The sequence below is a fragment of the Enoplosus armatus genome, chromosome 19, assembly GCF_043641665.1.
Source record: "Enoplosus armatus isolate fEnoArm2 chromosome 19, fEnoArm2.hap1, whole genome shotgun sequence".
In the NCBI taxonomy this organism is placed as follows: domain Eukaryota; kingdom Metazoa; phylum Chordata; class Actinopteri; order Centrarchiformes; family Enoplosidae; genus Enoplosus; species Enoplosus armatus.
This window is the reverse complement of record NC_092198.1, coordinates 366,180-469,702: the sequence shown is the minus strand read 5'-3', so window position 1 is coordinate 469,702 and position 103,523 is coordinate 366,180. Positions and strand designations below refer to the sequence as shown.

The following is a 103,523-nucleotide window of genomic DNA, read 5'->3' as shown; positions in this document are numbered from 1 at the left end:
GATTGTGGTGTAGTGGCGTGTAATGCACATTCCAGCCTCTAGGGGAATGAAGCTGAGCTTTAGACTGTTTTAATAAATACATAATTCATACATTTTAATAAATAGCAGTGTCCCTAAAAATGTGTAAATGTAGAGCGCTGTTTATAAAAGTATAAATCTGAATTCCTTCAAACCATACGTACCATCCCGCCTACAGTTCTTTGGGGGGAGTTTGTCCTCATCCAAATCAAGGGTCTAATGATTGAGGGTGTCCTAACTATGTTTCGGATAAATAAATCAAAAGAATTTGCTCTGTAAATAATTTATCATGAATTATTTATTTCATGTTTTCTTTTCAAACTTGAAAATAGCAGTATTGTGACAGTGTGACTTTCAACTGTGTGTTTGAGTGTCAACTTTCGGTTGAGGATGTGTATTTGTATTCTGGTTTGCAGTATAAACAGTATTATGTTTCCAAGTTGAGTGTGAACAGTTCATGATCGTTTACCAGACTGGTTTGAAATGTGTTAAAATAGTTTACCTGGTTTTCTTTGTTTCTCCACATGCTGCTGCTGCTGAGCCATCTGCCCAAAAGATGAGCTGAAGGTTGAGGCAGCCTTTTATACTGAAAACAGGAAGTGGAAGCAGCCAACTTCCTGTGTGCTGGGCAGCATGTGGATATTAGTATTAGTATTTTCAGTATTTACAATTACTGTTAGTTTTAACATTAAACACCCAGGTTTGTTAAGTTCAGACTTGTGTTGGGTTGTTGTTTGTTGTTGTTCAAACTTTCTTGCAACTTTCTTTTCTAGTGATTGAATGTTTGTTTTTTGGCCAAATAAATAAATAAATAAAGTGACGTTTCATCAGAATGTGAGATTTGAAACCTTCTTGAAGCAAATGAAACAGCTGTTCATGTTACAGTCACACAGTGTCATCTATCATCTATCTTTAACCCTTTAATGGTCGAAATGGTCGAAATCAATGAAACTCTTGTTAATGGACGGCACCTTTTTCAATGATGAGCCGCTGTTCAACAGTAGCGAGAGCATTAACACCTAAAGTGAACGGTCAAGCATCTGCACAGATTTCTTCATCACAGTGAAATAAAAGACATTTTGATGAGACATCTCTTCTCGGGGACACGCTGGACATTTGTCCCTCCACAAACAGGAAAAGTACAGTTTTTCTGTAGTTTTCTACAAACGGACTTTTGTTTAAACACAGAAAAACATCAGCTGTTATTATTATTATGAGCAGGACCACTATTGATTTGCCCAATTATTTTATTTACTTTTACCTTTTATAAAAAAAATCCTAAAATCACAGTGATGACAAATATACAATGAAATAACATCACATTTATCATAATGTATAACTTATACATATAACTTTGTATATGATAGTGATATTCACTTTTCATTAAAATATATTTACTCACACTTTAGTTTTATATTTTACACTTTACGTCTGTATTTTTAACCTTTACAATATTTATATTTCAGATCTCATGTTCCACATCCACTTTTTAATTATTTGCGTTGTTCATACTTTGTTCTCACTCCTTGTTTTTCTACTTTCTGTTTGTCTAAATCTGTTCATCATAATGTTCCTGACTCTATTTTATTATTGTGTGGATTATAGGGGCATCCCTTTTATTTAAGTCCCCCGTTTAGCATTCATGTATCTGTTAACACCTGTAACTCCTCCTGCAGACAGAAGCAGACGCTGCTGGATGAACAGATAATTAATGATACTATAGTAATAAAACAAAATAAATACTGAACATTAATAAACTCTTAAACATGTCTATTGCAACTACTTTATGGTGTGTTATAAAGCATTTATTACATGTTTATTTGTCAGAAGTATTACCTGCAACATGGATAAATAAATAAATAAAATCAATATATATCTAGCAAATAACATATTATTACTAAAGTGGTTATCAGGCTTCAATTTATAATCACGTTTAGTTTTCAGTCATAGAGACATTATGATAAATATGGTATTAACCCTTTAATGCCTTCTTACAACAACAAAGTCAATCTCTGAAGATCTGAGGTCTGTTTGGAAAAGAACATTTCAATGGATTGTTTCAGCATATTTATAATAAATACATTACAAAGTCATCAGAGTTTGTTGGGTATTTATTAACTCTGAAACTTAACTACATCAAAACCTTTGAAACTGCATCATAAACATGACACGAGAAACATTTTCTGCTGCTGAGCTGTTGTTGCTTTTAGGAAACTGAGAAGTTTTGGGGCCTGAAACTGAGGTAAGTGATCACATGATCAATCACAGCCAATCAGAGACAAGGATTTAATCTACTTTTACAGAGTGATGTAAAAACGTATTTAAGTAAATTTCAAGTTCAGGAATTGAAACTTCCTGCAGTAGATAAACTATGATGACTGACACTTTATTTGTTAAATCAAGTAATACATGTAAAATAAATCAACACGTGAACAGCGATGAAGTGAGATTTCTTTCGTTTTTGATGAAAAAAACAATAAACAACTTACACAGCAAACAAAACATCGAACAGGAAAAGGAAGTTAAAGACAGAAATGTGACTTTAGCTGCTGGAAGAGAAGATATCAGCCCACCTGAAGGTCTGCTGTGATTTCAGAAAGCAAAGCGTTGTTCGATCAGCAGCTGGAGTCCACTGAGTCCTCAGACCGGTGAAAGCATCCAGATGTTTTCCAGATGAGAGTTCCTTCATGTGATCCAGTGGTCCTAAACATTTCACAAACGTGGGGTCAGTACTGTTGAACTGTCGAGAACCACTGGACCAAAGAGGATCAGCAGCGCCCGTCCAGCTGTGACGCTCTGATCCGCATCCTCAACATTTTATACCCTGAACCTCCTAAGGGAGGGAGGAGCGAAGGTCCGACCGGTCCGACCGACTCCTGCGAGGGAGGGGGTGAACCTGCTCCACCTGTTTGTTCACTTGTTCAACCCTCCACACACATCCCGTCTGTCTGAGTCTCATTCACGCTCACTCAACTTTATTTCAACTCAGGAAGATAGTTCTCATCACAGAGCTTCACACGTGTTAAATACATGACTGAATACGTTCAAATGAAAATCAGAGTAAAAGAGGTTGAAAAGTTTTTCTTCACCATATTCACAAAGTTTGTCTTTTCAGGTTGATTTACTATTATAACTATTATAACTAGTATAACTTCTACAACTACTATAAGTACCATAACTATTATAACTACTATAACTACCATAATTATCATCACGATCATATGTGTCATTATTATTATAACTATCATAATGATCATAACTACTATAACTATGATAAGTGCTATAAATATATATAACTGTCCGCGTGGTTCGATCAGTCTGACCATCAGGATATGAAACAAAACGACGAAAACATTCAGTGTTTCATCATCGCCAAGAATTAAAATGATTTTTGGGGATTTTGATTGATTGATTGATTAAACGGGAACATTGATAAACATTACTGTAAATGTGTCAGACCCAGTTTGATTATTTGGCTTTTTAGCTGCTTCTATCTATTTATTTACATTTAACTTTTATGGGGGGGGGGGGGGGGGGGGTTCTTTTTTGTTCTTTATGGTGTTTTAGTTTGTAACATCCATCATGACGTTATAATAATTTCATATTTTTTGATTTCTTGTGATTTTTTTGAGTTTCATTTAATGTCTGAAAGGTTTGATTTCTGTCCAGTGAAAACCAAATTTGTCCAGGTTGTGTGACTTTGACATATTTACTGTATCAGTGATCCTCCGATCTTCAAAATGTTGTTGTTTTTGTTTTTTACTCATTTTCATCTTCTGTTTTATATAATAATTGATCCGTTTTAAAGCCAAATTGATCAATTAAAGACACCAGATGACTGAGTGTAAACCAGGCTGGAAGTCCTGGATATACGTGGTTTTCAGAGGACCTGATACCTGTGATCAGGTGTGTTCAGGTGAACAGGAAGTGAAACAGGCTGTGGTTCAGCTGCATTCCCTCTGTCTGACGACAAATCTGATCTCACCTGTTGATGATCAGCAGCATCACTCAGGTGAGTCACACCTGTCGGCTCGTTTCACTGTAAACATTTAACTGTTAAACATTTACCTTTAAAACATTTACCTTTAAAACATTTAACTTTAAAACATTTAACTGTAAAACATTTAACTGTAAAACATTTAACTGTAAAACATTTACCTTTAAAACATTTAACTGTAAAACATTTAACTGTAAAACATTTAACTGTAAAACATTGATCTTTAAAACATTTAACTTCAAAACATTTAACTGTAAAACATTTTTAAACACACTCTTTTTTACACTCTGCTTCAGTGACTTTATCTGTTTTTTGAGCATTGATTTGGTTTTTCAGAGTCTAACAGCAGTTTCATTATTTATTTGCTCTGTTTTCGCTCAGTGAGTCTCGTCTCCTGTTTGTCTAAAGATACAAACAAAGAGACAACGAGAGATAAGAATAGAAACAGAGACGAGGAAACAGGTTGAACAGAGAGAAACTCTGAGACTCAGGAACGACAGGAATGAAGAGGAGGAAGAAGAAGACAGACCTCATTCTGCAGCTGGGTGTGTGTGTTATTATATTTCAAACAAATAAAAATAAATCTCTTTTCTTTACTTCATGTATTTTCTGTCTGTGGATCAATCAAACTTCACCTTTCATACAGATCGATTGATCAGCTGATAATTAGACAGAGCAAATGTAAACAAATAATAATGCAACATAAATAAAAAAGATAAACTAATAAAACGGAATCAGAAATCTTAAACTCTGCATGGATCAAAACTGCTTCTGTGAACTGACCCTTCGATGAGCTTTGATGATCTGACTGCAGCTCATCTTTGTTTCAATGGGCCTCAGCTTCATATTCCTTGTCTGTTTAACTAATTCATTCTCTTCAGAAATAAAACTAGTGGCGACACTTCGTCTGTCAGAGAGGGTGTAAAAGAGAGGAGCTCTCACTCTGACGTCACTAAACTGCTCCGACAGGAACTCCCGTCCTCCGTGCAGCTCTGCAGGGAACCAGACCGGCAGCTTTCTGAGCCACTTCCATCTGGACTCTTTTCTTTCTCTAGACGTTCTGTGGATTCACTCAAGTAAAGGGAGTCTTCTTCTGCTTTTAGAGTTACTGAACAAACTCTGCTGGAAAATGTTCTTCATCCACCAGCTTGAACGTGGATGTGAGGAATCGCCTGAACCTGAGTAAAAAGAGAGTCTCACTTTGAGCTCTTCCCCACAGGGAGGCGCTGCAGACAAGTGCTGTTGATGTAATGCTGTGTCTCTGCTGTTTGTCCCGTTGGTTATAGGACTATGGTTAGACTGACGTTTAGGTTCAGTTTAGAGTTTAGAGTCCAGAATGGATCATATAGTTATGTTGTTTAAATAAAGCGTCGGCCCAAGAGGATTTATCACTAATGAAAACATCAGTACAGATGTTTCTCACATAAAACATTACAAAAAAGACAAAAATGACATTACAAAATATTCCTTCCTAAATCACAACTCAAGTTTTTTTATGAAACAAACGTGTGTGTGTGTTTGTGGACATGTATTACTCATGTTGTGGGGACTCACCTTCCTTTTGGGCAAAATGCAAGTCCCCATAATGTAAATCAGTAAATGTTGGGGTAAAGACTTGGTTTAAGATTAGGGTAAGGTTAGGTTAAAATGGGGGGGATTAGGGTAAGTCTGCAGGTAATGTCCTCTGAAGTGATGGAAACAGGAATGTGTGTGTAGCTGTATAATCTTTAAATCCTTTAAATTTGCTGATTTCTGTCTGAATGTGATGATAAATATGTCGGAATAAAAAACTGCTAATTTTGAAACAACATTTGGTTAAATAAACATGCAATAAAAGTCAAACACTCCCTCCTCCTCCTCCTCCTCCTCCTCGTTCCTTCCTGTCAAAGAGCTGTTTCTTCTTTCCTCCCCTTCAGCCTGGAATCTGATTGGCTGAGAGCAGCATGGGACGTCCCTCCTCCTCCAGTTTACTCCAGTTTCACCTTTGACCTCCTCTGTATCAGTCTGGTTCCCTCTGCTGGTTTGATTCAGTTCAGAGCTGAAACGCCACACACACACACACACACACACACACACACACACACACACACACACACTGATAACATGTGAGGCAACACACACACACACACACACACACACACACTGATAACATGTGAGGCAATACACACACACACACACACACACACATACACACACACACACACACACACACACACACACACACACACACGTATGGAAGCACATTAGTGTCAAAACACTGACTGAGCTCAAAGCTAATTCAAGCTTACCTGTACTTTATTAGAGTATGTCTGTTTTCTAAGTTATACTTTATACTCAGTTCACATTTAAAATATTACATTTTCCATGTTACTAATTATAATTACTGGATTTGTTAGTCAGGTAGATTGAAGCAGGTGTTGTGTTTGTATGTGAGTTGTTCGAGGAGTCTGGGACACCTGGCTGCTGCTGCCATGGGCCTGCCTGACTCTCATCACTACAGTTATTATGTTTAGTCGTAGTTCTGTTACTATTAAAGCTGTTATTGCTATAATTAATCTCAGCTATTATTACAGCTGTAACTACTATTATCAGTCATATTTCCATTATTATTATAATTATAGCTGCTATTTCTACTGCTAGTGCTGCCATACATCTCTGCCTGTCTGTCTGTCCGTCTGTCCGTCTGTCTGTCGGTCTGTCTGTCGGTCTGTCTATCTGTGTCTCTACGTCTATCTCTCTCTCTGTCTCTTTCTGTCTGTCTATCTGTGTCTCCCCCTCTCTCTTTCTCCCTCCCTCTCTATGTCTCTCTCTCTCTCCCTCTCTCTCCCACCTACAGTCTGGTTCTGCTCGAGGTTTCTGCCTCTTAAAAGGAAGTTTTTCCTCTCCTCTGTCGCCAAAGTGCTTCTCATGGTGGGAACTGTTGGGTCTCTGTAATAACATTATAGAGAGTTAGAGAGTCGGTCTGGACCTGCTCTATTTGTAAAGTGTCATGAGATGACTTTTGTTGTGATTTGGTGCTATATAAATAAAATTGAATTGAATTGAATTGAAAATTGAGTAATGAACCATTGCACTGCCCACATACACAATATAATCACATTTTAACAATTTTATATTCTTATTCTTATATGAAAATTAGCCGTGAAAACGTTTTTACGATTGGGGGGTTTAAAACTTGGTAAGTAAAATACGACAAAGTACACAATGCACATTAGTTCACATTTTCTTTTGCTGATTTTCAGGAAATTTGGTTAAAATTTTGATGGAAACCTGCAGGTTGATCAACATTAAAGTTTGCTTTGAGTATTTTTGTCACTAATGAGCTTCCATACACTCAGAGAACTACCCACAGAGACATGACTGTACAAACATTACACACACACACTCCTGCAGCGGTGTGTCAGTAGTTTTCTGTTCGTCTCTCAGGTAAGTTGTTGCTTCTTCTTCTTCTTCTTCTTCTTTTTCTGTTTGTTTGCAGCCGCATTAAATCTGGTTATTAAGCACGTCTTCATGTGTCTGCAGCTGCACAGATGAATCATGGGAAACTTTTCCAGCTGCTGTTTGTTAACGTGGCGAAGAGATGAAGCTGCAGACACATTTGTGTTCGTGTGACTCAGAAAGAGACGAGTCCGTTGGTTTATTAAGAGTTAGTTTATAAAACAGTTTTTAATGATTAACATGTTAAACTGTGTTACTGGGTGACAAGTTGCTTCATCTGTTCATCACTGAGCATGTTTTCTTTAAAGTAACGTCACGTTATTAATATATCTATACAAGCAGAGAGAACCAGTGGGACATCTCATTTATATCTGAAGACCACAAACTATATTTTAACAGCCGTGAACTGTTCTGTAATAGTATGTTGAGTGATTATCATTTTTATTTCTTTCTTGTATTTTGGTTCCTGGCAGCTTTATACTTTATTAAATTGACAAAATGAGAAGTCAGATGTCCCGCAGAGTTCATGCTGAATAAAAGACAAAAAGTGAAGTTAAGAAAGTTTAAAAGTCTATAATGAGCTTCATTCACATCATGTCAGTTACAGTCGGTGTGTTGTTTGTCTGCAGTGGTGGAAAGTAACTAACTCAGGTACTGTACTTATGAGGTACTTGTACTTAACTTGAGTATTTCCATGTTAAGCTACTTTATACTTCTACTGCACTACATTTATCTGACGGCTAAAGTGACTTTATAATGATGTCGCGTCTCAAGTCACTGCAGACGATTTGTTAAATATATTAACGTTAAAGAGTCAGGTGCTTCAGGTGCTTCAGGTGTTTCAGGTGTTTCTGGTGTTTCAGGGGCTTCAGGTGTTTCAGGTGTTTCAGGTGCTTCAGGTGTTTCAGGTGTTTCAGGTGCTTCAGGTGTTTCAGGTGTTTCTGGTGTTTCGGGGCTTCAGGTGTTTCAGGTGTTTCAGGTGCTTCAGGTGTTTCAGGTGTTTCAGGTGCTTCAGGTGCTTCAGGTGTTTCTGGTGTTTCAGGGGCTTCAGGTGTTTCAGGTGTTTCAGGTGCTTCAGGTGTTTCAGGTGTTTCAGATGGTTCAGGTGCTTCAGGTGTTTCAGGTCCTTCAGGTGCTTCAAGTGTTTCTGGTGTTTCAGGTGCTTCAGGTGTTTCAGGTCCTTCAGGTGCTTCAGGTGTTTCAGGTGCTTCAGGTGTTTCAGGTGCCTCAGGTGTTTCAGGTGTTTCAGGTGCTTCAGGTGTTTCAGGTGCTTCAGGTGTTTCAGATGTTTCAGGTGTTTCAGGTGCTTCAGGTGCTTCAGGTGTTTCAGGTGCTTCAGGTGTTTCAGGTGTTTTAGGTGTTTCAGGTGCTTCAGGTGTTTCAGGTGCCTCAGATGTTTCAGGTGTTTCAGGTGCTTCAGGTGTTCAGATGTTTCAGGTGCTTCAGGTGTTTCAGGTGTTTCAGATGTTTCAGGTGCTTCAGGTGTTTCAGGTGTTTCAGGTGCTTCAGGTGTTTCAGGTGTTTCAGATGTTTCAGGTGCTTCAGGTGCCTCGGGTGTTTCAGGCGCTTCAGGTGTTTCAGGTGTTTCAGATGTTTCAGGTGCTTCAGGTGCCTCCGGTGTTTGAGGTGTTTCAGGTGCTTCAGGTGCCTCAGGTGTTTCAGATGTTTCAGGTGCCTCAGGTGTTTCGGTGTTTCAGGTGCTTCAGGTGTTTCAGGTGTTTCAGATGTTTCAGGTGTTTCAGATGTTTCAGGTGCTTCAGGTGCCTCAGGTGTTTCAGGTGTTTCAGGTGTTTCAGATGTTTCAGGTGCTTCAGGTGTTTCAGGTGTTTCAGGTGCTTAAGGTGTTTCAGGTGTTTCAGATGTTTCAGGTGCTTCAGGTGCCTCAGGTGTTTCAGGTGCTTCAGGTGTTTCAGGTGTTTCAGATGTTTCAGGTGCTTCAGGTGCCTCCGGTGTTTCAGGTGCTTCAGGTGCCTCAGGTGTTTCAGATGTTTCAGGTGCTTCAGGTGTTTCGGTGTTTCAGGTGCTTCAGGTGTTTCAGGTGCTTCAGGTGTTTCAGGTGTTTCAGATGTTTCAGATGTTTCAGGTGTTTCAGGTGCTTCAGGTGTTTCAGGTGCCTCAGGTGTTTCAGGTGCTTCAGGTGTTTCAGGTGCCTCAGGTGTTTCAGGTGCTTCAGGTGTTTCAGGTGCCTCAGGTGCCTCAGGTGTTTCAGGTGCCTCAGGTGTTTCAGGTGTTTTTATTTCTGTTCTTAATCCTGCTGTTTTTCACAAGTGTCCATTCTGTGATCTCTGCGAGACTGTTTTCCATGTTTTTACTGAGTGTCAGAGACTCACGGAGTTCTTCACTCTTCTGACGTTGGTTTTTAGTCTCTTTGGTGTGAAGTTTTCTCAGAGTGTTTTTATTATGGGAGCTGGCTACAGAAAAATAAACAGAGAGAAGTGGCAGCTCCTAAACTTCCTCTCAGGAGAAGCAAAGATGGCCATATATGTGAGCAGGAAGAACCGGGGGGAGAACCGGGAGGGACAGGAGGCCAGGTCAGTCTGGCTCTGTAACATCAGGGCCAGACTGTGGCTCCAATTCGACTGTGGACGAATTGCATTTTGCACGTTTTTACTGGATAACTTATTTTTAAATACATAACAAAGAACTGCACAAATGAGCACTTTATTGAATTGTCTGTAAATATGAGAAGTATGTCAATGAAGTGTTTTTGTAAAAATCAAAATCTCTCTCTCTCTGTCTGTCTCTCTCTGTCTGTCTCTCTCTGTCTCTCTCTCTGTGTCTCTCTGTCTCTCTGTCTCTCTCTCTGTGTCTCTCTGTCTCTCTCTCTCTGTCTGTCTCTCTCTCTGTCTCTGCCCCCCCCCCCCCCAGACATGTTATCCTTGGCCGGCCTCTCGCTCCGTCTTGGGGCATCTTGTTGCCAAGGAAGCAGGCGCTCCATGGCAACCATCGTCTCTGGCAACAAGACGTCCAAGTGAGTCAGTCCACATTCCAGTTTGTCCCAGTCTCCCCAGTCGGACCAGACAGGATGGGACCTGGGGTTAAACAAGTTTGAGCTTTGAGAACTGATCCTGGGTCTGTGTGTGAGCAGGTTGGTGAGGGAGAGGCTGAAGAAGGAGGTGGAGAAGATGAGGAGTCAGTTCTCAGGGTTCAGACCAGGTCTGGTGGTCTTACAGGTGAGGACATACATTCAGTGGTTAGTGAAACTGGTCTGAACCTGCTGTGTTTACTGCAGCTGCTCGTCTTCTCAGGAACTCTGATAACAAACCTTTAACCCTCCAAACCAAAACCTGAACCGGTCAGACCGCCCTGAACCTGCAGAGTCAACTTCCTGTCTGAGGACGTGATGACATCACAACAGTCAGATCAACAGAGACAGACGAGTTCAGTCTGTCTGTTGTAAAGATTTGACCCTCCATACTTACCGTAGTTGTGATTATTGTCAGAGTGCCTTCATCTTCATCATCACTACAGTCACCTGTGGACAAACACCACGAGGCTCCGCCCACGCTCAGTCAGGAGGCTTAACGAGCGGCCTCGTTAGAGCTGTGACATCACAGAGCGTGTGTGTGTGTGTGTGTGTGTGTGTGGGAGGACAGGGCTCATATGTGGTCTGAAGGTGTTGAACTGTGTTTCAGGTGGGAGACAGAGACGACTCCAACCTCTACATCAGCACCAAACTGAAGGCAGCAGCCGAGGTGAGAAACAAACCAGAGAACAGGAGGAGCTGTGAATGTTTGTGTGTTGTGTGTGTATCACAGCCTTCTTATTATTACTATTATTATTATCAATATTATTATTAAAACTCATCAGTGAGCCTCACTGTGTCACTGGGTTCCTTCATCACCATGAACACACACACTGTAGTTTATCTGGACTCAGTCCCACACACACCGTCCTGCTGCCACAAACACTCACTAGAGCTCCACATGTGGATTCATCCGCCGCTGAAAATAGTCCCCAACAGATGCATTATTTCCTCCTGTTAGTTTGATGAAAACTACAGCGAGCAGCTGTTTGAGGGAATGACTGAGCCTTTTAAACATGAAACTACATATTTGTGAGGTCTTTGATTTATGTACAGACCAACCAGTTGGTCCTCATCCTTCAATCAGATTAAACATGAATAAATAATAAGATACTGTTGGTGGTCGTACTGGGTATTTGTTCCCCTTCAACCACAAGAGGCAGCAATGAGCTCACTTCGTATTTAAAAAGAAACCAAGACGAGTCAAACATGAGAGCTTTGTTTCATCAGAAGTGTTTTTACAAGAGAAAAGTCTGGATGTGGAGTTAATGCGATGGACAGAGGCTGATGGTCATATATAGTTGATATAATGTTGATATAACATTGATGTAACGTTGATATAATGTTGATATAACATTGATGTAACGTTGATATAATGTTGATATAACGTTGATATAATGTTGATATAACATTGACGTAACGTTGATATAATGTTGATATAACATTGATGTAACGTTGATATAATGTTGATATAACGTTGATATAATGTTGATTAGTGCAGCTTTGATAACACTTTCAGTTTCTCGTCTGCAGATTGGAATCGATGCGAAACACGTGAGGCTGCCGAACTCAGCGACGCAGGACGAGGTCTGTGATGAACCTGATGACCTCCAGCAGTGACGAAGGTGCAGCTCTGACTGTCTCCTGTTTCCTGTCGTCCTGCAGGTCCTGCGGAGCATCATGTCTGTTAACCAGAACCTGTCTGTCCACGGTCTGATCGTCCAGCTGCCTCTGGACTCTGTTAACCCCATCGACGCCGAGCTCGTCACCAACGCCGTCTCTCCAGAGAAAGACGTGGACGGGTGAGTCTTCACAGGAAGCCCGTCTTCTTCTCCTTCTTTTCATGTCCTTTTGTCCTGGAGAGTTTTTGATCTGCTGACCTGCTGCTTTAACAACACTGAGTAATCCTCTTATGTCAATTTCTATATATTATTGACATTTGTCTTTTCCACCACAGCACTTCTTCATTCTTCTTATTAAGACATACAGTATTTACAGTGTGTGTGTGTGTGTGTGTGTGTGTGTGTGTGTGTAGTCTGAGCTGTATTAATGCAGGGAAGTTGTCTCGAGGTGATCTGAACGACTGTTTCATCCCCTGCACCCCCAACGGCTGCATGGAGCTCATCAGGCAGACAGGTCACACACACACACACACACACACACACACACACACACACACACACACACACACACACTATTCAGAAATCACTCTCTTCTTCTCAGAGTTATAATTCAGTCAAATCTGAACACAGAGAAGAAATCTGAGAAGAACGAAGCTCCTTCTAACTGCAGAGTTTCCCTGAGAATCCTCCTGTTTTTAAGTTTCCTTCAGTCTCACAGTGATCAGTGATGGTTGTCTGTCCATCCATGAGGACACTGCAGACAGACGACAGACAGACAGGAGACAAACAGGAGACAGACAGGAGACAGACAGACAGGAGACAAACAGGAGACAGACAGGGTGTAGGTACACACATCCAGAAGCCCAGTCAGCTCCCAGCTAATTGAAGTTATCAGAGCAACATTTGGATGGAACAGAGATCTTCACAGACGGGGGACCAGGAGCTGGTTTAGGGACTCACTCTGTGATCGGGGAATGAGACACAGGTGAGCAGGATCGATGGGGAGTCCGAGGGCATCTGGTGGACAGGTGCAGGATGGCAACAAGGCTTCACAGAGATGCAGGACGTGGGACTGTCTGAGAGGGGGGGGCGGAGAGGCAGAAATAAACTGTGTTCATATGTGTTGATGTAACGTACACACAAATATCTCACCTGTGACTTCCTGTTCCTGTGCAGGTGTGTCTGTGGCGGGGAAACATGCGGTTGTGATTGGTCGCAGTAAGATCGTCGGAGCACCGATGCATGACCTGCTGCTGTGGAACCACGCCACAGTGACCACCTGTCACTCCAAGACACCAGACCTACCTGTCCAGGTGACGTCCCTCACCTCAACACTGATGATGCGTTTCCTGTGTGTCTGATGATGCGTTTCCTGTGTGTCTGATGATGCGTTTCCTGTCTGCAGGTGGGCCGGGCAGACATACTGGTGGTGGGGGCAGGGAGAGCCGAGATGGTGAGAGGAGAGTGGGTGAAGGAGGGAGCGGTGGTCATCGACTGTGGGATCAACCACATACCAGGTACGCACCGATACTACATCCGGTACTACATCTGACACTACATCTGGTACTACATCCAGTACTACAGCTGACACTACATCTGGTACTACATCCGGTACTACATCTGACACTACATCTGGTACTACATCCAGTACTACAGCTGACACTACATCTGGTACTACATCTGGTACTACAGCTGACACTACATCTGGTACTACATCCGGTACTACATCTGACACTACATCTGGTACTACATCCGGTACTACAGCTGACACTACATCTGGTACTACAGCTGGTACTACAGCTGGTACTACAGCTGACACTACATCTGGTACTACATCCGGTACTACATCTGACACTACATCTGGTACTACATCCGGTACTACAGCTGACACTACATCTGGTACTACATCCGGTACTACAGCTGACACTACATCTGGTACTACATCCGGTACTACATCTGACACTACATCTGGTACTACATCTGGTACTACAGCTGACACTACATCTGGTACTACATCCGGTACTACAGCTGACACTACATCTGGTACTACATCCGGTACTACATCTGACACTACATCTGGTACTACATCTGGTACTACAGCTGACACTACATCTGGTACTACATCCGGTACTACATCTGACACTACATCTGGTACTACATCTGGTACTACAGCTGACACTACATCTGGTACTACATCCGGTACTACAGCTGACACTACATCTGGTACTACATCCGGTACTACATCTGACACTACATCTGGTACTACATCCGGTACTACAGCTGACACTACATCCGGTACTACATCTGACACTACATCCGGAACTACATCCGGAACTACATCTGACACTACATCTGGTACTACATTTGATACTACATCTGGTACTACATCTGACACTACATCTGGTACTACATCTGGTACTACATCTGACACTACATCAGATACTACATCTGGTACTACATCTGGTACTACATCTGACACTACATCCGGTACTACATGTGACACTACATCCGGTACTACATCTGACACTACATCTGGTACTACATCCGGTACTACATCTGACACTACATCTGGTACTACATCTGATACTACATCTGGAACTACATCTGATTCTACATCTGGTACTACATCTGACACTACATCTGACACTACATCTGGTACTACATCTGGTACTACATCATACTGCAGTAACAGTGGAAATACAGTACACCTACTGACCAATCAGGGCCCTTATTGAATCTCATTGGTGCAGATGTGGAGGCGTGTGAAGTGTTTCATGTGTGTTTTTCTGAGGAGACGATTGGATGCAGTTTCTGTTTATTACATATATATATTAATATGTTTATGTTTAATAATATCTAATAAACAAAGTATAAACTCTGATATCTGATTTTTTATAAAGAAGTTTTTGTTCGTCTCTGACAGATGAGACGAAGGCGAGCGGGAAACGGGTCGTCGGAGACGTCCACTACGCCTCAGCCAATCAGAGAGCAGGATTTATCACACCTGTTCCCGGAGGGGTGGGGCCGATGACGGTGGCCATGCTCATGGAGGTACTTTATTTTATTGTATTTTTCGGTTTGCATGGTCATTATTATGTATATATGTACGTAGACGCATATTTAAATGGAATGAGTCGTCGTTTTACATCAGACTCTGTGGAGGTCACATGAGGAACCATCTGCGTTTCCTCATTAACAGTCAGTCAGGTTCTGCTGCAGTTTAATATGAGAACCGCTGGCAGTCATCCTTCAAACATCAGGAACATCTGTGACTCAGGGGGTTAATGGTTCTGGTGACGACGTGACGGTGGTTCTGTTTCAGAACACGGTGCAGAGCGCTCAGCGTCTCCTCCTGAAGAACCAGCTGAGAAGTTGAAACGCTGAGATCCTCCTCGTCCTTCATTTCAACACGTGAGCAAACATCAACTCACAGCTTCACTCTCCAGATATTACAGCGCTGAAGGAGGAAGAATAAACATCTTCAGCGGCACCTCTGTTTGTTCAGGGATCAGAGGCCGTCGTCATGGAAACATGGAGACGCACCGGCTGTTTCCTGCTGCGGCCTGAAGTCAACAGGAAGGGACCAAATATCTGATGAACGTACTGATTCGTTCTTAATGTTTAATGAGTTGCACAAATCATTTATATGATGTAGCGTAGTTTAATGTAAATAATCAAAATAATTAAAACTTATTTTACTTGAAGTTTCGTGTCTCTTCAGTCTGTTTGTGCTGCTGCAACATGTGAATGAATAAAGTTTGACTTCAAAGATAAACCGGTTTTTATTCAGACACAAGAAAAAGAATTAAGTAAAATAACAGCTAAGTAACAAAAGAAAAAAACAATAATTAATAAATGTAAGGAAATGAGTGACAGAATATATATACGTAATATTTATATACACGATCTGTGTTCATTGTGTGTTAACATGTAAAAGGTGCTAAATAAAGTTCAGGATTATTATTGTCACATTAAAAGGTTTCGTCTGATCGTCTTCATGCTGCTTTGAAGACGTCGACAGCTGACGAAGACTGACAGCGGTGTGACGTCGCCAGTCATTAGTCATTAATTAAGTTGATTGACGAGTTTGATTCCTGAAATAACTTTCAGAGAGTCTGAAGGTTCTCTGGGAGAAGCAGAAGTAAGAGATCAATAAACCTTCGGTCAGCTATTAAATACACAATTTTCTCCTTTCTTCTCTTTTCAAAAGAATCATATAAAACTGAAACACGAGTGAGTGGCAGGTGAGGAACACGTCATGTTTATTCTGAAACACAGCAGAATCACTTCACACAATGAAGAAGAAACGGACTTCATTAATACAATAATAAGTCACAACAAGCGATGACACAACAACAGAGCACCTTAAACTAAAAGTTAAACCAAGAGCTCATTTGAGTTTCATGCAAATATGTCTGATGTTCTGCGTCTAAAACAAGTTACTGATGATCTTCAGTTGTTCTTTCTGCTTCCTGGAACTCATTGATGAAGAGAGCCTGCAAGGCTCAACTCAGGACTAAACCGGTTCCCACTGATATCGATTCATCTGTTATTTTACCTTTCTTCTCTCAGCTGCTCAGATTAAAATTTAAACCGGGCAGCGTTCTTCCTCACGTCCCTCGTCATCAGGCGTGATCTCTGCAGCCCTGCGGTTCTCTGTGGACACAGTCTAACTCGCTCTGCTGTTCTCTGGTCAGCTGGTCCACGGCAGCGTTCACGGCGGCTCGGACCAGAGAGCGAGCCGTCTGAACCAGCTGCCGCTCGCTGTGGTCGAAGCCAAGGTGGAGGAGGTGGTTCTGGTTCACCGAGGAGGAACTACCTTCCCAACATTCCTCCTCCTCTTCATCCTCGTGAGTGACATCGTCAGGGGGAACCAGCTCGATCCGGATGGAGGGTCCGTTAGTTGATATCTGAAGGGACTCCGAGGCGTCCTGGGAGGATGTGGTTGAGGCTGGAAGCTGATCATCAGCGTCCGGAACGACTTTGGTGGAGTCACAGGAAACCTCGTCTTTCTCTGAAGATACAACTTCGATTAAATCTTTAACAGGAACATTGTTTGTGTCTGTTGGGCCTCCGCCAACTTTGCAGTCGGTTTGAATTGTTTCCGTAAAGTCCTCCTCGGTGACGTTGGTGTCACAAACCAGTTGCTCTTCTGTTGCCGTTTCGTCTGGACTCTCTGCTGCAGCGCGTTCCTCGTTCAGCTGGACGCTCATCTCAGCCGTCACGATCTCCAGACTCCCGACAGTCACATCGCTGTGGAGTTTGGTAGGTTCATCTACTTGAGCTACAGATGAACATGGAGGCTCCTCACACTTTGTCATGTCCTCCAGGTTTTCCAGAGGGACAGCAGACGATCTTTTCTTTCCTCCTTTGGTGAAAAAATGACGCAATTTATTCCGGAAGGTCATCGAGGGCTCGTCATCATCTTTCTCCTCGAAATCTCTCTTTTGTTCGTGAGTCTGTCGAAGGCCGGAAGAAGTCGAGAACCTTTTGAACATCGGCCACGTCCTCACGTTAAACCTACTCTTCCCTTCAGTGACCTTCTCAGAGTTTTCTTCTGTGTTTGAGTCATTTAGTGAAGCAGCGCCGGTCTCCTGCAGCGCCCCCTCTGGTGGAACAGAACTGTCACTTTGCTGCTTCTCCAAACGTTCCTTGACGTCCTTCTTTTGCTTCGTGTTACAAACAACAGCAGGTGAGAATCTTCTCCACCACCTGCGTCTGTTTAACTTCCTGTTTCTGAGGTCATCGTCCCCACCTGCAGCTCCACAGCGCCCCCTGGAGCTCTCCACGATTACTTCAGATGAAACTTCTGTGTCCATGTTGGCAGTTTCTGTCAGCTCAGCGGTGTCTCTCTCTGCAGAGTCTCCACCGCTGTTTTCTGTCTTGTCTTTGTTAGTCCGAGCCTCAGTCTGTCTGTCTTCCCCCACGCTCCTGGTCCTGGTTTTTCCCAGCAGCAGCCTCGGAGGACCCGTCAGCTTCCTCTTTAAAGTGACTCTCTCTGCTCGTTGGACGTCCTCTCCATCCTTCGTCGCCATGGTTCGTCTCCACCGTGAAGCTAAGTGGTTTTTATACTTCCTGGAGGCATTTCAGATCTTCTGTCCACAATCAGCCGCTGAAGAACCAGCTGCTGCTGTTATCACTGAGATGAAGCACCTGAGAACCTGCAGAGACAAAGAACCAGATGAAATACTGTTGATTTATGACAGCAGCATTAAACCTCATGATATCTGCTGAGACTCAGAGCTTAAACTGATGATACAGGAGCTTAAAATGTGTTTCACCACAGTCCAAATATGACATCATGTTAATAACAACAATACTAATGATTTCATTTACTAATGATTTCATCTCACAAAGTTACACGTTTGGATGACATCTAGCTTGTTTCTATGGAGCTTAAATTCACTTACTGAAAGCTTCTGCAACACATTAAAAATACTGAGACAATGAGTCCAACCTGTGACCTGTCTACCTGCCTGTGACCTGTCTGCCTGCCTGTGACCTGTCTGCCTACGTGTGACCTGTCTGCCTGCCTGTGACCTGTCTGCCTGCCTGTGACCTGTCTACCTGCCTGTGACCTGTCTGCCTGCCTGTGACCTGTCTGCCTACGTGTGACCTGTCTGCCTGCCTGTGAGCTCCAATAAACACTGAGCTGCACCTGTCTGCCGTCTATACAGTTGTTAATAAACTGAAAGGTAATACTTGTTCCTCTGGTTGTTTTTATAAACTGATGCAGATTTCAGTCAAACAGCCACAGACTTAATTATCAATGATGTCATCAGACAGCAGCAGCTTCAGAATAAAAGATCAAACCTCACCTGAACGTGGATCTTCTTCCTGTTTGATGATCAGATCTGTTTCTCGGAGAGAGGAGAGGACACACTGAGCTGATCTCTCTCCATCCTCCGCCCCAGTTTCCATAGCAACCACACTGATTGGCGTTTTGTTTTACAGAAATTGCTTCTTCAATAAGGTGGTGGGTGGGAGACGGGTGATGTCCCCCGGGGAAGACGAGCAGGAAACACGACTTGATTTCATTTCCCATAATGAGTTTCTACAAGATTTAAAATCACACGTGACACTTTGTGTCTTTAGACTCTCGGATCATCAAGACTTTACGGTTAGAAACAGATGAGAAGAAGCGACGGAGCAGAAAGATGATATTATGTTGGAAATGACTGCGAAGAAATGCAAAATGTCCACACCATGGGCAGCATGGGAGGTAAAGCTGGTTAGAGCGGGTTGGGGGTTCGATCCCCGGCTGTCCTTGAGCAACACACTGAACCCTGAGCTGCTGATGGAGACCAGCGGTGAGTGAATGTGTGAGTGAGACTTAACTGTAAAGCGCTTTGGGAACCGTGAAGGTTGAAAAGCGCTATATAAGTGAGACCATTTACCATTTTTACCACCCAGACTGAATGTCTCTATTAGTATGGGTGTCTCTCGTGGAGGACGGGTGGAGGACTCCGTCCTATCCAGGGACCCATTGTCTTATAATATGTCCATGAACTTTAGTAACTTAACTAATCACTGTTGCCGTTGAGTAATCAGTAATGTCTGCTCTGCTTCAACATGGGGGGGGGGGGGGGGGCTGTACCGCTGCACCACTGCTGGACTCACGCAGACCTACATGTGGACATTAGCCTCTAGCTAAATGTGTTGTGCGTCGTTCTGTTAAATAATTAATTAAATATAGAGTTTGTGCTGATGAGTTTAACAGTTTCTCTTACGGGTCATTTGGAACCAGCTTTAGGGGTTTCGGCGCCACCTCTGGATGAAAGTGTCTCCTGCAGGATTTGCGAGTCAAGATGGATTTCGTGAGTTTACAACTGATACCTGGATTAGGTGCGGATGAAGCCTGAAAGACTCAACTCACAGTTCTTCCATTGAAACGAGAGGAAATAATGAAAAACATCAAAGCAACAAATTAACAAAGAGAAACAGAAAGAAAGAGTTCCTTTAAGACTGAATCACAAACTGACGTATTGATCAGTGATCAGTTATTGATCTGCTGCAGCTGACTGTGTTCTCTGATGTCGTCATCTATTTTTAAAGGTGTGAAGAAGAACCGCAGCAGCTTTTGTTTCTATAGCGATGGGTAAAAATACATCCATGTGTCCCTAAGCAACAGCACATCGACCAATCAGATCGACCAATCAGATCGTCCGACAGGTGAGAACACCGAGAGAGAGCCCATCACCTTCCGACGCGCAGGAACCTCTTTATTATTTATTACATGTACTTTAATTGTTTGAGTGATAAGAAGTGAAACTGTGATCTTCAGTTTAATATCAATACGATCAATACCTGATCTGTGATCAGCACAGCTGCAGGCTGACCTCTGTTGGACCTCATCTGTCCCCCCAATACCTCCCAAAAAACCTTCAAAATAAAGTTCAGGATCAGAAGATTTCATCAAGTGCGACATCATTTTCCATTTTTCCATCATAAATCTTCAGATCAAAGGTTTGTTTCATAAAACATATTTAACATACGAGCTTTTTAAGCTCAACAACATCTCAGATTTCAGAATAAGACATAATGGATATTTTACTAGAAGTCAAATCAGTTATAGAGATGTTCTGACAACTTAATTCTCATTATATTCTGACTTCTGTCATGAATCAAACCACAAAATGTTCCAGAAACTTCCAGAATAAAGTTGTAATATTTGGGGGTTTCATTGTAACGAGCACAAAGTTTATATTTTATTTCATGAAGTGCTTCCATACAGTTTTGGTTCTTTATTCTAATAATAACGTGACTTCATTATATTGTCAAAATGATGACTTTGTTCTCATCATGTTAAGTTTCTTCTGGATGTCTGAAGGTTTCATCAGTCTGAGTCGAAGCTGCTCATTCCAACGAGTCCTCTGGATATTTTATTTTGAAAACAAAAAGGATCTTTATATCCTGTCCTGCTGAAGGACTGATGTCAGGTGTCAGTGTATGCACTCCGTTTCCCAGAATGCCTCTGGTCAGCTCCCTGCTCGTCTCTCTGCTGACGCCTGCTGGACAGCGTCTGTGACTGCGGGAAACAGTTCAACCTGCTGATCTGAAACCAGATTTAAACTCAAAGGTTCACTTACAAGCTTCAGGAGTCTGTGATGACCATGAGCTTCAGTTGAAAGGTCAAGAAGGAGCTTTCATGTTCTCTAAACTTTCAGTAAGAAGTCAGATCGTCTCTGTTCTGATGTTTTTTCAGGAAACTTCAGGTTCAGACGCGACATGTCCTCGTGAAGTAAAGCTCAAAATCTGTCAGTCAGTAGAGACTGAATACAATATATACCATTATACTAATATTAATAAACAATATAAATGAATGCATGAATGGATGAATAATCACAATAACAAAAAAGCATTTTTCTTTTGTGCATGTTTGTTTTCATTGCTTCAAATAATTTGAATATAAAACAAATTAAAAACCTTCAGATGACAGAAAACAAAACGTTTTGGGCTCCAACGACCTCTGACGGATATTTGTCTGTTTTTAGTTTTTAATAAATTCATCAACAGTGAGACGATTGTTAATAGCAGATTTTTACCAGAGTTACAAATGAAAGTAAAATTGATCAAAAACTTCTTGGCAGAGTTTAAATCTCACTTCCTCAAACTCCAGTTCTGCGCTCTGATTGGTGGAAAAAGACATTTATTTACAAAACGTTTTCGTTCCATCAATGAAAAAACAGACGTCTATGTACAAAACATGTCGACACAAAACTTCCTGTTTTGATTTTTTTTACAGTGAAACACAGAATGAGGAAGTTACGACTGTCAATCACACACTCACCAATCAATAATCAATAACAGCTCAACCGCTGGTCATGTGACCACAGACAGAAACAGCCGAGGACTAACAGTGTGGGCTAATAACCCTTTCAAAGTAAAGTAACATCCTGTGACCACATGTCCTCAGCAGTTAGCGTAGTACACTACACTACTCTGAATACTCTGCATACTCTGAATACTACTGAATTACAACAGATTGTCTCATTTTAAGGATTTTACAGCCTGAATGTTTTCACTATTTCACACGAAACAAATCAGAAATTAGAGAAACATCAAAGAAAGTAAAAGTTTCTTCTCTTTCTTTAATCATTCGATCATCGACATGCGACCCTGAGGTGAACCTGTCAGAGCAGACCAGCAGGCAGCAGGCTGACCAGCAGGCAGCAGGCTGACCGCCTCGTGATGCTTTCTGTTATTATTCATTAATTTCTTCCTTCAGAAGTATTTTAAAAATGGAACTATAGTTTACTGCTGAAGCACATCGAGCTGCATTTTCTGTATGAAAGAAGCTAAATGACTGAGAGGAATTAGAAGGGAGCAAATCAATCTATAATCAATCTATAAACTGCAGAATGATTTGAAAGTGGTTCAGTGGTGTGATCCTTTCAGGGAGGTGCAGTTTGTTCTATTTCAGATTAAAGTTCTTCAGTTGTTCTTCAGTAACAGACGGCAGGTTACAGTTCGAGGGTTCTTCACGGTTCTAGAAAAGGAACAATTTGGTCAAAACATCAGTTAAAAAAAGCTGGTAAACTTCAGATTATTTTGACTCAGATTGTCATGAAGCAAACAACCATCAGACCGCCTCACGAAGGCACTGCTGCTGCTGTCAACACTGAAACGTTCTTCTGATTCAGAGTCAGTTTGTCTCCTGACGTCAGCGTCACACTAAAGGAACAGTCCGACATCTGGAGACGTCCTGCCGCTCTGTTCACTGCTCGCTGGTGAGAGTGGAAGATCAGGATTCAACAGAAATAAACACAAAAGATCAGCAGGATGTGACGTTAATGTAATCTGAAGACCATTATTACCATTATCGATGAATCTGCTGATTATGTTCTTGATTAACTGATTAATCGTGGTGTTTACAAAATGTCATGAAATGAAAAGGAGTCTTCAAATGTCTCATTTTGTCCGACCAAGAGTCCAAAACTCAAAGAGATTCAGTTTACTGAGACAGAAGACAAAGAAAACCAGCAAATATTCACGTTAGAGGAGAAGTTTGACATTTATGACTGTCGATTCATTTTCTGTCGATGGACTCGTCAATTAATCAACTAATCGTTGCAGCTCTACTGAAGAGCTAAAACTCTTTAAACCGACAGTCCGACCCTCTCAGCTGATGACCACACTATGATCACATGACTGACTCACACACACACCTGCACAGGTACAGGACCATCAGACAGCAGCAGAGACAGAAACAGAACAACAACACAAACCTCCAGAGAGTCCAGTCTGAGTCCAGAGAGAACGCCTCGCTACCAGACAACAGGCCCACCTGTGTGCTCAGTCACGCCACCTTGAGGTGAAACACCTGTCATGCTTCATCTGATGACATCACTCGACGGGGACGCCGTCCACGCTCTCCTGGGAGATCTCAGAGTCCAGGGAGTAACACGAGCTGCCGTTGTCCTGGGTGTCCCTGTTGGCCTCCTCAGAGAGTGTGGCGGTGCCGGCCGAGGCCCCGCCTCCTCCCCCGGGCTCCGCGACACCCTCACAGAAGTGGGCGGAGGCCTGGAAGAGTTGGCTGCAGAGGCGGTTGTAGCGGTGGTAGCGGGACGGTTTGCCGGTGTGGGTGTACATGTGCTCCTGTAGCTGGCTCTTGTGGGAGAATCGCAGGCTGCAGACGGCGCAGGCAATCTTACGTTTACGCGAGTGTAGGACGGCGGGGGTGGGGCTGCTCCCCCCTCCTCCTCCCCCCCGGCTCCTCCTCAGCTCTGCAGCCAGCTGGTTAGCGAGCGCCTGGCTCTGTCTCAACGCCTCCTCCAGACATCCTGCGTCCAGTTGCTCCTGGGCCCCCGGCGGCCCCTCCTCCACGCCAGCGTCTAGCTCGCTGCCCTGCGACAGCCCCTCCATCAGACGGGTGGGGTCGAGGGCGTGGCTGAACAGGTGCTCACGCAGGCCCTCGGGGGAGGAGCAGCGCTCTCCACAGCGGGGACACAGCAGGACCAGGGCCCGGTCTTTGAACAGAAGGCCCTGACTGGGACTGCTACCCTGAGCTGGAGATGGAGACCCAGCCCCCTGCCCCTCCTCCCCCTCGGCGTCCTCCCCCTCCTCCTCCTCCAACCGCTCCTGCTTGATGCGAGTCGAGATGTCCGAGTCGTCTCCAGATGCCACGGAGCAGACGTTGCGCAACGCAGAGGCCTGACGGTCTGACGGGACCCCCTCCAGTCCGACAGTGAGGGACAGCTGGGAGTGGGACCGCCCCCCCCGACCGGAGGTGCGTCCGTCTTCCGGAGCCCCGCAGGACACCGTGGTGGACTTGGGGACTCCGGGCGCCTCCTTGTTGGCCAGCTGGGAGGAGATCTGGATGCCGTACAGGTTTGACATGCGGACCACGTCAGTGGCGGCGTCGGCGGCGCCCTCGCCAGGTTTCCGGCACAGCTGGTATGCGTGAAGGAACTTGATGCCTTCCTGCAGCCGGCTCTGGTCCACCGGCTGTTTGGGACACATGCCGGTGTACATGATATGCAGCAGGTAGCTGAAGACGTCCGGCTGGATGTCTGTGGGCTGGATCTTTATACACTCACTGAGGACAGACAGAGACATGAGACAATAAGGACAACATGTCAGTGCCAACTTCTCATCCTGAGAGTCAACAACATTTGTTTGCCCAGTTCCAGGACTCTCAGGTGATCTGCTCTGCTTCTGTCTGAGAGGTTCGTCTGTTCTGATTTAAGTGTGTTTTTAGACTCTCGGGACTTTTAATTCAGCTGAAAATGAAAACGTCTCGTTCATTTGAATGAAGCCGTTGTACGTTCACACTGTACTTCTACTGTGAACCTCACAATGAAATAGTTGCTGTTGTGATGACCTTCCACAGTTGAGAAATGTCTCACAGTGTTATAAACCAAAGTACAGTCTGATAACTGGACCGTACCTTAAATCAACACCGACACAGACCCCTGCAGTCTTCACACGAGGCTGTTTTCGGGCTGAAGCCCTGAATTATGGTGAGATGTTCTGTCACAGAGGTTTAGTTTGTAAGAGGAGACACTGAGGTCAGAGGCAACAATCCTCCACATTACAAAACAGCAACAAGGTCTACAAAACTGAAGGAGAGTCCACGATCCTGAAAGAAACTTAAAATGTCTATATAAACAGAAACAAAACCATCTGCAGCTTTTCTTTCCCGGATCAGGTGTTCGTGTTATTTCGCCCACCCCCCTGACCTGGACTGGTGGATGAAGATCATCTTGAAGTAGTTGGAGAAGGCGGCCAGCACGGCTCGGTGAGCTTTAAAGTAGACGTTTCCGATGGCGACGGTGCAGTCACACAGGAAGCCGAACTCTCTCTGGACGTTGAGCTGCTGCAGCAGGAAGAGGCTGTGAGACGACACCTCCATGACCCACTCTGCAACACACAACACACTGAATCAGACAAACAGGACAGACTTTTAATTTCCCCCAGCAAAGTTGTAGAAGTACAGTTCTTACATGTAGTCACATGGTCTCCATTAAAGTAGCTGTCTGCAGCGTCCTCATGGACGGACAGACAAATATCACTGATCACTGAGACACTGAAGGACACTGAAGGACACTTAAAAACAGGAAGAGGCAGGTTCTGCAGCGTCTTTCTCTCTGATGTCTGAGCTGATTTCTGGAGGCTTATTCTGATGGACATCAGAGACAATGATGTCCTCTGGATGTGGACGTCACTCTGAATGATTCAACATGAGTTTCATGTCTGTGAGTTCAGATCTGACTGAGTTATGACTGATATGATATTTTTAATGCTACTAACATCAATCTGTCTCTAAGGGTTTTAAAGCACTTCATCTCCTCCAACAGGAGGCGCCTCAAAGTTTGACCTCTCATCAGACTGGAGATCGATCTGGCTCGATGTGGACTGGATCAGGTTTAATGATGCCTCTGTTGTATTTGACTGTCCCCATAAACCATGACAGTGTGACAGTGAGCCATGACCAGCAGCAGGACCCTGAAACTGAACTGAACAACTGTGATATTCCAGCTGACTCACAGGTGATCTTTCAGTATATATTCATTAAGTCATTGTATTTCAACATTAAACCCTGTCAAGTGTCTCTGGTACCAATAAAGTCACACAATAGTCTCTGCGTCTCTTTTCAGCCTCTTTTAGCTCCGAGTTTCTGAGGAATGATTCTTCTTCAGGTCTTTTATGAGTCACAGAAGAAGACAGTGACTTGGACTCTGGTGTCTTTTCTTTCGGGGACACGTTTGTTCATGGTGGGACCTGTTGGGTCTCTGTAGAGGATAAAGATCTGGTCTAGACCTGCTCTATGAGAAGTGCCCTGAGATCACTACATAAATATAAGTGATTATTTATAAGATGACATTTATAAGATTATAAGATTTACACCTAGTTTCTGACCAATCAGGTTTTGTCCGTCTCGTTGGCGACTCTAAATACTACAATACCCATAAGCCTCAGCTGCCGTTGCCATGGAGAAGAAGCCAGTCAGAATCAGAGACGCTTTGTCGTTACAGTTGAGAACAAAACACGTCGCCATGGTTACTGAAGTCACACAAAACTGACCAAGAAACAAAAAGTGAAATAATTTAAAGCTGCAGATGTTTTCCAGCTGCTGTCAGTGAAATGCACCCTGGGAGTCGTAGTTCACATCCACAGGCTTCAAGTAGCTTTGACTTTTATCAAAGAGGCTGATGTTCTCTGACACAGAACCAGAACCAGATCCAGCTCTGCAGTCACACTGACATCATCCCACCGCATCTGGGACCTCACATTATCTCCAGCAGGCTCCGCCCCCCTTCAACCTGAGCTCAGGTGTTCTGAGACAGATCTGAGATCACCTGGACAGGTGGGCAGGAGGTCACCAGCTGACCTCCGACCTCAGTGAAGGTCACCTGACACACACACGGGGGGGGAGGTCTTTACATGATGACAACCCGTCTCTGATCCAAACAAACCGGAAATCGGACACCCGCGCGACCAAACAACAATACAGCTCCGCGCGTGCACGTCGCGTCGCGCCCGTCAGGCTGCAGCCTCTCCATCCTCTGTCTCATTCAAATTCAGCAACACGCACGTCCTCATTCACCTACACGCACACAGGCGCGTGCGCACGCCCATCCGCTCCCTACACACCCTCTGTCTGTCTGTGTCGTGCACGCGCGCCGTGCCCGGCGGCCGTTAATCGGTGTCTTACCGCAGAAATGTGCAGATTGTCTTCAGGTTCTGGAGCCGATTTGTTGCTGCAGATGATCTCGCAAGAAGCCGCGTCACGTCTCGCGAGAGGAAGGGTCAAAGGGGCTGCTCACGTGATGCGACTGTGTCACCTACCAGCAAGTAATTAATAATCAATAACGGATTTATTGATCTGTTTTAAACAATATGAATACAGATCAGATAAGACTCCACAACACAACACGTGTTTCATATTTAATGACGGAAAATAAATCCAATAAGTGATGAAACAAGATTTAAATGACAATAACAATAATAATCATAATAATGATGATGATGATGATGACGACACAAGAGACAGTTCAGAAGAGAGAACAGATTCAGGTTTCAACATCATGTGATGATAACAGGGTTCTTGTTTTCACTGAATAACAAATGATTTCGTGTTTGATAAGGAACGTGTTTATGTTGTTGATTCAGACGTGCATCTGCATTATTATTTATTAGTATTAATTAATAGCTTCTCTTCAGTGATGGAGGAAGTACTCAGATCCTTTTCTGCAGTAAAAGTACTAATACCACTCAGCACAAATACTCAGATGTCCCCTGTGTCTGTCCTCCTGTGTCTGTCCTCCTGTTATAGATTCTGTCATTAGAGGATTATTCCTCCTCATTAATGTGAAGCAGGATGTGACTGTTGGAGTTGAGGTGGAGCTCATTCTGAACTATCAGCTAATGATTATTAGTTCATTGTGGATGAATCAGCTGATTATTTTCTCCATTAATGGATCGATTGTTTGGTCACAATGAGCCAGAGACAAAGTGACGCCTTCACAAAGACATTACAATTATTAACAGCATTCAGAGGAAAAGCAGCACATCTGCATCTGAGCAGCTGGAACCAGAAAACGGTTTCACAGTGCATCAGTCTGGGCCTCCTGCCAGTGAGACACTGAGCAGCTGCTGTACTGGACAAAATAATCTGAACACAAACAGCTTTAAAAGAATGATTTGTTTTCATTTCCAGAGCCAAGTGTTTGATCCGTCAGTTATTCATGAAATGAATGGATATTAGAAACCTGCAGGTTGTGTTCAGGTGAGCAGGAGACTCAAACCGGATCTGAACTCATTCTGCACGTCGTTATTTTAAAGAGTTTTCTGTAAAACAGAGTGAGACGTCGTCGCTTCCTCAACTCTCTGATCTGGAAAGCAGCTTGGAGTGAGACCTCCTCACTGGCTCCTCCTCTCTGATGGATCCGGTAGGCACGCGGCCCCGACTCAGCCCCGTCAAGACAGAAAATACAACGAGACACTTCCGAGAATGATTTTCAAAATAATACTTATGTTTGCATAAAGTTGAGCACACCTTTCGAAACGCTTTCTCACTAAAACTCTTTTCTCCACACAGACTATAGCTGCTGATCAGAAAAATATCTGGATCTGAGACTCTGATTATGACCCCAATGAGGAGAAATATGTCTTGACTTAATCAGCTGGAAAAAAAAAAAAATTAATGGAGAAATTATGTAATAAAATACAAAACGTTGTACACACGTACACACCAACACATCATTTTAAGTTGTTTAAGCTAGTTGTTTCCTTGTGAACTTTGTATTTTATCAGTAAACAGATGATTCATTATTCGTCTCCTTTTCCCGCCGTTTGATGTTTTAATGCAGTTTTATATCAACTGATACGAGCTTTACAGGAAGAAGAGACGCCAGTATATCAACTAGCAGAACCAAGTGAACAACCCACAACAGTTCATGTATAAAATGTATTAAAACAGAAAGCCAAAGAAAACAGGCTTTGCTGTTCTGCATTACATTTATTTTGAAGACCAGCTTTTTGACCGGAAGTACTTTGTTTTCTCTTCTTCTTCTTCTTCTTCTCTTCATTGTGTCAGACTTGACAGAGCGGCTGTCTGTGCGGAAGTTCTTTCATCCTGCAGGAGAAGACGAAGAAGAAGAAGAGGCTTCTCCTTCGTTTCAACTTTCCGCCTGAACACAACAAACCTCCGGGGAGGAAACTTCCTGACTCCCGGGAACATCCGCAACCCGCCACCGACAGCAGCAGCTCCTCCGCCGGCCTCCGGTACCCACGGTGAGTCGAAGGCTTTCTCACCGGCCCTCAGAGCCGCCTGGCCGGGAAAACTAAAGAATAGTGCCCGCGGCCTGCTGCTCTCGGTGCTAGCTGAATGCGGGTGGTAGTGCGGGGGTGGCGGGACTGTTTGCGGGAGAGGTAGCACAGTAACCGTCAGGTTAGCAGCATTTACAAGTACTACATCCGGTTTGGGTCTTCAAAATAACGAACGTAGTAAAGAAATCAACGATCGAACGCGTTTCGAGAAGCTTCAAATGAACGTGCACAACTTGTCCACTGTGTCATTTTTCAGCAACCTAAACTTAATGTAGTTTGTACTCATTTAAACAGTCCGTACACTCCTCTTTCTGTCTGTTCACTACTTGTCGAGTTCTTTCCTTTTTATTTTCGGAGCTCTCCCCGCAGTAACTTCCGGTCTGATCGATACTAGCCGCTGTTAGCTTGACGTAGCTAACCGCCGCGGAGCAGTAATCTCCATTTTAGCTCGTCAGTGTGGCTGACCTCTCCCTTCTGCCTGCTTTAACACGGTCTCTCCTCAGCGCTCACACTCCCCGCTTCACACGGGTCATTATCGGCTCCCTTTAGGCGGATTTCTCGGAGGTTGACAGCCGATGAATGCGTGAATGTCCCCCGCATGCCCGCGGCGGCATTGCGGGGGCGGACGGTGAGCTGAGAGCTGCTGTAGCTCAGTTACAGTAAACCGACTCACTGTGACTGTAAGTACTTTTATTTTAAGCCTTTTTACAACAGAGTCTGGTGTGGTGTTGCAGATAAAATTCACCAAACACCATAAGTAATCTTTCTGGTTTTCACATACAAGGACTTTGCTTTGGTATATTGATGCATAACAATAATCATAGTAAGATCAAGATGAAGCAAATACTGCAGGTCAAGACCTGCGTACAGGTCCTGGACGGGTGGCAAATTGCAGTCAATCACCTTCTCAGCTGAGTGAATGACACCCTGCAAGTGTGCCCTTGCCCCGGGCAGTACCAGATGGTGATGGAGGAGGTGAGGATAGACTCAGTGATGGAGGTGTAGAAGTGCACCATCAGTGTCTTTGGGAGGTTGAACATCTTCAGGTGCAGGTTAGCGGTTTGATCCCCGGCTCCCCCCGTCCATATGTTGAAGCGTCCTTGAGCAAGTCACTGAGCCCTAAGTTGCTCCTGATGGAGGCCAGCACCTCGCATGGCAGCTCGGTCGCCATCGGTGTGTGAATGAGACCTGATCTGTAAAGCGCTTTGGGAACCGTTAAGGGTTGAGAAGAGCTATATAAGTGAAGACCATGTACCATCCTCTGCTGGGCTGTCCTGCCCAAGACAATTGTGATTGGTTTAGAGAAATACAAACGAGCCCCAGTGTTTTTACCTTCTATCCCAGAATGATGATGGGTTGATCCAGACCTTTAGAAGGTCTAGAGACTATTTGGCTCACAATATAGTTTCACAATTTGTTTGCAATGATAAAATGTCAGATTACAAACTAATCTGTCACCTTGATCAGAATTGTGTTGCGATGTGTAATTTACTTGTTTTGACAGTAATCAAACTTCATTTAGTCGCCACTTCTGTGTAAAACTGCAATATAAACAAAATACAAAGTTCAGAAATGATGAGCAAAACGACAAAACAGATTTCAACTGATCCAGAACAGTCGGTAAAAGCAAGATGAGTCTTTGGACTCTTCATTCTAAAAACTAAAACCTGGAAAAAAGTGACCTATTAAAATGCAAATCCTGAATATAAAACAATGAAGACTGTCCAACTGTCTTTACTCTGATAAAACAGGAGTGAAATGACTGAAGTCCTCTTAATAATTCACATCTGATCTTCATGAGTCATAGCAGGACCGAGAGCTGGTTCTGCCTCGCTGAGCACAACCAGCCAAACGTTATGAAATACTCTGCAACGCAATAAAAGTCGACCACAGAGAAACCTCACAGCAGGAAGAATGCAGCCGTTTAATCCCTGTGTTCATGTCTTCCTCTGCAGGGCGATGGCGAGGCCGAGCCACAGCGATCACGTCCTCCAGCAGCTCAACAACCAGCGGGAGTGGGGCTTCCTGTGTGACTGCCTCATCGCCATCGGTGACATCTACTTCAGGGCGCACAAGGCCGTCCTGGCGGCCTGCAGCTCCTACTTCAGGATGATGTTCATCCGGGACCAGCAGGGCGCCGGCCGCCTGGATCTCAGCAACATGCAGATCAGTGCAGAGTGCTTTGACCTCATCCTGCAGCTCATGTACCTCGGACGCATCGTTGTGGGGAGCTACGAGTTTGAGGAGCTCAAGGCCTCCATGGCCTACCTTCAGATGTACTACATCCCCGACTCGCTGGAGGATCTTAGGGACATCAGGAGCTCCAACCTCACCCCGTCCTCCTCAGCCTCCTCCTCGTCCAGTTCCTCCACTGGCCCCACCGCTGGAAAAATGATGTTTGGAGTCCGCATGTACGAGCAGCAGAGGTCTGCTGCACCAGAAGCGGAGCATTTACCAAAAGCTGTCAACAGCACTGCTGGGCGTCCAGCTGTTACAGCCACCGTCAGCAGACCGGTGGTGACGGAGGAGGTGGTGAACACTCCTCTGATGGTGGCACCACCGGTGGTGGACGGAGGAGTCGAGCAGCCATGTGACTTGAGAAAGAGGTCCAGCGGCAGGAGTTCAACTCTCAAAGATCGTCCTCGGTTCGGTCGCACCTACACCTGCGACGACTGTGGCTTTGTCTTCAGCTGCGAGAAGCTTTTAATCGAACACATCCTGACCTGCACCAACCGCAAGGCCTTTCATCCGGCAAGAGGAAACGTCGAAGGTGACAATGACTCCAGTAAAGCTGAGAGTTCCGCCTCTGAGAGCATAGAGGAACACAGGGTCATCTGTAAAGGCGAGGACGACTGGCCAGAGGCCAAGGCCGACTCTGACCTCCCCATCAGGTCGGTGGCAGCCGGAACAGAAGGCGAGCCCGGGTCAACTAGGAGCATCTCCATCAAGACAGAACCCGAAGAAAGCATATTCCCTGAGATAGAGGTGGTCAGGGTAGGTGAGCACACCGCCAGAGACTGTAGTGCACGGTTCAGTGACGCCACGCGTAAAGACTTGTGTAGGGAGAAAACGGGCTCAGACCGCGAACCAGAGCCTGGCGTCTCAGGTATGGATAACAGTAGTGAGCCTTTTGAAGGCCACATGTCCAGCAGTGAAGATTCAGGAATCCCTGCGAAGCTTCGTAAGGTCAAAGAGGAGAAGCAGGACGCAGACTGTGCCCCCTGTGAACTCTGTGGTGCTCTGTTAACAGACGAGGACAAGTCGGCCCACTATCTCTCCAACCACATGGGCCATATATGTGCCTGTGGGAGGTGTGGCCAGGTGCTGATCAAAGGCCGCCAGCTCCAGGAGCACGCAGAGCGCTGCGGTGAATCCCAAGGCGGGGAGTCGGATTCCCACGGGGAGGACGAGGCGTCCCTGCTGGAGGAGCCACAGGGGATGGAGGAGGGCCTACTGGAGGCGGCTGACCTGGCCTGCTCTCACTGCGGTCTGCTGTTCCAGAACGAGAGCCTGGCGCTGGAGCACGCTTTGTCCTGCCACGATCAGGAGCTGTTCCGCCCAGTGCTGCTGGAAGAGAGTGGTGAACCGGATCACCGCCGCAAACACTTCTGCAGCATCTGCGGCAAAGGCTTCTATCAGCGCTGCCATCTGCGGGAGCACTACACCGTCCACACCAAGGAGAAGCAGTTCACCTGCCAGACCTGCGGGAAGCAGTTCCTGCGGGAGCGCCAGCTCAGGCTGCACACCGACATGCACAAAGGCATGGCACGTTACGTGTGTCCAGTCTGTGACCAGGGAACCTTCCTCAAACACGACCATGTCCGCCACATGATCTCCCACCTGTCGGCCGGGGAAACCATCTGCCAGGTGTGTTTCCAGATCTTCCCCGGCGGAGAACAGCTGGAGAAGCACATGGACGTCCACCTGTACATCTGCGGCGTCTGTGGAGAGAAGTTCCGCCTCCGTAAAGACATGAGGAGCCACTATAACTCCAAGCACACCAAGAGACTATAGGAGCGATCCAGACGTCCTCTGCATTTATACCAGTTTGTTACTAAAAAAGCCATAAATGTGAGAACAAATGTATGCACTTGAACACCAAAAACTTTTTAACCTGCACTTTTAAAGTATATGCATAATCTAAAGGGGCGTTCACACTGCGAGCAGCGGGGCTGATGATTGGTCGCTCTGTTATGACTCTGATGGCAACAGTGTCGCTTGTTACTTTGTTGACTTTGATTAAAAAGAAGCAAACAGAAAGACGAGCGTCACATTTTCAGAGCTCACATTCAGGATTTTAGGCGGAAAACGATCCAGGTGTAGAAACCTTAGCTAACCGTCCTCTGTTTCCACCACAGTTAACCAGCTAAATAGCTATCTAAATGTATATTATAATTTAGAATATTTATAAAGAAGCTGGGATTTTATATAACAGATGATATATACATGATATTTGAATTTCATTTGGAACATCAAACAGTCAAAATGTCCATCTTTCAGAGTCTGAAATGATTCTTTAAGTTGTCCAAAAACCCAAAGAAATAAAACGGACACTGATATGATCCTCACACTGGAGGACTTGGAACCAGTTAATGTTCATGTTCTGTCAAGTAACAGATCTTTCAAGAAGCAAATCATTTTCTCACTAGAACGTACCAAAGTCAAGATGGAGAGAGATTTTGGATTTAAGAGACTTTTAAGCTGGAGCTCGTCTCCAGAGTCAACAGGTCAACAGGCCTCTGCACTGGTTTGCTTCATGATTGTGTTGCTCACAGTGTGAACGCATGTTAAGACCGGCAGTGAACTCCAAAAGAAACCAAAACTGGTGAGACCTCAGAGTGACTGCAGGAAAACACTGCAGCAGAATTCAGAAATACGTCACAGCTGCTGGGACCGGGGTGGGAAATGGAGGCGGTGTGGAGATACCTAGCTCTGGTGATTAAGGTCCAAGGTGGTTCCTGTGAGAACACGCCCAGTCCAGTTTCTGTTTGGAGTGAACCGTCGGTCGAAGTGGCCGTCAGCAGGCTGCGATGCCTTGAGCTTTGATGTCAACTCATTTCCCAGAATACTAAAGTCTCTGAAGACGAAACGCGCCGAGTTTTCCATGTTCTAGTTAGCGAGCACAGCCGTTTTCTGGCTCTTTGTTTTGTGAGTTTGATGGCACACTGAGTCATGCTCTTCTTCCCTTTTCCTTCAGTTATTGTTCAGCTTTTCATTCACTGTGTCACGACGACACTCGCTGTCCAACATGCTCTGTGATTGGTGCCTTTACTGTAACCGTGGTGCGTCTGTCTTTTTTCTTCCTGTCTTCTTCACAGTGATGCATGTTGGCGGATGGACAGGCACAAGTCAGGCCCCCTGTTTCAGAGTGAATACTCAAACATCAGATAGCAAAGAAGTTGAACAACAAAACACTAGAAGTGGTCATCTCATTGGAACCAGCACCGCTGTGCTGGACTGGATTTGAGGGCGTTTTAAACCCTGCATTGTTTAGTCCGGTTGATTCAGACTCTTGTTCCTTTTCCTCCTCAGTCGATCCGTTAGGGCGGATTTCAACACAGCAAACGGACCCTTTAGAGGACGTCACAAAATCATTCTGGGGCAGTTTGCTTGTGGAGGGAATGTGGTCTGACCTCAATCTGACTTAAACTACAAGTCAAACTCTGCAGCTAAATGAATCCCGTAGCCGGGTGTGCTTTGCATGCTGGGATGTGGATGAGTGAACTCAACAGATGCTAGCAGCTAACGGCAGAATGAACCTGGACTAACTCTGAAGTATGTTGCCCTGTTGATGTTTGGGCAGATAGGAGCTTCCTGTGTTTACCTCCAGACACATCTAACCAATGACAGGAGAGAACGCTCGCACCTGACTTTTAGTGATGCATTTTGGTACGAAGGAGAAAACACAACAAGTTTACCAAGTCATCCGCTGATCCAGACCAGAGCAAACCAGCCAAAGGTTTTAAAACTTCCTAAGTCTTCTGTCACACTTAATCTGTTGCCTTATGAATCGTGTAAAGTTGTCTTTCTCTGCATTACCAATGTAGAACCGAGCCAAACATTTCAGAAACACCCAAACCATTTCAAAAACCAGTTAAATCTGCTCTGGACAAAACCATTTAAAACCAGTTCTGAACCACTTCAGAACTAACCTAAACTAGTTCCAAACCAACCAACTGCAACCCGTATAAACCAGTTTCAGACAAACCCAGGTATTTCAGAACCAATATGAAAAACCTCCCCAAACCAGTTCAGGCCCTATTCAAACCACCTCATATCCAACCCAAACCAGGTCCAAACCAACAAAAACCAGCTCAGAGGCATCCTAAACCACTGACCCAAAACGTTTAGAACCAAACCAAATATTTCAGATCCACCTTAAACCATTTCAGAACCATCATAACCAGTTCAGAACAGAATCACTATAGTGAACATTAAGTAGTTGAAAGATCATTGCAAACCAGACCTGAACCAGCTGAAACCAGTTCAGAACCAACCCAGACCAGTTCTGACCCTATTTGTCCTTGTCTGTGAAGTTAGTCCAGTTGAAGTTTTTACAGTCAGAGTCTCTTCACCTGGTAAACAGTCTGTGGCAGTAAATGTCTCTGTCACAGTTAATTGGACAATCGGATGACGATGCAGCTGTCTCGTCATCATCGAGTCTTTTGTTGGATTTACAATCAGAGTTCAATCAATTCATGGGGACTGGACAGAAACTAAAGCTGCCTTAAACCAGTTCACAATCAAACTAAACCAGTTGAATGAAAGGTCACTGAGAATATCTGAAATCTCTTCTGCACCAGGAACTGGACTCCAAACCATCCTGGAAATGTTGGAGTCCGACAGAAATGTGAGGATATTAAAGATGTCGGCACTTGTGTCAGACCCGTCGGCTGTTTGTGTTGTTGTTTGTTCGGGATCTTCTTCATGTGTTCAGCTGGTTTTGTTGCTCTGAAGTTTTTCTCGCTGATGTTCAGTTTGTGCAGTTTTGAAAATTGCCGCTGTGATCAGTTGGAATCAACAGAAGCCTTTCTCAAGCTCTTAATAAACCGAGTTTCTGTTTGTGAAGAGAAGTCTGCGCCTGTTTCTACATGTCTGCTCTGTTTTACATGATAACAGATGTGTTTTTAGAGATCTAAATCAGCCTCCAGTGTCGTTTCTTTCTGTGATGATCAGCTGGCAGACTTGCAGCACTCGATAATATCTCGTGTTTTAGTGCAGACATCAGTCAAACTGCTTTCATCCGTCGATGACATCAGCTGCACAGTGTTTTCAGTCTGTCCTATATATGGTCTTATATAAAGTTGGAGGTAAATCATTATTAAAGTGAGTTACCATTACAACATGGCCGGCTGTCCTCTTTCCTGCAGTTCAGTGTTTGTCCACGTGAGGGAGCCGTAGGACAAACTGTTGAACTGAATGTGCTGCTGAGGGTCAAACCTGTGATCCACATATAAACCTCAATGAAGCCCTGCCCGCCTAACAGTGAGCAAACCACATGATTGGATGCTGCTGCTGTCACTCCCACATTGATTGACAGGTCTGTTGATTTTCTCATGTTAAAGGTTTTCTTTTACATCATTGGTGTTTTTAAACACTTCAGATTCACAGACATAAAAAGAATGATTTTGTGTCAAGCTGTTCAGTTATATATACACCAGTCACCCCAATTTTTCCAGTTTTTTATTGAAATTCAAGCAGTTCAAGTCTAATGAATAGCTTGAAATGGTACAAAGGTAAGTGGTGAACTACCAGAGGTTAAAAAAAAAAAGGTAAGGTTACCCAAAACTGAAAAATAATGTACATTTCAGAATTATACAAAAAGGCCTTTTTCAGGGAACAAGAAATGGGTTAACAAGCTGTTCTGCAGCAATGGAGGTTGATCAAGCCTTGAAAGTTGGTGCTACCAATTCCTACAGGTGTCCCAACTTTTCTTGATTACTTACAACCCCCTCTGTCTGCATAAAAGTAGTGTTGGAACACACTGTGGCACCATACCCTCGTGAGCATTATTTGAACAGTATTGTACTGCAGAAAGTAGTGTGTTGCTATAAAAATGGCGAGGAAAAGGCAATCAACAATGGAAGAGAGACAGACCATCATAACACTTAAAAATGTAGGTCTTTCCTACAGAGAAATTGTGAAGAAAGTCAAGGTGTCAGTGAGTACAGTTTCCTTCACCATCAAAAGGCACTCAGAAACTGGGGGAAACTCTGACAGGAAGAGATCTGGCAGACCCAGAATCAGAAGACAAGTTTCTGCATGAACCCATATTGCACAATATAACTCTGTACATTTTTTGTCATTACCTTACTCTGATGACTTGCACTGAATGGAATCAGCCAGGGATGCATTTTGCCGCACTTGGCGCGCTTGTACGCGCATGCGTGGTGACCCATGTGTCAGAAAAGATCAGATGTCAGACTGGCTGCCCTGTATGTCAATCAAGTGACAAATTTCATAGTGAGGATGGATGATAGGCTATTTTTTTAATGCCATGCGATCTACCCACACTACCTTTGCGATCGACCGGTAGATCGCGATCGACGTATTGGGCACCCCTGGTTTAGAGCCAAACCAAACATTTATACAGCAAGCTGACATGCCTCTTTTGTGCAGCCGTTGGCCAGATGTGCACAGGCGTGAAGACAGGTTCTTTGTTCTTTGTTTGACTTTGTTCTTATTATTTAAAGGTGACAGGAACTGACATCACTGATCTGAACTGTTGGGTTAAAAATAAAAATCTATAAAACAGAGTATAATTCAGGAGATGACGGATGATCCGATCCTCGTCTGACAGGATTAAAACGAGATGCAATCAGGCAGAAACCATCAGCTGATGGGCCGACCTGTTGATGTTTCCAGGTTTAAAACGTTCTCAGTGATGAGACTCAGTTAACTAATACATCACGGAGTAAAGTTCCTTCGACTTTTCTTCATCAGAGGTCAAACATGGACTGACAGTGTGGGAGGAGAACATCTAAAGGGACGAGTCATGGAAAACTGTTTTCAGAAAGTGTTTAAGAAGATCAGGAATCCCCTTCATTCCTTTTAAACTTCTTTCGGTTTGTAGTTTATTGATTTATGATATGAATGAGGGAACCGTGGAATGATTTGAGGATGTGAACCTTTTGACAGATTAAAGCCAGCAGCTCGCTGTCGATCAGATTAACAGTTGATGGATTACTGAATAATAAAGTGTTTTTGTTTTTCAGAGGTGACGGTCGGGACACTAAATCCCTTCATCCTCAAAGTCAGCTAGCCTGTTTTGGAGAGGAAAATGCAGATATCAAAACTTCTCTTTGGTCAATAATTGTGTGTTTTAGTGTTAATAATTAAAACTGAATCAGATGGAGTAATAGGATTGACGCGTTTCATGTGTGTTTGTTTGTGGAACAAAGTCCGACAAACTTCATGTTGTTCAAACAGCTTCATTCTGACCAGAGGTCATAAAGTGTGTCCAGATCCAGGAGACCACATCACTCTACAGTCTGCCTGGTTGTCCTCAGATTGAGATGGTGTCCGGCTGGTTTCTGTTGGTGTTGGTGGTCTGTGGTCTGGCCGGGCTTCAGTCACCAACAGAAGGAAACTGTAGAAGGACAGAGGTCAGACTGATGGACAGTCTTACGGCTACATGACACAGTGGTTCATAAATACTGTAATCTGGTACCCAAAGACTAAATAACAATAATCAAGTTATTGTCAAGTTAAATGTTAATGTCAATTACAGACAAACACCAGGTCATGTGAGAAGGGTCCACCTGCAGACCTCACGTCTGGGGACCTTCAGGTCTGCAAGCCAATAGCAAGAGAGCAGTGAGTTGCGTCACTTCCATGAGCAGTCACATTTCTCTGCTCAAGACTTTAGTATTGTTAACATAATATGTTTTGTCAGAGAAAAGAATAGCTTATTTTTTCTTGTTGCGTGAAGGAAATACTCTTTATGATACTCTTTAATACTACCTGTTGAAGCTATTATTGATGTTAGCCTGTTGGAGAAGCTAGTGCTGATGTTACACTGTCAGAGAAGCTATTACTGATGTTAGCCTGTCGAAGAAGCTAGTACTGATGTTAGCCTGTCAGAGAAGCTATTACTGATGTTAGCCTGTCGAAGACGCTATTACTGATGTTAGCCTGTCGAAGAAGCTATTACTGATGTTAGCCTGTCAGAGAAGCTAGTACTGATGTTAGCCTGTCAGAGAAGCTAGTACTGATGTTAGCCTGTTGGAGAAGCTATTACTGATGTTAGCCTGTTGGAGAAGCTAGTGCTGATGTTAGCCTGTCAGAGAAGCTATTACTGATGTTAGCCTGTCGAAGAAGCTATTATTGATGTTAGCCTGTTGGAGAAGCTAGTGCTGATGTTAGCCTGTCAGAGAAGCTATTACTGATGTTAGCCTGTCAGAGAAGCTAGTACTGATGTTAGCCCGCTTTCGTCAAACAGCTGCAGTGAGATGTATTTCTTTAGGTGGGGGAGGGCAGGAGGGGAAGATTTGTAGAAGTAGACTGTGGTTCCCGTAAGGGACAGGGATTTCATGTTGAGCAGTTTCATAATTCGGTGACATGATGACACCGCAGTGAATTTCATTGGCTGCAGTAGAAAAAGCTGATGCCTGAGTTTCTAATTATATATTTACACGTTTATCACAGATATGTGTCACCAAGGTCAAGAACGAACCTTCATGCTCATCCCGTGAGAGAGTTTTGTTTCCCCACATGTTCCTCACTCGTCTTGACTTGAGCTCTTACAACAAAAGAGCCAAAGGCTGCATTCATTTGCTGAAGTCCTCTTTGTTTTTGTTCTAACTCTGCAACTAATTTTAGGAGGCCGTATGTTCCTCCCTCCTTCCTCTTGATGGCCACCAGGGTTCCAGTTTGGTCCTCTATTCTCTGGTGTTCTGGTCCCAGTTTGATCCTCTATTCTCTGGTGTTCTGGTCCCAGTTTTTTGGTGTTCTGGTCCCAGTTTTCTGGTGTTCTGGTCCCAGTTTGGTCCAATATTCTCTGGTGTTTCAGTCCTGGTTTGGGCCGATCATAGGTGAACTGGTTAACAATTCTTTGCTTGATTTGGACAAATGACAAGTGATTAGCAGGAAAGACATTTTATCTGAGTTCAAACCAACGTAAAGTTTGAAGTGCAACAAATGTGCAAACAGTGGCTTTATTCAGGCTGGGGGTCAGACTGAGCTTCCATAAATAACCTGAGTGTCTTTTCGGTCTTTTAGTCCACACTGTTTCCTCTCCTGCTGTCAGTCCGGTTGTCCTCGAGTTGAGATGGTGTCCCATTGGTTTCTAGTCATGTTGGTGGTCTGTGGTGTCATCATCAGGGCTCAGATTCTTGTAGCTGAGACTGAAGATGGTCTGACATATCTGGAGAAACCAACAGAAGACAATGTGAGAGTCCTGCTGCAGCAGCTGACAGCCAGAGTGGAGAAACTGGAGAAAGATAATGAGGACAGAGGTGAGTCTGCTGGACTCTACAGGGGTTTCTTCACCTTGTTCTGATCTGGTATCCAAAGTTGAACTAAAACAACAATTATGAACTGTGTGTGCATTCATATTACTGTGTGTTGCTCCAGAGGGAAGGTCCTGGTCCACCTGTGGACCACCTGTGTCCACACACACTCTTACAGCTGTTCATATATACTCACCTCTTCTGTTGGATGTTTATCTCCATGTAAAGAACTTCGTCTACATGAAAGTTTCCCGACCTACAATGACTCAAGTTTGTTCTTTGTACTGTGGTTCTTCAGCATGCAGGTCAGTGATCAGGGTCTGGACCCAAGCCTGCAAAACACATTAGCAACCTTGCATGTGTCATGACAGCGTTGACGCTGTAGCGTGTCATACAGACAAGTAGTAGTCAGAGTACAGCTGACCCGTTGATCCGGAGACAGAATGACATTAACCTGCACTGACGCTCATCAAGGCGCCACCAGAGTTCACGTTTACATGGAAAACAATGCATGGAGGTGTTTTGACACGTGCCACACGTGTGCGCTGCCTTTGATATGCTGAGCCTGAGCTGTCCTTAAAAGGCCACCGTACTGAGGATAAGCCCTGTGATCTTGCTTTACATTTAGCTAATTAGCATGTTGTTGTAGCTGTTAGCATATTTCTGTGTTTAATGAAAACCTATCTCCCTGCAGGTAAATCTCAGGTGGCGTTCTCGGCTTCCCTCGTCACCACTGAACAGTGGACCCATCAGGGGCCTTTTAACACCGACACCACGCTGCTGTTCAAGAAGGTGACGACAAACATCGGCAACGCATATAACCCTTTAACAGGTATAACTCACTGTTCAGGTTCAGGTCAGGTTTTTTTAAAGGAATAAAAGTTTGTTTTAGAAGCTGAACTTCGCTGACTGATGGTCGGTTGGTGTGACTGGCTGCCAGGTGACGCCCGCAGACTCAGATCAATCAGAAAAATTTGTTTATATTCAGCAAAGAATACTTTTGGTAATGAGGCTCAGACAGGTGTTGGACCTGACACTGAATGTTTTCAGTCCAGAACCAAATTTAATTTCACATTTTCCAACATGGCTCTGAGCTGTTTCTCCCTGTTCTTTGACTGCAGGCATCTTCACACCTCCCATGAAGGGACTCTACTACATCCGGTTCACCGGCTGTGTTGGAGACTCAGGGTCCCTGAACGCAGCGCTGAGGAAGAACGGGTTGAGCATGTTTGCAATATATGACACTAGGGGTACCCACGGCTGCGGCTCCAATGGCATGACGCTGGTTCTGGAGAAGGGAGACCTGCTCTGGGTCACCCTCTGGACCCAGCAGAGCATCTTCGATCAGACTCGGCTCAGCACCTTTAGCGGCTTCCTCGTCTTCCCCATGTAGGAAGAGACAGAGACACCTGCGGCTGCCATGAAGACGGCTACAATTTCTCCCTGGGGATCAAAAAGTATTTCTGATTCTGATCCAGATCGTGGTCCTGAACCCAACAACAGACCTAGATCCTCTGTTGAAACATTCAACATTTCCTCCACAAAATATACAAAATATAAAGATGAACTAATAACCAGTTTTGTTTAGAAAGGTTGAGAGAAAATATGAGGTTTGTCGACTGTTGGTCTGAGAAGCTCAATGAAAGTTTGTTAACCTTTGTTGTTACTTCGTGTGTCACTTGAGGTGAAAGTCTTGTTCTGTTGGGGTCGAAGCAGCACTACTGATGAAGACCTCTTGTTTCTACTCTTCTCAGTCTCAGTCGTAAACATTGTACATTCAAACACTTTATATCCACACATTCACACATGGCTGCAAGGAGGACATGACCACCCGAAAGTGTTTGCATCTGCATGACTTTAATCTTTGACTGAACTCTGAAAAACACCAGACTCTCAAAATGACAACAAAAGTGGTCAAAACGAACCCTGAATGGGGTCCAGACCAGATGTGGAGCAGCTGAAACACTGGAGCTGGAACGAATATCCAGTTTGTCTTCTCCAGAATTCATTCATTGATTTTTGGAGGAACTTGCATTCATGATTTTAAATCGACTGAAGTATTCAGGTCCTTAAGTGAAAGTAAAAACACCACAATGTAAAAATACAAGTAACAATAGCAGTATAAGTACCTCCTAATTGTACTTTAGTACTTTAGTAAATGTCCCCTCAGCCAACAGAGAGGAGTTCAGATGGTTCTGGAAAATAAGTAAACAGGATTTGTAAATGAGTCTCTTCCTTCCTGCGTTCATCAAACAGCTTTTATCAGATTTACAGACAGAACCTGAACTCCACACGAGTCCTCAGGAGACAAAAACCAGCAGCTCGATAACAAACCTTGCTGCTGGAATAAAACACAAAGATGGCAGCCAGAGGATCTTTGTTTGGGTGCAGAAGTCTTTTTCCTTAAAATGTTGAAGTCAGATTTATGTTGATTATTAGATAAACTCTGAACTCTGACAAAACGAAACAAAACGAAATACAAAAACCCAAACAAACCTTCACCCGCAGAAACCAAAAGGTGGGAGATAACAGCGGCTGAGGACTGTTTCTGTATCTGTGGCGTCTTCCACAGTCCTGATCCCAGCACACCTGCTACCACCAGCTGCAAATTATATCATATATCTTTATATTTAACACCAAAGAACATGGAAGCCTTTTGTAGATTTGAATGTGTTTTTTTAACAGAATGAGAGAAACATCTTGTGAAAAAGGAGATTTATTGTTTAAATTGTCCTTTAAATGTGAAATATAATAAACATATCACATCACATACCTGAGAGGAAACGGTCTTCACATCAGCTGCAGTTCACTGAATAATAAAACAAAAAACTCAGGCTTTTATTTTGGTAAAATCTGGGGTGGAGGTGAGAACTGAAGACCTCAGTGTTTCTGAAGTCCTGGTCCTGGTCCTGGTGTTTAGTGATGCCAAAGTAAATTAAATGGACACATATACTAATTAGTCAATAACTAAACTAAACGTTGTCTTTAATAAATAGAGTTAATAGATAATAGATAAGATAATAAAACAGAAGTCAACTGATCCAGATCAAGTAAAGCCAAAGCCGATTGTCCTAAGACTGATCCTTCAGGTAACAAACCACATGAACAAAACAGAACCTGAGATTTCATTTTGAAAGAGTCACTAGCTCCTCCATCCCGGACCCGGAGGAGTCCGACTCTGTCCACCCGACATCAGCCGCCGGGTCCCGCCCCCCCGCGGCCCGGTGTGTCGGCAGGTTGGACGGATCCTCCGCGGTGGTCGGTGCCGGGGAGGTGAAGCCCTGTCCGGCCTGAGGGGGCTCGGGCGGTCCGGTGGAGAGAACCGGGGGAACGTGAGCTGACTGACTGCCGGTGTCCCCGGGAGAGGCTTCCACTGAGCCGGTACTGTGACTATTAGTACCAATAGTTTTATTAGTTTTAGTGTCTTTATAAATATTAATATTAACAGAGCTGTTGTCACTGACTTCAGGCCTGTCGGGGTCACACTGTGTTTTACTTTGAGGACTTGAACCAGGTTTGGAATCAGTCATATTCATCTTAGTCCTGGAGGTCGCTGCTCCCGGTTCCTCGGTCTCGGTGCCAGTCCGGGTCAGTCCGGGTGTCGCTGTGGGTTTCCAGATGACGCTGTAGTAAACAGCCAGGATGACGGCGGCCAGAGACACGGACAGGACGTAGACCACCACGGTGGCCAGTCTCACCCACTTCTTGTTGGCTTTAGCCACCAGCTTCGCCTTCTTCTCTCCGGTGTAGGTGGCTGGTTTTCCCCGCTCCGCCGGGCCGAATGCGGGGGTCCAGTTCCGCGGGTCCCGCATGATGGCCCGACCGGCTCAGGACCGGCGTGTGTGAGTCACAGCCGGAGCAGAGTGTCTGCTGACCTGCATTGATCTGTCACCAACCCGGCCCCCCCCCATCACCTCATCTGGATCACAGCTGGAGTCCTCCAGCTGTTTATAGGCCGACTGAGTTGCGTCAAGTGACCCCGAGTTAACCACGGACCGGAAGCTCCCAAGTTCAGTCTTCAAAATAAAAGTCTAACGTTTAGAAATGAAAATATTTGAAGCTGATCTCAAACTTCATGTTCGTGTTTGAAGTGAATGTGATGAACAGTTTGCCCTCATCTGTTTCCTGTCGGCCCGTCGTGGGAGGAGTCCCTCTTCCTGAGCTGTGTTTTAATGTGAAAACCCTTGAATACCATTTCCTATTTCAGCAGAGTCAAAATCATCTACTGACACAAGTTGTAAACTAACACGTTTTTCTTTAAATCTCTTCAACATTTAATCACTTGCAGCTTTCTGAGGTTAACTTCCTCATCTTTTATTATTATTCTTATTTTTAATTATTTTTCTCAGAGAAATGTGACAAAAAAGAACAAGGTTAGTTTTGGAATAAACGTGAAGCAAAGATTATACATTCAATAAGTAACATCTCAAACCAACAGCTCTCAGAGATTTTATTTTATTTTATTAATCTAAAAATCTCACAGCTTCATACTGATCACGTTTTTTATAATATTCTGGTATTGATCCTTCCAGACTGAAACCTTCAAGAAGTGAGTTATGTTTGTGAGTTATCTTGAACAGGAAATGCTCTTTCAAATTAAAACCGTTTTGGAAATGAGATATTTATTTGCCATTTATTTGTGAGATTCACTCTGAAGGATTCAACCAAAAATAAATCAGATTACAGGAATTTGAAAGTTGCAGTGAAAACAAGACTTTCCAGGACCAGTTTGGAATATTAGGACCGATAAACATCAAATTAAATGATTTAAAAGAACATGAAAATATTTAGTTCTGCAGCAGAAGTTTAATGAAGGTTTGTGCTGTGGAAAAATAGCAGGATTTACTCAGCTGGAAGGAGGATGGATTCAACAACAAACACACTTTAAAACAGGAGGATTTAAATACAGACAGAGAGACAACAGACTCAGAGGTTTGTCTCTGACTTACAAACACGTTGTATTTTATACTCAGAACAGAATAAACCATTAATGAACCATTAAGGGTCAAACCTTCACAGATCGAGATGGATGTTTTTATACTCGGTATTGTTTCTAATGGGGATTATAACAAAATCAGTAAGTGGATTTTAGCTGTCGTCTCCAATTTTAAATGACTAATGATTAATAATTAGCACTATTACAACACTATTTGTACTAATTCTGATAAAATAACTGTTTGCGTTGGTTCACTTTGACAACAAGCTTCCCTCCAGTCACCCAGGAACAGCAATACCTGTCAATCAAAACAGATTCACAAACTATTATGAGGATAGAAGACAACATAACGTAATATGTATTAATATATTAATTAATTAATACACTAAACGTAGACCTGCATAAATAAAAACATCATAGTTAAGTTGAATTAATTTATTAAATTTTCCCAAATCTGTTTAGTTTGACCAACTAAACTTAACTCAAGGTCCACTTACTAGTTTTTTTCTGTGCTCTCAACCACGAGTTTTCTAAGTTAATCGTTTGGGTGTCATTAGGTGACATAAGTTCAGTCACATGATGACACATGGTCAAATATAGGGTGATATATGGACAACTGAGCATGGTCTCCCCTGTTGAAGACCATGAGATCTGATTGAGGGCTCCAATAAAAGCCAGTAAGTGGACCTGAACTTAAGATTTTTTGCCATTCATAACTGTTTTTCCTTTTGCTTATTTTAGAATGAACTAAGTTTCATCAGATCAGACCTGTTTCGTTGTGTGCTGCCTCACATCGGAGTGAATATTTGGCTTCACACACCTGTGATGCTGACTCTCTGGGGTCTTCTCACTCATCCAGACTCTTCTTGGAGGATCCGTCCCTGGTCTTCGCCCTCAGCTTGTTCACCTGTGACTCGGCGATGTCTGCCCTCTCCTCTGCCTCCTCCAGCTCGTGCTGCAGCTTGCGGAGTTTGGCCATGTTGGTGTTTGCTGCCTCCTCTGCCTCCTCGGCTGCATGTTTGTAGGACTTGACCTTCAGTTGCAGCTTGTCCACCAGGTCCTGGAGGCGAGCCATGTTCTTGCGGTCTTCCTCAGTCTGGTAGGTGAGCTCCTTGACACGGCGTTCATACTTGCGAACCCCCTTGATGGACTCTATTTCCCTCCTCTGCTCCCCCTCCAGCTCGTTCTCCAGCTCTTTGATGCGAGCCTCCAGTTTCTGGAGCTGCTTCTTGCCACCCTTCATGGCGATCTGCTCTGCCTCGTCCAGGCGATGCTGCAGATCTTTGATGGTCTGCTCCATGTTTTTCTTCATGCGCTCCAGATGGGCGCTGGTGTCCTGCTCCTTCTTCAGCTCCTCGGCCATCATGGCGGCATCTGTGATGGCCTTCTTTGCCTTCTCCTCAGCATTTCGGTTCTCCTGTATGGCCTCTTCCACCTCGTTCTGCAGGTGCAGGAGGTCTGCTTCATGCTTCTTCTTCTGGTTGATCAGGCTGGTGTTCTGGGAGTGCAGGAGTTGCATGCGCTCTGTAGCATCAGTCAGCTCCTGTTCGGCCAGTTTCCGACTTCTGTCCGTCTGCTCGAGGGCAGCCCTCAATTCCTCCAGCTCAGCCTGGATCAGGTTGTTTCGGCGTTCCAGGAGAGCGATGTTCTCTCTCAGGTCATCGTTGCTATGCTGTGCATCATCCAGCTGCAGCTGAGAGTCCTTTAGGAATGCCTGGAGGCTCTTGAGCTGTTTCTGGGTGTCAGCTGCCTGCCTGTTAGCTTGGCTAAGCTGGATCTCCATCTCATTGAGGTCACCTTCCATCTTCTTCTTGACTCTCAGGGCCTCATTCCGGCTCCTGGTTTCAGATTCCAGAGAGGACTGAAGCGACTCAAGCATCCGTTGGTAGTTCCTCTTTGCCTGTTCCATTTCCTCGTCTTTCTCAGCCAGCTTGCGCTCCATGTCAGCCTTCACTTGGTTGAACTCCAGCTGGGTTCGGAGGATCTTGCTCTCTTCGTGCTCCAGAGAGCCTTCTGCCTCCTCCAGTGCTGACTGGAGCTCCGCCTTTTCTTGTTCAAGCTGCTTCCGGATCTTCTCCAGTTCATGAGCACTCCGGCCGCCTTCCCCCAGCTGGTCCGTAAGGTCAGAGATCTCCTCTTGGAGGTTTTTGTTCTCTCTCTTCATCGTCTCAAGTTGATCTAGGGACTCCTCATAGGCGTTCCTCAGTTTGAAGAGCTCAGTACTTAGACATCGAGCTTCCTTCTGAGAGGCCTCCAGCTCACACTGTGACTCCTCAAACTTTTGCTTCCACTCTGCCATGACTTTGTCAAAGGCTCTTTGCTTTTTGTCCAGGGCTGCAGATGCTGCATTGGATCTCTCAAGGTCCAGCATCAGGTCTTCGATCTCATTTTGGAGGCGGTGCTTGGTCTTCTCAAGGGATGAACACTTTGCGTTCACTGCCTCAATGGCCTCCTCTGCCTCCTGCAGTCTTTGAACCAGCTTCTTCTTTGCTTCTTCCAGTTCCTCTGTTCTCTGGATTCCATCGGTTTCATATTTTGTCCTCCATGCTGAGACCTCTGTGTTTGATTTGGACAGAGCTCTCTGCAGCTCACCTTTGGCCTCCTGCTCCTCTTCAAACTGCTCTCGGAGCAGATCACAGTCGTGACGAGCAGATTGTACAGCATGGGCGAGGGCATTCTTTGCCTTGACTTCTTCTTCCAGCTGTCTGCGTAGATCTTCTACCTGCTGGTTGTACGAGTTCTTCCCTCTGGTCAGCTGTGATATCAGACACTCTTTTTCCTCCAGCTGCCGTCCAAACTCACCATTCTCTGTGAGCAGCTTCGCCCTCTGGGTAGTCAAGTCATTGATGGTGCGTTGAGCGTCCTCATATTTACTCTTGTACTCACTCATGTTGTCTTCCATTGTACGACACATCTTCTCAATGTTTGACTTGGCCTTCACCACACTCTCCATGTTAGAGGAGAAGTCATCCAACTCAAGTTTCAGCTCACTTTTTTCTTTCTCCAGCTTCTGCTTCACACGCTGCAGGTTATCAATCTGTTCGCCCAGTTCAGCAACGCTGTCGGCATGTTTCTTCCTCAGGGAGGCAGCAGTGGCCTCATGTTGGAGGGTAGATTCCTCCAGCTCCCTGCGCAGCTTCTGAAATTCAGCATCTCTTTTCTTATTCATCTCCACCTGTGCTGATGTTGCTCCACCTGCCTCCTCCAGGCGCTCGCTGATGTCCTCCAGCTCGCGGGACAGATCGGAGCGTTGCTTCTCAACTTTGGCACGGGCTGCACGCTCAGCATCCAGCTCCTCTTCCAGCTCCTCAATTCTCGCCTGGTTTTCTTTGAGCTTCTTCTGGAGCTGAACTGAAGCAACCTGTTCGTCCTCAAGTCTTGAATTTATTTGTACAACCTCAAAGTCCTTTTTTTTTAGTTTTTCCTCCAGCTGCTGCTTGTCATTTTCTAAGTCCATCAAACTCTCCAGGGTCAGTTTCAGGTCTCCTTCGAGCTTCCTCTTTGAGCGCTCGAGGTCCATCCTGACTTTCTTCTCTTGCTCCAACGAGCCCTCGAGATCATCCACCTGTTGCTCCAGCTTAGCTTTGGCTTTTGTCAAGCTGTTGGCTTTGTCTTCTTCACTCTGAAGGTCATCCAGTGTCTGCTGGTGAGCCTCCTGTAGTGCCTTCTTCTCTTTGGTTAGCTTCATAATGTTTTCATCCTGGGAAGCCATCTCCTCCGTCAGGTTTTTCACCTTATTCTCTGTGGCATGTTTCTCTTTCTCAACTTTGGCCAAAGTCAGCTCCAGATCATCGATATCTTTCTTCAACTCAGAGCATTCATCTTCAAGCTTCCGTTTCTTAGCTGTGAGATCTGCATTTAGCTCCTCTTCATCTTCCAATCTTTCTGTCATCTCTTTCAGCTTGGCCTCCAGTTGAATCTTGCTCTTTATAAGCTGTTCGCAGCGTTCTTCAGCATCTGTTAGTGTGTCCTGTTCAGACTGGATTTGCAGAGCCAGATCGTTCTTCTCTTGGAGAAGAGTCACTATTTTCTCCTCTAGTTCCTTCCGCCTTGCTTCTGATTTCTCCAGAGCTTCTTTCAGCTTGTTGAACTCATCCTTCATGTTGGCCATCTCCTTCTCAGACTCAGCGCTCTTCAGAAGGGGTTTGATTTTGAAAAAGAGCTTCATCCAGGGCCAGTTCTTTACACCCAGAAAAGAGCGAAGGTTCCACTGGATGACCATCAGGGCATCTCTGCGTTCCAAAAGCTTAGCAAACTGTGCCCTCATGAGGATTGCCCGGGCATTAGACTGGATCCTGGTGATGATTCGAGAGAGTTGTTCATCTCGCATCTCCTCCAGTGTCCCCAGCAGACCAGCTTTAAAGAAGACTTTGGTGTGGCCAAACTTGTATTGAGTGTGGTCAATGTCCAGTGATCCCAGCAACTTTTCGGCACTCTTCTTGCAGTCAATGAACTGGCCTTCAGGGATGGCAGAGGCATTCAGAATCCTGTACCGTTGTTTGAAGTCACCATAGAGCACCCTATTTGGGAAACCCTTCCTGCAGATTCTGATGCCTTCCAGGACACCGTTACAGCGTAGCTGGTGCATCACAAGGCAGTTGTCCATGACCCCTGGAGTTTTCCTCTCATTAGGAATCAGACAGCGGACAAAGTGGGGGTGTGTGGTCTTTAGGTTGTTCATCAGTTTATTCAGATTTTCCCTGTGAAGTGCAGACACGGTCTGGAAAGAAGAACCTTTCTTCTTGGCTCCTTTGCCGCCTCCTTTGTCACCGCCGTCAGCTGAGTAGCTTGAAAACAGCAGGCTGAGAAGCTTAAGAGATGATTTTTGGTAAAGACCAACCACAGTTTCATTCAGGGGATCTTTGTTTTTGACCAACCAGTTGCCGATGTTGTAGTCCACTGTGCCAGCATAGTGAACCAGGGCAAAATGAGCCTCTGCTTTCCCCTTTGCAGCCCTTGGCTTCTCAAACATCTTGTTCTTGCCCAGATGATTATCATAGAGCTTGGACTTGAAGGTCTGGTCGCTGGCTTTGGGAAACATGCATTCCTCCTCCAGAATCGACAGGATCCCCAGCGGCTTCTCAATTAGGTCTATACAAGCCTGTAAGTCCATCCCAAAGTCAATGAACTCCCAGTCAATACCTTCTTTTTTGTACTCTTCTTGCTCCAGAACAAACATATGATGGTTGAAAAACTGTTGTAGTTTCTCATTTGTATAATTGATGCACAGCTGCTCAAAAGTGTTGAAATCAAAGATCTCAAATCCAGCAATGTCCAGCACTCCTATGAAGTACTGACGATGCTGTTTAGTGTCGAGGGAATGGTTGATTCTCACCACCATCCAGTTGAACATCTTTTCATACACTGACTTAGCCAGAGCACCAAGGGAGTAATAGACTTGGTCCACACTTTGTCCTTTGGTGACATATTCATTTCCTACCTTGACTCTGGGATGGCACAGCCCTTTGATGAGGTCAGCCGAGTTCAGCCCCATTAGGTAAGCCGTTTTGTCAGCAGCCTCCGTCCCGTCCGGCTCAGCCTGCTCCTCACGCTGCTTCTGTTTGAACTTCATATTGCCGTAGTGCATGATGGCACCTGTCAGTTTATAGACGCCCATCTTCTCGTCTGGAGTGAAGCCAAGCACATCGAAGGCGCTGTCGGTGGCCATCAGCTCCTCTGAGTCATTGATGGAGGCAACTGTTACCTCTCCTTGCGAGATGTAGGAGTAGTCATACGGGTTGTTGGTGATCAGCAGCATGTCCAGCAACTCTGGTTTCTGATTGGACAAGATCTGGTAGAAGATGTGGTAGTTCCTCTCAGCCTTGAGTTGAAAGGTGACACGTGACTTCTCCAGCAGGTACGTCTCGATGTCAGCAGATGACAGCTTGCCGCTCGTTCCAAAGTGGATTCGGATGAATTTTCCAAAACGAGATGAGTTGTCGTTTCTCAACGTTTTGGCGTTGCCGAAGGCCTCCAGTGCAGGGTTTGCCTGGATGATTTGATCCTCCAGTGTCCCTTTGCTAGTATCTTTTTTGCCTCCACCACCAACTGCAGCAATGCTGGCAAAGTACTGGATCACCCTCTTGGTGTTCACAGTCTTCCCAGCTCCAGATTCTCCGGTGATGAGGACAGACTGGTTCTCCCTATCAGTCAGCATGTACTGGTAGGCATTATCAGAGATGGAGAAGATATGAGGGGGAGCCTCGGTTCTCTTCTTCCCTCTGTAAGCTGCCACCACCTCTGCATCGTAGACAGGAAGCCACTTGTAGGGGTTGACGGTGACACAGAAGAGCCCAGAGTAGGTGTAGATCATCCAGGCAGCGTAACGCTCTTTGAGGTTAAACAGCACGGCGGGCTCATGAAGGAAAGTGAACATCGCCATGTCTTCGATTTTATCGAATTTTGGCGGGTTCTGGGGATGCACGTCCAACTCCTTCACGGTTACTGTTGTTCCATCCTCCTTCTTGACAGTCACCATCCCTCCATCTTTGCTTTGGATTTGTCCCTTCATATATTCCACCTTATCATCGACTACAAAGCATTCAGTCTTGATGTCAAATGGTCTGGTCTGGGCTTCCAGGCGCTCCTTGTCAGACTTTCGCAGGTAAGGAGCAGCCTTACCAAACTCTGCCATCAGAGCATCACCCATGGTTGTGGCTGGAGGTTTATGGCAGTCAGAAGAGAGATCAGTCTGAGAAGAAACCGTTCTCCGGTGACTCTGATGCAGAACTGCAAACTCTTCACAGCAGGAGGATGTTTATAAAGGTTCCCTGTGGACCAAATTAGGAGATAACTGCTGAAAAGAAAAAAAAGTTGACACTAAATTTGTCCCGGGATGTGAAAGCACCATGAGGGCAGTTTCAGGACCTTTGGCTGTTAAAAGTCCATTTTAGGAAAAGGAGTGTTTGACTGCTTATCTGCCCACTGATAGGGAGTCCTGACACCTCTCCATTTAGACTCTACTCAGCTTCTACTGTATCCTTGCAGGACGGTGCTTATACTGCAATTCAGCCAACATTTCTTCTCAGTATAATCCTTCACCTGCAGCAGTTTGAGACTCATTTAAAAAGAAAAACTTTATTTAAAAACCGATTGCTTCCCACTCATTTACAGGATTTAAACAAACACGTATTCATATTTAATTCTGTTTGGCTATAGATGTTTCAATGCGGAAAAGGTTTATTCAATTTATTTATATAGCGCCAAATCACAACAAAAGTCCTCTCATGACACTTTACAGATAGAGCAGGTCTAGACCGACTCTTTATAATGTTATTACAGAGACCAACAGGTCCCACCAGGAGAAACACTTTGGAGACAGTGGAGAGGAAGAACTTCCTTTAAGAGGCAGAAACCTCGAGCAGAAGCAGACTCTAGGTGGGCGGTCATCTGCTTTGACCGGTTGGGTTTATCAATCATTAAATGGTTCCTAATTTGAATTTAATGGTCTGCAAGTATAATAACCTATTAATAATTAAGTACACATGACTGGCAGCAGAAGTATCATTATACCAAGCCTCAATATTTTGCATCACACCCCAAAAATCTACTGCAAAAATTTTGGGGAAATGTGTGTAAAATGAAGCAGCAGAAATGTTAAATGTTTCCAAACATGGAGTCCGTGGTCTGAATGTGACTCTGAGACTCAGATATGAATGTGTGGTCTGACTGACTGAAGTGTTTTTGTCTGTTTATCTCTGACAGTCTGGACTCATCAGCTCTCAGCCTCCAAATAGAAACCAGAGACACTGTTTTTATCTCAGTCACAGACCAACATACTTCAGACTGCAGCAGCATTAACCCTGCGGACAGGTTAGACTGTTACAGACTGAAATGTAAACTAACCAAAGATGTGGTCAGATTCATAATGCTGTCGACTTCCTGTTTGGACAAATTTAGTTCTTGTTTCGCTTCTTTGGCTTTTTTTGTTGAAAAAAGTTTATATTTCTCAACAAGACGTCTTTCTGTAAGTATGTACTATTGAATACAAAGTCCTGTGATTATAAACTGTCGTCAGTCTAATAAATGTGATGTTATTTTATTGTATGTTTGTATCAGTTTGATTCTTTGACCTTTAGACATTTTCAATGACAGTACAGTAAAGTCATCTTGGTCAAAATGAGTCAACAAAGGCAAATTTAATCACAAAAAAACAGATGTGGACATTAACAAACTTCATCCACATTAATGTGAACAAGAAATAAACTTTTCTTGTGTTTAAATTAAAGTCACAATGGTTTGTAGAAGAGGACCTGAAAACTGCTGACAAAGACTAAACTTATATGATTTGCTTTATTTTTCTATGACTGTATTTTATTTGTCTTTAAAAACTGCTTCATGTTCTTGTTGTGTTTTATTGTTTTATTCTCTCTTTTATTTATTTGACATGATGCTCATCTCCATAAAAACAAATGTGGAAGTTTTTACGGCAGTTCAATAGAGAAAAATCTGGACGTCTCTACTGATTACTGACCAAAGCAGTAAGAAACACACGAAACAATGCCGAGCAAAGTAAGTGACAGGATGAAGTGCTGCACTGTTTATTGTACATGAAGTGAACCGAAGTTTTAAATGTGCAACAGTGAAGAAGATGATGAAGAGTGTGTGTCTGATGTCATTAAAACAGCAGCAGATGATCTTCCTGTTATCAGCGTCTCTGAGTGCAGACATCTGATGACTGTGACGGCCAATGACAGCTGCAGTAGGTGAAAACATTCAGACACTTTTAAAAGTTGTTTAAATTTAACTTGAGAGAAATGTGAAGGTTAGTGTTAGTAAAAAATATTAAAAGATAATAAAATTATTAAAAAATAATTTAAAGAACAAATATAAAAATGAATAATCAGACTGATATCATAATGTTTGTTTTATTAACATCTGTATTGTATAAAAGATATAAAATAAAAACATTTAACCAACATGTGCAACGTCACATTCTGTGTAAAACTGTGTAAAACTGTGCAAGTTTTCAAAACAAATCCATTTCTTTCATTTTCAAATGGATCAACAAGAAAACAAAGAGCTTTTTTTATCATTCACCATCAACACAGGAGCATCCTGGGAAAATAATTAAAATACGTCAAGAACAAAAACATGCAGAGTTTTTTAACGGGAGTTGAATTGAAATGAAGAAATCAGTCTTAAAGGGTCAAACTCCAGTAAATACATGGTTCCATTTTGGTTTGATCATATTTAGAGGTGATGTAGTGATGACTCACAGGGCTGATTGGTGAACTAGCCAGTGAGCTAACTGCTAACACGCTAGCCAGCGTGGAACATGCCAACACCAGTCGATCAATATTTCCCTCTGAGCTTCTTTCTATTTCCTCTGTACTGTTCTGTTTACTCCTCCTGACGTTTTCTTCTCAAGATTGTTCATCATTTCATCCAATAAAGAGCCATTGACGAGGGAAAGAGCTTACGAGTTAGCTCAGTCGCTAACAAGACAAGTGTCCACAGTGTATTAACAGCTGTATGACGTCCTCCTGTCTCTAACTGTGTGTAAACCAGGTCTCTGCTGTGGAGATGGTGACACACAGCTAATAAGCTATGCTAGCTTCCTCCATGTTGGACTCTCCGTCCAATCAGAACTCAGCTCTGTCAGGACGGTTTTCTATTGAACATAACAAATGTTGTGCTCGCAGTGATTCCATTGAAATGAACTGATTTTGGTGCATTATTCTGCCGTGACTGAAACCACATGAGCACATTGAAGTCATTTATAACCAGATATGTGTGAATACACCGTCGGCTGCTGTATGTTTGGTTGTCTTTAATTTAACCTTTTTATTTTGTCATAATAACGGTTCATGTTGGAGTTTTGACCCTTTGTTTTTGAACAGATCTGCTCTGAAATGTGACTGCAGCTTTATCTATCATGTTGACATCAGAGTTGTGTGACAGGCTTCAATTTGTTAACATATAATTTGCAAATGTCATTAGTAACTGAAATGTTCTTTTCCATTAGTAAGTGTATTAAAATATATTTTCATGGTTTTCTAACATGACAAAGTAGAATGTTAAAATATTTAAAACCCCATTTCACTATTAGAAACTACAGTACGGGAAGTCAAAGGCCAACCAAGGAGCAGCGTAAAGGTTTAACAGCTTGATCTGTTTGTTTGTTTCATCTAATGAAATGACAGACAAAGCTGTCAAAATAAGATCCAGACAACACATTTTTCGGTGTGTAGAAGAAGTCAGATTACTTCCTCCTCTCAGGTGAGAAGTGTGTTTACAGGTGAAATCAGCTGTTTCAGGATAAACAAACTGTCCAGCAGCTGGAGGTCAAAGTTCACGGCCTGACGTGACCCCATGACTCTGTTCAGGCTGCAGCAGCTCTGTCAGCATCCTGCTGTCCTGATTTATCTCACATGATTGGCTGCTGAAGTCTGCAGCCTCCTCAGCAACCAATGAGAAACTGAGCTCATGTTTCTCTGGATGTAGAAGTGACTCACGCTGAGCTCCCGGAGTGAACGCGGCCTGAGCACTCAGGTGGTTTCAGGTGTTCTCAGGTGAATCTGACATGTGTCTGACATGTGTTTTCAGGTATGCTCTCAGGTGTTCAGCAGAGTGACATGCGTTTGCGGTGTTGCTCCACCAGCGGCACCAGGCAGCGCGGTGAGCCTGCCTGCAGCAGAAACGGGTGCTCCAGCAGGTCGGTGGCGCTGGAGCGCTGCTGCGTGTCACGAGTCAGCATGCAGCTCAGGAAGTCCTTCAACACCGGAGACACCTGAACACAGAGAGTGACATCATCAACTACTGCCAGGCTGACTAGGGCCCCACAACCACCTGTTAAGAGGTTAGCCAATTAGCATTTCTGTGGCGTTTCATAACATTTCTTAAATTGGTCAAAAACTATTCTCAAACCTCTCAAATGTACTTGAACCTGAATATGTGTTAACTGGTGCTCAGAAAATGTCCTTTTTTGTTGTCCTTACAAACTGACAGGTACCCAGGAAGTTGGTTCCAGTCAGGTCAGGGGCCTCCACTTTGTCTGACGGACCATTTAAAGAAACACTTCAATCAAAGAACCCTCCAGGATTTCACCTTATTTTTTTTTTCTAGAGCTGTACAACATATAGAAAGGCTGGTGCTTGCAATGCATCTTCTGAACTGGGGTCCTCACTTTGTCTTAAATACAAGGAAGTATGTGTGAGTGTGTCTGACCCTCTGGATGTTCTTCACACTCGGTGCAGCTTCGTCTCTCAGCTTCTTCATGGCCGTGATGGGTGTGTCACTGAAATATGGTGGCTCTCCATCCACCATCTCCACTACCATGATGCCCAGAGACCAGACGTCCACCTGAAGGAAACAGGAAACTGTCAGAGTTCACCTGCACACAGGAACCAGACCAGGACTCTGTTCTTTAAATGTGTCTTAACAAATACAAGCTAACATGTTGTTATCACGTTAAAATTGATTCTCATCCAGCTCATTTTTCAAACACTTTTAGAGATTGTATTTAGTTATCTTGAGTGACAGTGCGCTCTTATTTTGAATGGTCCATGGTCAGCTCTAATATGATTGGCTAAGTGCTAGTGTTTAAATGACAAATTATCATCATAAAACATAATAATACTAATCATCATCATTATTACAACATAGTTAAATGTTAATTGTTAATGTTTAGAATTTACATAATACAAATTCTAGTCACTTAAAACAACCGGCTGTAAGAGTGTTTTCAGAGTGGACATTCAGGATCTGGACCTGGTTACCTCAGTCCCATACGGCGTTTTACAGATCACCTCAGGAGCCATCCAGTACGGAGTCCCGACCAGAGACTTCCTCTTCGGGACATCTTTACTGATCTGAGCGCAGAAACCAAAGTCTGACAGTTTTATCTGCAGCAGGAGAGAAGAAGGAGAAGAAGAAGAAGAAAAGAAGAAGAGGAAGAAGAAAAGAAGAAGAAGAAAAACAACAACAAGAAGAAGAAGGAGAAGAAGAACAAGAAGAAGAAGGAGAAGTAAGGAGTCACTTTGTTGCCATTTGTTGTTCTTGCAGTTAATCATTTCCTGGCAGACGTCAGTGTGTGACTCAAACACTGAGACATGAAACTCTTTGGTCGACCACCAGATCCAGATCCAGATCCAGATTCAAGGTCATTAGACTCCACACACAGAACATGTATCAACAAATATTCAACTATTTTAAGCACTAAAGGAAGAAAGAACGAAGGAAAACTAAATGATCTTGACAGGGAAGATCCACAGTTACGTATATACAGACTACTTGAGGTCTAACTGGACTGAAAGTCCGACTGAATCAGGAGGTGAATCATGGAGCAGTGAACTGCATGCTGTGGCTCTACTAGCGCACATGCTAAGCTACCCAAACAAACTCACGAATCACATCATAAAACTAAATCAACAGAAGTCAAACATGAAGTGACAATCAGTGAATTCAACAGTCCGGATCGTGGATGTGAGGCAGGACCGAGTGAGCACGTTTACGTCTGCTGGTTTCGTTTTATTTCAGGCCGTTGGTTTGAGCTTCACTCAGTGAGACACGGCAGCCTCAAACATTTACATTCATCTGGAAACCATTCTTTAATCAGCTGCTGGACCTCAGAGCTCACCTGCAGTGTGTGAGTGTCTGAGTGCTGATCTGGATTCTGCTGATGAAATTATGCCTGACAGACTCATCAGGCGGATGGATTACTGTAAGAGCCTTTTCACAAAACCTGTCACTCTTGTTTCAGCCTCTTTACACTGGCTGCCAGCGCGATATGGAATTGATTTTAAGGTTCTTTTGATTGCGAGGGACGAAACGGTCTGACTCCTCAGTATATCTCCGATCTGTTATCCTCTGGTCCTCTGGCAGGGGCCTGTGATCTGTTCCAGACTCTCGGCTAAGGACTAAGGGGGGACAGAGCTTTTGAAATAGGATCCCTGTGTGTGTGTGTGTGTGTGTGTGTGTGTGTGTGTGTGTGTTACCCTCCCGTCCATTGTCAGCAGGATGGAGTCACTCTTGATGTCTCTGTGAATGACCCCCTGAGAGTGAAGATAAGTCAACGCCTGCAGGACGCCTTCACACACCGTCGCTGTCTGCTCCTCATTCAACCTGAAAATAAACACAAATACTGTAAAACTACCGAAATCTACCAAACAAACAAACAAACAGGTATCTTTGACTTCCTGCTCACCTGGTTTCACTGACAATGTGGGTGAGAGCGCCGCCCTGCAGGTACTCCATGATTACCCAGAGTTCCTCCTCCACCAGGGCGCTGCGGTACATCTCCACCACGTTCTGGTGCCGGTAGTCCCTCATGATCACCACCTGAGAAACACACAGGGACAGGTGAGGCTGATGATGTCACAGGGAAAGGTGAAGCCAGTGGTGGAAGAAGTATCCAGATCAGAACCTTCCTATTGTCAGTATCACAGTAACAGTATATAAGTACTGTCAGTGTTTATTTAGCTGAAGGAGGAGGAAGAGAGGGATGTTCTCAACACATGAAGGAACTCTTCATCCTTCACTTCATCACAGTAATACAGTAATCTGAAAAGTAACTAGTACCTAAAGTACTCTGAGAAGTTATTAAGCACCTCGTTGAAGAGCAGCTCTCGGCGCTGTTGCTTCCCCAGGTCCATCATCTTCACAGCCACCTGTCGCCCGCTGTGTCTCTCTCGAGCGATGCAGACCACACCTGTGGACCCCTCCCCGATCTTCACAAAGTTCTCCAGAGTCGTCCTCGGGTCACCCGCATCCACCACCATCTGCAGCGCCGCCTTGAACTGCTCGTGAGTCACCTTCACACCTCCGTCAGGTACCGTCTGCTGGGTGGAGGAGGGGCAGAGGCATGTGGAGGGTTGTCCCGGGGAGCCTGTGGGGGAGGGGCAGTGCTGGGAAGGGCCTTCCTGGTTCAGGGGGGCCTGTGTTTTTGGAGAAGGTCTGATGTTGAAGCTGGAGGAGGGGCGGAGAGGGTGCTGAGGTAACCCTCGACCCGTGATGATGGGACTGCTGGTGCTGTTGGGGGGGGGCAGCAGGAGGGGGGAGGTCAGCTGGGGGAGAAGAAGACAGAAGACTGTCAAAAAACGGCTTCACTGCAGGTGATCATACATCATTAATTTATTGATTTTTGTTTTCAGAGAATCACTTGACCCTTTAACCCCAACAAAAATGTGTAAAAACGGGGGGGGGTGGGGGGGGGGGGTTATGTGTGGGACTACTTCTTGACTCCTTGAGTCTCTACTTGCAGTGCCAGGCTAGCTGTTTCCCCCTGTTTCCAGTCTTTATGCTAAGCTAAGCTAACCGGCCACTGTCTGTTGTTTCATATATACCAATTTCCCAAAACATTGAATAACATGTCTTACCTTGAGGTCGTAGGTGGAGTGAGGCCTTCTGGGAGTTTCTCTGGAGGAGGACAACAGGTCAGGCAGATGATTGACAGCTGGTTTCAGTCTCAGGTGAGGTCTGCTGTTGGTCTCTACAGTCTGCAGGTGGCAGGAAGTTGGCCTCTGTCTTAGCCCCGCCCCCTCAATGTGGGTGTACTGTCCACCTGTCGAACCTCTCACACCTGTCCTTTGCGGTGTCACAGGTGTGGGGGGCGTGGCCTCAGACAGAGTCCCCACCTCGCAGGTGGACTTGGCTCTCTGCAGAGCTCCGTTCAGTTTGGGGCTGACGCTCTCGCTGCGGACTTGTCGAATCCTGTCCTGCCAGTAGGTGGAGCTCCCGCCAGTCTTCCTGTTGTCGGCGTGGCAATTCAGTGCCTCGTACTGATACGTCTCGTTCTCCGCCAGTTCTCCCAGTCGACCCAGTGACCGGGCCCGCTTCCGTGCCGACGGGCTGCTGCGGCGCAGAGAGTTGGAGCTGGTGACGGAAAGACGGCTCATCTCAGAGATGACATGGGAGATGTAGTCGCCATGACCGATAAAACTACCGCGAACAATCGTCTGCAGAGAAACAACAGCAGCAAGTATTTATACCTTCAGTCAGATCATTACAACTGAGACTCAGATCAAATCTGAAGTTAAGGAGGTTTTCATCCTGTTATGAGGTCACATGACATTGCACACCTGAGAGTACCTGCATGGAAACATCAGCTCATGTTTCAGCTGAACTGCAGACAAACATGACATTTACAGTAAACCAGTGAACACACCATCAGCAGCTTCCCTACAGTACATTTCTCTGTGATTGTATCTTAAATGATTACAAATAAACTAAACTCGGTAGATTAAACACTGAGTCAGAGGTCAGAGGTCAAGCTAGCTCCTGACCCCTGCTGCAGGACAAAGATGGAAGTTTATTGATGACAAAAGATTTGAGAGCAGAAAACAAACTTGAGCGTTCTCAGTCTGCATGTTTACCTGAGAGGAAGTGAAGGGTCATCCTGTTCGACCCTTCCTTCTACTTTCAAAATAAAAGCTGGGACAATGGTGTTTTCTAACCACCAGATGGAGACAAAGAGCAGTATTTGTTGTCTGTATTAAAATCTAAATGCATTTCCAGATGTCTCTACTCTTACTCACAACTAATAACAGAGCTGCTTTGACCTTGTCAACCTCTGATGATACCTTAAGCCAGGTTCAAGGTAAATACTGCGCTAATGACCTTTAATAACCAAAGTTATGTACTTGTACATGTATTTCTGTCCAGTCATATTATTTCCTGGTGGCCCAGTTACAAATGTTCTGAGGTTTATACAATATTCATAAAGAACAGTGACACAGACACAAATTGATCAGGACATTTTACACTGTAAAACTCAACCTGTCAGTTCTCAAACACATCTTTGATATGAACTGATACTGATCAGCTGATCTATAGATGACGTCATCGTGAGATTCAACTGGGGGGAAGAAAACAAACCAGAGTAACTGAGAGCTTCATCATGGAAAGTTGTTTTTGTGATTAAACATGAACAACATCATGTGTCAAAAATGTTGTTTACCTCAAGACGGAAACCTGCCTGTTGGCTCAGAGTGCAGAACCACAGCTCTGGACTTCAGTAAGGGGGACAGTTTTAACACAGACACGTTTGTTTAGGGTTACAGTGTGGAACAGCTGACTGAAGCTGATAGAAGCTGCTGACTGATGACTTCAGAAAGAAAATACATCACGTTGTTATTTTATAACTGATCAATAATACTGATGGAATCCTGTACTGACTTTTGCCTGTTTACACTGCAGAGTTTGTACTAAAGAAAGACATCGAACACACATTCATTATTTATAATATCCAGAGTGAAGTGCAGCAGGAACTTCATGTATGCTAACGTTACCTTTTATGCTAATGTTGCCTTTTCATGCTTTTTTATTTCTTCTGATCGTCTGACTGTTTGTGTTTATTGACCAATCAGACTTCTTTTTAGTGATGTCACTGTCCAGATATTATTATTATTAGTACGCTAGACAACAGTACCAGAATAATCCTTTAAAATGAGAGAATCTTACCCCCCTCACCTTCCTGAGTTCAACCTCAGTGACCCTGGAGGGGTCCACCAGGGGGCGTGGCCTCCTCAGCGTGTCGATGACGCTCTGCCACTGTGGCGGCAGACCCACGTAGCGTCCTGAAGCAGCGTCAAATGACGTGTGGACACGGTGCTGAAAGTCCTGCGGCGCTGAGATCTGCGGCCTACACTTCTTCTTCCTGCGTTGGAACATCGCCACAGCAACGCAGCAACGACGGTCAAGCGACAATGAGACCTGAGGGAGACAACAGGAAGCAGCACCCTCAGCACCAGAACAACACCGCCGCAGATCGGACTGAGACATGATGGAGGGTTGAATCACAAAAACACACAGTAGAAAAACACACACAGCAGAAAGCACACACACACACACACACACAGTCAACACACTAAACACACAGTGGAAAAACACACACATTCACCACAAACACACTGAAAACTACAACACACACACAGAAACACACACTCAGCGTCAGTGAACTGACAGCTTCTCTTCCTGCTCTGGTTTACCTGAGCAGTCACATGACCTCCTCCTCCTCTCTCCTGTCAAACACAAACCGACCAAACAGCCCAGGTGAGAACTCACCTGCCGGCATCATTAACAGTAACTATTTAAATGACAGCAGCTCTCAAACAAAAACAGAGAAAATTAAAAGACCATGAAAACATTCAGCATCGCTGATGAAATTCATATTTCATAATATTATTATGAACATTGAATCCGTTGAACATTCTTTATAATGTGAGTTTGTTTGCAGACTTGAATGAATATTGGACTTCAGGTGACACAAACTCCACATGAAGGGTCATGTTGCTCTGTGACTGCTGGATGTGGAAAGAAGCAGCTGTTTGATCACAAGTTCAACAATTTACAGGTGACGACGTGTTAATGTTGCTTCAGACTGAAACAGATCCAGACAGGATGTTTAGACAGGGAGGGTCTGAGGTCTGAGGAGGACCTGGACCACATACACAGGTGATACTGTAGGTTATGAGTTTGTCTAACTCACCTTCCAGCTGTTGAGGAGCTGGTTGTATCTCAGCCAATCAGTAGTCTCACACAGTCAGACTAGATCTCCACACTGGAGACAGATCTGACTCAACTGTCATCAACAAAGATGAAAACGCTCTGGCTGGGGTTTTTTTCTTTAAACCAATCACAGTCGTCTCAGGCGGCGCTGAGCCCAGGATGCAGCGGCGGTAACACGCAGGCGGTAACATGCAGACAGTAACATGCAGACGGTAACATGCAGCTCATATCCTGCTGGTCAAGGATTGGCAAGAAGTGTTAAATGTAAAAATTGCAGTCAGGCTCCCAGTCAGGCTCCCAGTCAGAGTCCCAGTCAGAGTCCCAGTCAGGCTCCCAGAGAAGTTGGAAAGTCAATCAGAGCCATAGCCAGTACAACCATTTGGAATGTCCTGAAGAAGAAAGAAACCACTGGTGTACTAAGTAACAGACGTCGAACGGGTAGACCAAGAAAAACAGCAGCAGTTGACGACAGAAACATTGTGAGAGCTGTAAAGAAAGACCCTAAAGCAACTGTTAGTGACATCAGCAACAACCTCCAGAGGGCAGGAGTGAAGGTATCACAATCTGCTGTTCGCAGAAGACTTCATGAACAAAAGTACAGAGGCTACACCAGAAGATGCAAACCACTCATTAGCAAGAAGAATAGGAAGGCCAGGCTGGAATTTGCCAAAAAGTACAGAGACGAGCCTCAAACATTTTTTTAAGTTTTATGGACTGATGAGACAAAGATGGACCTTTACCAAAGTGATGGAAAGGCTAAAGTTTGGAGAAAGAAAGGATCTGCTCATGATCCCAAACATACAAGCTCCTCTGTGAAACACAGTGGAGGTAATGTCATGGCTTGGGCTTGCATGGCTTCTTCTGGGACGGGCTCATTAATCTTCATTGATGATGTAACACATGATGGCAGCAGCAAAATGAACTCAGAAGTCTACAGAAACATTTTGTCTGCCAATTTAAAGAAAGATGCAACCAAACTGCTTGGGAGATCCTTCATCGTGCAGCAAGATAATGACCAAGAACAACAAAGGAGTTCATCAGGGGCAAGAAGTGGAAGGTTTTAGACTGGCCAAGTCGATCTCCAGACTTCAACCCTATGGAGCATGCATTTTACCTGCTAAAGAGGAGACTGAAGGGAGTGACCCCCCAAAACAAACAACAACTGAAAGAGGATGCAGTGAAAGCCTGGAAAAGCATCACAAAACAAGAATGCAAAAGTTTGGTGATGTCAGTGGGTCACAGGCTTGATGCAGTTATTGCAAGCAAAGGATTTGCAACTAAATATTAAGTCTTATTCACTTTAATCTATTTTAAGTAATCTGTTCCAATACTTTTGCTCACCTAAAAATTTGGTGTTCCGTTACAAATAATGCTATCTTCTAAGTTGTGTATCAGATCCAGACGTAAATACCTGGAAATAAAAGCTGAAATGTTGACCTCTTGTCTCATATTCATCTTTTGATGTCAAACCCAAATGTTTTCAGTCTACAGCCAAAATAAAGGAATTGGCCTCACTGGTCCAATACCTTTGGAGGGGAGTGTATGTATATATACTGCAGCAGTGTGTGTGTGTGTGTGTGTGTGATCAGGGTGTGACCGACATACCTGAGGAATCAAACCGACACACTACATGACCAGACAGCTCCTCTGAGTCCTCAGACTGACTGTAGACCTGACTGAAACAACAACTCAACACCAGAGTGATTCACTCACACCTGGAGTCAGCTGACTCAGGAGGAAACAGGAAGTGTGTTGTTAATTAGAGTCAGCTGACTCAGGAGGAAACAGGATGTTGTTAATTAGAGTCAGCTGATTCGGGAGGAAACAAGAAGTGTGTTGTTAATTAGAGTCAGCTGATTCGGGAGGAAACAGGAAGTGTGTTGTTAATTAGAGTCAGCTGACTCAGGAGGAAACAGGATGTTGTTAATTAGAGTCAGCTGACTCAGGAGGAAACAGGATGTTGTTAATTAGAGTCAGCTGATTCGGGAGGAAACAGGAAGTTGTTAATTAGAGTCAGCTGATTCGAGAGGAAACAAGAAGTGTGTTGTTAATTAGAGTCAGCTGACTCAGGAGGAAACAGGATGTTGTTAATTAGAGTCAGCTGATTCGGGAGGAAACAGGAAGTTGTTAATTAGAGTCAGCTGATTTGAGAGGAAACAAGAAGTGTGTTGTTAATTAGAGTCAGCTGACTCAGGAGGAAACAGGATGTTGTTAATTAGAGTCAGCTGATTCGGGAGGAAACAGGAAGTTGTTAATTAGAGTCAGCTGATTCAGAGGAAACAAGAAGTGTGTTGTTAATTAGAGTCAGCTGACTCAGGAGGAAACAGGATGTTGTTAATTAGAGTCAGCTGATTCGGGAGGAAACAGGAAGTTGTTAATTAGAGTCAGCTGATTCGAGAGGAAACAAGAAGTGTGTTGTTACTTAGAGTCAGCTGACTCGGGGGGAAACAGGAAGTTGTTCATTAGAGTCAGCTGATTCGGGAGGAAACAGGAAGTTGTTAATTAGAGTCAGCTGATTCGAGAGGAAACAAGAAGTGTGTTGTTAATTAGAGTCAGCTGACTCGGGGGGAAACAGGATGTTGTTAATTAGAGTCAGCTGATTCGGGAGGAAACAGGAAGTTGTTAATTAGAGTCAGCTGATTCGAGAGGAAACAAGAAGTGTGTTGTTAATTAGAGTCAGCTGACTCAGGAGGAAACAGGATGTTGTTAATTAGAGTCAGCTGACTCAGGAGGAAACAGGAAGTTGTTAATTAGAGTCAGCTGATTCGAGAGGAAACAAGAAGTGTGTTGTTAATTAGAGTCAGCTGACTCGGGGGGAAACAGGAAGTTGTTAATTAGAGTCAGCTGACTCAGGAGGAAACAGGAAGTTGTTAATTAGAGTCAGCTGATTCGAGAGGAAACAAGAAGTGTGTTGTTAATTAGAGTCAGCTGACTCGGGGGGAAACAGGAAGTTGTTCATTAGAGTCAGCTGACTCAGCCTGGATGTTTCCTGCAGCAGCTCATCTGAAATTGCTTATGATGACATATAACATTAACATCTTCATGGAAAAGGAGCGGCAGAGGTTGTGTTCAATGACTCCGACTGTTTAGACCGTCATCTAGTCCATCAGTAAATCATGAGAGCAGGTGATTGACTGGTCAGAGTTTAGAGAAGTTTGGAAAAGTTACAATCAAAGCTACCAAACAAACCTTTGAGTGAAACCACTTATCAAAAACTGATTGCGCTTTCTATTTATTTATCTGCAGACTTGCAGCTGTGGGGGTTCATGTCACGTCAGTTATGAATATAAATGTATGTACATGTATTTATAAATATATACATTTTACATGTTTTACATGCTGACTGAAGCAGCGCTGCTCAACTCAACAACAATGTCACAAACTGACTGAGAGGAAGAAACATGTCGCTGACTTCAGATCAGTTACATTTTCACACCAAACCCTCCATTCATACAGATCAGTTTACTGCAACACACACACACACAGTCAGGTGCCTGTACTGTACAGGTTGGCCTGCTGTGTTTAAACACTCTGAACAAAAAGGGTTCTTTAAGGAACCAAAACACTCTTTGACCTCCTAAAAACATGAACAGTGATGAAGTATCTCAAACTGGAGCAGCTCTGTCAGTCTGGATGGTTCATCCACAAAGACCAACAATCTGCATCATTCACACTTCCTGCATCAGCAACACAACAACAACAACAACAACAACAGTATCTTCTATATCTGATCAACTTAAATGCAGTGATGTTCCTACGTGAACACAGGCACCTGAGCAGTGGAGCAAGTGGAGCAAATGCGTCCCCATTATTAAAACGGGGGTCTTTTTAAAAATAAACGTATCATCATATATTCCCCACAATCAGCTGATTATATTTCAGCAGTTTATATCAATGATCACTTCACTATTTTCAGCAACTGACAAAACAAGTAATAAAAGAATCACACAGTTTTGGACGATCCTTTGAGTTGGTTCAGAGAACCTGTCGCTGATCGTTTGCCACAACATGCTCTGGTTGTCAGTCACAGTCTGACTGTTTACAAAGGTGGGACACATCCCATTTAGCTTAACTGCGATCATGGACTGAAAACAGAACATAGCAGGAGATAGACAAGCGTATGTTGGAAGAACCTGCTTGACCCACTGACTCCAGCCAAACTTTAAATGAGCTGAAAGTGGGATTGTACTGTTGCCGAAATGCAGAACCGATTTGCCAAAGAACCATTTTTAGGTACTCTGTAGAACCTTTTCAAGAAGAGCAGATTTCAAACCCTTCTTCACTGTTCCATAAAGACTCTACAGCCTGGTACTGTAGAGAACCTTTATCACAGGGTTCTTCATTCACAGTTATGGCATTCAACACCTTTATGCTCAAAACATATGTTACTGCTTAATGTTCTAAAGACTGTAGTTTGAACCTCTACACAGAACCCTTAATTTGTCACATCATTATGAAAGGTCCAAAATGGTTCTTTGTGGAACCCTTTGAGCCTGGTGCGATCATGAAGCTTTCCAACAGGACTTCAAATTAGCAAAAAAAAAACTACCAGCAAACGTACAATCCTAAAGAATCTCTTCTGGTTCTCCGTGGAACCTTTTTATGAGGAGCAGATTGTTATATCAGGATTCATGTCCATTTCATGTGTTATTTACTGGTTCTACAGTCTTGTGCTGTAGAGAACCTTTAACGCAGGGTTCTTTATGTTTATATTTGTGCCATGCAGACACAGTTATCTAACTTATATGACTGCTCACTGTTCTTTAAACTAGAGAACCTGACTAACTGGGTTGTTAGAGGGTTCTAACAGAGTTCCTCATGGGCACAGAACATTTTGGATGAAAAACAGACTTTCTTGAAAGGTTTTTCACAGCTCACTGAGAGTCTACAAGGAACCATACGAGTCTGGTTCTGCAGAGAACCTTCTTGGTACTTTACAGTGTTTTGTCAGCTGTGTAGAACCGTTACTGTTTCAACCTTACATGCAGGGACACACTCACCTGGCCGTCAGAGTCCAGGTGAGTCCAGATGTGATCGCTCCGGCTGGTTCCTGCTGTCGTTCTCCTCCTCAGACACACGACTCCCTCTCTGCTGCTGTTTCTCCTCCCCCTCTTCACACACACACACACACACTCCCGGCCTCTCTCTCCCTCCCCCACCTCGCTCGTCCCTGTCTCACCTGGTTTCAGGTATGAAGGAAAAAAAGGTGGTGGAAGGCGGAGTTTAGCATGACAGACAATTTGTTACTTTTCTCTCCAAATTCAAATAAACTTTATTGACACGACTGTAGTTCAGTTTAGTGCTGCTGAAGTCAGTGACGATATAAACATAAATAATTAAAATATTAACAAAATAATATGATTACAGAGTGCTGGAGGAAAAACACAGCGGAGGGGCAAACTGGACATCATTTTAAATGAATGAACAGCATGAAGAGCCGATGACTCACCTCTAAATGAAAACCTCACGACTGGATGTTAATGTTGATTGACAGGTCTATTAATAGACACTAACAAGATAACAATTAAATCTGAATTATTCATGTTTCTGTGTTGATTAAGGTTCGAATGGACTGATATTTCAACGCTGACAAACAGAAATTTTGACTTGGTTTTATAACTCAAACTCTTCAGTGATGTTATATACGTTAATGGAAATATAGATCATAAAAATCATTACTGATGGGACAACAAACACACAGGCGATGAAACAAAGACAAAAAGGTAGAGAGGTTCCCGCTCTCTCTCTCTCTGCAGGCTGCAGCATGCCTCGCTCTCCCCTCGGGGTGAAGAAGACGATGACTCAACAAACAGCCAGACTCAGTTTGACTTCAAAAACTCCAGTTTCAGTCAAATAAACCAGGTTTAGTGTGTTCAACATGTAAAATAACCCAAAACCTCAGAGACTCACTTCAGTCACATGATGACCAGAAGAAACTGACTTTCATATTGTTTCTATGGCAACAAGGAGCAAAGGAATTATGGGCTGTTAGGATATATTAAGCTGCAGACACATTCACACCCTCGCATCAACTAAACAATGTCCACTCACTGGCTTTTTCAGTAGCTTTTGACTTCATCACATGGTCTTCATCAGTAACTGAGCAAACCTCCCATGATTCTGTGCCCCTCTCTGGAGCTTTTGACCGTTTCACGCGGTACTCAAACATATGTACCTGTGTGACAGTCCTTTGAGTGGACAGATCCTGCTGATGATGGCTGCCATCTGCTGGTTAGAGTTCAAAACTTCAGTTAAACTTTGTTTACTGTAAGGAAATGTTTCCTTCTTACTATTTGACCTTTAAAATTTCATGTCCACGTTCCGTGTAGATTTTTAAATTTCACCAAAGACTTTCAAATTCATATTTCATGACATCAAGTTGTCGTTTTAATATAAAATGACCTTTCTTGGTTTACTTTCTCATTTTCTCTCATCCTTCTCTAATGGAGCAGAAACACAGAAACGTCCTGTAAAACAGCCTTTTTATTGAGTTAGACATGAAAACACGAACACACGGAGACAAGCAAACAATAAACAGATGAAGTTTCAGGGGTAAAGTGTTGACAGCTGCTCCTTCAGCTCCAACAGGACGGACATCGACGAGCGGCCGCCGGCGTTCAGCAACGACTGGAAAAACCTCCTCCACATCTTCCACATCCCGGAAAACATGTCGCTGCAGACAGAGGAAGAGTTAAAACAGACTTGATCTAAACCAGGTTCAACATGGGGAATAAACCAGGTTTACACATAAAATAAACCAGGTTTCACAGCCAGTACCAGGGTTCGTCTCCACTGAACTGCTCTGCCGTCCAGCCGCCATCATCTTTAACAGCGACCATCCTGCTGTTGGTCAGGAGGAGGTGGACAGTTTCGGCCACGCCCACCAGGTCCACCTGACAGGTAGAGAAAAGGGGAGGGGTTAGTATCTACCCAGTGAAGGAGGCGTGGTCTGTACACAGTGGACAGGTGTTTCGGAGGTGGTACCAGCTGTGGCGGAGCGGTCGGCTCTAGGAGACCCAGATTGATGTAGGTCTGAGCTGATGGGACCTGCTGGACCGATGTGATGCCCTGCTGGAGGTCCAGGTCCACAGAGGATGACCAGTCCACCGGGAAGACCCAATCAGGACTCAGGGAACCTCTGGAGGAACAAAAAGAACACATCAACAACAAGAACCACATTAAATTGGTTAAGTCTCCTGGAAATGAATGTAAGTCCATGTAATGTCCCCAAAAGTGACTTAAGTCAACATGTGTGTGTCTGGGTTGACCTACCTGTGAGAACAGGTGAGAATATTTGGCTGCAGTGCTGCATGCAGCAGCCTACAGGAGTGCAGCTGCGACACCAGCTGCAGCAGACTGACAGCTTTATGACTGACCGACGCCTCCCTGGGAACACACTCTGTCAGCTCCTATACACACACACACACACACACACACACACACACACACACACACACACACACACACACACACACACACACACACACACACACACACACACACACACACACACACACACACACACACACACACACACAATACTTGTGAGGACATTGTACTGATTCCCTTTCCTGGAACAGTCCACCTTCTGGAACCTGATCCTGATCTTTAAACTAAATCCCAAGTGTTAAGCAGAAAATAAAATGTTTTGAATTGCAGGGACCATCTTTTGGATGTAGCGTGAGCGTGGACTCAGGTTTTGTGGGGACATGAACAGGAAGTGACTCACAGTGAACATGTGATCAGTTGGGGTGGTGTAGACGGTGATACAGCCATCCAGGAATAGGAAACAGCTGATCAGAGGAAGACTGTCGATGGTGCACGAGTTCTTCTTCAGACGCTGAAACTGATGGAAGTCCCAGGGAACAGAGCACCTGTCCACCTGCAGCAGGTAAACACATCTGTCACCATGGAGACCGGAGTCTACAGCTACTGCTGGTCTCAGCTCCCATGAGGGTTTGACAGTGTAACATGAGACTCGTTGGAGAGGATGAATGTCATCACACGCTGAGAAACAGTGAATGTGACCCGACAGGCTGAAATAACACCATCAACAAAAATCCTTCAAATCTAAGCTGAGGTTAGGTTGATAAAGGTTTAGCTAGCTGCTCGTGGCAGTTAGCTCTGACTCTGTCCTCTGTCCCACACTGGGCGTCTCCCCTGTCTCTGAGGACATCAGCAGGTTCACCTTGATGATGACCACGTCGTCGTCCTCTGTAGCTCCTTTATAGACGGAGAAACTTCCTCCATCCAGAACGGTGGAGTAGATGTGAAATACTTTGCCCCCTGGTGGACACAACGCAACAAACATTCAATAAAAAAATAAATTATTGATCCAGAGCAGAGCTGCCAACAGAAGGATATAATAAGTAAAGGGTTCATCCTCTGAGGAGCAGGAATGTGTAGACCTTTGTCCTGATGATATTAATCCTAATAATAACAGTAACTGTAGATACAGATGTTCTTTCAGTATTGATTCAATTAGAGCTGAAACGATTAATCGATCCAAACTAAATTAATCAGATAATCAGTGAATCGTTGAATATTAAACAAATATTCAAAAAGTGCTTCCAGCTTGAAATGTGTAGGACTCTGTTTTCCATCTCAGTAACTTTGGACAAATATAATAAATTATAATAATATTTTAGAATAACATATTATATTAGGTCGATATACATGTTTCAGTTTTATCGACCAATTGATTAACTGAGAAAACAAAAGACAGATTAATCGATAATGAATCTAATCAGTAAATCATAAACAGGTGCAGATGGTCGTACCCAGCTGCAGACAGCTGTGCTCCTCCACAGCAGGAAGGGGGCAGGGCTCTGAGTGGAAGTCTGGAGAGGAAGTGACATCACAGAGGTCCAGCAGCCGCCGCCGTACATCTGGGTCACAGGGATCCACAGCGCCCCCAACTGGTGCAGAAACACCACAACTAACACTTAACTAAGATGGATGAACAAGGACCTGAGTATAAACAGCAGGGGGCGACCTGACGACCTCAACATGAGACAAACAGGATGTGACATCATAAGAAGGCGTCTGTTATTTAAAGCTTTACTCATTCTGTGATCCTCTTATTACAAATAGGAGGAGCAGCGTGGAGCCGCCTCCTCTGTAAGGTTAGTCCTGTCTGAATGGGCCTTTAGACTACTCACCAGGTGATGGGATGTGGTCCATCTCCTCCTGGTTCTGGTCTTCTTGCAGAGGACTACAGTTTCCAGCTGACAGTCCTCCCAGTGAGGTCAGAGAGTTGGCCTCCACACTGGTCTCCTGTATGGGACTCAGCTCCTTTCTGGTTTTTGACAGTGGTTTCTGAGAGACGGGGGGGGGGCGGGACTCCTCCAGAGTCTGGAGGTCTTCAGTTGTCCCTCCCTGGGGATCTGACAGCAGACAGTCAACTTTGGATTCTTTAGGTGAATTAAAAAAGTTCTGAATCAACACAGACTGAGGACAAAGAGGAAGAACAGAACTGAGATCAGATCTGACACATGAACACAGTCACCAGATAACTACAGTGAACACCTGATTTATTTATTTAATAAATAAATGACGAATGAAGACTACGCGTCCAGCTGTCAGAGCTTCATTCAGCTCACGTTCGGCCTGATCTCACCTGAAGACGTTCTGCTGAAGTTGTTTAGTGGAGCAGAGGACTGGATCACACCTTCAGTCTGCTGGGAGACGGAGACTCAGTAAAGACTCAACACGTGGAGACTGCACAGAAATAATAATTCATAATAATCATCATTCATGAATCTGAGGAGAGACAAATGTCTGAACAACAGAAGAGTTCAGACCTCCTGAAGACCAAATGTAAAGGATTTCGGGACAAACGTCTCAGTGAGGCTTTCAGTTTATCTCTGGGCGTCAGTGTCAATAAAGTTTTGTTGATTTAAAAGATCACAGCACACTGTAGAAAAAAAACAACTTATCTTTAAAAACTGAAGTCTTTACAGACGAGTCGTGTCTGCAGTAAACAGGAAGTCAACTCTGACTTAAAGGAAGAAGAACAGAAGCTTCAGACAGTTTGATTAGCTTCTTTTTTTATCATTCTGATTCAGGGAAGTTGTGACAGAAGTTGAATTGTCAAACTTCATCAGATTTTGTTTTTTTCAGAATTTAAGTGTTTAAAACTGTTGATTTTGATCAAATGTGTTGACATGAGGCCCTCAGATATAAATCTATAACAGTCTGATGTGGATCAGGTCTTTGGACCTGTTGATGTCTCCGACGGTGTTAAGAGATTTTAAAAGGAACAAACCTGAGGGAGTTCAGAGGCTCCGACAAAACCTGAGAGACAAAAACAAACACATGAGATACAGCTGGTTATTAACCTGACGGGCGGAGATAGAGTGGGAGCAGGTACTGAGACTCACCCGGACCAGGATCACAGACTCACCCGGACCAGGATACTGGAGCATTAAAATCCACTAATATTCTCTACTTTTCTCCTCATCAGTCCCACACGCACCATCCTGCTGCCCCAAACACTCACTAGAGCACCACATGTGGATTCATCCACCACTGAAAATAGTCCCCAACAGACGCACTATTTCCTGATGTTAGTTTGATAAAAACTACAGCGAGCAGCTGTTGGAGGGAATGACTGAGCCTTTTGAAACATGAAACTATATATTTGTGAGGTCTTTTTAAAGATTGATGTCTTCAGCAGGAACCAATGGGCTGAGAGCTGAGTGCCACAGACAGGAAGTCAGACAGGACTAAGAGACAGACTGACAGGTTGATGGTTTGAGTCTGAACATGAGATCACCTGGTGGTGGATCAGGGACTAACCTGGTCGTGGATACTGGACCTTCAGACACAGTCCTCTCTCATCCGGTCGGAGGAAAACATCATCCTGCAGCTGGTCTGGAGATTTTCTGTTTGGTGATAAAAACATGAAAAGCTTGATTTCAGCTGATTCACACGGAGGCTGCGGCTCACGAGCTGTGTGTTAATTACCCAGCAGGCCGTGCAGCAGCAGACTGGGACTCATCATATATCTGGAAGGCGGTGGCAGCTGGAGGTCCAGTAGAGTCACTGATCTGAGAGGCGAAGCCTCCAGGAACCACCTGCAGGAAGACCAAAGAGTTGTACCTGTGTACCCTCAGCAGTACTAGTAGTACTAGTGACCGCAGCAGTGGTAGAGTTAATGGTAGTATTAGTGACAGCAGTGGACCTGTTGTTGAGATGCCCTGAGCAGTAACAGTTTCTTCTTCTCCTCCAGCTCCAGACTCAGCTGCTCCTTCACCTCCGTCAGACGTCTCAGTTTCTCTACAGGAAACAAAAACAAAAAAAACAACGGTTAAATGTCGTTATTCTTCCGTCCCGAGGTCAGTGAACATGTCATGGAGGTCAGTGAACACACCGTCCAGCTCCTGTTGTTTGTATTTGTTGTATCTTTCAGCTCTGAGCTCCTCGAAGCTGAACTCTGTTCCTCCTCTCATCAGCAGCTCTTTACAGTACGCACTCCTCTGATTGGCCCCGCCCTCCTCCTGAAGCCCCACCCCTATGCTCAGGTGTGTCTGTGCTGATGACGACTCGCTCTGATAGGCCGACCTGCAGACAACAGGGAAACACACAGAGGAGTTAGTGCTGCCTAGCCGAACAAACTCACATGTGTTCAGCTCAGACGACAGATTATTCTGTTAAATGTGTGAAAACATTCAAATAACGAATTTCTTGGCCTCTGCAGCCTGCCGTAGTTCTAAAAGACCATTAATAATAAGACATTTTGTTTTTTAACAATCAGCTGGTTAAATAACTTACGATCCCACCTGCACCAGCAGCCCCTCAGCCATGACTGCACCTGGATCTGATGGACCAATCAGAACACACCAGTCAGTCTGAACAAATCATTCATCAGCTACAATCATGTGATGGTCTACAGACATAAATAATCATATATATCACTTAATAAAACTGTAACATAAATGACCTAATGAGTCCAATGAATTAAGAATATTATTAATTATAAATATAATTTGCATGTTCCTTACAAATGCACAACAATAGATAATGAAGTTAAAAAGATGAGATGGTTAGTATTCTGTGAGGTGTGTGAATGAACTTTGACATTAAGTCTCAGTTATTTCTCTTATAATAATTAAACATTCCGTTAAGATTTCATCATCTAATATCAATAACATTTAATCCTATCAGGTTTAGGACTGTTGGTCAGACTTAATACGATAATTAGTCATTATTAAGACAAATTCAAGACTTGTGATAAATTGTGATTTGACATTTCATAGACACAATTATTATTATTACATTATTATTTCTAATTCATTAAACAATAAAATCTGCTGATTTATCAATAAAGAGATTCAGCCGTATGAGGCCTCCTTAAACACCTGAACCATACTGCTTTTTACTCTCACCTGTGTTCAACACGTTATTAAATCCAGGTACCGACCCCGTGACCGGATATGAACCTGCTACAGACCTGAATCCACCTGACGGGTGCATGTTTTAAAAGTTTTAGTGTAACTTTAAGGTCACTTATTATGTCTGGCAGTTAAACACACTGCTCGTGAACGTTACTTGAACCAAATCTCAGTTGAAGTTTCTATTCAATTAGGAACATGTCATTCACTCATAAAAACCAACGGTCTCGCTGTGACAAACCTGCTTATTACAGTTACGTTAATGTAACGTTACATCCAGCTCATTACAGCAGAAGACGGTCAGAACTGAAGACTCAACAATATCATTAAAGGTAGTATTTGTTAAAGCAGCTTCTTGTTGGAATCGGATTGAAGAATAGATCATATCATTTCATATTCAATCTCAAACCATATTATAATTTGAACACACCTCTGCTGATTTTTGTTCTTTTACAGTAAGGAAGAGAGTTGAAATAAGAGTTTACTGTAAAATGCCAGATATTTGAATGGAGTTTGGCGAAGCTGTCAGTTAACGTTTTAACGCTGGCTATCAAGTCAGCTAGCTTCGTTAAACATCGACAACAACTTTTAGCTTTCGTTTAAAATGTCCTCACAAACATTCTATCCTGATCACGTGATTTAATGAATCTGTTTCTTACCTTAAAGTTCAGTAATGTCCCAGAGAAACAAAACAATATTCAAATCAACCCGCTGTCAAAATCGGTTTTAAACTTCCTACGGTGGCACTGATAGGCCAACTTGAGGACAATGATTCAAACGTCACTTCCGCTCTCATTACATGCTGTTACCGCCTCCGCCGGTTGGAGTGTATACTGACAGTGTTGTACTATTTATACACAATTACATTTAGTTATTAATATAATTAATAACACGTTTATAAATACTGATATCAGATACACTGACATAATACATTTATACATTTATTTATGGTATGTAAATGATTTAAAACACAACACAAAAGACTGCTGATTATAATTATTTTAATCTATTTTTAATATAGTCACCTGTTCTGATGTTTCAATAAAGTTCTTTATTGTCCACTGTACATACAAAACATGTACTATACTGCATGTGATATATCAGTGTATATAATATATACCTACAATATACTGTATATATAAATATATCTGTTGGTCTTTTGATCTGTGAAAATACATTTTATTTTTAACACACTTTTTGCAAAACCTTAAACTTTGATCTCTTCATTTTCTACACTGAAATATGTGAAAACACTTAGATAATGAGTTCACTTACAAATCAGAGCAAGAGATGTGGAATGTGTGTTCCTAAACAATCAGAAAAAAACTGTAACATCAACACTGTTAACAATAATGAATCTAGTGACGATGATGAAGATCAGATCAGCTCAGAATGAAGATCCAACATGGCCACTGCGCGAACATTAACCTCAGAGGTGTAAAAGCAGTAGGGTCCAGTGGTTCAGCAGTGAAGTCCCAGTGTGGCCCCTGAGCCACATGTTGATGACCTCACTTCCTCTGCTGGGCGGACATTTTGCGGATCCCTTTGATCCGGTACAACAGACCGTTAATGAAGTCCTGCAGGGGAAAAAACAACACTTCTACTGGTTCTAATGGTTTAAAGTGCGGCCCTTACTGGTATTAATGGTTTCTAATGGTTTGTGATGGTCGCCAAGATCCCCACGATGAATGTTGATGACATCATCTCTGATTTTGGGTGCTATGACAGCGTCATGGTGATTTAAGGTGGAATCCTTCCGCTCACTGAGGTTAAACCTTTAGTTTAAAGTTGTTATACAGACACCAAACCGATTACATCACTCTGAGATGATGATATAACACACACTGGAATCTGTGTGTTTGTAATGTGCTGGTTTGCGTCGTAGTTCTTACCTCCGTTGGTTTTCCACACTGTTGAAGAAGCGTCTGTAAAGAAACACCAGCTATTACTTCACTGAGCATCTTTAGTTGTGAATAATCTGAAATAAACTCGTCCTCACGTTGAGTCTGGATCTCTGCTCAGAGTCGCTCAGATCCAGCAGCTCGTCGACGTCGATCTCAAGCTCCGGGATCTCCTCGTCCTGCTGCAGCAGAGAGGACGGCTGGTTAGTCACAGGTTTGATCCCCACTGACGACACAAGACATCCTTTAACACGCTAATGAACTGAAGCTGAGAGAGACCCTCAGAGGGAAACACAGTAACCACGATGAAGGAGCGAACAAAACTACAAAACTACAACTGTGAATTTGGTGTTTTCTGCCCTCTGGTGGTTGAAGGTCATGTTGCTGCAGTGATGTAGAAGTGTACTCCTGGGTGTGGTCAGTACTCTGTGACATCACTGCTGGGTGTGGTCACAACAGACTGTAAACCTTTTATTAAAAAGAGAAACAACTCATTTCAGCTTGGTGATAAGTGGCTGTTTACGTGTGTCTCTCTGCCGTTCCTCTAACGTCCACCAGATGCTGCTGTGACCAAACTGACTGTATTGAAGTGAATGAAAAAACCTCCAACTCCTCTCTACATATACACAGTCAGTGCAATTTCCATCAAGGTATTTAAGGTATTCTAGGAACTACAGTTCCCATGACGCTTTGGGGGATGTGAACAGGAAGTATAATGTTGCCATGGAGTCAGTCTATATTTGATTATCTCATGGTCTCCATTAAAGCAGCTGAGTCAGCTGTTAGCAGCTCCTGTCTGCAGCGTCCTCGTGGACAGACAAACTATCACTGATCACTTTTTTTAAGTTCCTCTCTGATGGACGTCAGAGGTGATGATCTCCTCTGGAAGTGGACGTCACTCTGAATGATTTGACATGAGTTTCAGATTTGACTGTGAGAAGGACGGAGATGTTTGACACTTATTGAATTAGTGTTTTAAAGTATCTATTCTATGTTCTATCTATCCATCAACTGTGAGTCGCTGCTGCAGCTTCACCTGCTTGTTACGACGCCTGCATGCACCTGTCCCTCTCACCTCACACAGGATCTTCAGACTTTACTTCGTGTTTTCTAACTGCAGCTGTCAGATGAACGCAGTGTGTAATACGTTATCAAGTGTCACTGACACGAACCAGGACCTCCAGCACATTCTGTCACCGCAAATTAACTGAATCAAAGTGTAGTTTGATTCTCAGCAAACATCAGGAGGGCAAACTCCTGAAGTCACGACCGACATCAGCTGGATTAATTAGTGAATTTATTAATGCTGTTTATTAGTGTGTGTGTGTGTGTGTGTGTGTGTGTGTGTGTTCAGAGCTGGCTCATATTTCATTTTTAATCCTCTCAGAGTTAAAAAGTCATTTTACCTCCAGCAGGTTTCTGTTATTAAACTCTGATCCAAACCTGCTCCAGAGTCCTGAACCAGTAGACCTGCTCCAGAGTCCTGAACCAGCAGACCTGAATAATGGATGTGTGATCACAGCAGGATGATGACCTTTACCTGCTCAGTCAGAGGACACACTTCATCTCTAAATGTCTTTTTGACTCATTTATCTCTTGATACTCCACTCAGCCTGTAGATGCTGCGTTTACTGTCGTTTACCTTCCAAGTCCACCTGGTTTAAACCTGAGATCTGTATCTGGACTATGACATCTGATTACATTTACATCAGTTACAGTTTTTCCCAGCCGTTTAAACACGTTTCCTGAAACTATAGCTCAAAACTGAAAAGAGAAAATCTCTTGTGAAATGAACCACTGCACTCAAAACCACGATTTCTCTTCTCAATACTGATTCTTTCCACCAGAGCGATTCACACTGCTGTCACATGACTATCTCTTACAGAGCATCAATGAAACACTGGTGTGTTCAAAAACTTTCAAAATGCTGTTTAGAAATGTTTTGGCTTCATGAGGCCATGTTACATATTTAAATGTATAAATGAATAAATATTGTGTTGACACTATCATCAGCACAACATACAATGCACATGTGTCCAGAGTCATAATGTAAACCTATAGCTGATGCTGCCACATCGTGCTCAGAGAACACACGTTACCTATTTTGGCAAAACTCACAGTAACTGCACTCATAGCGGGAAAAACACTACTGAGCATGCGCAGTAGGCTGCAGCTAGCAAGCTAACCTGGAAGCTAGAAAACCATTTTGTCTTATGAATTCAGCGAGCAACTTCCATGGGGAGTGGGAGCCATTTTTGAGCCCAGTATCCAATTCTTATAACATCCACGAAGAAGAGTCCAACATGGAGGCAGCTATCGTAGCTTATTAGCTGCTCCACAACAGAGACCTGGTTTACTCACAGTCTGAGACAGGACGACATCCGACTGATACAGCTGTGAATAACTGTGGACACTTATTAACCTGTTAACGACCAGGCTAACAAACACGCTAACTGACAGTGAGCCAGCTAGCTTACGGAGCTTATTTTCCCTCTTCAGTAACTCTTAATTGAATGAAATGATGAACAGTGCAGAGGAATTAGAAAGAGGATCAGAGAGATGTTGTGATGGACTACAGTTAGCATGTTCCAGGCTGGTTAGCAAGTTAGCAGTTAGCTCACCAGCTACGGTAGTTCACCAACCAGCCCTGTGAGAATTCAGCACATCACTAAGACTCTAGAAACATAATTACATGAAGACACATGGAAGAATTCCTCTGGGTCAAGCTAACTTTGCTCTCCTCACTTGCAGAGATTCAGTCTTCCTGTTTTATTGATCATATATATTCACATATTGATCATATATATTCACATATCTATATAAAATATCGTTCATCAGCTGCACTTCGGGTGGGAATGAATCATCATTCTTAATGTGGTCATTCAGAGTGAAACATGCCAGTCTGTACCAGTTAGAACAAAGGGAGCATTGTGGGTAATGTAGTCTTCTGTTGTTCAGTGAGTGGAGGTGGGAGTGACCTCTGACCTCTGCTGAAGGTCAGCTGGTTCTCTGAGTGTCATCAGGACAGGAAACAGAAAGAGTCTGTCTTGAAGGAGAGACGGTGATCAGGAAGGATTCATGACACCATCACCTTCCTGATCCTTCCGCCTGGTTTCTCTGTCACTAACTCTCTCATTTCAGACACGGCCTCTCCCCCAACATCCTGTCAGTTTCTCCATCTGACCTGCTCCACCCACTTACTCACCTGCTCTTCATTCCAGTAACAGCCCAGTAACGTTAGAGCTAACATTAGAGCTGTGAGTCCAGCAATGTTCGGGTGTTCATCAGCTCTGTCCAGCAGTGATGTGCAGGTAACAGGTCACATGATCACACTCACCTGGTCACAGTCAAACAGCAGCTGCAGCTGAGCCTCCATCCATTGCTCGATGTCCAGTCTCCTCTGCAGGTCTCTGCGGTTGTATTTGATGGTCAGTTTACTCAGACGACGCTGAGGAGGCCTTTCCTCCTCCTCCTCTTCCTCCTCCTCCTCCTCCTCAGGGGTCCTGAACATGACTCGAGGCTGTTGGGAACTTGACTGGGCGGCCATGTCTGCTGGGGGGGTCGAGTGAGGACCTGATCAGAAAGAGAACAGACATCATCTGGGTTCAGAAAGAGACTAATTTATTCATCAGCTAATCATTTCCATTGATCATAATGACGACAGGGGCTCACCTGTCTACCAGGGGCCCACCTGTCTATCAGGTGAGTTGAGTGTAAATGAGTTGACTACTTGTTAATACAAAAGTAATCACAATCTTATAAAGCATCAATATATATTAAAATAAGTAAGTAGTTTTAGCAGTCTTTATTGTTTATTGTTATTATTATTTATTATATCTTGATCTTCTACTTATGTCTCTATTGCACTATCCTGAATGCTGCTGGAACAATGCAAACTACCCCGCGGAGGGATTAATAAAGGATTATCTTCTCTTCTACACACAAATACACAAATATTATCAGCAAAATGATCTGAAGTATCCAAGCAAAAGTAGAAAAAACAGCTTCAGGTCTACTACAGGTTACTATCCATCGTTAGATTATTATTACTCCCATATTCATGAGTAACTACTTTACTGTTGTGAAGTTAGTATAATATAATATTAAATATATAAACCATCATGTTGTTGAAGATTAAAACCACACATTTTAATGTGTAAAGTAACCACAGTTCTTTTACTTTAAGAAACGATCTGAATACAGTACTTGTTACATGTAACAGAGTATTCTACAGAGTACTGAAATACTTCTTCCCTTGTGTAACTCTAATAAATAACACGAAGGTTTGTTACCTCAGAGTTCAGCTCTCCTCTCTCTCTGTCTCCTCCTCCTTCAGTCTGACTGTTCATACTGTTCACACTCCTCCTCCTCTTCATCCCCTTCATCCTCCTCCTCTGGGTTCACTCTACATTAACCTTTTCAGTGCTTTGTTGTCCTACTTATTTATCAGCCTCTAAAGTCTCTTAAAGCTTCATCAGGACTGTTTGAAACTGAAGATTTATGGTATTTCTTATGTGAATGGTTTCATTCAAGATGTCCAACTGATGAAAAGTTACAGAATGTATTTTAAGTAAAATATGTGCTGATCACAGAACAGCAGCACAGCTGATCAGTGTGAGAGGTCAAACTAAACTACGAGCTCTGAACGGCCTCATAACTAAAATAAAGCTTTACTGACATCAACCGGGCACTGACCTTTATGACGTCAGGGGGTCAAAGGTCAACACCTGCTGTACAATGAGAACAGAACAACAGCAGAGTGATGCTCACATGTTGATTACATCATCATGATTATAACCAAGAATTATTGATCAGTTGATTAACAGCGAGAAAGACCAGTCGAGTTGAAGCTGCAGTCTGAAAACAATCAAACACAATGATTCAGTTTCACTATTCATCAATAGTTTGTATATATATATTATTATACTTCCAGTATTGCCTTCTCTTTTTGTCTCAAACTTTATTTAAACAACATTACAGATCAGTGACATAAAACATTCAGTACAGATAAATATTTGTATTAAGTGTCTTTATTACAAAAACACAACAAGAAAAAACAATAAATAGAAAAATGATGACAATAATAATAATAATGATAATAATAATAATAATAATTAATATTATTATTATAATGATAATTCACATGTCTCCTGCAGATTTTTAAAGTGTTTATTATTTATTAGTTTAATAGATTTAGCTAATCCATATTCCACGATGACTAATTGAAAAGAGGGCGTTTCTTTCTCTTCCCGGTGTCCACACCTGAGTGACGTCACGTCATTGTAATTGGCCGGTGGGAGGAGTCTGGTGCCTCTTCCTGTATGTGAGCAGGTGAGACACACCTGAGCAGTGTTCAGAGGGACACCGTCTCTTCACGTCTCTCTCTTTTCATCGATTTAACGTTTTGATTAAAGGCTGAAGGGAAAAACGCTTCCGTTTCTTCTGCTGACGCCGGAACTTCCAGAGCGGAGCGGTGAGACGCGTCAGGACGCGGTGACAAGCGGAAAACAGTTTTTCTTCCTGCTACATTCACACTGACAGCAGTTGAAATGCCTCCATCCTCCTCTTCCTCCCTCCTGCTACCTCTCCTCTTCCTCCTCACCCCCCCTCTCCTGCGGTCCGCGGGAGCGGCAGAAGACACGGACTGCAGCGGTATTTTCCGCTCCGGTCAGGAGGACTTCGTGCTGGACGCGGAGGACGCGGTGAAGGAGGGAGCGGCTCTGCTGGCCACCGCGCATGTGCACTCGGCGGAGGACTGTGAGCGCGCGTGCTGCGGGGACCAGCAATGCAACCTGGCGCTGCTGGAGCCGCCCGGCACCGGAGCGGAGAACCGTACCTGCGTCCTGTTCAATTGCGTCCACAGAAACCGCTTCGTGTGCAGGTTCGTGAACCAGGCCGGATACCTGAGCTACATCAGACGGTCCGTGTTCCTGAAGCACCTGCAGGGACCAGGTGAGTCCGCACCTGGATTATTAAAGTATTAGAGGATCAATATATCAAAACAATATCCTAGAAAAGCAATAGGCCAAATCAATATACATCTCTGAGGCTCCTGATCAGTTAGACCTTGTGTTATTTTCACAAACAGCACCTGAAATTACAAAACATAAATCCATGAGGAAGAACTGCTGGATGTCTTCAGTTGAACCATAACACTGACTGATTGATTGATTGATTGATTGATTGATTGGTTGTCCCCCCAGCACCACAGGGAGTCCAGCTAGCCTCTCGGGGTCTTTGACTCCAAACCCTCATGCTCATGCTGGACTCTGGAGTCTTTGACTCACCAGCATAAACATTGGCTCTGTGGTTTCTTCTTTCAGCTGAAGAACAAAGTTAAACTAAACTCAGCAACATGAAGACCTGAGTCTCCTCAAGGCCAGATATAGGAGATAGCGTTAGACCAGTACTGTCATCCCTGCACTGGCTACCTGTCAAACACAGGATTGATTTCAAGCTTCCTTTATTTATTGTATTTATTTAAATCCGGCACCCCAGTACATCTCAGAACCTGTCTGCCCCTGCTCCACTTCAGACCTCTCAGACCTCAGAACAACTGCTTTTAACTAACAAACGTTATTTTGAAGGTTATATTACAGATCCTTACGCTACAGCTAGCAGTCGGAGACCAGTTAGTAGTCAGAGTCTAGTTAGTAGTCGGAGACCAGTTAGTAGTCGGAGACCAGTTAGTAGTCAGAGACCAGTTAGTGGTTAGAGACTAGCTAGTAGTCGGAGACCAGTTACTAGTCAGAGACCAGTTAGTGGTAGAGACCACTTAGTAGTCAGAGACCAGTTAATAGTTAGTCTAGTTAGTGGTTAGAGACCCGTTAGTAGTTACTGAGAACTTAATGTTCAGGATCCAGAGTTTCCGCTGACCGTCAACAGGCTGTAAACTCATCCGTTAAACTTATAACGGTCTCCTCCCAAGTTACTGTTTCTCTGTGACATCACTGTGTGTCTCCAGGTGAGCAGGCTCCGCCCATCGCCATTGCAAGCCGTGATGTCATTGTTCAGCCCGGAGGAACGGTGATGCTCAGCGGCATTGAGAGCCTGGCGATGGGCGACGCCCAAATCAGAGACTACCAGTGGACTCTGCAGAGCGGAGACGATGGCGTCAAGATGGAGGTAAAAAATGATGAGTGACAAGGGGCGGGGCTTATAACATGTAGAGGTAACCAATGGGATATCAGCTGAAGCATCCATGATACCAAATTCCATTGTAAGTTGTTGCCAGTTTTAGTCTGCCTTGTTTTTCTACTGAAAAAGCTCTTGAAGAATAAACCTTGGCATGTGGTTTCTGTACAGCTGGCTGTGCAGGTAAATTCGCCACCGCCACGATCCTTGACAGTACTCAGTTTTCAAGAAACTCTTAGCTTTTGTGTTTGGACTGACCGCGTCCTCCGTGTCTAAAGGCTGCTTTCTGTCCAGCCATGTCCCTGTTGTTTTTGTTTTATTTGAAAGTGTCTGTGCTTCCTTTTGTCTTTCTGGGTGAGAGAACTTCTAAATAAAGTGTTTTTTTATTTGAACGTCTCCCTTCACCTCTGCCGCAGACAGAACTTGTTACTGTGCGTCCAGGTGAATAAGGTTTTAAATCAAGTTATTTTTTAATGTGATTCTGCAGAAGACGGATCTGCCTGACCAGGTGCGACTCTCCAACCTGCAGCCGGGCTCGTACGTCTTCCAGCTGACCGTCACCGACTCCAACAACCAATCACACACCGCCAAGGTCACCGTCCTCGTCCTCAGCCCGGAGCTGTCCAGCTGTGAGTGCTTATGGGAAATGTAGTCTGCTGAAGATTGTGCTGTTTTGTTTCTCACCCAGAAGATTCCAGGTCAGTCATCAGGATGTTCATGTTAGAGTGTAAACGAGGAGGCGGAGCATGAACGCTCTGTAGAGGAGCTGCTTCTATAAGCTGCACTATGTGTCCAAAAGTATGTGGACACCTCATCTAAACTAAACAGTGAGTCTGACAGCGTCACAGGAGTCAACCTGCGACTGGTCACATGTATGTGATGTATAACATGTTATAAATGATGTACCACATCATATAACTATAAATGTTGAAATGTCGTTAAATGTATCATGTGATATATAACATATGTTGTTTATAACGTGTTGTTTATTGTGTCAAAGTCCAGATGTCCCTGATCCAGAACACAGACCAGTTTCAGTTTTTTATTCTCTGTTATCACTAATGAACAACATGTGTGCAGCTGTCCACAGACCGGGAAGTTCATAACAGCTGATTATTGACCCATTATTGATCGTGTGGATCAGTTGATCAGTTGACTGTTTGATGTTCAGTGAAGTGAATCAGTGTTTGTGGTTTCACTCTGATGATCCACACCTCCACTCAAACTGGTCAGACTGGATTACCTGAGACACACACACACACACACACACACACGCACAGACACACACACACACACACACACACACACACACACACACACACACACGCACAGACACACACACACACACACACACACACACACACGCACAGACACACACACACACACACACACACACACACACACACACACACACACACACACACATCCTGAGGCTTCATGAATGTTTTTAAAGTCAAACGAGCTGATCTGAGTTCAGGCTGTAAAACGGTTGAGTAACGTGACCGTCTGCAGTACTGACACACAGTAAACACTATGTGTTGCCATGGTTACCAGAGTGTCGACACAGCTAACATGGTGGCACTCCCTACAATACATCACAACACACACACACACTCACACTCACTGTGCTGTGGGTTAATCTTTAAATTCATCATACAGACAAATGTCAGTACACAGCCTGTACTGGTAGTACTGACAGAGTAGTTTTCCTGACTTTATACTGGTATTTATACTTTTATTTATAATTATAATAATAATAATAATCTCCTCCTCTCTCCTCTCCTCCTCCCTCTTCCCTCTCTCCTTCTCCTCCCTCCTCCTCCTCCTCCTCTCAGTGTACTGTCGTACTCCGGTGAAGGTCGGTCCATGTCGCGCTGCGTTTCCTCGCTGGCGTTATGACGCTGAAACAGGAAGATGTCAGGAGTTTGTGTTCGGAGGCTGTAAACAAAACAACAACAACTTCCTGTCTGTGGGCGAGTGTTTGTCTGCCTGCAGTGGAGTCACAGGTAAATGACAGTACACACAGTACACAGACACAGTACTGATTACTACTGATGATGCATGTTTTTGTTTTTTTGTCCACAGTGACGTCAGAGAGGAGCGTCACTCTACCTGCTGCTGGTCCGTCCCACAATGCACCTCTTCATATTAGCTCTGCAACATGTGTAAGGATGTACAGGATAAATCTGTGTGTGTGTGTGTGTGTTTAGAGGTGTGTGGGTCGCCGTGTCGTCCTGATCAGCTGACCTGCAGCAGCGGCTGCTGTCTGGACAGAAGTCTGGAGTGTGACGGCGTGAAGCACTGCAGCAACGGATCAGACGAGGAGCACTGCAGCAAATGTAACACACACACACACACACACACACACACACACACACACACACACACACACACACACACATATCACCTTAAAACCAATTGTGAACCCTCAAACAGTCCTTTTGATGAAGTGAGGACCAGACACAATGTTCTCACTGTCTAAACCTCACTTTGGTCCTCACAAAGATAGACATACAAGAGAAAACACACACCCTTAAGCAGTGACCTTCCTCCTCCTCCTCTTCCTCAGTGAACCAGACCTTCACCCGCCTGCTGAGCATCGACGTGAACCAGAGGAAAGGTCAGTTTTTAAGTCTCATTATATCTGAACACCTGCTAGCGCTCGAAGCAAACAAGCTACATGCTAACAATGATTGCCCCCCCCCCCCCCCCCCCCCCTCAGCCCGGTGCTCGGAGCCCCCCCACACCGGCCCCTGTCGGGCGAGTCACACCCGCTGGTACTACGACCCTCTGGACACGAAGTGCTACCGCTTCACCTACGGAGGCTGTGACGGGAACGACAACAACTTTGAGGAGGAAAACAAGTGCAGCGAGACCTGCGACGGCGTGACCGGTACTACATACACACGTGTAAATACTCACGTATAAATACACACGTATAAATACTCACATGTGATTACTCATATAAATATGCACGTATAAATACACACGTATAAATATAGATGTATAAATACACAAATACACACGTATAAATACTCATGCATAAATACTCACGTATAAATACTCATGTAAATACTCACGTATAAATATACATGTATAAGTACACACGTATAAATATACATGTATAAATACATACGTATAAATACTCATGTATAAATACACAAGTATAAATACTCACGTATAAATATACACCTATAAATACACACGTATAAATACTCACGTATAAATATACACCTATAAATACAGGTATAAATACTCACGTATAAATACACATGTATAAATATACATGTATAAATATTTGCATGTAAATACATACGCTTAAATACACACGTATAAATACACATGTATAAATACTCACAAATACACATGTATAAATACACAGCTATAAATCCTCACATAAATACACACTTATAAATACACACACGTATGTTGTGTACAGTAATAGCATGTAGTACCACACAGTGTCACTAGTCATTCTACAGAAGAATGTGCAGTATTTAGCAGTGTAGTTGAGGTACTTTTACACGTGTCGTGTGTTTTCTGTATCTGCAGAGCGAAACGTATTTTTCAGAGAGATTTTCGACCGTTTTGAGACGAAAGATGAAAGCGACTCAGGTAAGAACTTTTACTTCACTTCAGTATCACAAGAGAAACGAATGAATCTGACGTTTTTTGTTTTTCACCTTTCTAACCCGTGTACTGGTGATGGTAGTATTATGGTCAGTATTCAGTACTGTGAGGTCAAAGTGTGGCAGCTGACAGGAAGTGACCTCACTGTCTCCTCCTCAGGCAACATAGCGCTGGCCGTTCTTCTGTCGGTGGCCATCTTGGCTCTGCTGGCCATCTTGAGCTACTGCTTCCTCAAGTCCAGGAGGAAGCGCTCCCATAGGCCAATCACCACAGGCCCTGCCCACGTGGCGCTGTCGGAGCAGGAAACGCTCGTTTACAACAGCACCACCAAACCTGTGTGACATCATCACCAAACATCTGTGACATCATCACTGCTGTCACCATGGCGACCCGCCACCAGCAGCTGTTGTCTGACACGTTGTTGTTTCTGGTTGTTTGTTGATTTTTTCTTGCGTTTTTTACTTCAGCGGTTTTAAGTTTTAAGCAATCTCAACACCAGACTCAATGGAATTTATCAATAATTTACAGTGTTGGAGAAACTGTTAATGAAACAAGCCAAGTTGAATTTAATTGAGGAATAAGCCTCGTTAGCTTATCTCTGTTTGGTTCCCACATGAATCATATTAATTTAACTTCTGTATAAACATGTTTTTATGAGACTGTGTTGGGCTTCTGTTCACTTTGTGTTTAATAGATTAAAGTTAATATGAATAGAGTTTTGTCTGTTTGGGTCTCAGGTTGTTTGTTTGAATTCAGATTTAAAATGAGAAACATGCCAATGTTTGTTTTCTGCTGTGTGACTGTAAATATGAAGTAACATGTTGTTTTAATCATCTCAGGGTGTTAATGTCTTTAATGTTTTTAATGTCTTTAATGTTTTTGATATCTTTAATGTTTTTAATCTTCAGTTTGTCAATAAAGGAGAAACTCTACACTTTGACTTTGTTTTGAGTCAAACATCTTTCCATGAGAAGAGATCATGAAAACCTCTCAACACAAGTTCCAACGTGTTTCTGTTCAGACATTTAAACCATGGGATAACATTAAAACCATCTCCATGACAACCGAGGAAGGCCATGAGATGTGGCTGAAAGCTTGAACCTTAAATCTCCGGAAACAAATGAACTGTGAGATGAAACATGAGACAAACATGAATAAAAATAACATTTAAGAACCTTTTAAAAGTTACATTAACGAAATTCAATCATTTATTTGTTCAGTCAAAAACCTTTGAAATTAAATAAAATAATTTAATTAAATCAACATAAAACTTTAACAGCAGAAAACCTCGTATCTCCACAGTGTGTTTTCAACATGTCGACATATGTTTATCAGTCTATCAGACTGAAATGATAAATATGATAATAGATAGAACTGGTTTTGTGTTTCCGTCATGTTTCTTTACAGTTTTCTTTGTGTCCAGCAGGTGGAGACAAACTAATATATCTTATATCCATCACTGTTCATATTTTAACACCACTGAAGAAAACTGAGTTTGAGTTTAAACTGAAATCCTTTGAGTCCCTGAAAGCGTCCTGTGATGCCTTCAAGAGCAGCAGCAAAATATGTTAATTTAAACTTTTATTGCATATTTAAATACAAAATGCTAATAAAACAATATTTCATGTTACATTTTTTACAGATGTAAAAAATCAGAAATAAACACTGAAATCACCACATTAAAAACTGCTGTTTACTTTATTTCAAATGTTTGAACTTTATTAACAAACCAAATTGTAATCATCATCAGTTTAAATCATTATTAAATAAATACAATCAATGTACCTCAAAACATGATGATAATTCAATTAGATAAAGGAAAAATTAATTAATTAATTAATGTTTGTGATCAGAAAGTTTTTTTTTAAAAAAAGTCTGATTTGAGGATATTTTTAACTTCCATTTGTAAAATAACATCAGATGAATCATAAATCTTGTGTAATTAGAGATTAATAACAGAGTTTAATTTCTTCATTCTTCACATTAACTGTTGACGGATGTGTTTCATTTAAAGTGTGTCAAAACATTATGGTCTACACATATTTTCTATAAATATACTACATATGATATGATACAGTACATTTACTCAAGTACTGTACTTTCTTTCTTTATTAAAGGTATTTGTACTTTGGAGTATTAATAGACAGCTGCGGATTCAGATTATTAAAACAAAACAGATGAAGAACTTTAAAATATGATGTCTGTCAAATATGAAACTAATAGTTTTTAAAACTAATTAATTGATTAATTGATTAGATAATTATGAAAACATGACTCAGCTTCTCTTCAGTGACTCAACACGACACCTGAAGGCGTCGCTGAGGACTCTGGGTAACTGTGAAGTCATTTCTTATTATCTTCTTACCTTTTACAAAACAAAGAATTCATCGATTGATTAATATAATTATAATAAGCAGCAGATTACATCATGAAAACAATCACTAGTTTCAACTAATAACACACAACACTGTGATGAACAGTCAGTCATTTCCTAAACTGTTCTGCAAGCTACGGTCGCTGTCTGTTTCCATGGGAACGCAGCCTTTGAGAGAGTGGGCGTGGTTTAACCAGAAGAGAGTTTGAAAAACACTCAGCGCAGCCTGCTGGAGCTCTGCTGCCCTCTAGTGGTCAAAAAGGGATTCATGCACCTTTAATACAAATGATTTTCCCTGAAATGTTGGAGGTTCAGCTTTATTATCGTCATGATACAACACAGGACTGCACCATGAAACACAACTCCGTGAAATGTTCTCAGAGAACCCTCTGCTGGGTCTCTGAGGAACCTTCAGGGTGAAAAATCAGTCATTCTTTTAAATAGCGCGCATGCGCAGAGGGTGGGAGCAGCAGCAGCAGCAGTCCTGTAGGCAGACAGACAGGCAGACAGACAGAGTTAATGAGTCTGAGCAGCAGACTCAGAGTCAGTGTGGATGCAACTGAAGAAGTTGTTTCAAATGAAACTTTGACAGCGAGGTGAGTCTGAAGTTTCCTCTAATGTTCAGCATGTTTCAGGAGAAGGTGTTCAAGAGTTCGTTCATCCTCAGGACCTTCAGTGGAAACGTGCTCTGGATGTTTGACAGTCAGACTGAAGGATTTATTCACTTTTCTGAGCTGTGAATCTACACGGAAGTGTGTTCCTGATCTGCTTTAGTTTCTACTTGAAACACTTCAAACATTTAAAAAGTTGAATCGCCCTGTAGTTTGGCTTCTTCTGCTTCAAACCGACTATCATTTAAATCAAATCATAGTATCGTGAAGTCACGACATGTTAAAGTTCGCTAGCTGCGCTTGTAGCTTGTAGGTGGGGTTGTTGGTGCAGAACTCCATTAGGAAATCCTGACATTTAAATTACGTGCTTGTCTGAAAGTAATGCCTGTATCCTTAATTGGGCATTCATCTTATACACAAGACAGCACCTTTTTTTTCGTATATTTAAACTTCTTTTTCAGCCGTTCGACACCAAAACACGCCCTAACAGAGGCAGCGAGCCAGCTCTGAGGAAGACGGGAACGAGTCTGAACTCTTCAGAGATGTTGTCACATTAAGAGCTGCTTGGTGAAATATATCGTGCCGAAATGAACATTGGATTTGTCGGATTCAGAAAAGCCATTGGGATATGTTTGGTGATGTTTTTACCTTTGCCGAAAAGCAAAATAACCATAAACTAAGATTCGCATCAGAATACAGGGCTATCTGCCTATTTGTGCTGGAGTCTGGTTGTCTGTCAGAAGCTGCTCTCACATCAGTTCATACGAACCTTCATTGTTACTGACAGTGTTGTTGTTGTTGTTGTTGTTGTGTGTGATGTTGTGATTGTTTATGCAGTTGTGTGTGTGTGTGTGTGTGTGTGTGTGTGTGTGTGCACGTGTCACATTTATCTTCAGTAAATATAAAACATAAAACAGGAACTTAAAGAAAAAAGTTTATAATATCCTTAAAAACAACAATAAACAAATTAATCATACAAAGAGGAACTGAACCAGTGTCTGTACAGTAATGTGTTTCCACGGTAACAGGATCAGATCCCTAACCTGATCAGGGCTCTGCCAGGCTGCAGTCTGAGCATGCTCAGACATGCTACCTTCAACATCTCTGATCTCTGCTCTGCTGTTAGGCATCAGTGAGCAGAGATGTTGCTACCTTCAACATCTCTGCTCACTGACGTCTAACAGCGCTGTGGTTACCATGGCAACCAGACCTGGACCACTGCCAACTGGTACTGAAACAGTTTGATTAGTCAATCAACAGGCAATAAATGAGAGTATTGATCTTTAGACTGAAAACACAAATACTCTTTATTTGTAATATTTCATCGATATTTCATCGGTCCATATCATGTGAGTAAACGATAGTAGATCAGTCCTCCAGGACCGTCCCACAATGCAGTGCACTGCAGAGAGGGTTTCACTTCCTGTACTGAGCGACTGAGAGCTAGCATGTTAGCTTCTACACCGAGCTACTGTTGCCAGTAGTCTCATTGGAGATGAACGCTGACTGACCAACAGCTAGCTAACATTAGCTAGCTGGCCTTCATTATCTGCTTCTGGTCCAGCTCCAGTTTGACACCAACGGTCTCAGTGTTTCCTGCTGTTCTGTTTGAATTTAAAGACAGGACAATGTCGTCTTTGTCTTCGACTGTAAGGGATAGTGTGTCATACACATGTGTGTGGATGTGGTGTGGCAACATGGCAACCACAGCGTCACTTCCTGCTGATGCAGCGTCACTTTCTGTTGATGTCATCTCTGAGAGGCAGTTGGTTTGGTTTTTCTGTCCTGGTCTCAGCCATCGCAGAGACTTTTTGTTTTGCCCTCATGACCATCAGCGCAGACAGACAGCTGATACAGGTGTCTCACCTGAGTGACCACAGACGCACTGTCGCTGTTGACACAGATTTTCACAAGCAGCCATTTAATGATTCCGATCTACTTCCTGAACATCCACTGACTGATCAAAGTACTTCATCACTTTGATGTCAAGACCAGATAAAAATCCAGAGACGTCAGAGGGACGGACGTGTGTTGAAACAATCTGTCTCACAGTATCGTCACAGTAACCCTGAGAATTGGAAACTGAACCAGCAGCATCAGTTGGTCACTCAGCTGTTCTTTGTTGTGTTTCTGCTAGAGATCCTTTCTCAGTGACTCATTCAGGTCCTAAAGTGAAAACCTGCAGAAACCAGAATCAGCTGTCTATAAAAGTCTAAGGTGTCATCATGTGACCTGTGTGGAACCTGGACCAACATGGTTCAGAAACTTGAATGCCTCCTTCTGACTGTCTGGAGACTCACGTCTGATCTGAACTACAGCAGCAGAATGATCTGACTGAGCAGCTGCAGTGTCCTTCAACACATCACTGCCTGATGACTTTAAAACACCTGCAGAGGACACGCGCACACGCACACGCGCACGCGCACGCACACGCACACACACACACACACACACACACACACACACACAGAGTCTTGTTTCCATCACTTCAGAGGACATCACATTGACATACATTCATTTCCTGGGGACGTACTCTATCTTGTAATGATTAACTTTTACTTTTTTTACTTTACTGGTCATATTGTGTGTGTGTGTGTGTGTGTGTGTGTGTGTGTGTTGAACTTGTTTTCTTCCAGAGGAAGAAGCTGTTTATTCCTCTTATGTTTTTTGATAAAATGAGAACTACTTTTTATTTATATTTCCTGTCAGTCATTTTTCACCAGAATCACAACAACTTCCTCCTCTGAACACAGACACAATCATTCATAATCATCATAAACAAAAAGTGCTGTCGACTGACGACAGACGTGTGTTTGTTAGTCATAAGCTTACTTCATTATATTCAGTGACTGTTTGCAGCAGTCTTCATCTTCCTCCTGAACGTCCTCATCACACTGTCGAACCAAAACACTGCTCTCAGCTTTATTAACATATGAAATCATATTTGTAATATTAATGACTTGTTGTCATACTGCTGGATAAAGAGGTACAGCTGCAATGAACAAGGTCCTCATATCACCTCTCTCTCTGTCTGTGTGTGTGTGTGTGTGACAGCGTGATGCCTGAAGGATCTCTCAGCTCATCCAATGATGTCCCCCCAGGTGAAGGTGAGACACTCTTCTTCATGTTTCCTCTTCAGTTTATAAGAACAGTTCAAACGTTCTTGAACACATCAGCAGTCAGAGGCTGCTCACTCACAACACAGCTGCTCTGTGATTGGTCGATCACACAGAGCAGCTGGTTCTAATGTGAAGTGTTTATCATTCATCTGTTGATTCACCTCAGAGAACAGCAGAGCTCAGGACTGCCTGTCTGTCTGTCTGTCTGTCTGTGTCTGTCTGTCTGTCTGACTGACTGTGTCTGTCTGTCTGTCTGCCTGCCTGCCTGCCTGTCTGTCTGCCTGTCTGTCTGTGTCTGTCTGTGTGTGTCTGTGTCTGTCTGACTGTCTGACTGACTGCCTGTCTGTCTGTCTGTCTGACTGTGTCTGACTGTCTGTCTGTCTGTGTCTGTCTGTCTGACTGACTGTGTCTGTCTGTCTGCCTGTTTGCCTGTCTGTCTGTGTCTGTCTGTGTCTGTCTGTCTGTCTGTCTCACTGTATTTGTCTGTCTGTCTGTCTGTCTGTCTGTCTGTCTGCCTGCCTGTCTGCCTGCCTGCCTGCCTGCCTGTCTGTCTGTCTGTCTGTCTGTCTGTCTGCCTGCCTGTCTGCCTGTCTGTCTGTCTGTCTGCCTGCCTGCCTGCCTGCTTGCCTGCCTGTCTGTCTGTCTGACTGTATCTGTCTGTCTATCTGCCTGTCTGTCTGCAGCTCAGCTGTGACAGGTCAGTCTGTGTTGATGAGTGCAGTCTTTCTTCTTTGTAGTCAGTGGTGGAGGGAACCGGCAGCTGTCACATCACAAACGTCTCACAGAGGACAATAGACGTCTGTCTGTCTCTCTGAGCTGCCTGTCTGTCTTTAGTAAGAGCCCAGTGGCAGTTGGAGGTGACGTCACGATGTGGAAACTGGCTGATGCTGCAGAGTCTTTTCTCTGGAAACTACTGCTCCTGCAAGGAAGACAGACTGTGAGACAGAGACAGACAGGCCGTGAGACAGACCGTGAGACAGAGACAGACAGGCCGTGAGACAGACCGTGAGACAGAGACAGACAGGCTGTGAGACAGCATCAGACAGACTGTGAGACAGAGACAAACTCTGAGACAGTGTTGGGTTATAAACTCAACATGTTTTCATTTCATGTCCTGAACGCCTCATTGATCAGTTGACCTCTCTGGTCTGGTTAGTAAGCATTAGTTTAAATTAGTGAACATTAGTGAACATTAGCTAGGACCTTGTTCATTGCAGCTGTACTGCATTATTTTGTGTTATTGAACGCTCACCTCATGTTGATGTATTGATGTATTGATCAGGGTCAGCTGAGTCTGGATCAGAGACTTTATTTCTATTCTTCTTCTCTTTGTTTGTTTGAAATCTCAAACATTTGTGTCATTTTAAAGATGATTTTATTGATCAGGTGATTGTTTGATTGGCTTCAGTCTAAATATAGATTCTTTGACGTTGTGTTGATGTCTTCTCTCTCTATATATAAAAGTTGAACCTCTTGAGGGTTTTATTGATTAGATGTTGCATGTGAACAGGTGACAGGGATGTCAGTCGTGTTTGTGAGACACACCTGATCAATAGATATTTGTTTTGGATTCATTCGTCTGTGATGATGTCACTGTGTCAACAGGAAGTTTGTTTGATGATCAGCTGACATGATGAACACGTGCTGTAACTGTGACCGGACCAATAACCAGTTAATCAATAAATCATTTACTCTGTTACAGTTTAATGAGACAGAAAACAGGAAGTAACCAGCAGACTGATCAATACTGAAACTAAACATTCATGCAGTAACATAACACAGTCATTATCACCCTCCTCCAGATTAATATCATTATTGATTAATTATTACTGTGATCACAAGAAGAAGAAGGTTCTGACTCTGACCCTGGTCACTTTTAAGGTTCGTTATCGCCAGTCGATCACTTTGATAATGAAAACAGTAAGACAGGAAGCAGCCAGCAGGGGGCGTCGCTCCCTCTGCTCCTCACATTCAGGATAATGGGATTAAGCCCCGCCCCCTCCCATCAGAGCTGCAGGTACACTGTCTCAGACCTGCTCGGACCAAGACAAACTCAGACCTGCACAGACCTGGACACACTCAGACCTGCACAGAGCTGGACAAACTCAGACCTGCACGGACCTGGATACACTCAGACCTGCACGGACCTGGACACACTCAGACCTGCACGGACCTGGACAGACCTGGACTCACTCAGACCTGCACGGACCTGGACAGACCTGCACACCCTCAGACCTGCACGGACCTGAAAACACTCTGACCTGCACGGACCTGGACACACTCAGACCTGCACAGACCTGGTCTGTGCGCTCTGTTTAAGGTAAGCTGGATGAGGTTTTTATACCGAGCAGAAAGAATCTGTTGTTTCTGTCAGCTGATCAGAAACGTCTCAGACGGACTTCACCCTGTTTATCGATCTGTCTGCAGCCTCCTCCGTCTGTTGTGTGTCAGTGTGTGTGTGTGTCAGTATGATGTCAGTTTGTGTCAGTATGATGTCAGTGTGTGTCAGTGTGTGTGTGTGTGTGTGTGTGTGTGTGTGTCAGTATGATGTCAGTGTGTGTCAGTATGATGTCAGTATGATGTCAGTGTGTGTCTGTGTGTGTGTGTGTGTGTGTGTGTGTCAGTATGATGTCAGTGTGTGTCAGTATGATGTCAGTATGATGTCAGTGTGTGTCTGTGTGTGTGTGTCAGGATGATGTCTGTGTGTGTGTGTGTCAGTATGATGTCAGTGTGTGTCAGTGTGTGTGTGTGTGTGTCAGTATGATGTCAGTATGATGTCAGTATGATGTCAGTGTGTGTCAGTGTGTGTGTGTGTGTGTGTGTGTGTGTGTGTGTGTGTGTGTGTGTGTGTCAGTATGATGTCAGTGTGTGTGTGTCAGTATGATGTCAGTGTGTGTCAGTATGATGTCAGTGTGTGTCTGTGTGTGTGTGTCAGGATGATGTCTGTGTGTGTGTGTGTCAGTATGATGTCAGTGTGTGTCAGTGTGTGTGTGTGTGTGTCAGTATGATGTCAGTGTGTGTGTGTGTCAGTTTGTGCTGGTGTGTGTCAGTGTGTGTGTGTGTGTGTGTGTGTCAGTTTTTGTTGGTGTGTGTGTGTCAGTTTGTGCCGGTGTGTGTCGGTGTGTGTGTGTCAGTTTGTGCTGATGTGTGTCGGTGTGTGTGTGTCAGTTTGTGCCGGTGTGTGTCGGTGTGTGTGCGTCTAGTATTTAGAGTGCAGTCTGGTGACGATCTGAAGGAGGAAATACTACCTGAACCTGAGGCTCCGCCCACCTCACACCTGGATCACCTGATGATTGGATATTGATCTCAGTAGCGTGTGTGAGTGTCTTCACTTGAAGCAAATCTTTATCGTCATGGAAACCAGCTGACTTTAACAGTGTTACATAAGAGAGGAGCTCTGATGTCACTCTGCTGCACATCAGCATCACCTGAGAAACACAGGTGTGACAGATCTTTTACTGGTTTATACTGGCGTGTTATACTGGTATATAATTTTATATACTGGTTTATACTGTAGTGGTTTATCATGGTTAGATATAGATATATATAGGAGATATAGTAGTTTAATTTACTTTAATTTACTTTAATTTTCTGTTCTCATTCAGCTAATCTGCTTCATTTGTTAATGAAGTGACCTGTGCACTCTTATTTTGAAATACAGGCTAACCCATAGTCGGGTTCTGTTAAAGGAAGTGTTTCTGTGCTCATGGTGAACTGTTGTGTCTCTGTAGTAACATTAGAAAGAGTCCGGTCTAGACCTGCCCCACATGTGAAATGTCCTGTAAATACAGTTGAATTGAGTTAAAAACAATGATCATCCTTCATATGATTGGCTGTGCTGATCATGTGACTGCAGTTAGTCAGTACGACTTCCTTCTGTTATGTCATTTGACGTGTTGTTGAAAGAACGAGCGGTCATCTTTTCCTCATGAAATCCTGCGTTGACTTTTCAGGAAAGTTTAAGTTTAGTAAAGTTGCCCTTTAAGGACATGCCGCTATGACAACATTTTAAAGCAGCGTCAAAGAACCAAGATTCAGACTCATGTCAAATCAAATAATCAACATTATAATCTAAATAACTCTTGTTTTGGTGTTTGGATCAGCTGACTGGAGATCAGAGCAGCTGATTGGTCAGATCTCGGCGGGGGGGGGGGGGGGGGGGGGGGTTGGTTGTTGGTCTCTGCTGGTTCTTCTCTCAATGCACTGGATTAGATAACTGCCTAATCCTCATTATTACAGATTAGACACACACATACACACACACATCCTTCACTGTGATGTTCTACACTGTAAAACATCAAACAGGAAGTAGGTCATTTTAAAGTTAATTTCAAGTTAAAACAACATAGTTTTCATTTTCTAGTTTCTACTTTTTACTTTACTTTTTTAGTTTTGGATTTGTAATTATTTAACTTCGACTTTGTCTGTCTGTCTCTGTCTCTCTCTGTCTGTCTCTTTCTGTCTGTCTCTCTCTGTCTGTCTCTCTCTCTCTGTCTGTCTGTTTGTCTCTGTCTGTTTGTCTGTCTCTCTGTCTGTTTGTCTGTCTCTATCTGTCTCTCTGTCTGTTTGTCTATCTCTCTGTCTGTTTGTCTGTCTCGTTGTCTGTCTCGTTGTCTGTCTTTCTGTCTGTCTCTGTCTGTTTGTCTCTGTCTGTCTCTCTGTCTGTCTCTGTCTGTCTCTCTGTCTGTCTCTGTCTGTTTGTCTCTGTCTGTCTCTGTCTGTCGGTCATCTGTTTTTCTTTCTTTCTTCTTTGTTTTCTTTGCGTTATGATTTCATGAAGTGACTCCGCCCCCCTACACACACACCAACGTGTCCAACACACACAACTGTCCATTTGTGTCCCAGTTTGTGTGAGATCAGGTTCAGGGGGACTGAAGGCGTCCTGATGAGGTGGTCTGTGAGGAATTCTGGGAATTCTGCCTTGTCTGCAGATTGATAACAAACCTCAGTGAGCTACTGGGAAACGAGGGGTTAATCCTCCCAGAGCGAGGCATTCGAGGCACGCAGGAACTCTGACACTCTTCCGTGATAATCCTCCCATAGTTAAAGCCCCCCTCCCCCACAGAGAGGAGGTGAAACTCTCAGTATCAGAGCAGGTAATGCACTGTGTGACTCACCAGCTGATTACAGATCAGTCAGACTCTGACAGGAAGTGATGCGTCAACATGTTCAGCACTAAATGTTTCTTCCTGTCTGCAATTGACCAATCAGGAGTCACCACAGAGAAAACAATAAAACTTAATGTGGACAAATCTGACATAAAAACCATGAATCTGTCCTGTTGCATCAGGATGAGACGTCCTCTGTTGTCTCCAGAACAGTCGGCCATTATTCTCCCTCTTAACTCTGCCCCTTCGAGACGCTCAGTGACACAAACAAACAGACCCACAAACAGCTCAGCTGTTCACTGCAGCATCAGACTGCTTCATGTTTATCAGGAAAGAGATTTCAACAACCTTCAACTTACTTGTGATATATAGTAATAATGAATGAGGCCGACTGGATGTTAAGGGGTTCATAGATTCACTATTTACTTTATGAAATAAAGATGAATGCTTTTAGTCCGTCTGTGGCTGTTTGTCCCTGCAGAGTTCAAAGCTTTCTGTAGGTCAGACAGGAAGTGAGTCCAGTTAAAGGTCTGAGCTGCAGGACCACAGACCACGTCTCCAGCCTGGATCAGTCGGGTCAGCTGCACGTTTTAGATACAGATGCGGGATGGTAGTTGATGATGTGTCTTTCTCTGACATTGTCAGTCATCTCAGTTATACAGAGTCTATATATAAACATTATATAGAATCTGTTTATAAACTTTGTATACAGTCTTTGTATAAACTTAATAACTTAATATATAGTCTCTATATATAAACTTGATATGCAGTTTCTGGTCTCCCTGTGTCCCATGACCCACAAGGCCTCCTTCACATGTTGAGCCCCCTCTCTCCTGCTGGGGGAGAGGCTTCTAGCAGAGTTTGAGGGTGTAGTTCCCCTAGAATGACTTTATTCGCTCCACCTGATGAAGCTCTGTTTCAGTCATCGAATAGTGAAACACTTCAAGGCAGTGAGTGATATATTTTGAAGGAATTTCTGATTCTGGATCTGTTGATGAATTCAGGAACTATGGCGATGTGTTTAACTTCTGGCTAACTTCTTCTCCATAGCAACAGCAGCTGAGGCTCATGGGCACTGTAGTACTTAGAGATGTGTAGATAATTCAGTGTTTTTGGATTCTCAGATTTAGGTCGTTCTGTTTTTAATATCAATGTTATGTTCGTGTTAAAGTTAGAGACTCCGAATCACAGCTTCATGTAATAAAATAACATGTATTATATGTATTTTATAAAATAATTGAAACAATGAAAACAAATTCCAGCAGTCTGAGACCTTCAGGGTTAGCGTTAGCAGCAAGCTAACACAGGAAGTAGTCTCGGAGTAGTGGAGTCTTTCTTCTGCTACTTTTTATGACTTTTCCTATGAGAACTTGAATAATTTCCACCTCCTCCTGGTCTTTCTCCTCCTCCTCTTCTTCCTCTTCTTCCTCTTCCGTCTGCTTGTTTTCTGTCCTTTCCTTCATTTTAATAACTCTTCCTCCTTTTATGCTCTATGACCTTTACTTTGAGAACTCCTCCTCCTCCGTCTGCTGTCCCTCCTCTCTCTCCTTTTATGATCTGACCTCCTCCTCCTCCTCACCCCTCTATAGTTACATGTGTGTGTTTTACTGCAGCGTCTCACTTCACTCTCCTGAGCTGTGGAGCCTTTAGGTGTCTCTAAAGCTGCAGGAAAGCAGAGAGTTTTTTCTCTGATGTTTCTAAAAAGTTTGTAGTTGAGGGATCATATTTGAGTTGATGGGGTATCAGAGGAGCATGTGGCGCAGTCTGGCTGGAGGAGGAGGAGGAGGAGGAGTTGCTGTGGTGAGGTGTTCATGTTCAGAGGAGGAGGTGAAGATCTCCTTCAGGGAGGAGCGGCGGCTCAGTCGAGTGTTCGTCCGCCGCTGGTTCGGTGAGTCGGTGCAGAGCGTCGCTGTTGTCCGACATTATGATGTTTGATGTCAGTAGCTTTTATTTCGTTTTTTCCGCCACATTTATTTTAAACTGACTTTTTTCAAACTTTATTCTCTTTTTCTTTCCAAATCAACATTTTCTTACCTCATCTCTCACTGTTTTATTATCCTCATGAAACTGGAAGTGTTTGGTACAAGTTGAGTGAAAAGAAGATTTTAAGCTTGGTCTTTTTTCTTTTTTATACCGTTTCATTTTATGAACTTAACACGGAAAGTGTTTTTGATAAACTGAGATTTTTTTTATCTTTAATCTTTTGTCATTAGTTTGTGATGATGGAAAACATGCTATGATGGTTGTGTCGGTGCTAACAGCTGCAGCGGTCAAAGTCCAGGTGTGTGTGTGTGTTTGAATGTAAACACTGAGCTGTGACTGGTCCACACTCCCTCATGTTATCATGTTTAAGTGGCTGGAGTCCATAAATTCCCTTCCTGCTGGGTCAGTGAACGCCTCGCTGACTTCACACTGGCAGGAAGCCAAACAGCTAACGGACACAGTGTGTGTGTGTGTGTGTGTGTGTGTGTGTGTGTGTGTGTGTGTGTGTGTGTTTGTGTGTGTGTGTGTCCGGTCTGCAGTTTGAAATTGTTTTCATTCAAACTGCAGACACTCAATCTTGTCTGGTTTTTCTTATTTGACTGAAGGAGAAAGTGAGGTTTAATCCAGAAGTTTGTGTTTCAGTGTTCAGTTTGCAGTGTTGTGTCGTGTGTTGACCGCATTTCGAGCGGTCGCTCATATTTTATTGATTAAAACAGAAATATATATTATAAACTTCTGGAACAGTTGATACTAACATTTAATATGCATTGTTAAACATGTTGGCGTGAGTTTGCTAACATTCATTAGCTTACTGTAAGTTTGCAACACAACACTAGCATGCTAATGTGCATGTTTGTTAGCATAACATTGAAGATATTGAACCAAAGTGTTGGACTGACAGTTCACAGCTGTCTTGTAGCAGCGCAGCTACCATGAAAAGAATGATAACGTGATTCACTTGAAATATTTCAAAGCGGTTAAAAGAGGATTTAAAGTCAGACTTAAGAATCTATTTTCTTTTCTATTTTTTGGTCAACTCTAAATGTTTGGTCTTTGTGTTTTCTCTGTCTCAGGTGGACTGTCATTGTCTCTGCTGTTCAGATATATAGCTAAACCCTCTGAGGAGTGGTTAGCCGGTATGTTCGCTAACACCGACCCAAACCACATGGCGGCCATTTTGAGCAATGAGTGTGGGAAACTGCAGCAGCTTTTTACTAAACATTCAACATTTCATAGATTACACACTAAAAAACTCAGTTGAAGTTAACACGTCTGATTCCACAATAATGTTTTGTATTTTAATACATTTTAATATTCATCACTGCCTGTACCAGAGCCTAGCTAGCTAGCTGTTAGCGCAGTAACTTAGTGCTCTGGTGATTGCGTTTATCCTTTAGATGTGGAGGTTTATCATTCGGTGTAAATTAATCTAAATTTAGCTAAAAATCATTTGAACATTTGGTAGCAGAGAGCATGTTAACATGCTAACTTGTAACATAATTATTGTTAAATGATTAAGCATTTATCATGTTAGTATAAAAAACATCATGCTAATGTTTAGCATAATAGTATGTTAACGTGAAGCATTTAGCATGTTAGTGCAAGTTGGTACTGGTTAGTGTTCAGACTGTAAAGTCCTGGCGAGTGTAACATGCTAACAATTTTCTCAAATTACATTTGAAGCTGATGAAAATATTTAGTTTTGAATGCACATAATTATTAACATGACGTCATGATTGGTTTAATTAGTCTGTTGCACTTTTTTAAAATCTATTTATATTTATTTAAATTATTCAAATATGTTTCAAATTTCTCTGTGAAGCACTTTGGGCAACGCTTGATTAATTGAGAGGAATGTTTAGACTTTAATGTGAAAACTCCACGATTTAAAATAGACATTTCTTTATGGAGGTTCCCACCATGAGCACTCAAAATGGTCAACATGTGAATGCATGAATGTCAAATCAATCTGAGAATCTCAGCATGCTCCAACTGACTGTGAATGAATCTAATGTCAACAAATCATGAATAAATCGGTGTTATTGATCTGATCAGATAAG

General features: G+C 43.5%; 10 protein-coding genes and 1 long non-coding RNA gene across 12 annotated transcripts in view; 5 read left to right on the top strand and 6 right to left on the bottom strand.

Annotated features, from left to right (window-relative positions):
* Positions 1–3,992: 3,992 nt before the first annotated feature.
* LOC139302560 (uncharacterized) lies at positions 3,993–5,835 on the top strand. Its single transcript, XR_011598909.1, has 3 exons — positions 3,993–4,030; positions 4,397–4,560; positions 4,897–5,835. It is a non-coding gene; the product is annotated as an uncharacterized lncRNA (long non-coding RNA).
* A 17,611-nt stretch (positions 5,836–23,446) lies between these two features.
* On the bottom strand, positions 23,447–25,454 carry zbtb25 (zinc finger and BTB domain containing 25). Its single transcript, XM_070926395.1, has 2 exons — positions 25,282–25,454; positions 23,447–24,638 (listed from the first exon to the last, which is right to left on the bottom strand). The coding sequence occupies exons 1-2, from the start codon at positions 25,452–25,454 to the stop codon at positions 23,447–23,449; spliced, it is 1,365 nt and encodes a 454-aa protein (XP_070782496.1).
* Positions 25,455–29,206: 3,752 nt separating this feature from the next.
* Positions 29,207–33,942, top strand: zbtb1 (zinc finger and BTB domain containing 1). Its single transcript, XM_070925698.1, has 2 exons — positions 29,207–29,338; positions 31,330–33,942. The coding sequence occupies exon 2, from the start codon at positions 31,334–31,336 to the stop codon at positions 33,386–33,388; it is 2,055 nt and encodes a 684-aa protein (XP_070781799.1). The 5' UTR covers positions 29,207–29,338; positions 31,330–31,333; the 3' UTR covers positions 33,389–33,942.
* A 6,725-nt stretch (positions 33,943–40,667) lies between these two features.
* Positions 40,668–42,217, top strand: LOC139302575 (complement C1q tumor necrosis factor-related protein 3-like). The gene is made up of 3 exons (XM_070926280.1): positions 40,668–40,830; positions 41,519–41,656; positions 41,946–42,217. Exons 1-3 carry the CDS (start codon positions 40,668–40,670, stop codon positions 42,215–42,217), a joined length of 573 nt encoding a protein of 190 aa, XP_070782381.1.
* A 458-nt stretch (positions 42,218–42,675) lies between these two features.
* LOC139302316 (uncharacterized) lies at positions 42,676–44,724 on the bottom strand. Its single transcript, XM_070925976.1, has 2 exons — positions 43,321–44,724; positions 42,676–42,892 (listed from the first exon to the last, which is right to left on the bottom strand). Exon 1 carries the CDS (start codon positions 44,634–44,636, stop codon positions 43,950–43,952), a length of 687 nt encoding a protein of 228 aa, XP_070782077.1. The 5' UTR covers positions 44,637–44,724; the 3' UTR covers positions 42,676–42,892; positions 43,321–43,949.
* Positions 44,725–45,986: 1,262 nt separating this feature from the next.
* On the bottom strand, positions 45,987–52,409 carry myh6 (myosin, heavy chain 6, cardiac muscle, alpha). Its single transcript, XM_070926386.1, has 2 exons — positions 46,581–52,409; positions 45,987–46,058 (listed from the first exon to the last, which is right to left on the bottom strand). Exon 1 carries the CDS (start codon positions 52,407–52,409, stop codon positions 46,608–46,610), a length of 5,802 nt encoding a protein of 1,933 aa, XP_070782487.1. The 3' UTR covers positions 45,987–46,058; positions 46,581–46,607.
* A 2,241-nt stretch (positions 52,410–54,650) lies between these two features.
* On the bottom strand, positions 54,651–68,264 carry pak6b (p21 protein (Cdc42/Rac)-activated kinase 6b). Its single transcript, XM_070925640.1, has 9 exons — positions 68,209–68,264; positions 62,171–62,413; positions 60,079–60,657; positions 59,311–59,766; positions 58,908–59,041; positions 58,699–58,825; positions 57,481–57,606; positions 56,930–57,064; positions 54,651–56,492 (listed from the first exon to the last, which is right to left on the bottom strand). The coding sequence occupies exons 2-9, from the start codon at positions 62,369–62,371 to the stop codon at positions 56,325–56,327; spliced, it is 1,926 nt and encodes a 641-aa protein (XP_070781741.1). The 5' UTR covers positions 62,372–62,413; positions 68,209–68,264; the 3' UTR covers positions 54,651–56,324.
* Positions 68,265–69,694: 1,430 nt separating this feature from the next.
* Positions 69,695–73,635, bottom strand: bub1ba (BUB1 mitotic checkpoint serine/threonine kinase Ba). Its single transcript, XM_070926279.1, has 11 exons — positions 73,614–73,635; positions 73,476–73,504; positions 72,811–72,885; positions 72,370–72,658; positions 71,989–72,126; positions 71,338–71,494; positions 70,938–71,109; positions 70,481–70,617; positions 70,193–70,346; positions 69,986–70,101; positions 69,695–69,881 (listed from the first exon to the last, which is right to left on the bottom strand). Exons 1-11 carry the CDS (start codon positions 73,633–73,635, stop codon positions 69,755–69,757), a joined length of 1,416 nt encoding a protein of 471 aa, XP_070782380.1. The 3' UTR covers positions 69,695–69,754.
* Positions 73,636–77,111: 3,476 nt separating this feature from the next.
* LOC139302037 (protein phosphatase 1 regulatory subunit 14B-like) lies at positions 77,112–81,051 on the bottom strand. The gene is made up of 4 exons (XM_070925590.1): positions 80,842–81,051; positions 77,603–77,683; positions 77,496–77,528; positions 77,112–77,180 (listed from the first exon to the last, which is right to left on the bottom strand). The coding sequence occupies exons 1-4, from the start codon at positions 81,049–81,051 to the stop codon at positions 77,112–77,114; spliced, it is 393 nt and encodes a 130-aa protein (XP_070781691.1).
* Positions 81,052–82,859: 1,808 nt separating this feature from the next.
* Positions 82,860–89,132, top strand: LOC139302035 (kunitz-type protease inhibitor 1-like). 2 transcript variants are annotated; one of them, XM_070925588.1, is made up of 10 exons: positions 82,860–83,456; positions 84,469–84,629; positions 85,126–85,267; positions 86,474–86,644; positions 86,724–86,759; positions 86,849–86,977; positions 87,208–87,258; positions 87,361–87,531; positions 88,191–88,253; positions 88,428–89,132. In XM_070925588.1, exons 1-10 carry the CDS (start codon positions 83,054–83,056, stop codon positions 88,607–88,609), a joined length of 1,509 nt encoding a protein of 502 aa, XP_070781689.1. In that variant the 5' UTR covers positions 82,860–83,053; the 3' UTR covers positions 88,610–89,132. The 2 variants fall into 2 exon arrangements, with proteins under 2 accessions (XP_070781689.1, XP_070781690.1); XM_070925589.1 differs by having other exon boundaries at positions 87,361–87,548; positions 88,428–88,556.
* Positions 89,133–101,214: 12,082 nt separating this feature from the next.
* The window catches only part of plekhg3 (pleckstrin homology and RhoGEF domain containing G3), a 21,376-nt gene continuing 19,067 nt past the window's right edge, over positions 101,215–103,523 (top strand). Inside the window, exons 1-2 of the mRNA XM_070925787.1 lie at positions 101,215–101,368; positions 102,537–102,599. Of these exons, the coding sequence (XP_070781888.1) occupies positions 101,215–101,368; positions 102,537–102,599 (217 nt within the window). The remainder of the gene's footprint in view (positions 101,369–102,536; positions 102,600–103,523) is intronic.

Excerpts from the sequence above, each read along its gene's own strand:
- zbtb25 (XM_070926395.1), bottom strand. The coding sequence starts at position 25,454 with ATGGAGGTGTCGTCTCACAGCCTCTTCCTGCTGCAGCAGCTCAACGTC. Across the intron at positions 24,639-25,281 it reads ATCTTCATCCACCAGTCCAG|TGAGTGTATAAAGATCCAGC; the intron begins GTCAGGGGGGTG and ends GTCTGTCCTCAG.
- zbtb1 (XM_070925698.1), top strand. The coding sequence starts at position 31,334 with ATGGCGAGGCCGAGCCACAGCGATCACGTCCTCCAGCAGCTCAACAAC.
- LOC139302575 (XM_070926280.1), top strand. The coding sequence starts at position 40,668 with ATGTTGGTGGTCTGTGGTGTCATCATCAGGGCTCAGATTCTTGTAGCT. Across the intron at positions 40,831-41,518 it reads GAAAGATAATGAGGACAGAG|GTAAATCTCAGGTGGCGTTC; the intron begins GTGAGTCTGCTG and ends ATCTCCCTGCAG. Across the intron at positions 41,657-41,945 it reads CGCATATAACCCTTTAACAG|GCATCTTCACACCTCCCATG; the intron begins GTATAACTCACT and ends CTTTGACTGCAG.
- LOC139302316 (XM_070925976.1), bottom strand. The coding sequence starts at position 44,636 with ATGCGGGACCCGCGGAACTGGACCCCCGCATTCGGCCCGGCGGAGCGG.
- myh6 (XM_070926386.1), bottom strand. The coding sequence starts at position 52,409 with ATGGGTGATGCTCTGATGGCAGAGTTTGGTAAGGCTGCTCCTTACCTG.
- pak6b (XM_070925640.1), bottom strand. The coding sequence starts at position 62,371 with ATGTTCCAACGCAGGAAGAAGAAGTGTAGGCCGCAGATCTCAGCGCCG. Across the intron at positions 60,658-62,170 it reads CTGAGGTTGAACTCAGGAAG|ACGATTGTTCGCGGTAGTTT; the intron begins GTGAGGGGGGTA and ends GTTTCTCTGCAG. Across the intron at positions 57,607-58,698 it reads TGCTGACAATGGACGGGAGG|ATAAAACTGTCAGACTTTGG; the intron begins GTAACACACACA and ends CTCCTGCTGCAG.
- bub1ba (XM_070926279.1), bottom strand. The coding sequence starts at position 73,635 with ATGCTCCAGTATCCTGGTCCGG. Across the intron at positions 71,110-71,337 it reads AGTGTGGGACAGAGGACAGA|ATGTGTTTACCTGCTGCAGG; the intron begins GTCAGAGCTAAC and ends CCATGGTGACAG. Across the intron at positions 70,102-70,192 it reads CGACCGCTCCGCCACAGCTG|GTGGACCTGGTGGGCGTGGC; the intron begins GTACCACCTCCG and ends TCTACCTGTCAG.
- LOC139302037 (XM_070925590.1), bottom strand. The coding sequence starts at position 81,051 with ATGGCCGCCCAGTCAAGTTCCCAACAGCCTCGAGTCATGTTCAGGACC. Across the intron at positions 77,684-80,841 it reads TGCTGTTTGACTGTGACCAG|GACGAGGAGATCCCGGAGCT; the intron begins GTGAGTGTGATC and ends CTGCTGCAGCAG. Across the intron at positions 77,181-77,495 it reads AGTGTGGAAAACCAACGGAG|GACTTCATTAACGGTCTGTT; the intron begins GTAAGAACTACG and ends TTTCCCCTGCAG.
- LOC139302035 (XM_070925588.1), top strand. The coding sequence starts at position 83,054 with ATGCCTCCATCCTCCTCTTCCTCCCTCCTGCTACCTCTCCTCTTCCTC. Across the intron at positions 86,760-86,848 it reads CGTCACTCTACCTGCTGCTG|AGGTGTGTGGGTCGCCGTGT; the intron begins GTCCGTCCCACA and ends GTGTGTGTTTAG. Across the intron at positions 87,532-88,190 it reads GACCTGCGACGGCGTGACCG|AGCGAAACGTATTTTTCAGA; the intron begins GTACTACATACA and ends CTGTATCTGCAG.